The sequence below is a fragment of the Colletes gigas genome, unplaced genomic scaffold (genome assembly GCF_013123115.1).
Source record: "Colletes gigas isolate AHSC1104 unplaced genomic scaffold, ASM1312311v1 Colletes_gigas_Sc00007, whole genome shotgun sequence".
Lineage (NCBI taxonomy): Eukaryota > Metazoa > Arthropoda > Insecta > Hymenoptera > Colletidae > Colletes > Colletes gigas.
Window position 1 is genome coordinate 3,445,208 of NW_025106636.1, and position 144,179 is coordinate 3,589,386.

The window sequence follows — 144,179 nt, forward strand, 5'->3', positions numbered from 1 at the left end:
ATCAACGGTTATCACGGCGATTATTTCCAGATTATCAGTATATTTTATGTTTCGATGCAACACAATTAGAACGATATCGATCATCCATTTCGTGTTTGCCTGTTATATGTGGCTATTAGGGCGCACGGTTTCCATGTAACCTAGAGTTGTCGGTTGACCAGTATCAAGGGTCGCAAAACAATTCGATTTGAGGCGATGGTAATATTTTAAAAAGATTTTCAGCTTGTATCTTCTATAGTATTTGTGTAAAATGGGGGCACGAGGCTGGAGTGGGACTTCGTGGCTTTGGTCAGGTCGAAAACCCCGATTAAGCTGATGTTCTCCTATATCTGGGTTTCTACTTATGTGGCAGCCTGGTGCAGAGAATTTCGGCGAAGTTGGCGGGCCCACTTTGGTCAAATCCACTCACCTCACCTCCACGTGGGGCCCCTGGGACTCTGTACCGACTTGTTCGGTTCAGGTTGCGAAAGAGTGAGTGGTAAACGAGTAACGAGTAACGAGTAAGGCTTCACCGGAAAAGATTTCAGAGAAAATATTTTTATAGGCAATTGTACGTAGATTCATGAATGGTCTAAGTGATAAGGAACACTATGAGAGGACTGACAATTCTGACAATGAGTCATGATGGCCCGTATTAGATGTGCAGAGTTACAGGGTAGATAAACTAAAACGATTTCAGCTACTTACGCCATAGTCTTGATTTTTCGATCTTATTAGAACTGATCCAAGTATCAGCGGTATATTTTAAGCCTAGTGTTGAGTGTATACATTTAAATATAAGTATATATACTGCGTGAAATTTTGGGTCAGTCTAGCATCAATATTAGAAGGTATCCAGATATGTTACACTAATAAACGTTCATGATACAACAATCCAGTTATTCTTAATACCTAGTTTGTAAGATTTTGATCGCAATTGCGTGGGATTACATATTCTTCCATTTTTAATCATTTTGACTAGCATCTTAGCCTCTCTAAATAGTATTTAAGACGAATAACTTGTACAAAAAGGAGAGATACAAATTTACACCGTGCTACCAACAAGTGTCGAGCCAAGTCTTGGTAAATAGAAACAATTTAACAATTTTTACTCGGTCTATCGTCTCAAAAACTCGCGTATCGAAACAACAACGTGGGGGAAGAACGTTTATGACCGTGCATCCAAGCATTCAATAATTATACAGTGCATTGCTATAGCTCCACTCAATTTTTTTAACGTTTCAAACGTTTAACGTACTAATCGGTTTAGTAAAACTTTTTAAAAGGGTGTTGGTATGAATGGGAGAGGCTAGGATCGAGTTAGTGTCGAAATAAGTTACTTTAAGAATATATAAACGTGTATATTTACTAATATAACATTTAATATTTGTGTCTTTGTGATTTCCCTAGGATTCCTATTGTGTTACATCTAAACCAGATTTTGTTTGGTTGTCCTTTTTTCCCCATAGGAACCATAGGCTATTTAATCCGTGGAGACCTTAAGTATAAAAAAAGAGAGTTTAGTTTACGACCTCGCTATAACTTAATCGGATATAACGTCGATAAAACAGTTCAGCGCCGATCACGTTCGTATAATTATATTTTACACTGTATTATCGACAGCGTATTTAAACAATGCACAAACCAATCAAAACGCTATGCATACTGTTTTTTCGTCGCGTTATCGCGATACGAGTTTACTCAAGTAAATGGCATCGCGATTCGCGATTCGCTCGTCGCGATATTACGCGGATAAATAGTCGCGTCACGGAAGCTAGAATATAGGTCATATTTAACAAATGCAATTTCTATAATTCCGTATGAATTACGATCCATCGTTTCGATAAGTGAAGAGATGGTCATTTGTCAACCAGCGAAGTTTAATCAGAGTCCCTCTACCGAGCAATTATTGAGGTCCTAACGTACGCCGTAGAATTTATTTCGTTAAAGTTTCTCGAATTAAAAAGTACAAACAAAGAGGGGTATAAAATTGGAGTTACAATCGTTCTCAAGCGTATCAATTTATTAACGTAATTCTTAATCAAGTCGTAACAGTAAATATTATAAGTAACACATTTGGAACATTCTTCATCGGTATAGTAATCATTTACGTTTATTTTGACAGTAGAATATGATATTTTCAAAAAGAAGTATCACGAGAGACAGTGCAATACCTATACAAGGTATACAGAGAATCAGGTATACTTGTTCCATATCGATCGTTTTGAAGGGAATTTTATTTTCATACTTGATCCTATACACGAACCAGCGATCTTTCAGAGCGTCTATCAGGCCAAATTCGTGGAACTTCAACAATCTGGAAAAAAGTAATTAGATATGAAGTGAACTTCTCTGAGGCTAATTTTAATATTTAGTCCATTTCCAATTGAAATTAATTCTCGAATCGATTGATCGTCCACTTACGATATATTTATAATTTTCTTATATGGAAAACGTTTCGTTACGCCGAATCCGATCCAAGTGTGAAAGTAGCCTTTTCCTACCGGTATCACCGGACAGATGCGACTTCTTTTTATATAAAACTTGTCCTGGTTTTCCAGCATCGCGAATTTCTTCTTTTTGTCGCAGACCTTTCGATACATCGTGCTCGGTGTGTCCACGATATCGAAACGACGCGCGAGGTCGTATCGTTTAGGCTGTCTCTTCGATAGGTGAATGTTTTTCTAAAATTTTGCCATTCTCTTGGAAGTTTTGAAACGGAACAAGCAGGGTATCAGTATTACTGAAATACTTATTTATATTTCGCTCGATAAACAATCGAATACGTAGGTTGTCGAAGTAATTAATTATTGCAAGCATTAAAATCGTTCCAAGTACCTCCACGAACTCGTAAATCATAGATCCTCTGAAAACCAAAACGTCGTACTTCGTTTTATTTAATAAAGTTGATAGACTGTCGAACGGAAGCGTCACGATCCGATTCGCCATTTGGTAAATGAGATTCGAGCTGAAGCACAAAAGAATCAACCAGGCGAATGTACTCTTTGATATCGACAATATCTTGTTCTGAGCGTAAAGATCGTCTGGAACGTAGCCTGAAAGAATCAGTAACGAATCTACATAATTGATATTTTTGTTACGTTTAAAAAACATGTAGATTGACTTATTGCGATTAGTGTACCTTGGCCACACATTATGGAATGCGTATAAAAGACATGGTCATTGAAAGTGAAGTATTTTGTCTTCTGTTTTCGAGTTTTATTCTTTTTAGAATTTCGGTACTGTTTGTTCTGGAGGATGTATCCACCCAGGCTGAGTATTAAAGTTAGTAATATGAGGGCGTGCCATACGTGCCGCTCGAATATCGTAAATAGCCACTTGTTATCGTGTTTGAATTCCGGCTGTATGTACAATTGGTATCTGTGTAATGTTCATTGATTGAATAGTGTGTAATCGTACTTTACTCGTGATGAAACTAATATTTTATGTCGAGATAAATTCAGGTTGATCGTATGTAAAATTTACGAGAGAGTACACTTGATTTTTATATTACATACGCCTGTTTTGAACTGCTCAGCAGGTACACAAATTAGTCTAAACGATGCCCAATGGTCTTTCAAAAGTAGGTGAATAAGAAAAAAGGTAAACAGGGTACTTCTACAGCCTTGCTCAGTTGTAAATTTTGCGTATAATTGGCTCGACGAATACCCCTCGCGCCATTGGGTTTGGGGACCTTCGCGTTAGGATACGTAAATACGAAATTCCGAAGCAGGTAGCTGTTTACGTCCTCTCTAGGGTCGAATGGAATATTCAGTTAGTCTTATTTCGACAGTAAAACCGCGAAGAGCTCTCTCGATAGTTGCGTACTGTGGCTTTATCGTGTTAAATCGTTTAAATTCGAGTAGTTTTTCGCGAAAATACAATTTACCGATATGTGGGAGTTTCCTTTTTAACGCGAAGTTGTTTAATAAAAATGTTTAAAGCCTTAAAGTCCAATGAGTACGTAAAAACGATTAGAATCGATCGCAATAAGAAGTTAAATGGAATCCTAATGTGAATGTGCGACGCCATTGGATACAGCTGCGCGCGCACTCGTCTGTGGTTTGAACAGCCCGCCATCAAACGTAGATAGACCTTTTTATTTCTTTTGCCATGATGAATCTGTATCTGTTTGTTTCGTAACTTTTATATACTAGCACCTCGTAGATGTACAGTAGTAAGTTGAGTAGATCGGGTTCAGTTTCACAGTTGCTACTTGTATTTCGAAAATTGTTTAGAACTAACGAACGACTTACTTAGTCCGCCAAACAGGCATCGTATACTCTAACAAATCCGTACGGCCCGCGTAGTACCCTGTTCGCAGTATCACTTGCGTTTCATTCCGATCGATCAACCCCATTAGACCGCTGTAGCTTCCGTTGTCCAAGCGTATTCCAAAATCATGCTCTTCATTCCTTACTGGAAGCAATCTGAGTAAACGTGTCGAGGGGCTCGAGTTACGTGTTGATAAAGACTTTGATTTTATTAGGAATAAAATATGAGGTTTAAAAGAAATAGGAGGGTGTTCCATATTTTTCAAATAAACATTTTGTTACGTGCTACTGTCGAAATATATGCTACCGCTACGAACGTACGTAAATTTCAGATGATCCGCGAGCATGTTCCATATTTCCCCGCATATTCCAGACACCTTTCTGTCGTTCTCATAAAACCCAACGAAATCTCCATCCTAAGAATAACGATGAAGTATGATTGAGTGCCATCGATGCCCCACATTTACAGTCAGACGTAAAAGTATTCGTACTGTACCGTTTCTAGACTACATACAGGGTGTTCTGCCATCCCTGAGATGGCAGAATTTTAATGGCAGATTCTAGAGGCCAAAATAAGACGAAAATCAAGAATACCAATTTGTTGATGGAGGCTTTGTTCAAAAGCTATTAACGTTTCAAATTCCGCTCGTACTGAATTTTTTTCTCGAAAATGCGCAAGATTTCGGGGGTATGTCTATTCACCAAAAATGATTGTAATTGACCCCCGCAACCGAAAATAATTTTTTCAGAATGATTTGAAATGTTTTAATTTTGTCGAAAAATTTCACCTTCTCGAATTTTTTTCTCGAGAGTGGGTAGGATTTCGAGGGTATGTCTAATGATAAAAAATGATCGTATTTGACCCCCGGAACCGAAAATAATTTTTCCAGAACGATTAGACATTTTTTTTTTCGGCGACAAAATTTCAGGGAAACATATCAATGTATGGTCAGACATTTCGGTAAGGAATTTTTTTCTCGAAAGTGCGTAGGATTTCGGTGGTATGCCTATTGACCAAAAATGATTGTAATTGACCCCCGCAACTAGTAATAATTTTTTTAGATCGATTTGAAATTTTTTAATTTAATTGTTAATAACTTCTTAACGAAGCCTCAGTCAAGAAATTGATATTCTTGATTTTCGTCTTATTTTGGCCTCTAGAATTCCTCATTAAAATTTTTCTCAGGGGTGGCTGAACACCCTGTATAGTTGATATTTTTAGAACAAATGTTAAGGAAACTTTACTGGTACATTCGTTATTTAATATCTTACACCTCAAAGGGAATTAAGTTCCACGTAAAAGAGTCAATTTTTCTTAAAAGATTGCACACAAATACCCTGTATATTTTTATTTATAAGAAAGTATCAACCACCCGACCAGTTTAAACATTACGAGTACTTCTGTGCCTCACTGTAGGGGCAATTCGTATGCACAAAAGGCGTTCCGGCTTAAACCTGGTAGTACGCCACTTTCAGAACTTTCCCGCTGATATTTCTCCCGTCCAAATCTTGTTTCCCGGCAAGCGGTTGTTCCCCTAAAGTGGCGAATATCGGTACGCCGAACAGATTTACAAAATCCTGTCGATCCTTGTCCCAGATCAAACTTCGATCCACTTCACATTGCACGCGTGCGTAACGAAACAGCACGATGAAAACGATCGCGAGCATCGTCCCGTTATTCGTTTCCAGTATTCTGGATAAATTGCGTTGCACGGTGCCCCGGCTACGATATTAATATACGCTCGTCATTATTAAACTACGATCGTTCAGCAAAGATAAAACGCAGAAAATTGCAATTTGATGAGTTTTGTATATCGATTGTCGAGCAAACGCGAGTCGTTTTAGCTAAGAGATTACTCCTGGTGATTTTCATGTGTGCACGTCGATGTGGTGTGTCGGGAAATCGAAGAATATCAATCCCTTGATTGCAATAAAATATGGAATATTTAATTCCAAATCTCCTAGGTCACGATTCCAGTGTTCAGAAATTATCATCCCCTGTCGCGCCATTGGATTACATTCTCAAAATCGAACCTATTTATTCAAGGAACAATCACAGTACATTCAATATAAGTATAAAGGATCAAGTTTGGCAGGGATGAAATAAAGACTACGGTTTCATACAAAAAACATGGATCGTATATATCGTACTTGACTGTATATATATATAAAGGTCTTAAGTTTATGATCCTTCGTCGAAATAGTTGTCATAAGTTAACTTAAGTCTAACCGATGACGAGCCTCCGACGCGGTCAGAGGAGCGTTACGATACAATTAATAATACAAACACCGAGTCGGAGGCTCGTCATTTTTAAAGTCTCGTTTCAACTTAATCGATAGATTATTCCTAACCGTCTCCCTCGAATCACGTTTACATCGATTCTGGGAGCAACACGCCCTCGTCGAGTTTCTTTTTCCCCGGTCGATGAAACATCCCTCCGGTTCCATTTAATAGAAAATTATAAAAAGTATATAATACAGTTTCATTCAAACTCTCTCACTCTAGGCTGTCTTTACCCAGTTTGCTTACGATCCTATTATGTGCATGCTATCGTTCGAGGCAGGCGTTATCGTTTCTCCTGTTCGCGTTCCCTTCAATTGTTTCATTCGGATGTTGGACTAGCTTCGAACAGTTCCGGTACAATAACGTCCGCATTGGTCGCATGTTCTACACTCTATACACGAATGATAAGTGATCCTGTATTAATTTACACATTAATATCGTTGACAACTTCTTTGTTGAACGTCTCGTTGAGTCCTCGCGAGCGTCCACCATTATAAATCTTCTAGAATGAAGATCCACCGTGAACATAGATACTCTTTCTCTTCTAACAGACTTAGAAGCATCTTTAAAACGTTAAGCGTGTAGTATTAATTCCGATAATTGTTTTATGATTATTCTTTCATAAATTAGCAACAGAGCACGTGATCTCATCAGTTTCGTAGAAAACATGCAAACCCTGACGATTCAAATACACGGACAATAATCTCGATGGTACAGAAATCATGAAACTTAGTTTACCGATGTGATCGTGTCTTCGATTATTCGCGATTATTGCTATTCGAGTTCTGGTTTACGATATGATTACAATAATTGCTTTACGGACGAAACGTAACAGTAGAAGTTTATCAAGTACCAATGAGATCGCGTTTTAGATCGTTCGTTTCAGAGAGAACCTACCGCTACACCGTATAGACGATAATTTATTATTGTGCCACTTCTGCAAATTGGGTTTCGCAAATCGTTTAGAAGTTTAAGACCTAAAATACTTATTATCAGTCTGGTAAGCACACAGTATTTCGAACGTGACTGATATCACGCGTATATTGCGTTCCAGGAACGATATATCGTTTAAAAATTCACGGTTTCGCCAGTGTAAAATACAAGTAAAAATCATACAAAAGGAGCCTCGCGTCGATCAATTTACAATTTTGTTCCGCCATCGGTGTCTTTGAGATATCGTTGCTGGAATATAACATAGTCGAAATATCAGCCACGCGCGTACTTACGTAAAATTAACGCATAATTCATCGAGTGCTGTCGAGTATGGTCAAAGACATATTAACCACGATGCCTAATACTTTCAAATACAATTCGAGAAGTAACGTTAAACAATAGAGAAAAACGTTAATGGTACAGTCTACAGTCTACAACTGTATATATTTATATTTATATGTATATTCGATCGTATTATATGTATAAAACATTAAGGTTGTACATCGTTCGAAGTGTTGTTGCCAGTACAAAATATTATGTATATTTCGGTAGAAATAAATATAAATGCAGAAATATGGCAGTGATTAGGTATCGAGGGTCGCCACCTAACGTATTCCAACGAACATTGCCCGAAGCTTTGTAGATTCGATTGTACCTAAAAAAACAGGCCATATACATACCTTGTACAGCAATTACGGTAAACATACAGAAACATAGAAATTCGTCGTGAGCCCGGCGTCGGTTCGTCGTTCTCACTTTGATACCCTGGTCTCGGTCGTGACCTTGCTGGGGTCCGGTAACCTGACAACTAGTTGTGCACCGTTTTGCATCGGTCTAGTACCGTTCAGCGTGTTCATTTTGCCCACCGATTGCGCCGTGGGTGGCAGAACTTTCTTCGCCCCGCTCAGTTTCGGCGAGCAACACTGTTTGTCGTCGTACTCGTTCATGTTAATATTTGTCTGGTTCGGATAATTCGGCGTTTTCATAGGCGTGTTGTGCTCGCTGTAACCGCAATTCGGCCTTTGCTCGATGGAGTTCGAGTTTTGGAAGCTGGGCAATATCTTCAATCCGTTGCTATGGTCGTTGATGTTGCAAAACACTTGCTCGGTGTTCCCCTTGAAGTTCCCCATTTCCTTCTGATCGCACTTGTATATCGGGGCGGACAGCTGCGTGGAGTTAGTTTTGTTTGTGCTCTTGTGGCTGCTCCCGGAGTAGCTGGTTATGGACTCGTTACAGAAATCGCTCAGATAGGTCTGGTTTATGTACCAGTTGTGCAAACGATGGTGGATCTCTGGGAACTGTGGTCGGCGGTTCGCCACCTCGTGCCAGCATTCTATCATTAGACTGTAAATCATGGTCGGGCAGTCCTCGGGGCAAGGTAATAATTGACGCGACCGAATCATGTCTATCACTTCTTGATTATTGTAACCGTAATATGGCTGAAAATTAAAAAAATTCACGCGTTAGATGTTACTATTTTACCTCTGGACGAGGTGTCTCGATATGTTCAAGAGTCATGAGGAGATTATTACCTGTAAACCGTAACTATAAATTTCCCATAATACAACACCAAAACTCCATACATCCGACTCCGTCGTAAATTTCCCATAAACAATTGACTCTGGAGGCATCCATCGAACAGGTAACAGACTCTTAGATTGGACTCTGTAGTAATCGCTACTGTATATATCACGCGATAACCCGAAATCGGAGATCTTCACTGTTAAATTATCTCCAACCAAGCAATTCCTTGCTGCTAAGTCTCGGTGAACATAGTGATGGCTTGCTAGATATTCCATGCCTAAAACAACATTACGCAATAAAGTCATAGTCTTTAATACAAAATAATCGAGATAGTGCAATAGTTGAACCGACCGGATGCGATTTGTAAAGCGATGTGTAGAAACTCGGGCTGCTCCAAGATCTTGCCGCTTCCATTGTTCAACGGAACGTCGGACCTTGGCGAATGGCAGATGAGAAATTCGTGCAAATCCCCTTGCGTCATGTACTCGAACAACATACACATTGGTTCCCCCTTCAATATTACGCCGAGCAAGCAAATAATGTTTGGATGCCTAAGGTCCGTCATCAGATCCACTTCTCGTTTGAAGTCACTTTGCGTTTTTGGACTCGCGTTCTCTTTTAACGTCTTCACCGCGACGTAAATCGGTGGTTCGCATTTGTTGCCTGTTTGCAACTCTCCTTTGTACACTTTTCCTATAGAACGTTTAAAATTCTCATTTTGTTCACGCTACAAATAGTTAGAAGCATTGATCTTGTAAGAAATTTTTTAAGTTTACCGAAAGCTCCTTCGCCTAGTTCTTGTAGAAGAACAACATTATTGGTAGTAAATTGTGGCACTCTGTTATTGGATGTTCTACTACTACCACTGCTTAACGTTCCGGTGCCAGGGGTTGTGTTACCAGGGCCGGCTAAAAGAGAACTCATCTCCATAGGTTGTGTCGTACTTCGTCTTCCATCGTATATGTTCTTGTCGCATTGTATACTCGTCAACATCTGTCGATTAAACGGGTTAGATTTCATTTACGATCGTCGATTCAATCACACTAGTTCTTACTTTGTTCGATGGCAAATGGTTCATTTGCCTTGTAGACTTTCTGCTTCTATAGCAGCAGCAATAACAAATCAATATGACAACAAATCCTCCTGTTAGCACAAAACCAACGACTGCATAGATCCATAAGTTTTCAACTGCAAAGAGACAAATTTTTATTTTAGACCAGACTAAGTATCCGATCCAGTTTTTTTTTTATATCGTGTGTATTTACCGCATTTAGGTATATCACAAAACTCCTGTTGCATTGTATGGTTGACATCAACGTAACACCACGGTTGTAGTTCTGTATCACCCGGATTACGGCAATACGAATGTTGCCCGGCCAGTTCCGGGTAATCAGAAATTGGAAGATTGAAGGCAGCCAGCCATTGCAGGCATGGCCTTCCACTAATACTTGTCTTCACGATACCTCGATAAGACTTCCCGCTTCCCCAATAACAATAATCGTCTAAAAAACGAGGGTGCAATAGTATTTTTATTTAGGAAGGCGTGACCTTAAAACAACCTTGAGCTACTCACTTTCCTGCACATTGTTCTCGGTGGAAATTCCAAGACTTAAACAATCACGAGCCTCAGGGGTGTTTTCCATTGGTAAATCAGAACAATTAATTAAAGGCACTTGTTGTCCAATCATTGGATGTCTTTTAGCAATTGCATATTCCTTTCTACACAGATCATTCTCTAATATCTCACACTCCTCTCGACAAATCCGTCGTAATTTACGATTGATCTCGTTTCTGCTGGAGGATTGTACATCCCCGTAGCTTTGACCAAGCAGTTTCTTGTTAGAAGATTTCCCCTCTTTGTATGGATTGAATTCGGAACCAGGGCCCAATGTGGGACTGCGTTTTCTGGGAATACCGTGAGATTGCGCGATATCGTCAGAATCGTCTCCGTCGCCATCTTTCGATAAACCGCCTTGATTATTATTTAGAAGATGAAATAGACTTTTTGAGTTCTTTAATTTTAGAATACTGGCAGGATCACGGCATATCGGAAATGCGGAGTAACATAGAGACGGTTTTGCGTAACCTTCACAATTTAATGAGACTTCACTGAAACAGAAAAATTAAAACTTAAATGTGTTACCAAAATAATCATTTACTCTTGTATCCAATTTAGTAGACTTTACTTACTTTGAGTATTGAATAACACCAAAGGCTTTCATCAGTTTGTCATCGAGTAATTTTTGTGTCATTGGGTATGGTATATAGACAGACTGATCCTCTAAAAATTGTGCACATGTTTTCCCTACATACACCTGAAACAGTAATGTTGTTTTAATATTATGATCCGGTGAACAGAGTAGTAGTCGTATAAAAGTTTTTGTATACCTCACATTTTCCTTCATGATTGTCTTTTCTCCCAGGAGATAACTGCATATTGACATTTCTAAGGCCACCGATTGTATGCATGTCGGTAGTACTAGATTGAGAACTAGTTGGTTGTGGACTTGGCGATAATATACTAAATGGATTTGTTGATGCTAGATGAGAGATGTGTGGCGTTGACATTCCAGGTCCTGAGAGGTCTAATCCATCTCCAGGCCTAATGCTATGCACAACACAAAATCATTTTTCCTTCATTATACTGATATAGTTTTATACATGTTTATGTAATGCATTTAATAGGTTAAGAGTGCAACAATTTTGGTATTAATATTCAGTGAAACAGTATATTTCATTCGTTATTTAATCGTATACAAAGTTAAATTTCTCGCGAAACAGGAATAACAATTCGTTACGTCATTTTGCGAGCATTTTATGTCATGATTTTCGTCAAAATAACGGTCATTTTTTTTCAAAACATAACCTCAACCAAATACAATCCCGACCAAGCAACGAAACGAAGTGTTTCAAAATTGAAGGCAAAACAAACGAGCTGTTAGTTGTCAAATTTTTATTTACTACATATCAGTTACATTATTGTATGCGTATCATTGCAAAAAGACGCGGTATTTTTTTTTATAACCTCACTATCGTTACAACAAAGAATGATCACCTTGTCTCTGTAACATTAGTAACATTTTTGACACTATTTGTGGCACGTACAAAAATACACGCATTTTGCAACAATACTAGGTACAAGAGTAGCTTCATAATTATAAATTATTTATCAAAACATTTAATTTTAACAGAAATCTTGTGTCATTTGACACCACGCCCGGCGTCCATTTGTAAATCGAACAGTAATCACGGTTTTTGGCGGTAAAATAAAGTTTTATCTTTTAAAAATTGCCATTTTAAAAAAGTCCGTAACGAAAGTACAATAATACAAATCGAATGCAGCGTCGAACCGTTTGATATTTTATAAAATTTAAATTTTTCTATGCATTTTATAAATTCGAAAGTATTTTGTTTACTCTTTGTATGCGCCAAATACTTTGGTCATTCAAGGCCATCGAAGGATAAATTCCACTATATGCCATTTGGCTACCCTGCTGCCCTATCTCCTGTCTCTTCATGCAAATCAGTTGGCACACGTCCTCTGGCATTCAAATAGAGGAGGCACGTAACGATATCGTAAGAAAGGAAGTAGTTTATGATGTCACACAGACTTGGAAATATGATTTCGAACGACTAAAATATTTGGCGCCGATCCAGTTAATTAAACTATACAATATTAACAAATATTGTTAAAATTTAATATTTACCCATCGATGAAATCGCTACCGCCACTCATGTCGGGAGAAAATTTATCGTCGTCCGATGTTTGATCAATAGGGTGGTCTGGTTGAACGGGAGCTGAAAAATAAATTATTGCTCGTGTTAGAAATACGGTTTCTATTCAGTTTCGAAGTATATTTAATCAACAAAGTTTAATATTTTAATATGAAAGAGTAAAAAGTGTTTCAAAGTTAAATAATTTGACCATACAGTGTATCGTAGGATCTTCTCTGATTTAGAAATTCGTTTATAGATTAAAATAGATCATTTTGTGTATAGTATTCGTTGCTTGGTCATTCCAAGAGATGGGAGCAGCATCGTCTTTTTTCCCCCCCCCGGTAATGGAGTAATTTTGTTTCGTCATTAACGAGAAACATCTATTCGAATAAAAGTTTATCCGACATAGATGGATGCATGCTGGTTCGAAATAATAACAAATACGAATTTTTCGTATTCGCGTTTCCGTTATTCCATAGTTTTATCCAAAAAAAAAAAAGTTTCCCCCGTCTCTGTTTTCGTGGATCTCCACATCTCATCGTATTTGCAACACGAGTCTGTTTTTATCTGAACCGCCGAGCACTAACAAGGCATAAACTTGTTTATTTTCTATTTAATAGAAACTTTTATTCGGATAGAAATTTCCTCATTCCTGGCATCAATGGATACATTGAAATTGTCAACATTATTTTGCTCTTATTTTGCTCTGTTGAGTAACGTTGATATATATTTAGTTTATTTCATTTCTCCATTTCTATATATATGTATTATAATTTAATTTTTAACGCGATTGAAAAAAAATTTTCTTCGTTTCTGATATCGTTGTAACAAAGCTCTTCGAAGCCTACGCAGGTCCGCAAACTCTTCTCCCAACCCTGCCCAAGGCCTTTACATCCCCCTCTAGTTTGCACGACTATTCGCAACGCGAGCCTCCCTCTTCAGAATCGCAGCTACTGTTCCAGAAGGCCATTCCGCTCCAAGTAATCGTTCTTTTATCGCGTCTCGTGCTCGTTGTCTTCCTTCGAACACCCGACAACCCTTCCACCTCGCGAGTTTACATATCGTTTACACTCCACTTTTCTCGTCGAAGGCGATCCCCCGGCTCGCTTTTATCCCCGGTGACGCGAAGAAAGGCGAACCGATAAAATTTGATACGCGACCACCTGAAATCTTCCCGAGCCGCCGTCCAAGACGCGTTTCCGTCGTCGGAGGCTCCCACTTTGTACGCCCCGCACGTCCCATAGTCCTTTTGAAAATCTCCCGGTTTATTTTCCCCTCTCTCGTCGTGTTCGCTTTTGTGCCGCTATAATTCTAAAAAAAAAAAAAAGAAGTTGGGACACGATGAAAGGGAGCGTGCTGCATTCGCTAAAAATCCCCGTCGAATTTCTCCGCCTCTCTCTATCGCGTTTCGTTCCTCTTTGTACTTGCTTCTCGCGCTCTCTGCACCCGCGGATAATATCAGTTTCATTTCGTTTGAAAGAGCGCAGCGTCAATTTTGTTTCTATTCCCAGCGACAATTATTTCGCATGCGAAAACAGAAATTTTCTTATCGCGGGAATCTAGGCACGATCGTGATCCCGATAAATTTCAGTAGCTATATAGTTTCTAGCATTTTCATAAATTATGTTAAACGTCGTTCGACTCAAAAAAGAAATTTGGTTTCATAAATTTTAATAATTTGAACGCGTTTGGTAACACATATCTTCGGCAAAGAATTTTTTTCTCAAAAGTGCGTAGGATTTCGGGGGTATGTGTATCGACCGAAAATGATTGCAATCGATCCCTGTAACTAAAAATAATTTTTTTAGAAAGATTTGAAATGTTTTATTTTTTGAGAAAAATTTATCCACTTACTGAATTTTTTTCTCGAAACTGGTTAGGATTTCGAGGGTATGTGTGTTCACCAAAAATGATTGTAATTGACCCCTGAATCCAAGAATATTTTTTTAGAAAGATTTGAAATGTTTTAATTTTGTAGAAAAATTTATCCAATTATTGAATTTTTTTCTCGAAACTGGTTAGGATTTCGAGGGTATGTGTGTTCACCAAAAATGATTGTAATTGGCCCCTGAATCCAAGAATATTTTTTTTAGAACGATTTGAAATTTTTTTTTTCCGCCGAAATTTTCAGCATCCGTCGATTTTTCTTAGAAGTTTCTTTTTGATTTTTAAAACATTTGTCTGGCGCGCTACGGAAATGTTGTCTAATACGTTTTTGTAGGCATGGATGAGCTCTACTTCCTGACTAAATTTCAATGAGGTGCATTCACTATTGTCGGAGATACGATCGCCATCCTCCTTCCGCGTTATAATTTCTCGTTTTCTGAATCACTGATTTATGCAATTACCGTTTGTATATTCCTGTGAAAGTAATACGAAGACTCAAAAAACTAGACGCGAACGCAACGTCCTCTGTTTTAACAGTTCCCCACGAGCTTTTCGGCGAGGCTCGACGCGATGGCTGCGTCCTGATTGCATCATGATCCACGGGAAATTTCGCGATAACCGACGCGACATCAAACGATACCGGGAGATCTTTGAAGAAAAAGTAATTTCGCCCGGTAATCGCTGGGTTTATTATAGGCGAATTGGTCTTTAGGGAGACACCCTCTATGTTTGTCCTGCTCGCAAGACGCATCTCGGGGATGGTACAAAGTAAATAATATCGGAAATCTGAATCTACCCTCGAACGCGTTTCCAAGGCAACCGTGGTTTACTTTAGAGGTGATCGATTACGATTCGATTCTTTCGATCGAAAGATCGGCTTTTCGAGCTTATTGCACGAGAAAATGTGGTTCCAAACTCCATGAACGATTATCGAACATTTATTAAAGCGCAATATGCGTCGATTGATATAAATTTTTTGTAACAATGGTCCATTTTAATTTCGATCGTGTAAGTTTCGTACGGAATATTTGTTAAAATTGTTCGATCCCGTCGTTCCGCCGTGACAATCGTCGATTTATTAAAATGTTTTACGGCTTGAATTCGCTGAAAATTCTGCTCATTGTGCACGCTGTTTCGCGTAATACCGTCCAGTAATTGCGCCCGATCTTTTCATCGCGGAAATATTTGCTCCTCGCGCAGAACCCGGGCAACATAATAAAGCGAACTCTCTACAGGATGCGCGTAAAAAATATCGTCGGCGAAACGTGCTTTATAAACCCGCGCGAGGGGGTTTTTTGTGCCGTTTCGACGCGGACGGAATATAACTCCGTATCGATTCCATTTTGATTTCAATTATCTTCCATTACATCGGGGACCGTATTGTGTGATTTCCGGGCAATGAATTTGATACGCGACGCGACTCGAGCTTCCGCCCGCGACTCGTTCGACTGCTCGCTGCATCGATTTATCGCGGCGTCTATAATAGACCAGCGTCTCGATTCTCTCGTTTTTTATCGAAACTGAAAGGGTTGCCTCGCCGGGAAGTCGAACGACAGAGGGGCCAACGTGAAACCGTGCATCGTACGACGAAACTGTAGCAAGTTACGCGAGCATACGATAAATACAACAATTTCACGAAAGTAATTGTCCGCTTGTCGTTTGCAAAGAGTCGGGAATGTAAAAAAGATTGTTGCACAGCAGAACGTGTATTGTTGGAACAATGAGCTCGTCGAGACGTAAAATGGTTTCTGAATAAACGGCAACGTAAGTGGATGTGTACGAAGTTGGGTTACGAAGGGCGAACTCGAGATGCGAGCCCAGTGCGGGGGAGGGTTTATTAATGACCACAAGTTCTCTTATCTTTTCCACTTCCTGTTCGAGATACATAATACGTGGGTCGGACACGTAACCGCTGCTGCATCTCTGTAACACGGGTACGATCGACTTTGGTGTAGAAGTTCGCGTGCTGCTATACGTTTCCAGCGACAGGAATTCTTTGTCTCGTAGCGTAGAAGTCTAATCGTGCTGATAATTATCAAAAGGATCTTGGAGAACCTTGTGGCCCATAAAATAGCGTAGTTTCGAAATATTTGAAAATCTTGAAAGTCTTCCTCCCTCAACTTCCAATAAAATTACAATGATAAATACAGACTGAACATCGAAATTAATATCAACGGGACTTCTCCTAACAAATTGTCACCCTGATTCGCCCATAAATAACACCGACAGATGTACGTTACTTTAAGAGGGCGATAGAAGCTCGCTAGATGATTTCTTCAATTACCTCGATTAAACGAATCCTCGCGGAGATAAAAATAATAATGCGGTGCCGTTGATAAAATTCGGTCCCCCCCATTTTTGCCAGCGTTTTCACGACGGTACAAATTACACGGCGCGCTAAAGATATCATAAATCGTGGGCGCCGCGAATCCTTAAAAAGTCTTAAAAGAGACAGAAAAATATTCGGGCGGGAGCGATGATGAAATAAGCCATTAAGTCACGGCCCCCGGTGTAATATCACGAGGAGCAACGTAATCCCGTCTAATGTCGGGCAATGAAACGTAATAGCGTAATGTATCACCGCGTATCGCGCGATTCTACACGTTACACGGTCCAGGAAAATTGTATGCAAAGCGCTGCCTTCGGAATAGTTCACCTTTTCTGAATTCTAATTGCGTTTTCCTGGCCAGTTTAGCCTCGGATGAATAAGGAAAACGTGAACGCGCGAGGAACAGTTGGAGCTAATTGGACACTGCCCTGACAGTTGATAATGAGTGCAGTATATACAATAGCGCCTCGTTAACTGATCGAATTCTTCTCTCGATAATTGACCTGGCATTATCTTCGCTGTTGCATACTTTGTCCAACTAGCTTTCGCTGCGCGATAAAAAAAGGGTGATTCCTGGACGATGTGTGGCTACCTTCCATTAATAACTGAGCAGGAACGATCGGTTGACGAGATAGTTCTGTACAGTAGTTCGTTCAGCTTAGTGCATGGCAGGCACGGTATTCAGAAATTGATAAGTGTACTGTTATCTGTGGGGTGATTTAGGGAGGAAAGTTAATGCTCTGTGGGATGATAGACTCTGTCCCCTGCTGTTGGGGAATGGTATATCATTACCAGAAAGAATGATGGGGTTTCTTTCCAAATGGGTGATCTACTAGGACCCGTTAAAGACTGTACCAAGCTTAGTTAAAATGAGTTCAAAGTCTCGACAAGTTTGACATCCGGTACATGTCTACATCCATCGATGCACGCATAAGCGAATGCAAGGAAGGGTATGGCTGTCTTTGGTCCATTTATAAACGTATTCCCACCTGGCGAGCAACCTGAAAGCGGTACAATTGAATTCCTCGGTCTCTGAAATCTCCGGGAATCTGAACCTTGTCTCTCGGCGACAACTGGTCCCCCGGTCTACTTTCGTCGCCACGTACGAGCCCGAGCACACGAGCGAACGTAAGAAACGCCTAGCAGGGTCCACGTTTGTCTTTGATAATCAACAGCAGCCCCATCCATCTTGGTCAAAGGGTCAACAGTTTTCCGCGCGCGACACCCGCGGCCAGCCACGCCGCCGAATGCATTATTCATGAGGCCGGCGTGGTAAGTGTTGTCCGAAATTCAATTCAGTAGCCCGCGAAAGGCAGCGGCGTACGTGATTTGCCTTCTGCCGGACCCCGGGATGCTCGTCGCCGTTTCCTCTTTTTATCTTTCCGCCGCCGCCGCCGCCCGTCGCCCTCGCCTCGTCTTCCGCTTCCTCGTCCGCGTGTTACCCCGACTAATCGACCAGAGATATCGGGGATGAAATTGTTATCGGGCACGGCGCAGTTGGAATTAAGCCGATGATGCCGGGGACTTTTATTTTTCCCTCTTATTTTTTGTCCGCCCTGCTCTTCAGTTTCTGCTCTTTCTTTTTGCAATTGGGTATCTTGCGGCTGACCAAAATGGCTGGGGCTGGACGTCGCCTGGTATTGGGAGCTGGCGCGACGATTGCGATATTAAGCTCGCGGCGTGAAACGATTTTCGATGTCTGGGACGGTATCGGGTGTCCGATAGGCAAGTGGATGCCTGGCCAAACGAGAATTTTGTATCGCGCGAAGTGTTATCCTCGTATTTACGAAGCGGAAGTAACTCGTTCCGGGTAATTTTAGCGGGAATGGCTGTGACGAGGTTGCGGTATTAAAATAAGTTTCCTACGATTACCGAGATATTTCATATTTGAGTCAAACATAAGCAGCTTACGCCTGCGGTAGGTAGGTTTCAAGAGATTAAAAACTAAGTTGACGTTCGTTGGATGAATGGTCGGGGTATAACTGTCTAGAAATTCCGTGACAATATTTCTGGATCGTATGCGTGCACGTTGACAATTAAAGTGTAACCTATATAGTAAAATTAACAGCAAAGATGTTTAGGTAACACCAGTTGAGAACCACTGAACTGATCTTCGGGTGACCGGGGACGTGAAACTCTTAGATCGCTGAAGTGTGACGCGAGAGGTATAAAAAGAAGCTACAGGGGATTCATGTTATACCTTGCGTTGCAGTATTTGCATTAAAATGGTTGATAGTTCAAAGATTTCCATTCTGAAATGCTGAATAGATTCTTCGTTTCGGTCGAAACATATATTTTAAGCTTTGGGTAACAATATCAACAACATCAAACAAAGTAAAATTCAAAGAAATGCCAAGTAAACTCAAACATATGTGAACCGACTAAAAAACGAGTATGTGAACCATCTGAAATAAGTGTGAACTAATTGGAACAAGTGTGGACCAACTGAAACAAGTACGAAGATAAGCTCCATACAAGTTCAAACAAATAATGGTGTTCTTCCACTTATCCACTAAGTTCCACCAAGGATTTCGAGTTCTTCCCATAAAAGTAAAACGTCACAGATAAATGGGTCGTAAAAAGATGTTTAATTAGAAAAATGGCGACGAAGTCACGGCCACTTTGTCAACCCAGTTCACGGCACTGTTCTAAATCGAATTTAGGTTACTGAATTATCGAGCAAACCTGCCGCGAAATCTGTTCACACGATATTAACGTCCACGGCGGCCGCAATAATCAGTGCCCCGCCAAAAGCCAGCGCATTAACGATGCAATTAATTTGCATCCCTAATGCAGGCGATATCGCGCGCGAGAGGCCCCGGGAATCATCAACGTTTCATCGACGGTAACCGGAAGTCGGACACGGGTCGCGCGTCAGCGAAAAGTCGCAGCTCAGAAACGACAGCTCCCCCTACTCGTCGTGCTACCGAACGCATCTAATTTTCCCGTAATTTCACGTAATTTCGCTAATGGGTTCTAGTAGCCCCGTGATATGATGCCATTAACTGCGCTATTAAATCGCTTTTATCGCGTTCCATCGGTATTCCATTAATATTAATAGCCCTGGCAGCCCGGTCCACCGATCGGGAGACGTTCGATGGCGTATCGTTTCCCCCGAAAACCCATCGGGGCGGAATCTGTTCGCGTCATTGGGAATTAATCCTTCGCGGATCAAAGGGATTCGGGGACGTATCGTAGGAAAAAGACGGATCGGACGTGGATGTTCGAAGCTGGATTGTCTTTCGTCGCAGGTTGACTAATAAAGTGTTCCGCAGAGACTGTTAGCGCTTTGTGGACACCCTTATCCGAGGCAGAGATTAGAGGCTCGAGAAGAACGGGACCAAGCGGGAGAGGAAGAAGCAACTGTGGCGGGGACGTATGGTTCTTTGGTGTCCTGAGATGTCCTTTGATTTGGTGCCTTCGGACGGAATAATCGACAAACGTCTGCAAAAGAGATATCCTAGACCTCTGTGTGTACCAGAGAGTTGAGTCAACACAGGACAACTGACTTAACTGCTAGAGGGATGTTATAATAATGTTAGGAGAATGATGACCAAACGAGGATCAATTAAGACCAGAGAACATTTAGTATCCTCTTCAGTTTTGCAACGGATGTTTACTGCTTCTTTCCTGACGGATTTCCTCCATCGTGAACTGAACTGCGAGATACGTGGCTCATAAATATTGTATTAACTTCGTATCTGCATACACCGGGAATAATTTTTCGCATAGACGCGCTTCCAAAATAGGGAGTTCAACGAGCTTTATTATAATTTCATGTAATTTCGCTAATGGGGATTAGCCGGCGGGCGGACATAGAATAATATTAAGGAGAAACTTCCTGCGGGTTTAAGTCATAATCTAGCTTAATACGGGCGTTGGGGGATTATTTTTTGGGGGTACGGATCCTTGTAGTCCAGGCCAGTTCACGGGGCACGGGGGAAAGATGTTGCCAGCCGTATTTCGCTGCTAATTTTACCCAACGGGTTTTCCAGAATTATCGTGCATAAGTTCAGCCGCGTCACCTTAAATTTTATTGCGTTCTTTTGCAACCCTAATCCCCAGTGTAATTTGTGGAAGGTGTGCTAAGGCAATAGGAATAAACTTTGTAATTCGAGGAATATTTCTGATGGATTCTAGGAATCCATTGGTGATGAATTGCAATGGATAAACTCATAAAGTGTTACATTAAAAAGATCTACGTATCATCTCAAATTTTAGGATGATCGTTCAAGTAGTATTCTTCGTTGACGTAAAAAGTGTCGAGCTAGTAATTGTGGGTCTTTAAACCCAGGAGGGTAAATCGGAGGGTAGATCACATGCTTACGATCTTTCGACCATTTTGGCTATCCCCGCAGTAGCATTTAGCTAGCCCCATTATAGCATTTGACTACTCCTATCTTTTCATCTTTCACCCCTTTTATACTCGCTCGACCATTTGTGTCTGAAAGACGGGGAGTACAATTCCGCAGGCATACGTCCTTTGTCTTTGAGACAGACAGGCTGGCGTGTAGCAAACGCGAGGGTCGTACCTGGCATGATTCCCAATCGTGGGAGTCGCATCGAGACGTCGGTTGCTTCCCAACTATAGTTATGGACAACAAATCTTTACCGATAACTTTATTTGCAACTAATTTGTCCTATTATGGAGTTGATCAAATTTTAGGCGGGAAAATTCAAACCGAAAGTAGCTGGTATTTAAAAAAATGACGACTCTGAGATCGACGAGATATTTGCCTAACAATGCGAGTCTCTGTTCGAAATGATCCCTGTTCCGCTTTGACACTGTCGGGGTCTTTTGGATTTTCAATTTCCCTGAACGTCGATGGCACGTCGCAGTTGCGGTTTGGCCACGAGAATTGACCGGACGGCGTTTTGAACGGTTTTGTGGCCGGGTGTATTTGCTCTGCCCCGAATTCACCGGTGATCCTCCGCTGTTTGACGACTTTATTTCCCTTCTGACAAGCCATTTCGCGTTTTTTTTTCCTCTCGTTCGTTTTTAGAGCACGCCGGCGGGACAGGTTGGAAACGAGTGATAAGAATCGATGGCTCAATCGTGAGCCTCTTTTGTTGAATCGGGGGAGGGTTGTAGTGGAAGCAATTGATGACATCGGTTGTCTAACCCCCTTCGTGTCTGTCGAAGCTACATAGTTATTAATCGTTTTTGTCTTGATTAAAAATAGGTAATTATGCTTCTCGTTATCGTAACATTTCTATCCTTAAAACAAATTTTGCATCGGTATGTTACGCTCAAAGATTCGTGATAATTTTCTCTTTAAACCGGAGGATCAAGTTCCTCTTTAAACCGAGGCTCTCGTTGCCTCATAAAATTGAAGGTTTAATTTTTTCTGCTCTGTTTACTCGGTTTTCCTTTAAACTAATCATTTAATTTCACCATAAATCCAACGCCACTTTCACCCGCACATTGAATATTCAATCTCTTTCGAAATTGAAGTCTTAATTTTATCTGCACCGTGGACTCAGCGTCTATCCAAGCCCAAGATCCAATTTCTCCATAAATTCAAGACCCAATTTTGTCTCTACAGCGAAGATTCAATTTCTCTTTAAATTGCAGTTTCCATTTTTCCTGCACAGGTAATTTAGTTTCACTAGGAAGATTCAATTTGTCCATAAATTCAAGACTGGATTTTTCACTCGGGATCCAGTTACTTACTGAAATGAACTTTAAACCCAACAATTCCATGACTCGGATTTCCTCTAAGTTAGCTTTATCTCGGAGTAGAGAGATTTTGAGCGAAATTTTTTGAGTTCAATTATGCCTGAAGATCATCGAAGCTCGCGTCGAGTAATTATTCGATACGTTGATCGCTTAATTCTCTTTTTCGGTTGCATAGTTTCGCGCACCTCTTGTTTTCGGACGAATTTACGCGATGGCCGAACGATTAATCTAGGAGCGCCATCTACGAGAAACACAGACGCATGGACGAAACGCACACACGGCTGGGGAAGACTGAAACTTTTAATCTATCGTAGCAGAACGGCCCGTCAGCGGCGATCATAATTCTCTTCTCGTTAATTGGAAACACTTCTGCGGAGGCCGCAGGCTAATAATCCTCGCGCTGATCTTTTTCCCGGATTATCCTGGCTACAGGCGAACGGTTCCCGTGGAAATTGCCTCCTTTAGTAGCGCCATAATTCCCGTGGAATTTATAGCGGCTTCGACACCCTCGGACGTCGAGCGGACTCGATTACCATAAGTCGTGTAAAATCGAAGATTTACCGTACAGCCGTAAAGTGTCCCTCAGACTACACTTTGGTAGTTTTACGGCGTTTTCATTCACCCGGTCACACCGGCGAAAAACTCGCCATCCTTTACGGTGCATCTGACCGTTCGGGTCAACCGACTTTCCACGATGGCGGTCAAACTGTCCCGTAGATTGAATACAACGATTTTTATAGCGATTAAGGTGTAATTTGAGAAACAGTTTCTAATACTTCTCAACGAATTGCCCAAGCTTTCCCCATCAAAACGAGTCCAAACACGACCATATTCGGACTACTTTTAATTTCAAACATTTTTTTTTTTGAAAAATCAATCGAATAAATTGTAATTTAAAGTGGTCGTGTTCGTACTCGTTTTAACGGGAGAAGCTTCGTCGATCGATCGATACTACTCTCGATATGGTACAAGGAAAGAATATAGAAAACGAAATTCTGTCTCTCATGTTAGTGACAACTCGAGGGACATTGCTATTACTTTAGCGGGTAATGAGAATAAGGGGCGTACTTTGATGCTCGCGGGGCGGGTTTCGTTCGACATGCAACGCGATATCCGTTGCTGCGAATACGAATTTACGGACAGAAACAGTTTGCCCGAGACGTAATTAAATTTCGTCGGTCGGCGAGCGTTTCTTTTTTTCCTCCGGAGCCCGCGCGGGGTGGAAACGAGCCTCCTACGCCCGTGCACCGTCGAAACAGCGTTGCACACGCTCGCGTTACCGCGGCGTTTCCCAGCCGCGCATTGCGAATTCCGCGTATATTGTACCCGCGATAAATCACGGTAATTCCGTTCCGTGTTATTAAATGAAATTAAATCGCCGTTTAAACAGCCGGCACGCGCGACGATATATTAACGAAATTGAGCAACTGCTCGCCCTGACTGGAATTAGTGCGGAATTATGGAGAAGACTCGAGGAGTGGGAGGAATACGCGACTTTTACGATTAGAATTTACCTGCATGCATCGCGGTAATTTCCAGAAACGAATTATAGAAAAAAATTTCTCGAAACTCGTCAACTTTTCATGAAATTTATCAAATTTATTTAGCACTCTGACGACTGCGTATTTCACGTAAATTATTATCACTATTTTATACATTGAATTACTTAATCTCTTTGACTGAGTTATTAGTGTGTTACTCAGTAATCATATTCGTAAATTTTTAAAAAATTTCACTATGGGGGCTGTTTTACCAATATGTTTCGTGCTTTGAAATTTTAAATTAATATAGATTGTGATATTAGCGATGAATATTAATGATTTATTCGATATTAATATAGATATTAGATTTTTACGGTGGGAATGAAATGGCCGCTGAAGGGCATCGAGTTGTCATTCCCACCGTGCAGTTTAGCTTCCCCCTCCTCCCTGCCACTTTAACCTCGTTTCTGCGGGCTAACCTACAGACACACCTCTCCCTGTATCAAACAGAGACAGTCTCGCACGGTTCCTCGCCGGGGATGCGGACTTGAGCAGCCATGTTGGTTTTGATCAAACTATACTGTTTACGTTCCATTAATGTTATGCAGAGCATCGGAACTTAATTAGCGTCATTAATATTTCATAGTAATTAGGCTCCTGATGGGAGTAATTAGTATATTATACCGCCAGCATTTCCCAATAATGAATACAGCTAATTAAAATTGATCTCCTCGGATATCGAAATTTTATGTCTTCAAATTCAATGGCTTTGCGATCGATAAAAGTATTTTATTACAACTTCGGACTGTGGTTCGACAATTTGCCCTGTCAACGTGTTCGAAATATGTTTCCAAACCGTTCGCGGCAACAACAGCGGCGAAAAATCATAATGCTCACTTTTCGCGAGAAGTCTCGCCCGGTCCAAACGGGTCGAGTTCCCTATTGAGGCTCTAGTCGAAGTTGAAATGGCCTTCAAGTTGTATCATTAAAGTGTCCAAACTTCGTGAGAACCACTGGCGCGCCGTGGTGATGCGATCGTTTCGCTGTTGAACTCCGAGAAAAGCAGACACAGGAGTGCGGGGCGGGTGGGTGGGAGGGGTGTGCACCGCCGAGGTAGAGAATGCACCGAGATAAATGATAGCAGCTCCTCTACGTAAGCAAACTTCGATCCTAAATATCGTCGGAACCACTTGTAAGCGATGCAAAAAGAGGATCCGCCAGCCGACATCCGATTGCTCGCAATTCTCGATCCGCGTTCCTTTCCTCTGCTTCGTTTTTCGACCTCGAATCGTCGGGAATTTTATTGCTTTATCAGAACACCGCCGGTCGATGCTCGGATATCAGTATTATTTAACACAATGGAGGATCTGATCGGCGCAAAAATAAGCAAAAACGTTCTTACAAATATTTCTAGAATTATGCTCAACCGCTGTGTTGCCCGGTTTATTTCTTCGAGCATCGCTCCCAGTCGTTCTTGCAATTACGCCCTTCATCATTTCATTTATTTCATTGAAGCGCTGCTTCAGACATTATTGCAAGGATCCTTCCACCTATTCAAGAATTGTTCAATTGTTTCTGTAAACCCTCCCATAATACCTCAATTATATCTTCCATACTTCCTCCGACGGTTCTCTCGAATTTACCTTCCATTGGTCCCTCGGTTATTCTTACATTGTTTTGCCAATTATTCCTCCCATTGCGTTTTCCATTACCTTCGTTTCTTCGATAACTCGTTTGATTATTCTCCAAATTATTTTTCAATTATTTCTTTAATAATTCGGGAACAAATCGACAAATCGAATAAGAATGAGAACTTGAAACGCAAATGGGGGATGGAAAAAATATCTACTCAAGGTCATCGAGTGTTTACCTCCCCACCTGTGCCCCTTCAATTCTGTGGGGCATTGGGGTAGTGTATCATCCTATTAAGAGATTTCGAGGATCTTTAATTTGTCGTATACGAGACCAAATCAACGTCTGTAAAAATAATTGATGTGGACAAGTCACGTAACCCTTCTCTTCCTCCATCCACTGAGTTTTTAAAGCAATGCCTTGAGAGGTATTCCCCCAATTCGTCGCCTAGTATCTCTAATCGCCTAGCCAATTCTCTCGAGTATCGAAAGGATAAGATCGAAAGTGGAGGTTAACGTCACCCTCGGATCGTCACGTGGAGCAACACCCTCTCGTCGGGGTGGCGTCGGGCCGGTAGCCGGTCATGTTTAATAAATACACGGTCGGTGCTGCATAGTTTACACAGTCGAGCATTTCTACGCGCCGCTGCGTGGCCCCAGGATTATCCAAAATGTCGATACAAGGCAGGCCGCGCGCGCCATTCCAATTTATCCGTTTTCCCGGTTCCGCTCCACCCCTACGCCGGAGCACACCCTCTCCACCCCCATCAGTTTCGCGATCGCTCGGAACGGTCTAAAGAGGTGGCTTCTAATGGACCGCGAGCCAGCAACCGTGCTCCCGTCGGCATTAACCGCTTTCGAATTTCGAAACGGAACGGTCGCGCGTGTTGCATGAATCGCGTGTAACGCGGCACGCATTACACGACCCTCTGTAAATGGTAACGAGCTGCAGGTTGCTGGATGATCGTTGGAACGCTGTGCCTTCCGGCGAAAATGCCAGGGTTACGCGCTCGATCAGGCATGAATTGTGGATCACTGACTGCCACGGGACAGTCTGTTTGATACTGGTTAAAGCTTCCGTATTTAGATGAAATAATTTACAAAATGCCCCCACAGAACGTTCCTCCTGGTATCCGTTCAGCAGGTACTTTGGGTTCCACTCTTGAAACCTCACCGAGTGCTAACTAGGCTTCTGGGCCCATTTGTCCTAAGACTGCTGAGCTCATCTCTTTTCTGTACACCTGTTCTTGACACAGTGGTGTCTTGGATATAGGTGCAAGTTCAGAACCTAAATTGGTGGAAGCTGAAGGGAGGTGTGCTTATTCTTTCAAGAAGTGACTTCGTTTCAACAGGTAGCACGTCCAGTTTAACTTGTGGCGACTTTGCTATATGGAAAGTTGCCCTAGATTAAGGGGTTTGTGAACAGTATCGAAGCCTTATTCAGATGTAAGTCTTACGTAGACTGGCTGGAGTGTCTAGAATCCACATAACTCACCACTAAATTAGCAGGAGGCTTCAGAACCCTATTGCTTTAATGATATAGTTGACGTCCCAAATGTTGAAAGGTATCAGAGTCACTTAGCGATGAAGCAGAGAGATATGAGGTCTCCTAGACTCATCAGTAGCACTATTTAGCTGAGGAATGTATGTACAAATGGGTATCAGGGAAGATGGGTTCACACGGATGACACCTCTGGCGATTATGAGACGTCTCGTGACAAGCTAACCACGCGTAATGGAACGAGTCCATAAATATCACCCACGCAGAGTCCGCATAAGTACATCTAAATGTTATATATCCTCCGTCAGCCTTCATTAGCCTCGGACTAATGCCACTAATCAGCCTGTTCAAAGCCATCGAGGATCTCGTCCGGCCGGTGACGCCCAATAATGGTATTGCAGGCGCACCAGGTACACTGAAATTGTACGTTAAGGCAATTACAATAATTTCTAAAGCATCGGGGGTATGTTTTTATTGCGCGATATCCGCGCCGCGTATTACAGAAGCGATAAAATTTAACGATTTTACCGGATCGGGAGAATTTTTATCGCGTACGCGTACGCGCGCGCGCACGCGCGCGAATCATTATTTCACGCGCATCGGCCGCTTAGTATTATCATTTCGATACAGCGGGCACGATATTCGAAGCTATTTATGCTTATTCGTTATCGAATCACGAAATAAACTGTAATGCTATTACGTGATAGCGTAAAACGCGGTGCGGGACACGTATTTACAATGAACGCGGCTGCACTTTAACTCCCGTTTTATTAACGCCCGTGTCACCGTGCGGACGCGAATTATTGAAACGAAATGGAATTTCGTCGAGCCCCGTCAATAACGATCGAGCATGTGCCTTTGCCGGGCGCCGCTCTTTAATTGCGCTATTAATCGACCGTTGCGCGAAACTCCACGTGAAACGCAAACGATACCCTTCCCCACCCGTTCACTTTTCCGTCGAAACTTTTGATGTATGGAACAGTCGGGACCCCGCTGTATAAGGCGTTTCGCGTACATATTGATAAACAATTTCAAACAAGGTTTTCGAAAGTAATTTTCACGTTTAAAACGCGAAATAGAGGTAAACGGTGTTTGTCAACCGGATACGTTGGCAGTCAATTACTGAACTGAATTCATTTTTCAGCGAACTAGAGGCTTTTTCACCTTTCATCGATGGTGTTTCGTCAGGTTGACGTATCTCGAAATAGATGCCCATTTGATGTATGTGTAATTATCATTTGGACATCAAATTGTGGCGCTGCTTCGCTGCTAGTTCTAGCAGGCCCTGCCTTAGACGTCGGTCGAGCGCTTGTGAGAGCGCGATCCCTCTGGCGGCGAGCATGGGAGGCAACGCCACAAAATCACCAATTGAAGGTTGAAGTACGCTGATGCCCGCTTTCAAGTGACGCAATAGTGGTCGACAATTCGCTTGAAAGCGGATGAATTAGCAACTTTTAATCAATAACTCATACTATCCACACATAAATGTAGAAATTATCATTTTGTTGCTAAAATCCGGGGTAGAAATTGTCACTTGAAAGCGGGCATTAGGTGTTTTGCTTAAAAATGATATTCATTTGGTCTTAATCTAACAGGCACTCATATTAATCAATATCACATGTATCTGGATCACACATGTACTCGAAAACGGGGCTGGTAGCGATTTTTACTGATAGTCGCTTATATCGAATACAGAGCTTCTATCGCGACAAAGGCAATAGAGAATGTATTTTCAAAGTTATTTTATTACCCTTGTTTCTTTTTCAATATCCATACATTCCATTTTGTCGATTCACATTCATCCAGTATGGAATATAACGGTTCGTAGATTAAAATGAATCGTCCTGTATGCGCTTTTTGACGGAGAAACGTTACCCAGCGCGCGCTTGAAGCGAATTTATTTGATTTAGTTGAAAATGTTGCCGGCCGGAAGTGACAATGATACGTGTTCCTATGTTTTCATGAATTTCACTTCGAGCGCAGCGAGAAAGTTTGTTTGACGACCAATTCGAGCGTGCGTTACTTTTGCAAATGGACTTTCGATGTTTTCAATGGGTTGGATTTTTATATAACATTGTATGGCTGGAATACGTTTCCCTTTATTTCGAGACAAACAGTGTTTCTAGGACGAAGATTATAACTGGCTACAAAAAGTCTAGGATATTCTAAAATCTACGTGAATAATATCTGTGGAAATTTTTAGAGCACTCTTTGTATCACGAATTTATGGGAAATTTTTTTTCTTTAGGAATAGTTTCCATATTCAAGAAAATTTTCTGGCAAACGGAGATATATTCTCCCCTCATTTCAAACTTTACGTAGTACTTTAAATTCCCTTTCCTTTGAAGGATCGTGAACGCTAGGATGGAATGTTCTGAATAATAATACACCTGCTGTAGGAAGTAGAAATTATCCGTTTGCTCGGAAACTACATTTCATGTATTAATACAAGTTAAACATGAAATGGTCGCAGGACAAAAACCTTCAATTTTTCAGGCATCGTCTGCATTCCTAGTTTGGGGGCACGAGACTGGAGTGGGATTTGCTAGTTTTAAACAGGTCAAAAACCCCGATTTAGCTGATGTTCTCCTATACCTGGGCTTCCTATCTCGATAGCAGCCTGGTGCGGAGAATTTCGGCGAAGTTGGCGGGCCCACTCTGGTGAAATCCACTCGCCTCACCTCCACGCGGGGCCCCCGGGGCCCTGTACCGACTCATGTTAGTACAGGGCGCGAAAGAGCGAGTGGTAGTTATTAATCTCTAGACTCAATCAGAATAAACAGGTTCAAAACTTCCAGACTACCCCAAACGTTATAAATTTTCCGGTTCCGGGCCAACTACCCTAGAAAGGTTAAACCAACACTAGCATTAGGCAACCCTTATGCGACTAATTCTGAAACTAATCCCGCAATTGAACGATCCCCGTGATCAATACCGAGACTAATCCTAAGATTAGGTAACCCTCGCGCTACTACAAATCCTGTAATAACGTCAGCGTTTTCTAAACAACCCCAAGACCAGTCCCAGGATCGAGTAATCCTCAGTTGACCCGTTTTAACATCTTACAACGTTGTTCAACCGTAGAAATCAAATTGCACGGTCTCTTACTTTTGTCTGCTAGTGTACCCTCGCAAGAACAGGATCAAACCCCACGTATAATTTGTTAAACTGCCCCCGGGGAATTCTGTCTCGCACGAGATACCTGTAGCTCGACGCGACACCGCGATACGTGAAATCACGGGGCGCATCTACACCTGCCCGGTTGAGCAAGACTAATATTCCCTCTTATTGTTTAGATCTGCCCACGGCTGGCCGGTCGTCGTGTATCCATTTCACGCATCACGGACCGGTAAAATCTTCGTCCGCCCGGTGGATCTCGGGGCCCTTTAACGAACCGTTCGGTGAAAATACGACCGGCTACTTTCCAACGTGACTAACACACGCTTTGATTCGTCTCTTTTGCTTGGCCTTTCGCTCCTGATCCTTTCCTCCCTCGCCACGTTCCTCCTCGAGTTACTTCGATTCGGTTTCCACGTTACCAACCACGGTGAAGCTTCATTTCACCATGTTTGCCAACGTTGGACGTTGTTAGGTCTGGGTTAGGTAATAATAACCATTTGTAAAGTAGACTTTACGTTTGTCTTATAAATTTCTGCATCTTTGCAGTTTTATTAGTCTCCAAACTTGTAAAATTATTACTTTTCACAGACCTAACCTCAAACTGTACAGGTTATATGTATATTCAAACCTAACATTTTTGAGGTTACGTATCTTAAAATTATATGAATCTGAAATACATAACCTCAAGTTTCCCACATTTAACCTATATCGCCCATTTTGATTAGTTTAATATCTAGGTACAGTTCTGTTGGTAGTGTATTCTAAATCTAAATTCAAAACTGATCCCAAATTTCTAAAATCATTACTTTCCACAGACCTAACCTCAAACTGTACAGGTTACACGTTCAAACCCACCATCTTTGAGGTTATGTACCTCAAAAGTAATCCGAAAGTGTTTCATCGTGCAACCTAGAAATTTTTCGACCATAAATCAACGATAATTCTCACGCTCGTGTAACGTTCGCCATTTTTTTTTTTAAAAAAAAGGTAGCCTGTATATTCACGTCACCGTTGAACCTCCAATATGTCCGGCGGAAAATATGTGCAGAATAAAAACTCCGTCGGCAATTTATCGAACAATGTTTGCGTTGGATCCAGCATCAGGGAGCTTTGCAGAAAGCGCGCGCAGATAGGAGACGATGAAGATTCATGCGAGATTACGCGAAACGCGAATTGTTAAGTCCCTTAAGCCCCGGCTTTCCGAGGGACTGGCAGCCCCGAAGCGACGCGAAATCTATACGCGTTTATGGACGATTATGTAGCCGCGTTTTCGGTTTACGCGCGCGAAAAACCGAGGCGCTTCGAAGGGTGGGGGGTGGTGCAGGTCGAAGGGGCGAAGAGGGGGGACGCGGGGGCGTAACGATAACGCGCATTTGGTACGAAGGGTCGACTCTGTAAATTGCAAATTTGTCGAAAATATTGCTGCCGGTCGGGGCGAAATATTGCGTCGATTTTTTTTTTTTTCACGGACGAAGAACCGTTCTCCGAATAAGCGATACGAAAACACGCTTTTGAAAATGTTCATGCTTCGGAGGATATTTCGCGTTGCTGAAAAATACCATCCATCCATTTCACCGTTAAACAGATATTGTTCCCAGGGTTCATTGTGAACGCGTTCGTTGTCTGTTTATTATTTCCCGTGCTTGTTTGCGTCTGGTTTTGTACGGATGTGCTTGTCAAATTGTTTTACCATAGGCGGGCAACTTCGCCACCAATTTTGTTTGCGAATGCTTTTTACATGATTGTTTTGTTGCTCTTGTTGCATTCATCGACGCCATGTCGGCGCGTTAATTAATTTCAATCCAAGCTGCCCGTTCAGTCTGCTTGAATTGGAAGGGTATACAGGGTGTTGTTAAATTACGCGGGACGAAATATGAGATCTTTAAATAACGAAAGCTTTGGGGATAGGTCTGAGAGTCTATGGTTAGTTCTGAATCAGGGATGCAGGTATTTAGGTATTTAGGTATTTAGTACACTGTATGTGGTAGTAAACGTATCCTGGAATATCATAAATAATTCAAATAAAAAGTACAAAATGGCGGGGGAAAGAAAATGGGCGTTGAAGTCGCTCAAACAGTTGCGAATGTCTAAAAATTGAAGTTGGTACTTGGTCGTAATGCGCCAACCCTATGTCAGAATTATTTAAAATGGAAATATGGGTTTCTGCTAGTACCCAAGAGTAACAAAACATTTAGTATGTTAACAGAACGATGTGAAGGCGGTGATACGAAGAAAAGTGTAACGAGATAAAGACTTCGAGGAACCCCATTCTTTAAACTCCAATCCGTCTAATTCTGACACTCTGCCCCTCTACAATCGTTCTCAACCTATCGCTCGAAATCTCGTTACGTCTTTCCGACCCGCGTCACCTCGATCCTCGATCCCTCCGTCTAATCTAATAACCGTATCGCGCAGCAGAACTGGTAGCTCGCGTTTTATCACCCGTCGCGTCCGAATCTGCGCCCATTATCGTCAGCGGCGTGTTGTGTCTCGCCTCTAATGCGGCCAACGGTCGTGCGACACCGACGATCCCAAAACGAACGAAACGAACGGACGACGAGGGCGACGACGGAGGAGTAAGGACAGAGAACCGGAGAACGAAAAGAAATCGACGAGATCCGCGTGGATCCGGCGATACTCACGAGCCAGTTAAGGCCGAAATCGGTCGGGTTTATCGCCGTCTGGTGTTGACTTCGCCGCACGAACTACGTGGGCAAAAAGCGCGAGACGACCATCAGCGGGACAGGGGAGGTGCGGGGGTGTGGGAAGAGGGGGCGAACGGTGGCAAGAAAAAGAGGAGGGCAGACGTAGAAACGAGGCGATCGCAGGTACACGCGAAACGGACGGTAGATAAGGTCGAATCGGTGGTAGGGTGGAATCCGCAGGCGCCACAGGACGTCCGTGAGGCGGGGGGAGTGGAGGGGGAGGAAAAAGGAAGAGGCGTCGGGAGAGTGAGGTACTCCGCGTGGCGCTGTGTTGCGACCTTTTAATGAATAGGCCGATAGCGACACCCGGGGAATTATATCGGTGACCCGTTACCGGGGGGGAGATCGTGTAAGCGTGCTGGGGCGGAGGAAAAAGAGGATCGAATCGTGGAAACGAGCACGGGGAACACCGGGTGAACGATAACCGAGTCGCGCGGACCTGTTTCATTTTTATGACTGGTCTCGGTTTAATGCGGTCGCTTCTGGGAGTATCCGTACCGTCGTGTGCGTGTCAACTATTTTTCGAATTTTTCAAATGCACTTTCCGACGCCTCGAGTTACTGGTTGTCCCTCCCTAACAGGCGCTACTTCTCCTTCGATATTGTTCGCGGTATCATGTTCCTCGAAAACACACACGAAATGGATGCAAAGAATGGACTTGTTTTATTGGAAAATGTAGGGCTATGGGACGTGTGACTCGAATGAAACGACAATAATTACTGGTAGAATGTACTTTTTATTAAATGATACGTAAAAGGTATATCTATAATAAACACCATGAGTTCGTAGAACCCATGGCCAAAACTCCAGACATATACGATCGTCACTGTTAGGAAATCCAACATGTTTAACAGGATCACTGTATTCGAGGTTCCAAAAACATCATAGTTATAAAGCGTTAATTAACTCTTTGAACGTCGATTAATCCGTCGGAGTTTACGACGCTGTCGCAATTTCAGATTACGTCCCGAGCGGTCTGAAAAGCCCCCGGAACTATTTTTAATTAAGAATATGCCATTTATAGTCCGGTTACCGGAGCGAAACAGCATCTTTAAAGAATCCCCCGAGCGGCCATCGTTATAAATTGCCAGTCGTTAGTCCTGATTTTCAAGTAAAGATTACGACGAGCGAGGGGATCATTAACGCGGTATCAGCGCAATTTATAAAGTGAAACTCGAAATTATAGATCCGATTTGATACGGTCGAACAGCCTGGTACCGACCGGTCGTCTTAATGGGCCAATATCGAGTGGTCGCTGGCTCTTATTCTTTGTCAGGTTCGATTACCGTGCAAATACGCATTAATTGACCCGAAACTGTCTCGAAATCGAAGACTCGTTTAAGCACCGTTGTATCCGCAATTAATTACAAATTCCCGACAACGTGAAAAATAATTCTCGGTTCTGCTACGGGCACGTTCCCCGTCGGTTCTTCGAACCGCTAATTGCGACAGGTCGCAAGGACTCTCGCCGCGTCTGGAGTGTTTAGGTGCTCGCCTAGATATCGGGAGTGTAATTTCACACTCATTGGCGAGGGAGAAGAGGTGCGGTTGAAATCGAGTGCTCTCGTGAGTGCACGTCCAACTCGGCCCGACGGAAAAGAGTTCTGCGGTCGTCCGTAAATCGCCACCGAGGCGGCAACAACTTCCACGGGGCGAAGTTACACGGGTCTTCTCGAACGAGTCCCGACAGTTTTCGTCGGCTTGTTAACCGATATTGCGGAGATGGCCAACGCTCGGTTCCCGAAGCCGTTCCGAATTGAATCGACAATAGTTCTCGCTTTAAGAACTTTAGTTCCACGGAAGCTCGAGGCACTGAATTTCGATCCACGTTTCGCTTCTTCGTACGTACTTGGGCCCGCGCCACAGGCGAGAACTTCCGGGAACTCCCGGGCGCCGTTTACCATTCACGGGGCGAACTTTCGATGGAACCGTAAGTTACCGGTGTGATCGCTTAATTTGAGCGGGACTCGTGTAGAACAGAATCTTAGACGTCGCGGAATTGATCGAAACACAAGTGGTGGAAGCACCGGGGGACAGGAATGTTCGCAACTTGAGGAATGGTGATTGTTAGCTGGATGATCAGACTTCGAAATACGTGGGGAAAGATGCTCGCAATTCTCAGAGATTCAACACAAATAAATTAATCTAATAAATTGTAATGGGGCATAATAACCACATCGTGGTCATATAGGCGGACTCGTTCCGTGTCATATATCCGAGCATTACTGCATAGCTCGTAGAAAAACACTGTAGAAACTGCATTACCGACGCAGGATAAAACAGTGGGCAACATGTAGAACTTAGAAAATAAATTCGTGATGAAAATATGAAAATTTGAAATTCAGATGGAAAGTCGACGAGTTAGTACGTCCGCGCGGATCTAAGGAAAGGAGAACGAACGATATCAGCGGCATTAACGCGCGAAGTAGCGTAATACCGGTTATAAATTTTGATCGGAGGGATAACCGGCGGGTGCCAGTATTAAAACACGCATCGCAACGGGGAAGCTAATTAAGATAAGGCCGGAATATTATTAAGATTTAAGTTGCATTCAAATTTCATTCGGCCTCCAGCCTGTGGCCATGGATACGCCCCCGGCGTGTTCAGGTTTTACCAGTGCGGTTATCCGAAATTATCCTTGCAACCCCACCAGCCCCCGGGGCGTGTTCTGTGTTTCGAGTGCATTAAACACACGGAACGGACGTGTACATCTGCGGGTCTAGGATGGGGAGGTGTGCGTTGTTGCGGCTACACAAGTCGATTCAAGAGTTACCGGGCGGGCAACTTTTCGGTTAAAGGAGTTAGCGAATTTCTACGGGCGATACCATTAATATAGGTTGCGGGACGGGGTCCCTATGGTCGCTGGTCTGATGAGAAATTAGTTTCGCGGACGAAGATGTGGCTGTTGCAACGCTGGGTGCAGAGATATCCGCCATTACGAGCGCTGGAAAAGTGCCCGCGAGGAACGCAATACGCCGTCACGTGTCGGGGAATCCCCTCGAGGACCACAGACGAGGTGTACGAGTAGACCTTTCACCTAATGTATTTTTTCGGTCCATTAGCATTTTCGTGTCACTTGCAACGTTACCAACAGATTCAGAAATGGTCAACTCACATGGATTTACGCAAATTACAGCTCTTTGCCTATCGATGCTAATTCAGTGAATAGTATCTCGACTGACCGCCATCCATGAGAAGAGGACGCTAAAATCACCTCCGAATTTTTCACTCACGTATGCCAATTGTTCGAACTGACGTACAAAAAGACAAAAATTAACGAGATACACTCTTCCAAAGTGGAAGAAAATGTTAAAGAGATCATGCATCAAATTGTAAGGGGATCCTCGTAATGGTTTTAATGGGTCGATGATCAACAATGACTAGCCTATGGTCACTGGTGGTCAACAGTGAGGTTGGCATCAAGGTCAGCGGTCCGGTGAAGATCCAGAAATGGTCAAGAGGTGGGACCAATCGAAATAGATTCTTTCTAGACAAGACAGTCTTAACTGTTAACCTTCACGTTGGCTCTGACTGGTCTCCCCACTCTTTCATCACCTTCAACATATAAGCAGGGTCACTGCGAAGAATTCTTCAGTCGCGTCGCGAATTCGGGAGTGTACAAATCGCCTGAAGTGAACCGGCGACCGCTGCTGACCTCTGCTGGCCGCTGCTGACCACTACTGGCCAGGACTGACCAGGGCTGACCACTACTGACCAGTACTGACCACTACTGACCAGTTCTGGCTAGCGCTCCTGCCACTACTGACCACTACTGACCAGTGCTGACCACTACTGACCAGTGCCGGACGGTGATGACCAACGGTAAGAACCGTTTAAAAATTCTCTCCCCTCTTCTATTCTATCGTTTGATACCAATTTCGCTTCACTGAACTGATTTTGCCTTGCTTGCCTAACTGACGTTGCTATAATATGAATATTTTCTTACTTTACAGCTGATCCAGTGGTAACTACCCTATGTACTGACAACAAGTAGTAAGTCCACTCCACTTATTCATATTTTATTATTTTTATTTGTTTGTTTGATGTGAATTCAACTTTATTTATCCATCTGACTGCTTTGATATGTATAATATTGCAAGATATAATAATGTAATATTATATTCTTGCTCGAATTCTCGTAATATTCTACGGAGGTACCTTGTTTGATTCTTCCATTTCGTTTGATCGTTTGGTGTTGATTCACCTTGGTGTCTCGATGACACTGTTGAATATAAGATTTTTATTTTTACGTTTCAGCTTAAATTCTTGTAACATATTGCTAGTATACTCTGTTCAATTCCCTTTAGCTAGGTAATAGATCATTTTTAAGTGTTTAAGAACCTCCTTTCTAATACCTCAGCTTACAATGATGTTTCAGAGAAGCGATAAGTCTACCGGGCCAAACATGAACAAGACGTCTCAGAGATGTGATAAGTCTACCGGGCCTATGGACCTTGGAGTTGGACCTTTTGGCACGCACAGTTGGAAATCAAATCGTAAGGCAAGGGGTTAAACAAAATAATTGCTCGGTACAATTGAACTAGACTTAAGCTTCGACTGGTTGTATAAGTGCTACCTTTGGCAAGTGTAGTGACCGCGGGTATGAATGATACCCGTGAATAGTAACACATGTATATTGTTTTATCTCAGTATCTTTTGCTTAAAATTATAAGCTTCTTGCACACCGCGATTTTCAAGATGACAAATGTCATAGTAGATTCATTTTTAATTTGACACTCATTTTAAAATGAATATATAATGAGTACATATACATATATGAATAGTACAACTTCCTCTCGTTCGCTTGTTCTCTGGTTCTCGCTTTCCGAGATTATGTCTCGACCGAAAGGATCGGAGAGTTTCGCTCGATCACCTCTGTTTGATAGAATGAAACATGTGACGCCTGTGTAGTAGGTGTGATAGCTCTTACCGCTTCAACCCCGGTGCAGCTTGGTTCAGCTTAAGTGGGGCCTCGCCGAGCGCATATATTCTCCTCTTTATACGGAAAAGAGAATGACCTCCGGTGAGAGTTCTTGACCCATATCCGTTCTCGAGTACTAAGCGGGTCCTGTTGTGACCGTGTGTCCTCCAGGGCCCGGCGGTTGTACGTAGAGAGGTCCGATCGACGTGGGTCAGGGGCGCGACTTGCTTTTCTGATAATCAAGGCCGGGGGGGATCAATCTGATACCCACACTCACTGCACGCTTATGAGCACGTGTCGCGTCGCGTTTTATTTAAGCGTGCGATGTTTGTACACGCCGCAATTGTCAATATGACAAATATCGTAATATCGATCGAAAGTAGAGTCATGATTTTAACATCTTTTATAATACTTATAATTATATTAACTTTAGAACGAGTGTCAAATTAGTAGCTTCCGATTGTTCTTTACATTCTTCGATAATTAAATTCACTTTCATAATTTAGTCGACGACTTTGGGTATCTTCGATATCGAGGATACCCAAAGTCTTTCTTCACTTATTAAAATATATCATTAGATTGACGTGCAAGAAGATATTTCGCGACGAATACATTTTAGAGTCAAAGTAACCTCGTACATTATGTACCATTTTTACTTTGTCACTGCACTTGCCTGTAGTTGTAGCATTTGTAGTTTTACAGATTCAGTGTTGTTCTCTTACTAATCTATTAAGCAAGTTTCTGTTACAGATCAAATTTCTACGGAAGTTTTAGGTTTATAGAGGTAAAAATTAAGAATTCTTACAAGTTTGATTGATACTGCTTTGTTTGTGTTTCAGGAAATCATCGTGGGATAAATGGAAGATAGAAGAAAGAAGAATGTATTTCATGTATTTCGTTTCAGATTGCTTAGTTTATGTTTTAATAATTCAGATTTATAGTTAGGTAGGATGTAACAATATATTTCAGGATCAACAAGGAAGAACATATTTTTTAAATATTTTGTTAGATGATTAGATAGGTAGGATGTAAGTGAATTTAGATTAATAGTTAGGCAGGAGTTTGAAATTTACAGGCAAATTCTTTCTCGAAAAACTCTTTCGTTGGTTGTTTCTTTCGTTGGTTGCACTTTCGTTTATTGCTTCCTCGACCATCGATTATTGGTTATAAAAGATTTTTATTAATGGAGGGTGGTTGGGAATCGGTTAGGGCGGGTCTCCATTCGCAGCAACCTCCTCGTGGTGAGACCTGGGTAATGTTATTTAGCGTTTAATTAATAATCGTATCACTCTCAGCTGGGTAATGCAATTATTAATTAAAAACTAAATGATATTAGCAAATTGGCTGCGATCCGCTTTGCATAGGTCATCATAAATATAGAGCTTCTTCGCTAGGTTAGTTTTCATTCTCATTGATTCATCAAAGATTCTAGAGTGGTATAGAAATAGATCCTTCACCCAATGTATTTTACCGGCCTATTTTTATGGGGTCTCGAAACCCCATTACCATTTTCGTGTCATTCGCAACGTTACCAACAGATTCAGAAATCTCTTTCATAGTCAACTCACATGTATTTACGCGACACTACAGTTGTTTGCCTATCAATGCTAATTCAGTGAATAGTTTCTCAACTGATCGCCATCCATCTGAAGAGGATGCTAAAATCACCTCCGAATTTTCAGGTCCATAAGGTGAAAGGTCTATTCGTATACCTCGTCTGTGCCTCAACAGTCTTCTATGCATTTGTTATGGCGGATCCATATGTTGGGGGTTGTCTGACGGAACAATTCTCGAACAGGGATAGACCAGTCTTATGGGCGAGATACAACATCTAAAGGACGAATTTATGTCTATAGAATCTCGTTCTTTACGTTCAGTATGGTAGGGCACTAGGAAGATACGTGATCTTTATTCCTCTGTCTATGAGGTCTGGCTCCATTCGTTTGTTAACACTGAACCAAACATAAGCAAACCTATCCATAGTTGACGTGCTTCTTGGGACCCATTTTCATTCATTCCCCTAACAATATACCTTTAGAGGTAAATTATGAAGTATATTAACCCTCTGCACTCCGAAATATATTTCAATTTTGTTACCAGCAGCTCCCAACGTCTTTAACTGTTTTATTTGAAATTTACCTGTTAAAATATCTGTTTTATTTACACTGTTGTTGCATCTTGTAACTTTCAAGTGTACGATATCTCTTTGGTTTGGACTTGAAAAAGTGTCGGGTGAGATAAAAATTGATGTCGAATCACACTCGACATAGGAGTGCAAAGGGTTAAGCTAGAGTAATAGAGTAATAGAGAGATACGTCTGTGAATGGACTAATTTGAGAGGATTCGTACGATCAAAGTTGATAAGGATGCAAGTACTGTTTTTCTCGTGCTGGCTCCCAGGGAGCCAACAAACACCAAGAACTACCCGCGGGGAGAAGTCGACCAACCAGACGGATCCTCCCAAGTTTGTCGATAAATTTGTTAACAAATTTCAAGGGGGTATAATTACAGACGGCTCGTCTGGCGTATCATTAAACCAAGATACCTCTCGTTAAGAGCGTCCACGGTGAAATTGAAGCATCCAGCTGGAGTTGTAGCTCGCACGCCGGCCAACTTTCGCATAAAGTTAAAGCCGTGCCCGAGGCGTAAAAGCGTCTTCGAGGCAGGCGTGACTGAGCCTGCGATTCGAGATAAGGTTCGACCTTTGCCGTGTGCCTGGCGTGTCGAGCTTGCATTCAACTTGTTCGACCTACGTGGCGTGTCTATTAAGAATCTAGTCCAGATTTTCTTCCGGATCGTGAGCATTCTGTGGAGTCCACCAGAAGTTCTAAACCCTATACTCTCCAATTATTAGTTTTGTTCGGGACTGATAGACTCTGGTACTTTTAGCGACCATGCTCGTTCGCAGGAAAATGCCAGATTTTAATTAGAATTTGCGGAAGGTACGTCTGTTAAAGGACTTTGGCAAAGTGGATCTTAGGATTTTCTGAATTTCGCGTGTCCATGCATAACTCTCGAATTGCTATTGCAGGATTTGAAGTCCGAGAGACGAGATTATTCTTATCTCCGCTTGGTTAACTCTCCTTTGGCTAATCTATCCTCGCTCCTTTCGCCGGATTTAATCAAGTTATTCAATTCACTTTAATTTGAAATATACAATTTCTCGGGATTACGTTTATTTAACGATCGTTAATTAATTATTTGAGCGTCGAAAGTACTTGCATTTACGCGATTAATTAGAACGAGTAAAACTCGAGGCCCTCTGGCGAGTATCTTTTTAATATCACGCCCTCTAATGAACTGACACGCAACTTAACTTCCTCGTCCCACTACCAGAGGGCTGCATTAACGGCAGCCATCGCAGAAGTCTTGCACTCTTTCAATGATTCATATGAAATGATATTGATCTCGTATGCTTGAAATAAATGTTTCATACGTATGAATACTGTTTATTTTGACGTTCATAATTCATACAACCAGAAAGATGTAAATGTCAATAGTAACACAGGCAATTTTATGTGTTAACTATTCATAGTTAACTTTAAAATATTATTTCATTTGAACAAGAGTGTTTGAGCAACTATTTCTGGTAGCATAGTTTGCCCAGTAGTTGAAGGATGGTCGTCTACCGATTGTCTAATTTTCTAGACAGCCATGATAGCTAGCTACTTGTCGCGAACGGACAACAACAATCTTCGAAGAACGCGCGCTTGAACCCGCAATAACTCCAACCCCGGTTCGAACAACCCCTAGTCCAGCCCCGTCTTATTGCCAAATATCCTTTGATTAACGCATTCAAGCGGCGGAGCAGTTGCGAGTTGCACTCGAAACTTCCGGCCGAAGTTTCCGGCGTGGCGGAGAGTTTCTAGGTAAGCTACTTAATCGTGCCTGACTGTAAATCGTCGCTAGTTGCAGCGTAGCCGATATTTCGTAGATAGTCGTTAAGCCCTTGTCCCGGCTTTTCCAGCGAGCATTGTTGCGTACACGAGGCGCCATAAATTACTCGATTTTCTGGTGTCCGTGTTGCTAACTGTTCCAAACTCCAACCCGTCGATCGAGATTGTTTTACGACTGTACGACTCGTCCCTAACATTAACTTGCGCAGATTTGGGTCCCGAATTCATTGAAAATTTGTAGCTTTTTTTTTAGAAAATTTGTCGCTAGATCTACAGAATTATTATCTTAACTATTGTAGTCCTTCCTGAAGTTTAATATATCGTCAGTTTTGGAACGCAATTTCTTCCCGCCGTTAACCGAGGGCAGCTCTAATGGCGGCCATGTTTATAGTCTGCAAAATCGAGGCGATATCTCGCTTATTATGGGTTGCATCGAAAATTTTGTGTGGGACAAAAAGGCTCCAAATTTGATTTCCAACAATTTTTATTCTATACGTTGTTGCTGTAAATGCGACCATAAGCGATTCTACGACGTATCTTTCGAAAGTTCTCCCTTCTGGCTAGAATTTTGGAATATGTTAGTTTAGATTTGAGTCGAAGTAGTCAATATTTTTCGAGGTACTTTAACATTGTACGTTTCAGCAGTAAAGTTCCTCCAGGTGTTCTATTTTGTAAAATTATAAAAGCTATCGGTGCCGTGGTATCTTGGAGCACGTTTGCACAAGCGACGTGTACGCGAAACTCATTGTATCATTGTGCTCCGCGATTCGATATCGCGAAGTGAAACTTCCCCGAGAACCCTTCTCTCCACCCACTACTAAATAACCCTACGAAATCACGTCGGAATCGGGTGCGGAGGCTTTTCACCAAGGTCCGCCACATCCTCTTACGTTGCAGCTGCTGCAACGATAGAATCTTGGGTTCTCCTCGTGAATACGTTCACGCTTATCTATATATGATTACACGTCTATGTAGTTTGCAACCCCATTCCTCTGTCCCTCTCCTATGTGTACTCTGGCCTCTCGTTTTCTATTGTCGCCCTCTCTCCAACGTGTCTTTCTCTACACATCCTGTTCTCATCCTAAATCTCTCGTTTTTTGCACCCCCAAAAGTGTCCCTAGTCTTTTGTTAATGAGCATCTTTCGAGGTTTTCACGTTTTTGTTGCAAGTTTCCTCCTAACCCAGACCTCATTCGTAATTTTATATTTATCAGTATACCGTAGACGCGTTCAGCTCGAATCGTATGGAAAAATTTGACCGACCAAAACGACGTAACCTCATGAATAAATCTGCTATCAACCTCGACTTCCAGCAGAGGACACGGAACCTCTATTTCATTTCCTTCGTGTCGATCTTCTTTCTGCTCGAGACTCTGCATCTCGAGTTTCTCTCTGTTCGAGTTTCTCTCTATTAAAATCTCTTCGTCCACCCCCGCCCACCACTTGTACGTGCATCAGCTTGTCCATAAATCGAACAAGAGGCGCATTCCGGGCGCGTTCAGCGCGCGACGTTAATGCGTTCGCGCGATGACAGGCGAACTTTTTCGATTATTCTGCTATCGGTTTTTCGCGCGCTATTGAAAGTCTTATTGCCGTGTCGCGCGACTGGAAGCTTGCGGGAAATTCCGTTGCGGCGGCCTCTTGTTCGGGATTTTAGGGGATGATTTATCGCACCCCGCTCGAGAGTGAATGAGATCCGCCTAACAGCGAGTCGGTTATTTATCGCGTATCGCGACGAGTCGCGATTAACATTTAATGAACCCGCGGGAAAATAACTCGCGAAATGTTGACGTACGGAGGGTAAATAAATCTGTTTTATAGCGATGATTTTACTCCTATACTATCCTGAATATTATTTCTCGACCTTTTATGGTGTATTGTATTGAATGAACCAAAGAATAGTGCCCCCCTACTATTAGCTCCATCAGGGGACTCTATCAACGCAGCCATGACAGTTGTGTTTCATCATTTCTCTCCTGGCGGCGCTAATAGTCAGGAGGAAAACTTTTTTCCTATTTACTTTTTATGGAAAGCAAAGCCAGGTGGTCTCCTGCTGTTTAAAATGATTTTTACGAGCGCACATAATTTTTTCGAAATATATCGAGCTGTTTTCGAGATTTGGCGAGACTAATATTTAGACAGACGAACAAACAGCTCTGAAAAATACATTTATTGACTTTGGTTTTATCAAACGATCCCGAAAATATCGAAAATTCAGCGGAAAATCGAAATCATAAACATACCTATTTATACGTATAAATACACAGAGAATGTGCAAGATTATTTAGTGATCAGTAAATAAATAAATGTATCTCGAAAAAAGTAATTTCACTGAATTTACATGAATTCCACAAAAATGTTATTGTTTTATTCTAAGAAAATGAACATTCCACCAGATATTCGAAAAAGTAAAATTTTATTTCAATTTTAGTCGACATACTGTAATTAGCAACAAGACTTAATAATACCCATTTCAGTTCATTTCCATTTGTACAATAGCAACTAATTTAATTAACGTGTTGCGTTTTTTTTTTTATGGCACGATGAGACAGAAAATTTTGTACTTTTGCCAGCGAATGATATTCAAATTAGAGGATTTTATGGTGGTCACATTCGCATCAAAGCCGTCCAATGCCCAGAAGGGTCGGCCACAAATTGTCCATGGTATGCTTAAACAGTCCCCGCGAAACTTTTTCAATTATTCTCCTGCAAAATAGGCGGATCAAAGTTGCCGCCTGGGTTGCCAGATTAATAATTCCGGGATTAATTAAAATTCGGTTATGACGGAGTAAAATAAGGGGCAGTCGAGCGAGAGGACTCGCGAGGAATCGATACCGGCGGGGGATGAATATAATTCTGAATTAATCGAATCAGCCGGAAACGCGACGTATCAAATTTGCGAATATCATTTTAATTATCGGTCGCTTGAAGGCTCGTTCTCTGCTTTTTTTTCCCCTGGTTCGTTTTTCACCGTGGGTTGTTTCAACGAACGTTTACCACTTCCCGCAAATCACCGTCGATTGTAAATAATCATCCGCGGAGGGGGTTGGAATTGTACGAAAAATTATGAACGATGTCTTGAATATTCATCAACGATCGCGAATAATCTGACGCGAACATTTAGCGAGGTTTCTTTATTACGCGCAAAACACGAATACTCGTTCGAAATTATTTATAATCAAAGTGAAACGAAATTATTCGATGCAACATCGATGGAAAATTAATTTAAATCAAGTGCTACAATGATTTGTAGTTTGAAAATCGGAGATTTTTGTTGTTTGGTCAAAATTTTTAAAGCAGATAATTTCTCATGAAAGAAATGCATCAAAAATGTAGAATATAATTTTATCTACGAGGCTTCGTTTTGAAAATGTGTGCAGCGCGCCTGGAATTATGATTTCGCTAACTCGTCTGACTATTATGAGATATTTCTACTTGGCCTGACATGACGAGTTATTTCTACTTGTTTGACCCTACGAGTTAGTTCTACGCCGTAAGTAGAATTACCTAGTAATGGTCAGACACGTTGTACTCGATCCTACAAACACTGCGTTGTTATAAAAAAATATATTTCAATTTTCAAGTGACCCAACAGGATCGGTTGATTACTCTATTTTCATTTCGTCAGTTTTCCATTCCATTTCGCCGTTACCGTAACATTGATCGATGGCTTCTGTTTACAAATTTTTATTTTTTCTAGGCACACATAACCGAGAACTTTTTTTTTGGAATATCTCGTTCGACGGGTTAAGTAAACACGTGAAAAATCTACGAGCGGCCCGGTTGACAGGGTTTTAGGGTAACTAAGTCTCTTCGTTAAAAACCCGGGGGCAACACGGATAAGTGAATTAGGAAGGTGCGAGGCCAGACGTCCTTTTAGTGCAGCCATTTACCTTCCCCAATTTTCCATCGCCAACGTGTTCCATCGTCGTTGTTCGTGGGAAAAAAATTTCACGAAGACAATGGCAATAGGAAGATCCCTGCAGTCGTAAAAACCTTTATGGGGGGGGCAAGAAACAGGAATTCTTTCATTTTGAAAAGTAGTTTAACTCATCATTCGAATGGACAAATTTTATACAATTTTATTGTTTCCTTTTTTAAACTACCAAAGTGTCAACCATATTGCAATAGAAGGTTAACTTCTAACATCTCCACCCTTCGAAGGATAAGTTAAATTTCAGTTGTCACTGAATAACACGCTTCCCCGTCGCGTATTCCAACTGCTCAAAGTTTCCTATTAGGCTAAAAGCAACGAATGACGATTGGTGATCGCCTAAGTAATATGGACAGCGAAATTCCCTGACCCTCCGTTTCCCTAAACCACGCGAAATCCCTAGGCGCGTCCCAAGTGTCAAATATTTCTTCAACTCTGCCTTTTTCCGCGACACACCGGGTGTTACTTCACGAATCGTTTCGTTCCTACGGGCCAGTAGAGTGGAGTGGATCTACAGGGTGATACTTTCGAGTCAGGGAAAAGTTGTATAAAAGTAGTGGGGAAAATTTTAAAATGAAGTTAAAGTGGAATACATATTTATATTTCCTTTCTCAACTGTTTCAATTTGAGTATCAAAAATTGATGTTTTCGATCCCTCCCCCTCTCCCGTTGCGGCTGTCCCCGGAAGCAACACCTCGCCATAAAAGCCAGGCGACGCTCGCGCGCAACGCAAACTCGTTCCGATCGTGTACCAGCGGCAAACAGTTTCGACACGGCTTATTAGGCCTGCCCTGAATAATTGAGCACCGTGTTAATTAACTCGACTTCTCACCCCACGAATTAAACACCCGTGGAAGAGCGGAGTGACGTTGATCGCGCCCCGTGAGAGCCGGCCGATTAAGTTTGCGACCGAGAGAACCACCCTATGGTTTCCCACCCCCGTCGACACCGTTTTCTTCCCTTCGTATTTCTTTACGAAGCATTCATTAGTCGAGCAGTTGCGTCGTGGCGATTTATACTCAGAGAAATACAGAGCTATTGAATCAATTGGTCACAGAGTAGCTGACGTAAGCCGAAAAATGAGGTATCCTTCAATTAACGCGACCAGGGAGGTTTAGGGTATGATTGTATTTATAATTTCAACATAGCGAGCGCGTTGGAGGCCCAAACACAGCTGCATTCTTCCGGAAAAAGGCACGAACGTTGGAAGGTGGTCGAAAGAAGTTCGAAATCCTCGAACGAGTTTGACTTGCAGAGTGGTAATATCAAACTTTCGCGTCGCGGAGGGTCTGAAAGAGCTGGCCAGCGGTCCACAGGGCGGGGACACGTTTTCTTCGCGCATTGGCCCCCGATTAGATTAGAATTTGTTAGGGGTGTCGCTCGGTAACTTCGTCAGAGGAACGCTGTCAGTTTTGTTTCATCGCTCCCGGGCACAAGAGCTTTTTGGGAAAGTTTCGCGCACGAAATTCCGCTCCGAGACACGGGGAAAACTTTCCGGGGCTGAATACCGACTTATGAGGGACGACGTGGCCTACCAGGGGATGAGGGTGAATTAGCCTTAGCGCGGCCCATAATACGCGTCTGAAGGTTCGTTCACCTTTTTTGACGGTGATCTCTTCTCCTTGGAAGAGGTTTTTTACTTCGGGATTTAGACGGGAGTTATAATTTCATTCTTATCGCTGGTGTGTTCCTCCTGATAACGTCTGCGCAGGATGTGAGATATTCACTTAAAATTTGTTCTATCTTCCACTGTTTTAACAGAGAGACACCCTGTAGTCTATATTATTACTGAAGAATATTTTTGAACGTGAAACAAGAAGTATTTTGTTGAATATACGTTCGTATATCCACGATAATTGAATTGATAATTGATATAGCGCCATCAGCGTCGCCATGTGCGCAAGGTACGTGCGCAGAAGGTCAGTTGTCAGCCATTGCTATCAAACTGTAGAATTCACGTGTTTGTTACACAATTCTTTTTATTCTGTAAACCATGAACAAGAGCACGGATAATATTACTTAATTCTTCGTTTAAAAATAAATTTTGAAGCTCCGTTCGAGTCGTTAGCACTGAGAGATTGCCCAGGCGGAAATTTTGGTACAATTTTTGTTTTAAAGAGAATCACGCCACCCGGGGGAATCAATTTCCCCTCGCGAACTTGCCGAGCAGACGTCAAAGGGGAATTTCGATGAGTCGAATTGACAGTTTTACGATCCCCCGCTAAAGCTTCCTATATTTCGTTCGTCTTCGTTGGAGATCAGGAAAAGCTTTTCCTTCGTCATCGTGGAAAATCGAGACGCATTTCCACGCCGTCTTAATTCAAACACAATTTCTTAGGCAACGTTAACAATGTTAAATATTAACAAACTAAAAGATTCATGGTAAAACCTGATCCTACAACGATGAATACAAAAATTGGTTACTTTACTATTCTCTTTCTAGTAGTAAGTATATCAAAGTGTCCGATGATTTTGCAGTCCCTTTCATTTCCTACGTCTTAGACGTTTGCGTCGCGCGACTGTCACAAAGAACTTGACGCTCTTTGATTAAAGTTAACGTCAATAGACACTATCTCTACTCACCGTGTCTGCTCTTAGACGAGTCGACGCGAAGCGTTCCCTCGCTTTGTATCTGATCCTTTCCATTTGCCACGCGACACGTGTAAAATCCTACGTCCGAAACGTCCAGATTGATGATCTTCAGCCGGCTTCCGGCTATGTTCTTCGCGGCGTGTTCGTGTGCCTGAGAAATAAAAACATTTTGCAATCAATATACACGATTAGGGTTTGCATTACGACCTCATACTTTCCGTCAGACCATGGAGAACAACTATACAAAATTTCATTTGATTTGGAATCAGTAGAAGTTATAGGCAAATCACAAACACACAGATCACGAATGCAAAATGTTCGTAGGACAGAAAAAGAAATAAAGAGGCGCGTTTTGTCCAGGTCTGCTAGTGGACTCATTAGTAAAGCTGGGATATTGGGAAGTCGTTTGAGGAATGTACATATGTAGTAACCGAGGAGTCGTTCGAGTGCTTGTGAGAGAACGAGCCCTCTGGTGGCGAGCACGGGAGGCGACGCCACAGAACAAAAGTAACTTCGTCAACTGTGTTGGGGGTATTACCTGAGCATGTATCTTTTTAATAGTGATCTTTGGTCGCCTCTCCTCCAGTGGTGCCTCATTTTTGTACCATTTGATCTTGGTCGGTGGGGGATCCCCGACGACCTCGCATCGCATGTGGGCGACACCGCCAGCATCCTTCGAGATGTTCGTCAAAGTGCGTATAAACTTCAACGTACCACTTTTAGCCCCAGACGCTGCTTCCATGTCGGTTCTGCCAACAAAAAAAAAAATTTTTGAAATTCAAAGAACTCATATACTTATAAACTGGCACAGTGTACACAAAAATACTTTTGAACATTCCAATTTTGCGAATATCGATATTATTTTGGTAATGTTAGTTCTTAGGCCATGTTTAACAGACTTATTTTGACATCGTTGCTTCTCGAACACCCGTTAGGGAAGTCTCATTGAAATGTATGAGCGACATGTTGTCGCGGGAAATTGACCAAAGGACGTTGAGAACGTGGGTTAAATTTTTTATCACCTGTCGGTTTACATGCCCCGTTTAGCATGATTACAGGCGTAGAAGTGGACGGTATATGAAAATTCAACGATTATTATGCTTGTACCTACATTTTTAAAACGGCCGAGCCGCTTCCTTGGGAAAATCTTGTCCCGCGATGTTCGGAATTTGTTACGACTCGTATTACAGGCATACATTATTTGAGTACAGTGTCGTTCAAAAATATCTGCGCGATAAATCCCTCGACACGGTTCTTCGTTTCATCAACCAAAAATTAATCGCGTGGTATTTTTTATTAAGTTTAATAAATCGGAATGTTTTATCCCAGGTTCCTCGTATTCCGCGATCGAAAAATGTTCGAAACAAGACCGGCCAACTGTTCGAACGGGATTCATTTAAATTCGATCGTGGCATTGTTCGCCGCGAAAGTACAAGACAACACGGGGATCGAATAAATTGCAACCAACGGACACGGACGTTGCCAGTGTCCTTGATTGATTTTTCTGGAACGACGATCCTGCATCAGATGCCCTCGAGGCTTCTTTTACCTCCCACATGCAGATCGATAGCCGTAGTAATTTCATCCAGGCTTGCTGCTAACAATGTAACTTTAAAACGGGGATCATTAAAGGAGCTGAGTTTTATCAGGGGTAGCCAGTGAAAGTATCAGTTGATTGACAAAGGAATTTTGATTAAGCCAATGACGCAGGGATATTGAAAGAGGATCCTCGAACATGATCCTCCTAGTATCTCTTCTTTGACTGGGTATCTCCTCAGTTAACTAGTTTTAAAATCTATTATCCATTTTTAGTCCAGATCAATTTCAATCCTCGTTCTGGTACAGTATCGCCTCGACCTGTTGATAGTTTTACTAGATACACTTGTATTTTCGATTAAAAATTTCAATTTCTTTAGCTGGGCAGTGTTTTGAATTATTGTGAATTTTGAGATAAAAAGACAAAGTATTTAATGACGAGGAATAACTGGGAATGAAAGGATTTTTGATCCGATAAATAGCAGTTCCGTTCGACGAATATTAATACAATGGAGGCCCTCTCGATGGCATTGAAATCTCCCTTTTAAGTTCTGTCTTGACTGATAAATTAGATGGCTGGACGAAGACTCGGGGAAGTCCAGGACGACGCAATTATATTAACATATCAGAAATATATGGATCACTGATGGTTCATTATTGGAATGAATAATGCATTGGAAGAAACCATTATTACTAAATGAAACATTAAGAAACTAAATTGAATTATTAAGGAGCAGTCAATAGCTTCTGATAAGTAACACTCACAAGCAAAAATATACGCTATTATAACGCCTGTCGATAATGTATTGAGCTCGAATTATTTAAAAAAATATCTCAATATATAAATTCAATATGTCGGACATTTGGTCCAATCGCTGCTTCACATATTCGCCACCAGGTGGCCTATTGAAAATCTTTGATAAAACTCAGAGTAACAATCCAACTGTATCTTCTTTAAAAAAGTGCATCTAAGTCAATTAGTGATCCATATTCATTTTCGTGGTTTGCATACTTTCGAATAGCTTTTTCTATTCTTCGATGAACTTTGGTAGTCCGCGATGTCTCGAAACGTTTTCGTCACCGAAGATATTGCTCAAGTGCATCGAGGAGGATGCTGGGACGAATCGAGAGGAAACTGCTCGTGGAAGTTGCAATCAATTGCGACTTCCGGTCGATCGCGGCGAGGATAGGGAGTAATCGTGTATATTCGGCCAATATAAATCCAAGGGGGCGTGCGTTGTCGCCTGTACGTCGCTGCTGGAATATTAACTATGAATATGTTAATGGAGCGGCACCCTATTCTTCTCGCCCTCTGGCGTTGCAACGCGGCGAAATAATGCGTACCGTGTGGACTTCCCCTTATCGCGGGGGGTGATATACGATCGCCGGGGCCGCGCTATTTACGCAGAGTGTTTCTGGAAATGGACTGCCCAAGATTTCAGTCTTTTTTCCTGTCGTGCCAGTCTCTCATGCAACCCGTGGAAACGTTAATTCACTTTGCGTGATTTACACCGAGAGAATCGCGGTTGCCAACCGTTCCACGAGAAAGATCCGTCTTCCAACCGTGGACGCGACCATTTGCCAGAAACAAGGAAAACTGCTGTCTGGGCGATAGCCACTGACCCCTACTACGTTATGATCGTCTCAAGATAAAATATTTAGGTTAGAATTCGTTTTAGAGTCATCACAAACAAGTAGTCTTAAAATGATAATTTATTTAAAAATTTTCGGTGACACTCCTCTCAAAATTGGCTGACCATCTACAGTCATAATTAGACTGCGGATGTTTATGCATTTATGGGAAATTTTAATCCTCAAGAAACTACAGAATGCGTTTAATATGCAAAAATATAAGAAATACTTAAAGTAAGATACGAATTATTATATTTAGGAGTTGAGACAGCCCTCTGCGAAGCTTCTATTAATAAAAATGTGAATTTGCATGAAGATCCGCAGTCTAGACAAAATTATAGTTAAACTTGTTCTAAATATGCATTAAATTACCACCCTCGTGAAACCGTCTAAAAATTTAGCGTCGTGAATGAGTTCGATCGATTCAAATTGGACACCCTCTACATGAACTTCTTGATTGTCACAAGCCGAACGGCGACAATGAGCGACGATTAGGCGAAGGGCTTCCGAAGCACGCACGTCAGACGCACACAACTCCGTTGGTTTTTTTTTTTTGGAGCGAAACGCTAGCAACGAAGAACACAACGGAACGAGTTGCGTCAGGCAATTGTTGCCTCGCGATTAATTAAACTCCGCGCCGCGCCGGTGTAAATTTGTTCGTTTGCTTCTTTGTTCGCGACGCGACCATTCAGCCGTGCCAATTTGGACAACAACGCGTGCCCCGAGCCTTCTTTCATGTTTTATAACGAGCGCGTGAAATTCCGCGGAATGAAAATAAAAAAAATACAAAAAAAAAAAAACTCGTCGCCTCCACGTGGAAACGGTTAATTGAATTTCGTCAAGTCCCCGCGACCTCGCAGGACTTTCCGGGTAATTTGAAATTCAATCGAACGCCGAATTCGATCGAATTAAACTTCCAGGCATCGCGTCGTTTCGTGTTTCTTTGTGCAGAGTTCGCTGAAAGTTCCTTTCGACTGTTCGGTGCTTTGGAATAGTTATTCATCGAAGCGTCGGCTCGCAGCTCGGGAACGCTCTATATTCCCTCACGAAACTTCTGCGTGCCTGTTTCTTCTAATGTTCGTGACACTACGATATAGTTTGTACACAGACAACGCACTTTATCCGACAAATATTTTCTTTACGAGTGGAAAACTTCTATCTTACTGTCCGTATATTCTTAGAACTCACGACGCCATTTTGGTTTACTTCTAACCTCAATTGCTTGCGTTGCAAAACCTGTACGTGTGTCAAAGTTCAATCGGTTTAGTCCCAAAATATTATTCAATAGCAGATTATAGTACCTCGCTTGTTGCATGGATCTCTGTTACGGATTCTTGCAAAGAAATCATCCCCCACCATTGTTCATGTCTCTTTAGCTGAAAACAGGCCACTAAACTCGAGTTTCAAGTACATAATTGCTAAAGAAGCACAAACAATGGTAAGTGATGATTTCGTTGCAAGAATCCATAACACAGATTGTTGCAACAAGCGAGACAATACTCTGTACGAGATAATTGCGTAAAAATTTGTGTGTATCCTTCTGAGACGTACTCGTATATTCGTATCAAATTTCAAACATCCTCTTATACTTTTCGTTAAAATGGGTGGAACGTTTTCAATTTTGAACCCAACCTCGAAAAACAGCAAACAGGACTGTATATGTGTGTTTGCCCACGGTACTGGCAATCATCTCGAAAATATGCACGGGAGGGCACGTCCTTATTTCGAAAGCAACTTGACCGCAGAGCCACGTAAACTGGAAACTACCCTTGCGCGAGGTAGCCAATCATCGAGTTTGCCCAGGCACGTCTGTGTGCGTGTTGGTCCTTAAATGCACGGGCACGCGTGCAGCCGTGTATCAAGACATGTTTACACGGCAGAACGTGATTGCACACTGGCGCAGAGAGTAACTAACCCCAACTGGTTATTGAATATAAATCAAGCCGTGATCGGTAAGTCACTAGCAAGTTCTGGCTCACCTGTGGCCCGCAGCGTTGACCGTTCTTGACGGCGACTGGCATCAATTGTTAATGACACCAAACGCTGGGAATCGCGGAGGGTTGCTCAGCTTCATTACGGAATGCAATTTCTGCCAGACGTTTCACTGCCTCGCTTGTATTTCGACACAGAATTTAAGGACACCCTTTGGTGCAAAATATTTCTTGAAATAATACACGTCAGACCCACGATTAATTTTTTGTGTGTATCGTTATTAATATAAAAGTCGACGTCTGTGTGTTTGTGATTTCCCCATAACTTCTGCTACATTCGTCCGATCCAAATGAAATTTTGTTTGGTCGTTCTTTACGTCTCGATGGAAAGTATAGGATATTTAAAAATAATTTTATATTTAATAAATCGCATAAATCATTGTTTCAAATTGGAGAGATTATTTGGAAAGATCTCGAGTAGGCTATGGAAGATAATTAATATTCACGTCCACTAGTAATTTTAGGGTTAGGCATCGCTGTACCCTGAACATTTACTTTTGCATGTAAATATGAATTATAAATCGAAACTCCGTGGGCTCGCGCGAGGCGATTTGTAATTTTTTTTCGATCAGCCGACCCCTTCGTCTCGGTCGATTTTATACACCGCCATTAGGGGATTATCGAATTACCGGGGATAAAAAGTTCCGCTCGGGAAGTTTCGCAAAATTGAAATCACCAGTGCATGCGTCAACGACGTCCCGGAGGTTTTCGACGTCGAACGACACGAACGAAATTAACAGCGTCCACAAAACACGTATGAAGGGAGGAGGGGGGGAAGGAAAAGGGGCCAAAAAAGGGCTCGCGTTTCCTCTGTATTTACCATGCAAAGTTCCTCCATGCATTTTGAGGAGGCGTTTATCAGTTGTTTCACAGACGAGGGTCTCGGCCTTTTTGCAGCGACAAAACGAAAAAAGGTTCGGTTAAAATGTAAAAATGCAAGAACGCGAAGCGTTTAATTAAAATTTGGAAACGCAATTTTCGTGATGAATTTCGGTGAAGAAAACGAAAGTCAAAATGATTTTCATTTCGTAAGATTCGAAATATTTCTAGCGAAAAATATTCATACTAATTTAAAAAACGAATAAGAAGGATCTTTGAGAAAAGTATTTTCGACGCTTTTCTCGGAAAATGGAGTGCGAGGGTAATAATGGGGCGCGCTGTATATAGCATAGATTTCAATTCGAATTTAATAAACCCCGACCGGGACTCGCTATATCCTATAAGAATACCATACAAAATATAGTGTACGGAGGAAGGAAACCGTTTTCGTTTTCCCCGACGGTTCGTAGCGGGAAGCAGCGTCGAAAGTTTCGAGCGAACTGCCGGCAGCGATCGTAAATATCGTTTATTAAACGACGGGAACGAGTTAAAATTTCAGCACGCTTTACAACGGTTGCGCAACGCTGACTGGAACGCGTGAAAATTATGTAACGGCGCGGATCAATTTTCCGGCTTTTGCCTGCCACGTCGCGCGTTCATCAGAAGCTTTATCGGTTGCGCTTTCCCGGAGAAATTCAACGCCTTCTCGAATTCTCGACGACAGTACGTCATTCGAAAACGAAAACATTCGTGGGATCCACCTTCTCGAACGTCTTCTTTAACGATAAATAAAAAAATTAATTTCGATACTCAGATAATCGTCATTTAAATTTGACATTTTGGCGAATATATTATTTAAGATACTCAAGGAGAACGAATAAAATAATAAAAATATAAATCGTTAAAAAAAATAACCAACATTTCGATCTTCCATTTTGACTGTGAGAAGCGAGAAAAAAATTGTTTCGTGGTTGTTGGTCGAGTGAATAATCTCGATAGACAAGCTCAGTTAGACAACCGCCATGAGTCAGACCCAATCCCACGAACGCTCGACGATCCAGTCGTTACCCACGCAGAATTAAGTTCGACACCCGAGCAAGCACGCTTACAAGTTCGCCCTTACACGGGAAGAGGTGTTAAAACATCGCGAAGAAAAGGGTCGACGAATCGTTAACAGTTCGACGCGCCCACCGCGTTACGTCACTTCCTTTGCTGGCAGTTTTAAGCACTCAGAAGACCGTCTCAGACAGGGATTAGGCGTTCGCGGGGTTTCTATAAATAATGCAACGTTTAACCTCGGTCGAGGGATCGGTTTTGTCCCCCGGCCTCGGGAGCAACGTTTTGAAGTCGCCATGCAAATGATTGAAGAGGCGTTCGTAGCGTCCGGATCATTAAGAAGCCAGCTTTTCGCGGATACGGTTCGTTTCCGAGCCGCGAGTGCGCGTACTTGTCGCGTCTTGTCTAATAAATGAATATGGAAGAGTACTAGGATAGCTAGGGGATTCAATTACCATCGTTTCTTTTATTTATCTATGCTGCGGTAGTACGAGTCGAGTCTAATCAGAGAATTTGTTAAAATATATTTGGTGAACAATTGATCGAAGCTTTCAGTTTTAACGTATTCTACTCGATGAGAGGATAAAAAGTTCATAAGGAATTATTCGTCGTGAACGAACCGTTCTCTCGCAAAAGAGTGTCGAAGCTTCGACCAATCGGATCGCGCGGAGTAGCTCTAGGGACCCCACTTTTTCCCCCATCACGACAAACTTGAAACTTAAATATCTCTGAAACTAACAGTTTTCTGACAAAATGACCCCAATACTTTTTTGTAGAGAATTAAAAAATACGTTAAATGGCCCAATAAAAAAATTAATGTTTCTATCCAAAAGAAAATGCAATTGCACTTTTTACATAAGGTGACTACTATAGATCACTGATTCTCATCAAATAAAGAAAATAGATTTCAGTGCAGGTGTTTTTTAAAAACTAAATTATCGTTGTTTGAGGCGGATATATTCGTCCGTGGAAGCAGCGACTAGTTTCTGCAACTTTAGTACATTGTACGTCTTCTGGATCTCGCTTGCAATCTTCTGTTCCCCGTGCACAGTCGCTGGTAACGAAGTTTCGTTAGATAACTAATTATCCGAATAACCGTGAGGGACTAACTTTATTCAAACAACGTTCGGGTTCAGGAAGAATGGATCCTCCGCAATCCTTCGAGGGATAAACCCCGTGTCGCTGGGACGTCTACCAGCATCTCTGTCAACTCCCCCTCGACATTCCCTGCAGAAGGGGTTGCAGGAATCGGTCGGTGCATCAATATTAATGGAGCCACGTGGCGTTCAGGAATAATGCAGCTGGCTGGAAGTTGTCGACCCGTACACGCACGATATCGCGACCATAATGCGTTACTGCGATCGGTTACGACACGTAATTTCAATTGCGTTTAGGGCATTATCGCGGCATTAAGGTGGTGTTCTGGCCAGGAGGGCTCTCCAAACCTCCAGAAGATCACATGTGAACGATACTTAGTCGTTCGAGACGATGAAAATGCAACGACAGGATATCTTCCTGATCTTCGTTTTATCAAAAGAGATAGGGACTTTAAATTTTCAGAGAATAAAATTATTAGAAACCTATTATAGATTAATACGGGGAAGAGGGTGTGAACGACCCCCAAAATAAATATTGAATTTGGGTTTTTGAGGTTGTGACTGATCGTAATATAAATATTTTTAAAAATAGACAGGAATAAAATTTTCAATCGGAGATGTAGGCGGGATTAAAAAAGGGGAGAAGAATACGGGAGGGAATGATGGATGGGTGGCAGGTGAAGGGGGCAAGGATTTCATGGGTCTCTATGATGGAAAAGCGGGCAAGGGATGCCGCAGGGCTTAATAAGGAAGCGACTCGATTGGTTCGATTCGAAAGCTAATAATTCCACTTCCCGTGCGTCGTGGCACTGCGAAAGCTTTGGGCGTGATTAAATTTGAATTCTCTCGTTCCTTCTGGCAGGCTAATTCGAGGAGGAAGCGTCGATAGGGCCAATCGAAATTCCGACGATCGAACCGCGTCTTCGATTCGGCTTATTGCGCGCGGAGCGCTTTGTTGAGCCTCCTGGGTGCTCGAGATTTAGGAAATGGGAAGATCTGGCCAGGAAATGAAGTGAAATTCAAGATTACGCGACGAAACTGATTTTTTACTTAACGCTTCGGGGGCTTTTATTTACATTACACGATTGGCAATATATTTCAACATCTTCCATCAATTTCTAAACTGTTAACAAATACAGGATACATTGTTTACAAGTATCAAGAGTTCGATTACTGAAATTGCCCTCTGAATAAATATGGAGATATAATTTTGAATTGATTATTGGAATGAGGAATAAGATTCTCAAAAATATTAGAATTATTCAACATACCCGTTGGTGGTAGCGTCGAAGACGTCGTTGTAGTCTTCGTCGGTGCTATAATCCTGAACATCTGGATCCAGATCCTCGATGTCGCCATTACCACCTGTAAAAGACATTCTTCGATAAGCAACAAGCAATCTGATGCATATAAAAAGTTAGATAAACGAACGGGAGATTGAAAATGGAAAATTAAACAATATCTCTTGCACGAAGAAGCTCACAAAATAGGGTAAACTAAAGTCCCTAGAATTATTTTTCGAAACAATTGCAACAAGCTTCTACATATAAACACCCATAATTTCTCGCATGAACTTCGCTAGAAAATTGTTCAAAGTCTTCCTAAACATTCTTCTAGCCCCCACCCATCTTCCACTCCCTTTCCAGGCATCTATCGCGTTATGCAAGCCCATCCTTGGCGTCTCGAGTTATCTAACTACCCAACGACGCAACGTCTAACTACCCCCAAACAACGGCGGTTCGATGTTTCTTACACCTGCGCAAATACCGCATCAGCAGCAATCCTTGCCAGGATCCTGAGGGGTCGGCCATCAGACCCTTCCGCGTTTCACGCAATACGGAACTCCGCGATTTCGCCTAAGAGAAACGCGATAGGGTTCCTCCGTCCAGCGTCACGTCAGCCCCGGGGCGCCGGAGTGGCAACCGGGTAACTCTATTAGCGTCCCGATACCGCGATAATGAGCGGTTACAGCGACGTTTACGTCCTGACGGTACGTTCACATGCGAAGAAAGTCGTAATCGGTCCTCGAGAACGGAGTCGTAACGTTTTTGCGAGTTTCGCCGCCACCCCTTTCTGTTTTCGCGCGATAGATGGGGGACCGGTCGCCTAACGTGTGTTTATTGGGTAATGATTGGGTCCGCGACATGAGTTATAGCACGATCTGGAACACATCATGCTCGCTGATACGTTAATCTGGATTACATCACTGGGTGTCGCAGCCTGACCTGGATTATATCGTGATTTATCGCAACGGCGATCTGCATCTCACGCGGTGATCTCTGACACGGCGATCTCTATCACCTGGCGACTTCTGATATAGCGATCTGGATTACGTCACGACCTGCAAGGGTGACCGTGTCAGGGGCTATGACGTGGATCGTACCGTGATCCCTGACGTAACGATCTCCGTCACCTGGCGGTGTTTGATGTAATCGTTCGGATCGCGTCACGACCACCGCCATAAGAGTGCCCGATGTTATGGGCTATGACGTGGATCGTACGCTGATCTCCGACACAGCGTTCCCCGTCACCTGGTGATCCCTGATATGGTCACCCGGATCGCATTAGAAGCTGTGAACCAAGTACCCGGGATCACCGTTGCGAGGCTATAACGTGGATCATACTCTGACCTCTGACCCAGAGATCCTCGTCGCTGGACGATGTCTAATACAGTGATTACCCGGGAGACAAGAGGACTGGAATCTCCACGACCATACCATGATTCGTGGTTTCGATCAGGACGATCTGTTTCTTCTCATTCGTGATGCGTCATTGTGGCTATTCGTTATTTACGATCCACCACGCCACACAGCAAACTCTAATTAAGTTTGGCACCGTGCTTCTCGTTAATCCGCTAATGAGCAATTCGCCATGGAAGGCTTTAATATAGATCGCAACTGGAGAATGTCGGGACCAGGCTGCTCAATGTTGTAGCTAGGCGCCAGGCCAAGCTATTAAATAATCGAGCGAATTATGCCCCCTCCTACGAGCATACCTCTTGGCTCCTGCTCCCCTGCAACGTCAGCAGATCAGGTGCCAAGTGCAAATTTAAACTTGCAGTTCCCTTGCTCTTCCGACGTGGCATCCTCCCCACCTCTGTGCTAAATTCACCCCTCATGACTTTCGAATCGAAGATCATGGAGCCATTTTATAGCAATTTAGGCGAGTTTGGGGTTTAAATAAATTCTCAGTAATTTATTTTTACCCAAGGAAAAAGTTTGCAAAATTTTAAAGTCCCAAAAATACCACCCCCTCTCCCTATGATAGATTCACTCCTCCTGATCTTGGAATTGAAGATTAAGGTGCAATTTTATAGCAATTTAGGCGAGTTTGGGGTTTAAATAGATTGTCAGTAATTTATTTTGACCCAAGGAAAAAGTTTGCAAAATTTCAAAGCCCCAAAAAATACCATCCTCTCTCCTTATGATAGATTCACTCCTCCTGATCTTGGAATTGAAGATTAAGGTGCAATTTTATAGCAATTTAGGCGAGTTTGGGGTTTAAATAGATTGTCAGTAATTTATTTTGACCCAAGGAAAAAGTTTGCAAAATTTCAAAGCCCCAAAAAATACCATCCTCTCTCCTTATGATAGATTCACCCCTCTTAACCTTAGAATTGAAGATCATGGAGCCATTTTATAGCAATATAGGAGAAAAGTTTGGGGTTTAAATAAATTTCCAGTAATTTATTTCGACCCAAAGAAGAAGCTTGCAAAATTTCAATTGGAAATGTCAAACGAGCGCAAACAACGTCGATACCGATGGAATAAAATGGATTCCAAACTCTGTGGTTGGCCGTGGATAGAGGCGGAAGGAAAGCTCCATAGCCGAACAGTATGGCGTAGTATCGATCGTCGTTTGTTTAAATTTTTCCCGATAAAAATGAGACCCGAAAAAAACGGAGAGAAAAAATCGTACGCATTTCGAAAACCGAGTTTTCCTCTGGATTCTGGGACAAGTGTCGTTGCTTATACAAAGCAGACACCCTCTATGATAGGCGGAAAGTGGAAAAAAACGCGCGGAATTCCCCGCGAGCGTGGTTCGGCGAACGTAACACGTATCGGGGGGAGAGAGGGCCAATAAAATCGAACGCTATTGTACTCTAGCGAAATTTTTTTTCTTTTTTTTTCTTGTTTGTGTTTATTTGTTTTGTTTCCCGTGTTGCTTTTGTTTCTCTTTGAAAGCAGCGGGAACGATTTTCGGGGAGTTAAACGACAGCGAAGTCTGGGGGCGGGGCCATGCGTTTGCGGTGAGTGTTGAATGGCATTGAAATGAGAATTTAATTTTGCGAAAGTGGTTTCTTTTGTTGTCTCTCTTTGACAATCGAACAAAGAAAAAAACTGGCAACGTTGTTACGGAATTTTCCCGATATTAGTTTAGAACGTGTAAAATTTTGCTGGTTTTTTGACGGACGAATTTTTAACGAACAGAATATTCAATAACCATTTTTCGAAATATTCAATAGCGTCGGTGCTTTGTGCAGAGAAGTCTTACCAAATTTCACGATTTTTCGATAAATTGAAAATGTATCAAAAATCATCACCCTTTGTTCAATTTTTTCGGAAATTTAATGCACCAAATACGATTTTCTGGTAAACCAATACAGAGATATAATTCAGAATATATAATACCTTATTTTCCATGTATTAAAATGTTAAAATTGTTACAAATGTTGATCGAAGTATCGCTCCAAATCACCGTGAAACAATTGTTCCACTATCTGTTTACATCACAATTTACAATTTAAACAAAACGGACAATAACAGGGTAATTTAAATCGTACGCTTCGCAGAACTCGGTTAACGAAAAGCATTAATATCGGCCCGTTTTTTATTCATTCGACGCGCAAAGCTGTCACATTTTTATCTTTCCCTATTCTTTTTATCCGTTGAATTTTGTTCACTCCCGCGTTACACGGACGGCAATTAAATTGTCGAAAAAAGCCAGGGATTCGCTGGCTGTGTCTGGTGACATCGATAACGAGCCTCCCATCTGTACAGCGTGACTCAGGTGCGAACGTAATTTGTTTTTTGTTTGTTTTTCGCCGCGGGAAAAATCTTTTTTAAAATCCATGTTTGATCGTGAAATTGCACAAGTACAAAAACAAACTCCTAAAACTATTAACTGTATCTAATTTGACACGGTATATTATTTATTAACATAGAGACAGTTGTCCATTTAATAGTATATAAACCTATAAAATAAATATTAAGGAACTACGTTAAAATCTATGAATCGTTTACACAGGGTACTCGTAATTCCACGTCACCCTGTATGAACATTTTGGAAACACATTTGCCCAGGCTGCCGGACCAACGCGTCCAGCGACTCGTTCCGAGCCCGTAAAAACGCGTTTCCGGGCGGGTTTTCGTGTCGCCCGGCCGATTTGAGATTATTTAAAACGTTCAACGACTCGGTTTTCCGCCGCGTTGCGGCCTGTTATTTGTCGCGTTAATACTTTCCGGGTTGCTGCGATGCTTGATCACGTTCCACCGCCGGCGGGATTTATTTTCGAGTCGTTTGTTCCCCGATGCTCATCGATCGTGAAATCCGGACTGATTCAGGATCAACTGAATTTCCGACGGCTTAACGTTTTTCCATTCGTCGCATATTTAGTCACAATTTCGCGGAACGGTCTGCATAATCGTTTCAATAATCACTGATTCGATGAATACGGAAGTCTGCCCCCAAAAAATGTCTCCCCGCTAAAACATTGAATTGTACATTTAATGGCGGAGACTGGTCGCTCGTTTGAACGATTAAAAAATAATTCCTATGACCTGAGATCTCAATTTCGTATCAGGAGTTGCTGTTCGGAGTATAGATATCAAAGAGAAATCATTATCCCTTGAGTCATCTCAGTCTATGGCGATCGTGACTACATATTTGCACTGTTGCCAGATAACAGAACTCAAACAGAGGGGATCGGTGGGCAGAGATGTCGAAGACCGGGGAAACTGTCCGTTACAGACCGATGAAAATACCCTCTGGAGAAAGCCTGAACTTTCGTTGGGTCCACTGTTGCGGCTTCCTTCGTCGTGTTATCCCTGCCTTCCCTGCGGAGAGCGTTCCTCTTCAGCATCTAATTGCCAAGTACCAAGCGGGAAAGTTGCTGATGCCAACTGCAACCGACCTGGGGAATGAAAAATCCGGCGACCTCGAGGTGATACGGGTCCACGACTGTGGTGTGGACGGCCGATGTTGATCCGTGGGTTTGGAGTGTGGCCAGGGAGACGAGGTGTTTCGTCGAAATCCAGATATAGGGGTGGCCCCTTTGCGTTTCAGAACATTTTGGTGTTTCGTCCGTTTGTGTCAAGTTGTCTACCGGCATTTTGTTCTATCCACTGTTCGCTTTTGAGCAATTTTTCGGAGGGAAAACGTTCCTCTTTCTCCACGAAGAATCCTTAAAATGGATTCCCGTCACAGATCGTTTGTTTTTCTCTGTTTTGCTGGACAAAACTCTCTACTGTTCCTCGGTTAACACGTTGACTGCCAGTCTAAAATCCCAAAATTGTTTACGAGACCAATACTTTGATTTCAGGCAATTGTAAACTACACAACTTAAAAGTTGTCGTAGTTACTTTTGTGACCACATTAAAATTTATTTTCTTTAACATTTCAACTTGAGAATTAATTGTTTCAGTTCCACTGTTTAGTTCTGACGTGGCAGTCAAAGTGTTAAAGGCAACTGGCCGGACCCAACGTTCAGTCTTCAAGCGAGGGACTATTGCACGTCCATGACAATTTCTGAATATTTTGGAAAGGGTTCCAAGTTTCTCGATGCATTTCCCAGAGATAAAATTGTGAGCAAAACTTTTAGAAAAATCCCTCATCCGAGGATCGCGCGGCGGTCTCGAGATAAATCCAGACAGCTCCGCGTATTCAGACGCTTTGCACGCCGTCCTCTGTCATAAATATTGACACGCAGCAGGAATAAACGCGAATTTCAACGTCCCCTTTAAACCCCCGCTCGAAAATTATGATCCAAAATTCATAGGTGATCCGCGGCGCGCTCGTGACGAGAATAAAAATTTCAGATACACGCGAGCGTCCCAGGAGGGGTGAAAAAACGTGGAAAATCGACGGGAGCGTATAATCTTCATTTAGCCGGATAATATTCGTCGTTCGAAATGTAGGCGAGCGTCGAATCGTTCGCCGCGGTACGAAAAATCTGGAAATCCGCGGAAAAAGGGACAGGAAAAAGCGTGGAAAAGTATGCACGCGACAGAATAATAAATGCTGCAAGGATTTAAAGCGCTTGGCGCGCCACTTTTAAAGCCCACCTCTCCTCCCCCCTTCCACTATCCGTGTTTCCATTACGAGAAGTCAGACTGTCTGCCAGTTTGCGAAGCGTGGCCTCTGTGTCTCCTGTTGCCCAAATAATTTCACGGCGATGCGGCTGAAAGTGGTTCACGCGGCCAGACTTTCAGAGATTTCGTTTCTAGTCTGTTGCAGGGGAATTAGCGCGTTGCAATTTCTGCTTGCTTCGTTTTAATAACGGCTGGTGTCGTGGTACGTTATTAAGATCTCTAGCCAGTCGAAATGGCCCGTTTGCGACTCCCTAAAAGCAAAATCTGATGGTGGTGTCTTGTATACACGTTGGAAGCTCCTAGTCTTTGCTATATTAAGTGCTTTTCTTGGTTAATTATTTTTATTATTTTATTATTTCATACGAAGTGAATTTTATTAAGTGGAATGGACCGTTTTTTATAACGGAATCTGATAGAATATTAAATTTGGAGAATAAAAGTATTAGGATACATCTACCCCAATCCTAATAATTTTCGAAATAAATAGGCTTCAATTTCTGTGGCGCGTGTCGCGTAACAATTCAGACGACGCGCCAACGCTGACTTTAAAGACAAATATCTCGAGAACTATTAGGTTTACAATAAATATACCGCAATACATTTATTCTCAAAATTAATCAATCTGTCGATTTTTATCATTAAAAACAGTAAATTCTAATTTGTTCGTTTCTTGTTATACTTTCAAACTTGATAGCCAGGCATACTATTCATTTTATATTTAAAAAAATCATCCTACACATCCATAGAGTAACAATATTACTAATGGAGTTTATTCGAAATACCGAACAATAGAGAAATAACATTCATCTAGAAATTGTGCTCAATAATTTGCGTTCCATTCGGAAGCGTTCGTTTCGGCTGCCAAACGAAAAATCGTTTCATCCCCCTTGTTATATTATTCGATTATTTTTTGGAATTGTTGCGTTTAATATTTCCGGCGTCCCGTATTCAATTTCGGGAGCAGAATTTCAGGGGGAAATCGAATCTGTATGTCGTTTCTATTCTAGCGTTCGACAGCGACCAGCTCCCGCGGAGAGATGCTGGAGAGCGAGGAAGAAGGATCAAAAAGCTTTTATATATAGCTTGCAAGCGGCACGTTGCGTATGTGCATCCGTGGTTGCTGCACCTAGATGCATCACGTGCACCGTTACTTTCACTTTGCCCACCGTTGAATCCCCTACGATAGTTTGGCATTTGCGTAGATTGCATTTTTGGTAACCTTTCGCGTTTGTCGGTATTGGATCCTCGTAACGAAAGATTTAGGTGAATTCTGTCACAGTATCGATAAATACAAAGGAAGTAAAATCAAAGAATACAATGTCAGTGGTCGAGTTCAGAAACGACACGTACTTTCGAACGCAATAATCGATTCCCACGACACGATGGCACCTAAATGGCCCCCCCCCCAAGTAGATAACTCACGTCGGAAGTAGACAAATATATTTCCCCTGGTTGGCTACTTATCCGTTAAATGACTCTAACGAACCGTCGAACCGTCACAATGAGCGTCCCAAACGATATTTCACCGGGCGGACAAAGCCCGGAACCAGCCACCTTTTTATTTTGACAGTTCCTCTGCGGTCTCTGGAAAACGCAGGGGTGCCGTTTTCAATTATCCAACCCGATGGTACCTTTTGCTATTCGGTTCGACCGTACGCAGTATTTGCGGACAGTTGCAAAGGTTGCATCGAATGAAAAGACGCAGCTGTACGGGACTAGAGAAATATGGCGTCACTCGAATATTGATACCTTTTCAAAACGCTGAGAATGTTGAAAAAATTATTATTTTGTATCAAATAATAACTTCTAGGTGTACGTTGCAATGTATAGAAAGCTTGACGAGTTAATGTTTGCCCGAAAATTGAAAATATTCGTTGAATGGATTGCAGCGTTCATTTTTTTGCAGTATAAGAACGCTAGGAGGAGAGTTAATTAATTTTTTCAATTTGAAAGCCCCCCCCGGGGAGCTTTGATCAATTTTTAATTAATTTTCTGTACCGTTGGGCGAATATTCCGCGACACAATGAAACTCGAACGCAGTTAAAATATTATATGGAGTTGCTATACTTCCGAAGAGATATTTTGAATATTTATAACGTAATAAAATTGCAGATTTATTCGTACGCGAAATAAAAGAAGGAATCCTCTTATATCACCTTTTCCAATTTTGTGTTATCTCGTCCGTGATGCATTAAATAAACCACAGGTATATTGATCCTGACCGAGTAATTATAAATTAAATTGCTGGAAATGTTCAATGTTGTTTAAAATAATATGAACTCGTACTTATTAATTTCGATTAATTTAATCCGGGGATCCTGTTTGCGGAATAATCTTAGCGGTTCGGGTAATGGAGGATCAGTAATACAGTTTACTTCGTTTAAGGAAGTTTTCCTTACTATTTGCTTAGACTATATCAACACCAGGTACTCGTAATTCCTCGTATAAGCATCGCGTCGGCCGTAAAACCGCCCTTATTAATTATTCATCGGGCTCTCTCCGTCGATGCGGGATATTTTGCCGCGAAAACACCAAGAAAAATACGAGCCACGATGAATATTATGATGGAACTATACATCACTATAATGGATCGCGCGTGTTAAATATGCAAACGTTGCAGCCCGGCGATTTCAACGATTCAATAGACGTCGGTTATGGATCCACTTAAAGCATCCCCGTAATGTCTCCGCGAGTGGATTGCAAGTAATTGCAAGTGTCGTATCTCAAGCTATATATTTCCCTTTTGGACGTTCCACTTTATACGCGTATTCGATAAAAATTATCTTTTGTGAACTTCATTTACGTATCTGACAACAAGGAGTACAAAATTTCCCATGAAACAAGTGATTAAAAATTCATCTGCTATTTGCGTTGGTCGAAAACGAGGATTCCCATCTAAAAATGCAGTAGTGCTCGTTTTCAAGTGAACGAACTATCGAATACATTTTCTAAAAACACGAATTTCTTTCGAAAAATTCAGTTCTAAGACAACTCTAATCCACTTATGGACACTATTGTTCCGAGCTGTTCGTCTGCTTAAATAGGCTTGCATAGGGCAATGGTAGTGGCTCCCACTACGTAAGTAGCTTTGCTTGGAACTATTGTTACCAGTGGCTCCCTCTATGTAAGTAGCTTTGCTTGTAAGTCCTACGCTTAAGCTCAAGAGTTCCAAAAAATTAGAGTAAGAAGCATAACCGGAAACAATTTCAGGGATTGTTTTTTGTAAATCATTATTGCTGCAAATACAGATTGTTTACTTTCTCATATTCTCTAATATCCTCAACAATAAATAGCGATCTATAGAGAACTCGTGACCATCGGTCCAGCGATGCTTCTTGTCTGTTTCGTGCAGCTCCATAACCTAACCCAACGCAACCGTAATCCACTTACGGGGATCCCCATCGTTCGATATCGGTCCTCCGCTACAATAACGTCTACCAAATCTATGAACAAACCTCGAGAACTATCAGTTTCCATCGAACTCTGACATAAACTCGCCAATTCCTTCGTTGATCCCACCTGGATATCACGGTCTCGTAAACGAGATCTGTTGCATCCTGTGCGTCCAAAAACATCCCTAGGCGCATTACGCGGCCACAATGGGACTAGCCGGGTCTGACGTAGATTTATGAAGAGATTTTCAAAAGCCGCTGTCGCCGGTTTCTCGAGGACAACGTGAGAAAGGACACGGGGGCGGGCCGAGGCGGAGAGAGCAGCAGCCTTAGAGGGGCGGCAGATTACCATAAGAAAGGAAACCTGTCAACGGTGTCAAAATACGGGCCGTTCGAATCGCTCGACAGCCGAAAACGCCTCGTTCGAGAACGCTCCTGTCTCGCCCGGAACGATCCGCTCTGAATGTTTCACGCCGCGGGATCCTCTGCGGGCGTCTTAATTTATTTTTCACCGGCACGTTCGATCGTCCGGTGAATTATTCAACCCGGCGATCGTTCGTTCAATGAGACGAAAGTGGAAGGGAAACAACTTTGGGGGCTGAGGATTCTCCGGGACCCCATTGAACGGACGGTGTTTAGGCTTGTGAATGGCGGTTAAGGTGCCCCTCGGATAACCGCGATGTGAATTATCTCGCGCTCGAGCACGGAATTCTCCATTGTGCCGCCCGATGGGAGGTTTCCTTTTAAATTTCACGCTTTGGCCATCCGTATCTGGAATCGAAATTACAACTTGGACCGTCCGGGCAATAAATTGTTAGATTTTTTAATCGTGACCCATATGTGGGTCAACAGACAGTGTACGCGTCGGGCGTTGCACCGATCAAATTCCAGCGCCAACAATAAGAACCCAACGCATGAAACCGAGCGACTCCTCAGCTATTCCAACAACAAAGGACCTCCCGTATCGACCTTTCCAAACGTCGTCTAATACCAATAGTTCACGTCCTCCCGTGCAATTAGATGCGAAACGTACGCTTTCGTCGCCACTACCGTTCGAAAATCGACGCCATCAGGACTAGTGCACCATTAAAAATATTCGGCTACAGCTTCCCCTCTCAGTCCACGGCAACGGAGCGTTCGACTCCACCCGTGGCGAAGGTGGGCCGCGTGGATCGCGAAAGGAGAGACGCGCGTGACGCAGAGAAATGGCATTTCTAAAGAAGGCACGGGAGGAAGCTCTTCTGACAAGGCTCACAATGCCACGGGACGCCCCGGTGGATTTATGCGCGTGTCAAAGGCTCGGTATGCACGCGCGAGACTGAACGCTGCACACGTGCAACGCCCGGCCGCGAAGATGGAAAATTCTACTGGCGTGCCACGGACAAATGCACGCTCTGATGGGGGCATTGTTGAACCGGGCCCCGGGTCGAAGGTCTGCTTAACGGCGTTTTAGATGAACTTTCGGTGACTCGTGGATGCTGCCCGGCGTCAGACGCGAATCGTCAATGCTGGAAGATATCCCCAGGTGCCTCAACGTAGCCTAGACTACAATTTCTAGGGAAATTCGTAAATAGAGTCAGCTGTTAGATAATTAGGAGTCAGTGGTTGTTAGCTATTTGGTCCAGGTACCTTTCAGATGCATTGTGTTATTGAACTCAATCTTTGGTAACTAGGTGTCTCAACTGAAGGAATAGTCCTTTCACTATTGGAATTATTAAGTTCTAATTGATTGTGTTTACTATTAAAACCATGGAAAGCTTCTTTGGGGTACCTCCAGTCTATCAGATGTGTTTCTTTAGATACCTGTTAGGGTCTTGCGAATCGTCAATGTTGGAAGATATCCCTAGGTGCCTCAAGGTAGCCTACACTACGATTTCTAAGGGAATTCGTCAATAGAATGAGTTGTTAGATAATTAGGAGTCAGTGGTTGTTAGCTATTTGGTCCAGGTACCTTTCAGATGCATTGTGCTATCGAACTTAATCTTTTTAGGTGTCTCAACTGAAGGAATAGACCTTGTACTACTGGAATTATCAAGTTCCAATTAATTGTGTTCCCTATTAAAACCCTTGAAAGCTTCTTTGGGGTACCTCCAGTCTATCAGATGTGTTTCTTTAGATACCTGTTAGGGTCTTGGAAATCGTCAATGCTGGAAGATATCCCTAGGTGCCTCAAGGTAGTCTACACTACGATTTCTAAGGGAATTCGTGAATAGAGTCAGCTGTTAGATAATTAGAAATCAGTGGTTGTTAACTACTTGGTCCAGGTACCTTTCAGATGCATTGTGCTATCGAACTTAATCTTTTTAGGTGTCTCAACTGAAGGAATAGTCTTTTCACTATTGGAATTATCAAGTTCCAACTAATTGCGTTTACTATTAAAAGCTTTGAAAGCTTCTTTGGGGTACCTTCAGTCTATCAGATGTGTTTGTTTAGATACCTGTTAGGGTTGGGTCTTGTAACAGCAATTAATTCCGAGCCTCGCCCATTTGCAACTGTCTGCATGGCTCTTCCGCGGATGTTATTACTGTGTAATTAGCATTATAGTCTGTTCACTTACTCTTATGATTAATGGTGTCTTAGCTGAACACCGAGGGCTTTGCAGATATTGAAAGCGGTTAGGTATTAATTGCGCATGTACATGTGTATTTTGATAGGGCTTTTTTTTTAAATAGCTTCGATTTGATTACTTTGAAAATTGAGACAACGGTACATTTATCTTTGGTACTTTGATTAATGATGTCTCAATTGAACACTGAGGATTTTCTATTTGCTGAAAGTCGTCTGATATAATTAATAATATTCTTGGACTAGACACCAGTTTAAAAAGAGTAAAAAGACACAATATTTAAATTGTGTGTCCTCAAGGTCACCATGAACCATAATGCAAGCATTAACATTTTTTAAATACCGAACCATAAATGACAGTCTTCCTAATGTTTCAGTTAGTCTCTAAAGACTAGATATCAATTTTCCATAATTTTTCCAGAACAATTTTCTTCAGATCCTTAACCCTGTCTTGAAGGATGCATTAAAAATCATGTATAGAATATCACAGTTTTAAAAATTGCGTGTTATGAAGCTTCTTACATAGTCAATAGTAGAGTCGAATACAAGAAAACAATGTTGGCCAGACTGGAACAACGGGACCTCAGCCATCCATGCGTTCTCTCGCTCCTCATTTCGGCATTCGTTATATTTATCGACTCCGTGGAGCACGGTCGGAGGAAAATACGCCGCGTCATACGCCTTTTGTCCCACGGAACGATATAGAAGCCGAAGGGAATAAACCAGACGTTTATACCCGAGACAAAGAAGCGAATCGCGGAAGAGTGAAAACAATGACGCGAAGATTTCATTCGTGATCGGCTTTCATTTGAAATGAGAGGGACTGGACCGACTCGTTCTGCCGCAAGAGGAACTGGCCTTTCTCTCGTCTCGGGATATACAGGGTGTCCCGGTGAAATATGAAGATTCTTGCATATCAAAAGCCAAGCAATCCTCGTGCTCCATTAAGTGTGCTCAAAGAGAAAAGGCTTTGAATTTCAAGGGGAAAATACATTTCAAATTTACAGTAGATTCTTTGAAGGATCGAGGAATCTGGATAAATTGGCGATAGGAATCTCGTTAGTAATTATCAGACTTTAAAAAAAAAGTTAACTCTTTGGGCACTTATCTGACTCAAAGAGCTTTTCCAAATGTATTTTTCTCAAAATTGATTATCTGCAGCTGAAATTTTAGTTATGCTTATTCTAGATACAGATCTATCAGCCTGCCAAATTTCATTCAAATCGGTGAGTGTCACTTTTGAATCCCCTTGTTAGCACCAAATCATTTACAGGTGAGATAAAACATTCTAATAGTCTGTAATCGACTTTAACTAGCACCAGATACCAATTAGTCAGCATTGACCAAGTGTTAATATTAAAATTGTGACACAAATCGAATTCATCTAAAAAAAACTGACGCACATGTGTCCTTTAATTGGTATTCAAGCCTTCCACGGCTGTCAAATAGCACAGTTTTCCGGAAACCGCGACGACAGGTTCATTACGCTATCGCCGGCAATTAGCAAGTCGGCGTAAAATTCCGTATCTGCGAAATTGCTGTATTACCGCGGTACGTGCTTTTGAATTATGGTCCCGGGGTTCCCCTCCGAGGGAACGAAAGACCCGCGCGCCTCCATCGGCTCAGTTTCCGCGAGGGAAAGATGCGACTCACGTAACGACCGGCACGAAATTAAACATAAAATCGGTGAAACGTGGCCCGCACGTGAAAGGAGTGTCTCGTGTCTCCGAGGAGCCGAACCTGGAATCGTCTCTTCAGGAACGTCGAGGTATTACGCTGTTAATGTAACGACCAACCGTAGGACCGAACGCTGATATTTCTACTCGTTTGCCACGGAATACTCTGTTGGATCTTCGTTATTCGAACGATTGAGTTCTTTCTCTGTCATCAGAGTGTCTGTCTCATTCTTTACACGGAACTAGTCTTATCAGGGTTGACACTGTATCAGATAGCGTGTCCCTGTATCAATTCTTGCAAGTAGTCACTAGTAGTCACTGGTTTTGATGGTGCATTGGAAGCTTCAACAGAATTCTAACAGTGCAAAAGTCACTGCAGTTAGCTACCTTAGGGGGCCTCTACCATATAAGTGGTACTATGGTTAGTTTCACGTAGCTTTGATATTCTATTATCCCAAATCTACAAGTATCGGTATATTGAAGAATTGCATTGTCTTCAGCTGGAAATTTTGACTACTCAACATCTGCTATATAGAATCCGTGACTAAGATGGTCTCTGATCTACGTTCATGAACGCTGTGCCTACTAAAGACATCCAGTCGGTTCCATGTAGATCCTCCAGATACATAAATGTTTAAATCTGCATTTAGCTCTATCAGGACTCCGATGACACGCCACTCTATCAGCCACCACCTTAGGAATCCTTGATAGCATATCAGTTATTTCACTCAGCTTTATCAGCAGTGATCGAGTGCGAGTAGCTACCCATGAAATATAAGGACACTTTGATAGCGGTGTCGGTTAATGTCTTCAGCTTTATCAGGAGTCTGATAGCGCACCTGGTGCTGTATCAGCCACCGTAGATATCTTAGAAGTCTCCGATAGGCTATCATGTATTCTTCTTAACACCATATCAGTTGCCAGTCTCACAAAGTTCTGAGAAATCATACCCTAAATAAAAAAGGAATCCATCAGACCGGGATCCAGGCGATAGGTTGTCAATTCTGAACTCTGGAGTCCTCTTTTCCCTTCCATAGCACCTGCTATCGCGCTTAAACATCATTTTTGTTTCTGCTATCCTCTTTCCAACACGCGACCCCTTCCATCCTTGTCGTTTGATCGATCCGCACGCTCATTCACAGCAACGTTCCTGGCCGTAATCGGCCCGATCGTGAGCAGTGTCGGATCAGTTAGAGCAGTTTCCAGGCCTATCAGCGTCGCGCAGCCGGGTGCGTGCCGCGCGAATTGTCGCAACAAATTCGCTATCTAGATCGGAATTAAGCGAGTCGACGACGTTCAGGCGGAATTCGCGTGCGGCGGCGCGACAAAATCCAAACGTCGGTGCGTGTGCCGGGCCCACCGCTGGGATCGCGTCAGCGTCGTTGTCGCAGAACGTGTCGCAGAAAGCTTCGTGAACATATTTCTCGACGGTGAAACACAGCCGGGCTGTTCCTTATCGCGTTGCATATTGGACGCATTATTCAAGCAGCGAGGCCGTTGGTATCAGCGGATACGACTGTTGCGTGAGTGGTGGCGACCTGCGTGAGGATTGCGTTTCGGCCCACCCCCACGGTGAACACGGAAATCCTGCTGATGCAGAGTCCGCTCGATTTCCTAGCCGTTCCCCCGAGGAACGTGGCAAGGATCGGAGGAAATATGGTCGCGGAATAGATTTCAAGAAACCCTGTGGCCTCCTGCTGCAACTCGAGAGGGAAGGTCAGGATTTGCATGACCGCCTTCTCGACGAAATTCGACTCAAAATACATGGGATCAACTGCAGACGTTCAGACGTTTCTGTGGAAAGCAGTGATAAATATTTGAAATTTTAAAGCTCGTCAATTTTGGTCACATCGTACTCCATCCTTTTGTTAGGCAGGGGTGGTTTCTTTTGACCTCTTAATAAACCATTGAAAATTAATTCTGTAAACAGTATGACACTGTTTGCATATATCGAGGAACCATTGTGTTCATCTCTCACCCCTTTGAGTATATCTCCACTGTGCAATAAACGAGTGACTAATTTTTGCATATATCGAGCTCCTATTGTGATAAGTATTTGAAATTTTGAGATCATTAAATGGGTGGTTCGACCTCTCGACCCCTTCAGTACATCTCCACTGTGCAATAAACCAGAAACTACTTTTTGCATATATCGAGGAACTACCCTTTGCTTATACCGAAGCACTATTGTTTGCACCTTCAATCCCCAATCTCCAAACTTTGAACACTCGTGGGCATTAGGTCTTGTGCTATATATTATGTTAAAATTGAAATGCTGGCTACATTAATTGACAATTAACACTTGAAAGCCCCGAATCCGTCAGAAGACGATGACTTGTCTAGATACCGACCGAATGATGGATGACTCCTAAGTCCGTGGTCTGCGATTGCCTATCGTAAGATACGTTACGTTCCTTAGCATTTGTCAAGCGTGTAACAGATTCGTTGAAATCATAATGCTTCACGAGCCCGGTGATAGAATCGCTTCTGACTTAATGCTGATGAACTGTTCGCGGCTGATCCCTACAGGAGATTCCGACTTGACTAAGTAGCACTGACTGATTACTGATCCTTGCTCACTGATTGCCCGAGGAGACGCTGAAAACTGGATTACATGATTATTAATGATTTAGTTGTCTCTAGCCAAGAAACTAATCTGCTCGAGGTCTCCTCGCAATCGTACGATAACATTTAGGCTAGGTTTGGAAGAAGTCTGACACCAAATCTTCTTTGTGCACTTAAAACGTTAAATAAATTGTAGCGGCCATTGTATAGCCACTACGCCCTTGCCAGAGTATGAATGGGAATGGAATGTAAGGATAGTTTTAAGCTTTCTATTTTTCCATTTTCCCAGGGTCTCGTGCGAGCCTGGTCATCCTGTTAAACACTTGGCGACCAGAGCCGTGCGAGGCGTCTGTTTTCCCTCAAGGTTTCGCCTGGGCCTCGGACCACCCTGATCCGGGCCCGGCGAGCCTCTTGACTTTTATGACTCGCTTTCGCTAAACTTTTCCTATACTGAGTATTTTCCAGTTTCGTTTTTCCGTCTTTCTGTCCTGTCTCTTTTTCTCTACCTTTGCTATTAGGGTAAGAAATTGTATATATTCAGGGGACGTGAGAAGAAAGACCCCCAGTCTATTTTAGACCTCAGTCTGGCTAAGACGTCGCGCGTTTGCGAAGCCAGTGTTATTAACTTTGACCTACGTGTGGCTACACCCCCGACACCCGCAAAATAAACACTTTAATAATTGTTGGGGTAGATTGAGGTTTGTCACTTGAACCTCCAGCCCCCTCAAAATATATAAACATACACTAGGTACGAGAATACCAATTTCGATAACAATCCTTTTAAACGGATCGGAAGATTGAAAATATTAGGGGCGCGAGTTTTAATAAGGTTGATAAATATATTCTTCACGCAACAAGCTAATGGATACAAACGAACTAGTCGACCAGCCCCGACGAAAACCAGAAGGGGTTGTGTACTGTTTTCTTTTCGTGCGTGCGACATTAATCTTAAATTCTTAAGTGAAAAACAATGATTAATGGCGAGTTCCCGCGCGTCCGTGCTAATAAAGCGCTCACGATGAAGAGAAATATCTACCGTTGCCGTTGGCGTGCACCCCCTTCCGAAGGGGCGAGAGGAAGAATAAACGCCAGCTGATATGGACGAACGTTTTTCACCCCTCGTTCGCCTCAAGTTAAACTGTTTCTTCCAAGGCAGAATAAATTACTTTTTAATGGCCGACTAACTCACACGAAATACGTATAATTAAAACTTGTGAAAATTGAAATTTCGTTGTTTCATCGGTGTTTAGCGGTTCTTGCGGGCATAGTAAATATTTGTAGACGTCGTACTCCAAGCATGGTTGCTTCAAATTGGTCTAGAATTTCAGAAAATGGGAGTTTTATCGTTTCGAACACATCACAGACGAAACGTTCTTTTCTTTTAGGCGCTCTGTCGGTTCTGAAACCACTATGGCGGCTAATAAGAGGACGTTCGTCTCCCAGGTGTTTCATCGGTTTTTAGCGGTTCTTGCGGGCATAATAAATATTTGTAGACGTCGTACTCCAAGCATGGTTGCTTCAAATTGGTCTAGAATTTCAGAAAATGGGAGTTTTATCGTTTCGAACCCCATCACCGACGAAACGTTCTTTTCTTTTAGGCGCTCTGTCGGTTCTGAAACCACCATGGCGGCTAATAAGAGGACGTTCGTCTCCCAGGTGTGAAATCTGCCACGAAACGAACCAGAACGAAATCCAAATGAGCAACCGAATAATTCCCCCCGGGGGGTGAAACAAAGAGGCGAAAATTCAATCGACGTGCAGAAACGGCATCGTCGCGTAGCATCAAAGGCGCGCCGTCCCTTGCACGTGTCACAGGTGCGCAGACGGGGCGACGAATTAGGGTGAATAGGTTCGCGAACACTTTCGGAATGCCCGATGGCCGACACCTACTAATTAACAGGCAAATCGAGTTTTCAGTTACGAGCTCGTTTGCTGCGCGATCTGTACACCGGCGGCTATCTTTCGTTTGATTTAATCGAAGTAATTACGAACGAATTCGATCTCCGGCCGGGGTTAGGAATTAACGGGCCGGCGAGGATCATCGGGCAGGAGAGCTCGTGGTTTAATCGATACCGTGAATACCAGTTCCTGTTCTCGGTGCGAGAGTAACCCCTGGCTGGTGGAAATTGATGGAGGATGTCCGTGGGCGCCGATCGTCGGAGATGCGGAAGACTGCGGAAGGAGGCGCTAACAAGGGATGGACACGAACTGCACGACTTCGATTTTAATGTGCTTTTGCAGTATGGTAGCACGGTGATCCCTTAGGGTGTATCTAAAATATTAGGCGTGGATACTCAATAGTTTTTAAGATGTAAACAATTGAAGTGGGGCGATACGATAGATGAGAACGATAAAATTTCAGTTCCTCTTTACTATAAGAGTCACTAGTCGGTTTGGACTGCGCCTATATACAGGATATCTCAGAATTTTCATAATTTCTACAGTAGTCCAGTGCCAGTAGATCTCCTATTTGCTCAACTACATATTTTTATCGAGTACAATAGATGAGATCGATCAAATTTCAGCTCCTCTTCACTATAAGAGTCACTAATCGGTCTGGACTGCGCTCATACACAGGGTATCTTAGAATTCTCATAATTTCTGCAGTAGTCCAGTGTCAGTAGACTCCTATTCGTTCAGTCACATATTTTCATCGAGCACAATAGATGAGATCGATCAATTTTCAGTTCCTCTCCTGTATAAAAGTCTCTAGTCGGTCTGGACTGAGCTCCCTCATACAGAGTATCCCAGCAATCATAGTACAATCGCGACAGGATTAAAAATAAGTAAAAAATGCAGAATAAAATTTCTACAAACAATATTTCGTTTTCGAAACAATGAATTTTGAAAATTCTACCAGGTTCCTGTGCAGTAGAATACGATAAGTAGAAAAGGCAAGTAATGGGCAGACAGGTTGGACAAATAGTCCTCAAATCCAATTATCTCAAACAGGAAGGCTCGAACTTTATTCCACGGTTTTGATTTATGGAATCAACATCTTTTCGGCTTTACCTCGACACCCTCCATACGCGACAACGACTGTGACAACGCGAGAGGCAAAAATGGATGTTAGCGCCACTGTTAACGGAACTGTCGTCGGCAGCTAAATACTTCACCGTCTTCAACCCTCTCCCTTCGTTCTCGCTTCTGGGCCCCACTCACCCTCCTCCATCCCCCAACAACGATATAATTGTTTCGCGGCAGCAGGAAAGTCTCGCGAGACCGTAAGTAAATCCAGTCCCGGGCGTAGCGGAGTCTTCTCGGTGTCGATCGCAAATTAACTCGCCTTAATTAATGGCTCACTTAACCCCCTTCCCTTTCACCGACCGAGCGTTTAACGATCAAGGCGATGGAATCGAAAGAACAAGCGGCGACGTTCTCGAAACCCGTTTCCCGCGCACCCTTTCTAGTCGAATGCGCTCCAATTAATCGAGGGTCGCGGAATCCGTGCGTGCAGCACCGTTTTTCTCCGACGATCGCCAAAAAACATACACCCACCGCTCCTCGCGAAACCACGTTGAACCCCCGCTCGAAAACACTCGCGCGTCCCTGCGCGAAATTTCAATAAACGTCGCGCAAAGCTGAGCATAGCATCCGGCCATTAACCCGACATTGCTCAGCCAATTTCTCGCCACTTCTATACCTCTGCCCCTCGCCCACCCCCTCGTCCACCTACGCACCAGGCGGAAGGGGGGTTGTAAATGGCGAGAAAAAAGCGCAAAATCGATCGAGGCCTTTTTCCGCACGAGATGTCGAAAACTGGAAGGAACCGCGAATGCAATAATCGCGCGAGCGCGCCAAAGAGAAGCCCAACTCCACTACCCCTTGGCAAGATGGTAGGGGTGAGTGAACTCGTGGCGAGGGGGTGGGACGGTAACGAGTACGCGCGCGGCGTTCGGTTGTTTCACATCAAAGAGATGTTTTGTCCCGTGCGCTAGAGGGATTTGGCGGGTGACCAGGAGCGGGGGAGGGCTCGGCTAGCCGCAATGTGCCACGCGCAAGGGTGCGTTTTGCGCTGCAGTAGCCGGAATGCGATTCGGGCAACGAGCGTTTGACCAACCGGACGTAGTTTTTGCGATACGGAGTGTGTATAGTCTTGCGGTGTTTGTTTTGAGTCGCGTTTCTCAAAGCTATCGTCGCTACTTCCAAGGGGGTTTTGTTCCAAGAGGGATGAAATTTTTAGAGGGATGTAATTTTAATCTCAAGTTGACCCAACCTCACTTACTTCAAGAACTAGTATCCATACACCACTAGTTAGAATCATAATTATAACCTCAAATCGAACTACCTTTCTTATTCTAAGAATAAGTGCCCGTACACCACAAATACACTATGGTCGCTACTTCCAAGGGGGTTTTGTTCCAAGAGGGATGAAATTTTTAGATGGACGTTTTGTAGTTGTAATCTCAAGTTGGCCCAACCTCACTTACTCCAAGAACTAGTATCCATACACTACTAATTACAATCATAATTATAACCTCAAATCGACCTAATCACCACAAATACACTATGGTCGCTACTTCCAAGGGGGTTTTGTTCCAAGAGGGATGAAATTTTTAGAGGGATGTAATTGTAATCTCAAGTTGACCCAACCTCACTTACTTCAAGAACTAGTATCCATACATCACTAGTTAGAATCATAATTATAACCTCAAACTTAACCTCACTTATTCTAAGAATACTTACACTTATTCTACTTTTTAAACAGTTCGTTGAAGTCTGAAAGAAAATTGGGAATAGCTTCCATCATCAATGTAAGATTACACCGTCGATTAAAATGAATAAACGGCATGCAAATTTATTATTTTCTTCAGTCGCTCGAGACACAGGAAAGTATCAGGAGACTCGAGACACTAATAATCTCTTCCGCGTTGGCAGTCGTTCAGTTTTCGCGCACTTCGGTATTTGGCATCACCGGGTGACACACAATGACCAATCACGGTCCGCTTCTCCTCGACGAGATTTCACTTCCGCGAACAGCCATCTCGGTCTGTTCGTGTCCCATGAAACCCTACCAATAGTTCGAGTGACACGAGAGGGTGGCAGAAGTCATCGCCGTCTGACACGGGTTTTAAAGCCCCCAGACGCTTCTCCTTTTTGTTCTCAAGAACCGAGCTTTCGAGCACGTGTGAACGCGCTTCCTTTTTTTTTTTTTCACAACCCCCTCTTCCCCCCCACCCGTCTTCCTCGGTACCAACACCACCTTGTCTCACCCTTTTATTCTCTTAAAACGTCGAGACGACTGTCGCGTAATTCCGGCGACGGCGTCACGCCTTCTGAAATAAAACATTTCGCGGCTGCAGTCCGCCGATAAGGACGCCCGGCCATCGCGGTGTCTAGAATTTTAATTGTTGGCTCTTAATGGCGTTGAAAATGTCGCGTCGTCGAACGCCAAGCCCCCCTGTGACTTTTTCGCGAACGATTGTCCAACGCATCGTCTTATACGCTCGTACATTTAACCCAGACCTAACCTCAAATTTCTCAAACGATTGCCCATAGACTTAACCTCGTTTATTTCGAAAATGAGCAACCACACACGTTCACATAAGTAACCCACAACTAACTTCGTTTATCTCAGAAACGATTGGTCCTCTAACCCAGACTTAACCTCACTTATCTCGAAAATAATTAGTAATGTACGTTCGTACATTTAGAGCATACCTAACCTCACTTATCTCGAAAACGAGTGATCATTTACGTTCATACACTTAACCCAAACTTAACCTCACTTACCTCGAAAACGTATGACTATAGAAGTTCATTATACATAACCCCGATCCTCAATTATATTGAACACTAGTGACCATATGCAATCATACACACTTGCAACTATATTCGAAAACACATTTAAAATCTGTGTGTTTGTGATTTCCCTATAACTCCTATTTTTCTCCAATCTGGATAAAAGTTTGCATTGTTCTTCGTGTTTCTACGAAAAATATGAGCCTAACCTGTGGTCACGTGATGTAAAAATAAAAAAAATACCCGAATTTCGACAGTGGAAATTGAAACGACACCGAGCATTGTCTTGGTGATCCATGTTTTCAGCGAGTCTCTCGCGCGATAATCGATCGAAGCACAATTACGAGGGAAGCTTGATCCTCGTTCACGAGAGATACTGACGAGCTGGAGAAAAAAGCGTGTACCGCGAAAAGAGAAGGGGAGGGGTGGGTGGGTAGTGAGGAGAGCGATAGAAAGAGAAGAGCCCTAGAGGGAAACTCGTCGATATTCCGCGACTTTATCGGCCTGCGGAATAATTCATGAAAGAGGGCGGATAGTGCCAATTATAAAATAACGAAGCCGCCTTAGTGGCGTAGAAGAGACCGTAGGAACAAGAGGGAAGTGGAAAGGGATGGACAGAGACCGAGAGTGTGGAGGAGCGAGAAAAAGAGAAACTGGTGGGCAGGAAAAAAAAAAACGGGGTAGCAAAGAGGGATTGAAGGGGGAGGGGAAAGGGTACGCAGGGATCGCAAAAGATGGAGACGGTACGGGGGAACGTGTGGGAGAAAGAACAACAGACAACTTGGCTATAAATTATTTGAAATGGAATATGAAGTATGACGTTTTGAACGATGAATGGTTGGGATTGCTTCATGGTTCTTGTTGCGAATTCCGAGGGATGTCACATATTAGATGTAACTGCTTTATGGGCGGAGACGTTCTGGGTGCTGCGGAGTCGCCATTATTCTTCTCAAATTGAACCGTGTACCCCTTTCACGTAACATTATAGGCCGAGGAAAATAATGATTTTTATTAGACGAGGTCGTAGGAAGGTCGTTTATTTTTTAAGGGTTTTATAGAGTGTCGAAGTTTATACTCTTGAGTGCCAAGGTTAAGTATTTATAAAATGACCTTGCCTGGTACAGGCCATTTTCTTAAAAATCTGACTTTATTATAAACAATTTACTTTGCCTTTCTCAATTTCAAACAAAAATCCCTTTCACCCCCTTGTGTGCTCTCACATTTTAACCCGGGCAAGCAGGTGCAGCAAAACTGCGCAAAGAATAATCTTTTTAATTTACGGGGAAGTTGCTCCGTAAAAGCGATGAAACCTAATCTGACCCGATAGAAATAAAATGGAGAAAACGGCCGAAACAAGAAAAAGAGACGAACGATGGGGGAAAAAAAGAAAAAAAACGCGGAACACGGGGGGAGGGCGGGGAGGAGCGCTGAAACCGGGTAGAAAAAAGACGGTACAAAGTATCCCCTTTGTCGATGGTCGCAGAAAGGGCTGAAGAGTCCGTTGCCCCTTCAAAACGCCCCTCTTAATCATCCCCTCGCTCCGGCGTTCGCGGCGGGACAGAAACGTATTTTAATTCGTAATACCCGGACTCGCGAGAAAATAAAGAAAGGAAAAAGAGGAAATTAAAATGAAGGAGAGGAGAAAGCGTGTCCACCACCGGTTTCAGGGTTACGATGGCCCTCTGACGTGGCCAGCAATTTCGTACGTCACTCGCAGAAGCTCCGATTCATCCCCATCGTGTCCGAGAGGCTAGCCATCTCTCTCCATCTTCGTACGCTAGGAATTTTACCGGCTTTAATTAAACTTTAATTCAGTTCGTTCCAGCTGTCGTTCTGAAAATAGTAGCAGGTGGGTCCAGGGGGTGGGTTTTTCAACGAGGCGGGAGCAGACAGTCTCATAAGTTTTATGGGGGTGCTGACGGGCTTCCTATTCGTTTGATCGACGATCGCGACCTCTGCTTTCAGCGAAATTCCGACTGATTCTAAAAATCAGGGTTACAGTCTGCGAGGGTTGATTTTCTGCAATTAATGATTAAAATAACTATACACTGAATACTTTAAATTGTATATAATTATACAGTGTACATTCAAAATGAAGTTTCTCGTCCTCGATGCATCGACTGATATACATGTAACTTTACGACGAGATTACAGTTGCACACTGTCTACCATTATCTTAGAAACGAACAAATAATTGTACGTAGGGGGGTTGGCCAGCCTGACCATCCTGAAAACATAACCTCTTCTCGATCCATCGTCAGAGGCGGGAAATTGCCTGGGGCACGTTTCGATCCGTTGGCCCCGAGGCTTCAAACGTCATTTCCAGAGGATGATTTTATCCTCTCTAGCCAGCCACAGCGGGGAATCTCTTAGCCACGCAGAATTTTTTGAGTTTTAATTAAAATTCGCCGCGCGAGACGGCGAGCCGAGCGCCCGCCTAACCTCACTTTTCGCCGGAGACTCCGAAAGTTCCGGGAAGAGCGTCGCTATCCAGTTTCTTTTTTTCTTGCTCGAGCTAAAGTTACGCGAAACTCCGACGAAGTACACCCTCGCTTCGACGAAGTACCGGTTGCGTTAAATCAGCGTTTCCGTGGAAAAGATTCGAATTCCCGGTGAAAAATGGCTGTTGCGCTGTCGAATATTTTTGAATTGTTTCGAGACCGACGGGCGTACCGCGTGGGAAATAAATGACCAAAAATAGAGAACGACGATATTTGATAAAAATTCTGTTCGAATTCCATCGAACGTTTTTTATAAGATCCAAAACAACGACGCCTATTCTACAATAATTTCAATTCTTTTCTGTACAATTTAATTTCCCATAAATTCCCATTACTTTTGCCAATGCACATATCGCAGGGAACACATGGTTCTACACGAGAACGCGATCGGTGCTGGAACGCGGCCAAAACGTTGTCTTCAAATTGGTCCGTACACAATTTGATCGCATCGATCGTATTTATGCGGTCGATTAAGAAATTTAATGTCCCGACCAAACGTATTAAATTATTTCTATGATTATTGCTGTGTCTAAAAGCGACTACTTCCCATATTCCCCATTTAAAATATCACTTTGTAATGGCTGACAGTACACTCTAACCTCAAAATGGAGAACGTTAAACTTTCTTATAATGTCCTTCGAGTTCCAAGAAAAATACTGGCTACGCGTCACGAACGCTACCCTTTCCTCGCACCTGCAGAGGAAACAGTGGCGTTTGGAGGTGCTCGATTGCCCCGGCGAGTAATTAACGACCATTAACTCTCCGTTTCTTGGTCGAGCTCGGGCGAAAGATCGCGCGAGTGGATAATTAAATCGCTTTCTACCTATGTACTTTGCACCTTTTACAGTAGATTAACGACTTCGCCCCTGTCCGCAAGATCGCGCGTAAACCTCCCTTTTTGCACCCTTACGAGGCAAATTTCACCGCGTCTTTTCAACGCTTCGATGTATCTCACGTTGGAAAAATAATACTTTCCACTGTCCATTCTAAATACATTTTAATATTTCCAGAAGCTCCACAGATAACTTCTCACAAAATTCTGTTCAAAATTTAAAACGGTGAAGACTCTCGATCAAAATAAATTTAAACGTCTTTTCACCCTTATTTCAATGGAAATAAAATCGTCCAGGGTTCCCCCGTTCCGTGACCCACATCTCGAAAATTTGATTCGTCCCGAAGCCTTCTCCACTGCTTTACATTCTCCCCCCCGGAAGGGTCTCCGATGAAAAGGGACTTTCTCAAGAACCTAAAAGGATCTTCCGAAGCTCCCCTTTATTTTCGTCTGCGACTGAATCACATACTCGACCGATAATTTTATTTGCTACGTATTCCGTTCGACGTTCTGGAATTAAAGATTCTGTCGGAGCCTTCCGGAGAAACGTCGAAACAGGGGTTGGTCCCGGGATCGAAGATCAAAAGCGAAAAGAAATTGGGGAAAGAATAGAGAAATAAACTGGCCTGGGACAGTTCGATGTATTTTTCTCCCCCGTTCCTTACAGAGCAGACAAACGAAATTTTTTTACCCATGATGTGTTCAGGGGGTGAGTTACCATTATGAATAATTGGAATTCCAAGTTTCCAAAGTGGCCGATTAAAAAAAAAAATACAAGAAGAATTGTGTCGCATTTTATTCCATTTTCACAGATTCGATAGCTGTTTACGTACGCGAATGTACGATTTCAACCCCTTCTGTGTTTTCGTTTCCGTCGAATTGGCGAATAGCAACGAAATCCACCGTGGAACGCTACTTAAAAGAGAATCGCGGTTCCAGGGCCAGCGGGGGTGGTTAAAACGTGGACGCAGAGGGGATGAACTTCTGTTTTAAATCTAAATCGAGAGGAGGGGGATGTTTCCTCGCGGAGCACAGCTCACCGAGGGTGACGTGTTTTACATAAAGCGCAGTTTTCGCCGTGGATTTTAAATAAGACATTGAGGGCGCGAAGTTGCGAGGCCGCTGGTAATTAGTTATTTTACGTTACCAAGGGTTGTAAGTTTCCTGTTTCCTGTCTTCCAGGAGGAAAAGAGCCCGCGTGTGGAAAACTCTTTTAACAGATTTTTAAACACACTCGGGGAAGCTAAAGTTAAATGGTTTATGGCGATGAACAGAGGGATGGTTTTAGGGGCTGCGAGAATTTAGCTCAAGGGACCCGTTTTTTCTATTAAAAAATAAGGCACGTTTTAATTTGTATTTAATAGTTTTCTTTGGCTAGAGTTTGTTTTTATTTTTAAATAGCTTTTAAAATAAGCTGGACTCAAGAAAGCTTTCTTGAGGTTCGATTATTCTTAAGGGGGAAGTTTCATCTAAAGATTTTTATTTAAAAGATTTATTTTACACCAGAGTGGAGAACTTTCGAAAGACCTCCTGTTCCAAGGAGGGTTCCAAAGGGTTGATGCGGATGTGCTGTAAGGAAAGGGATGATTTGTTAAAAAAATATAACGGTGCAAGGGTCGGGGGATACCGGAACGGGGACAAAGAGGACCGCGACTGGTCGCTTTGAAACCGGGAAAAAGATTTACGTACGGTCTCGCGATCCACGCGTGCACCGTGCATAAGTGGCTTCGTTATCTAACAGGTGGAAAGACCCGCGGACTGCAATTAAGGCGCAAAAGCAGGTTAATTGAGGGAGCGTAGTCCGGTAGCTGATTACACGCCCCCAGAGAACAACCACTAATTTTCTAATTAAAGGAATTTTAGTGGCTGTATCGGAATTCCGCGCGATCGTTTTCGCATTGTCGTCGCCCCATTTCCGTCTCTGTACTTACCCCGAAACACGAAAACTACATTCAATTTCAAAACTTCATTACACAGAATTTAATAAATATTTCACACCTAAAAAATTAACCTTATTATTATCATCAATTTTTGGTAGGAATAATTCACTTCATTTGCTCTTTCGTATTTTTAAAAATTTTATGTTTAATTAAAGAATAATTAGTTTGAACAACGTATGAATGTATTCACTTTTGTGAAACGAATTAATCGAACGCACTAGAGAATTATTCACGTATATTTACATTTTATAACCACTTTTGTATTTCGTCCGCATTCTCTTTAAGCAGTTAACGTCAATCGAATTTGGTCATCTATTGTTTAGTAGCTCATTGTGCGCGCGCATTAAATTTATTTCGTGCGTTCAATTTAGTCTGTCATTCATTGTTCCGTGCCATTATTGCGATTATTCCGAAATTATATCCAGGGACGAAAATTCATTGTACGTGCTATTAAATTCCTAATTGAGCAATTTCTACGGAGCGAAGCGTTCTAAGCTCAGCGTCGAAACTGAGCCAATTTTATAACGAATGGAAGGAAAGATGGAATTCAAGAATGCATATCAAACCGAAAAAACGTAAAAGAATACTGTATACTCGTCTACCCGGATATCTGAAACTATGTCTACCCGGTTATGTGAAAAAAATTAAAAAATCAGAAGTAAATCATCTGATTTAAATCCAACAGTATTCATCATATTTTTGGCTTATTAAACTCCCTTAAAAATACACTTTTAAATATTCCGCCCCTTCCAAGCTAATGACTCCTTCGAACAAGCTTTGGATCCCTGCAATTCCGTCGCAGATGGTGCCGATAATTTCGATCGGGGGCGTCTTTCGAGCAAAAGGTGTCCAGTTCGGTGGCGGAGCACACGGAAGACACTACGTGTCGTTACATCCGGGAACTCGATCGAGTTTCCCCCGTCGTATCACGTAGCCACGTTCAAACTGCTACGTGTCTAACTCGTTGATCTACCTAAACGCGCGTCGTCGACGACAGATATACTGCACATATCCAAGGAACGAGCCGCGGAACACGGAACGGGGATTTGCCCGGGTATCCCGGAAGGATTTCGAGTACGTTGAAAATGGAATAGGGAGAAACAAATACAGTGGACGTGCCTGGTCTCGACGCGCACGAAAATCAAGATCCCGCCTCCTCCGAGCCGCTGCGACGTGAATGCTTCATTGTTTGGATTACGGTATAACGGTTCCGGGCATAGGAAACGCGCGGATGGATGTTCTTTCCGCCTGAGGAATGGACGAAAGGAACGGAGACGACCAGCCGGGCGAGAACATTCCTTATCTTTTATGGTAAAATCATTTTTAAGCAACTGGTGAATGGAATGGTGTCGAGTGAAATTAAGAGTAAGACATTTTAGTAGGTACCTATGAGCTCTACTTCACAAATAAATTTCATTGAAATGTATCCACGTTTGGTCGTTTGGACCATTCTTATGGGATTTCTCTCAGTTTACGGGGTTAAGGAACAAAGTTTCCCAATATTCCTGGATTTCTACATATTCTTCATCAAAATACGCATTATTTGCAATTTGAAACATTAAAATCCTCCAATCCGTTCAGGAGTTATGATCTTTTGAACATAGGCATGAAATTTCAGGGGAATCAGAATGTCAGAGTCAGACATTGGATTTCGGTAAAGAATTTTTTTCTCGAAAACGCGTAGAAATTCGAGGGTATGTCTACCCACCGAAAATGATTGCACATCACCCCTGTAACTAAAAATAATTTTTTTAAAACGATTTGAAATTTTTCAATTTCGCCGAAAAATTCAGCATCTACTCGAATTTATTTCTCGAAACTGGGTAGGATTTCTGGGGTATGTCTAATCACCAAAAATGATTGCATTTCATCCCTGCAACTAAAAATAATTTTTTCAAAACGATTTGAAATTTTTTAATTTCGCCGAAAAATTCAGCATCTACTCGAATTTATTTCTCGAAACTGGGTAGGATTTCTGGGGTATGTCTAATCACCAAAAATGATTGTACTTGCCCCTTGTAAATAAAAATAATTTTTTTAGAACGATTTGAAATTTTTCAATTTCGCCAAAAAATTTCACATTTTCTCGAATTTTTTACTCGAAACTGCGTAGGAATTCGGGGGTATGTCTTTCGACCAAAAATGCTTGTACTTGGCCAGCGCAGCTAAAAATAATTTTTGTAGAACGATTTGAAATTTTTCAATTTCGCTGAAAAATTTGGCCAACAATTCTTTCAGTTTCAGTTGTTTTTTACAACTTTAACAATTATTCTTCTAATCTAGTACAACGTATGAGATTTTTCAGTGAAGTAGTTTGTATTTTAATATCAATCTTCGTGAATTGCAAATAGAGAAATGGACGTTTGACGATAAATAGAACGCTGGTCTACCAGAGTATAGCACCTCGAGCGTGATAGAGAGACAGGGGGGGGATCATTTAGGTAGTGGAACAATTTTCCTGACATTAATAGGGCCCAACAATGCAACGGGAATTTCTTTCTTTCGGCCTCATTGGAAACGCCTGAACGCGCTAGGGGACACGGATTGGATTCTTTAGAGCCACCCCTCTACGAACAGGTCTGAAAACTTGATCGTAGCTTTCTCCACGGTTGGGGTGACGAGTGATTCTTTGTAGCTACGGGGTCGTCCCTGCGGTTATGTTGCAAAATACGGGGCTTTCCCCATTAAAGGCTCCTTCTTCCTTCTCCCCCTATCCTTCCTGCTTCGTCCCCCTTTTTTTTTTCTAGCCCCTGCAGACGAGGCACGGCGTCGGCCGTGAAACGAGGACCGGCGTGAATCGACAGGAAGCTTTCGAGAATCGATGCGGAGAGAAATCGCGAATGTGACGGTGGGGTGTCGTTTTAATATTTGAGAAATTCAATGTTTTCTATTCTTCGGATTCACGCGTACGTGCTTGCAAACGCGGCGCGTGGCTCCCCTCCTTGTTGTTGCGTTTCGTTATTTTCTTTTTTTTTCTCTAACCTAAACAAGAGGGGTGGGATTCTCTGAAAAGAACCGATGTCGATTTAATGGCACGGTTATCGATTTTTTTTCGGCACCATAGGGTTGGGTACGCGTCACATTGTATTCATGAGTGATCTGATTACGTTGTGTCTTTCGATACGGGTGTTCTACTTCGTATGCTCGATTAGGCTCGCGTTCAATGCCTTGAGGGTGAGAATGAAGCTGTCGAGGTACGATTTGCTTCGAATCCAAACGATAGATAAACGTGGTTTTAAGAGGCAATTTGTTCACTATATTGCTTAAATTGTATTTGAAAGTATTTAGTTTCTTCTAGACTTGTGATTATATGATCCACAGTAGATTGATCGTAGACAACGCAAGCTATTGTTTAGAGTGTGTTGTATAATTATTCGAGGCAAATTTCGGGCAGATTATCTTTGAAAGTATTTAGTTTCTTCCAAACTTATGATTGTATGATCTACTGTAGATTGATCGTGGACAACGCAAGCTATTGTTTAGAGTGTGTTGTATAATTATTCGAGGCAAATTTCGGGTAGATCGAGCCCGATTGGGGTATCTGTTTCACAGCCCTCGGAGTTCCTCTGCATGCTCGGTCGCTGGTTTCCGCAGGGGCAGCTAGGATATCCGTGGCGTCGCTACGGGGGAGATTTTCACCCCTTAAGCCCGGTTCGGGCGAACGGATACGTCGCTGTAAGCTCTGGCTTTGATGTCCAGGTCAGGATCTCCCCGGTTCTCGAGCCAACGGAGACGCGTGCACCCCGTTGCACCCCTAACGGTTGCGTGCTCCCCCAATTAACCGTCTTTTGAGGCTCTGTTACACCGCTTCCGCCCTCGTGGAAGAATCAACCCGCTCGCGACCGCAAATTTCGATCGTTATTTCGCGATTTCACGGCCCGCTGCTTTGGCATCTTTGATGGAACGCAAAACGTCCACCGACTCATCGAATTTGTGGCTGTTGACAACAGATGGCGAACACCAAAACCATAGTTTCAAAAAAAAAAAGAATAACTACTGAATAACCACTTGCAAGAAGAAACAATATGGCGAATCCTCCATAAGAGTTGGTTAGGTCCATGAATACGAGGATGCATGGTAACCTTCAAATGACCTTGGAAATTTTTAGTAGTTCAGGTCATTTGAAGGTTATGTACTGTCATGTATCATTGTATTTATTTCATGAGTTTCTGAAAACGTTTCAAGTTTCTACAACTGTTATCAAAACAAATGACAACATGACCCTCAAACGACCTTAACTATTTGGATACTCAAGGTCATTTAGAGGTCACCATGTGAGACATTATTGTGTGCCCCTTAACGTCAGGTGTAAACACTGTAATATGACACTTTTCTACGCAGAATAACCCAGATAATTTCCCCCCAAAAAATTGTATAGTTTCATCTTTTTAAAAAGCACAGTCACACTTTGCAATTGCACGAATCAAAAAAGATCTCACTGGGTAAAAAACGGTGTGCAATTGTATCGTTTAACCTCAACTATTTCCAAGACACGGTTTGATGTGTCCTTTAAAAATCGGTACAGAGAAAGGGGAGATCGATTCGTTGAAACTTCGAGCGTCCCCTTAATCGAGAAAATTTACTCGAGTCCGGTCGAAAGTGTCCCCCGACGACCAGCTCATTAATAAGCGCGTGCATTATTGAAAAATCGATCCAGCTTTCGCCGTGCTCCGTACGGAGCGAGCCGGTCGTCCGGATGCGTTATCGGGGGCCCTGATAAGTCTCACCTGACCAGGTGCACGCGAGCTCGTGGTAAATTGCGATCGGTAGGCGCATTAAAACGAACCAGTCTCGCTGACCCTTTTATCCGAGTCGCGATCGCGCGGCGAGCACGCTTCGCGGAAGTATTTTTCCCCTCGTTTCTCGCGTCTGGAAACTCCGCTTATCGATACCTCCGTCGGACGTTTCGCGATTCTTTCCTCCGTTTCGGGTTTATACGCGTTCCGCCGAGCACTATGGCCCTTGGCGTGCACGAGACAGAGATGAATCTGAATTGCATACGCCGGATATTACGCCACGGTTCGAGCCACGTTTATCCAGATCGATTACGATTTGAAATAGAAAAAGGTCCAAAGGTTGCTGTTCCTTTGTGATTGTTTTCAATCACAAGCAAACAAACACCAACATTTAAACCTTCTTTTTTATTAATAATTAGTAGTAGTTGCAAGAAGGATAACGTGTGAATATATTTATACATACTGCAGTCAATCACCAAACTATTTAACTACCTGCTTTATTCAAAAAATAGAAGGAAACGTCGCGAAGAAATATCTCTCCACGCTCAAGGAATTCTAAACAATTTCTGCGGGGAGTAGCGCGTTTACGGACGAAGTTTCGCGCGAAATGCCATAATATCCCGGCAGCTGCATAAATCCGATGGAAAGGGGGGCGCCTAAACGCAATAGAAAAGATTTCTCCGCGAGGCAAACTTTCCCGTATCGCGCTCGGTATCTGCCGTGACGGAAGAGGAAAAGTTCGCGACATATTCCGCAGTTGTTGTCCAGAGAATTAGAAGAGAGAGCGGAGGAAGGCGTATCCACTGTTTGCAGCGCGGCTCCGAAACTCCGGATCCTTGTGTCACCGTAAGGCTAAGAAGGACTAGCTTGGAAATGGGGGGTTGAAGGGCAGAGGGGTGGACGTAAGGGCGCAGCGGGAGTAAGCAGAGCAGCGTAAAACGTGGAAAAGCCGTTAGATTGAGTTTCAAGTTGTATGCCCAACAAAACTCGCCCCCCTTCTTCGGTCGTTCCTCTTTCACTGGGACGAGATCTCTTATTTGCCTTCAGAAAAGTAATTACAAGTCGTGTTTCACTGCTGGAACGCTGTAAAGCCTCGGCTGGCAGGCGTTATTCCTTTGGTCACGATCTCTACTCGCCGGGATCGCAAATAGTTGCGAGATTTCTTGACAACGGCGCTTTGGAACAAGGATTTCGTTTCGATCGACTTCGGGTGTTCTTCAAACGGGTTGGCCTGGGAACCAGTGGACGCAAAAGTGTCACTGGGGAGCTGTGAATGTCGTGGAAACTAAATACACGAAGAAACAAAATGGTAGAACGAGGCTCAAACCGTATCAAACTATGTCAAACCTTATGCAAACTAAATATGTGAGGAAACCAAATGATAAAAAGGTGGTCAAACTATATCGAACGTGATCAGTTTTTAGTGGAAATCCAGGACATTTAACGTGGATTTAGGTTAGTGTATTCTGTATCATACGTTGTGCATAGAAGACTCGACAATTCTGAAAGTATTCCAGAACATAGTCAGAAGTAGTGCACCTAAAGGTGACTTAGAAGGCATGAAAGGACATTGTGAAGATCTGGCACGTAATAATGCCACCGCGAGCTCCGCGGGAGCCTCAATAACGAGTAATGAGGACACTTTTTCGAACGTCGACAGGGGTCTGGTTCCCTTTCGGGCGTATACAACGCGCATTTGCGTTCTCCAGGACGAGCAGAAAAATTCCGTGAAATGAGACGCCCGGGCACGGAGTTTTCCGGCCCGAGACTCAATCTAACGAGTCTCCTTGCAATCCACACCCTCGTCTCCGAGCTTCTTATCCTCTTGCATTCTTCCCTTTTGCCTCTTTATTGCCCTTGGGCGGTACGAGAATCTCGGATTTAGAGACGGGCGCACCGCCGTCGAAGATATAGCTTGTCCTTGGTTGAGATTTCGAGGGGGAGAACGGAACACGCGTGAACGTTTTCGCGCCATCTGCTCGCAGCTTCCGCGAGGAAAGATTATTTTATGCTCCCTGGGTGGCTGAGGTGAACGTTCTTCCCCATCGAATTCAAAGCTCCGCGAACGTCTGATTTTAAAACGTCGTTCGAACCGATTTAAAACCTTCGTTTCATCGAAATGATTTGGAATTCCTTGAATGCGGACATCAGAGAAATGGCAGGGATTATAGAACTCCATCGACTTGTTTCAATGGGTAATTGGGGCCTGATTTCAATGTGGATTGAAACTCCTGTATTGTGGTACGCTGTTCTCAACCTCACACGACTTCAAACTCCTTCAAACTAATTTTAAGATGTCACCCAACTATCACCATTCGATATACCCAAGAAAATCCACCTTAAACACATCCACGGTCTCTCTCGAAAAGATCAGCATGGTATACTTATCTTCACCTCAAACAACAACTTCAAACTCCTTCAAACTAATTTTAAGATGTCACCCAACTATCACCATTCGATATACCCAAGAAAATCCACCTTAAACACATCCAGAGTCTCTCTCGAGAAGATCAGCATGGTATACTTATCTTCACTTCAAACACCGACTTCAAACTCCTTCAAACTAATTTTAAGATGTCACCCAACTATCACCATTCGATATACCCAAGAAAATCCACCTTAAACACATCCACGGTCTCTCTCGAAAAGATCAGCATGGTATACTTATCTTCACCTCAAACAACGACTTCAAACTCCTTCAAACTAATTTTAAGATGCCACCCAACTATCACCATTCGATATACCCAAGAAAATCCACCTTATTTCTTTCGAAAGTACCACGAGGGACTTCCCCAGATCCTCTATTTCATTCTAATTTCGTTCGCATCCCCCGGAACCATCGCCAGGAGCCTGGTTTCCGGTAAGAACGAGTCCGTACCCGGAAGAAGAAGACTCCGTTAGATTGAGTTTCAAGTTGTACGCCAACAAAACTCAGTCCATCGTTCGGTTCTGCGGAAGAGAGTCCCTGCTCGCCGGGGGCAACGGGTCAGGGGCGTATCTACGAGACCGTGAAGGGTTTGGGGGGGATGCAAGGGGGGTGTGCAGTTGCCGAAGGGCTGGCTGATTGCAATACTGTCCGATGCTCGTTCACGCGTGCTCCGTCGGGATTTCCGTTTCCAGTTTTCGATTCCTTCGCTCGCCGTGCTTCTCCCGTCTTGCTTTTGTTTTCCTTACCGCTGGTTTCCTAGCGTCTTCCGGTAGTTCTCCTTTCTTCCCGTGCACCTGTCTGCCCCGCCCGGTTCCGCTCCAGTCTCGCGACGATGACCGTTCGATTTATCCTTTCCTTCCTCTTTTTAACGAGGCTCTGAACTGTCTTTGGCAAAGGTGATTGGGTACAGGTTGATTTTTTCGGCTGAGAATATCGGGGAATTTATTTCAAGCGAGTGGCACTGATCGAGATTTTAGATTTTAAGTTCCTAAATGAGATTGCAAATTTTTTTTGGTAACTACAGAATATATAATGTCGATGATATCGTTAGTTGTGAAATTGTTGTAAAAATCAAGATTTGTTAGGTCTCTGTCGGTGAGACAAGGTTCGTGTGCGGAGAACGCCTGTGGGGCGTCAAGTAGATTGGGTTTGTGTCTTGGTAATTGAAATTCCGCACAATGGTATCTTTCACTTCAGTTCTGGGACAAAATTAGCAAAATAATAATTAAAAATTGCTAGTAACATCACTCTAGTTCTGGCTATAGACTGACATGTAAATAAAAGTGTGCTTTAGAGATTTTTCGATCTTCTAAAATGGCTATCCCCTTGATTACAAATTGCTGCGATTTTCCATCGACCACGGTACACGTAACTTTCCCCGTCTACCAGCTCAGCAACCTTGCGCCCCTCCAAATCGAAATTTACCCTCATAGTACACCGACACGCCTCATCCCCCACGCCTGTCCCGTGTATAATTACTTAATAACAGCAGAGGCTACTTAAACGCCACTACTAAAAACTCTTCCCGCGTGTTTGCCAAGCTTTCAATCCCCTCTGAAATATTTATTTAGGACAAGGAAAAACGCTTCGATAAAAATTCCCTCCGCCGGCGTCTCGGTGGTCCTCTTTGTCCACAGGAACATTTTCGCGCAATACGCGTATCGGCGAACTTAATACGCGTCATCGAGCCGGGGGATGCAATACGCGGGCCACGCGGCCCTGTTTATTCTTCCCAGCTAATCCCTGGGCGGCTGCTTGCTCCCAAAAATCCGACCCACCCCATCGTTTTTTTCCCCCGAGCCCAGCGTTCCGAAAAGGCGGCCCTGTTTGTCTGGCAATTTATTCCGACCCGCGTCCCTCTTAATACGCCACTGACGCGAGATTTCGCTGGTGACTATGATTGCACCGATATCTGATGTCGCCTCGTGTCAGGGATTGCTGGTCCAATGGGCGCATTCACTGGTACCGTCCATCGATTTGGTATTTAAAAAAAAAACTGCGTGTCAACTCTGAAACTGGATTTTTTTTTTTAACGAGTTTAGAGTTGCATCAACAACAGGGGTTATTAGCAACTATTATTGGCTCGATTTATCTATCTATGGTAGTTATTTGGTTGGAAACTTGTGGAGGAAAATTTATAGGATTAGCGAGGGTGGTAGGCTTCATAGATTATCTAGAATTTCGATGGATTTGCAGAAAAATAGTATTCTGGAACACGGGCGAAGTGGTCTCGGTGGTATTGTCCATGATTTTCAGGCCTCTTCTGACTTGATCGATTTGAATAAACAAAATTGGAAAAAATAATATGGAGGTTCTGGAAAACGAAGGTGCTTGATCTCGAAATTATCAGAACGTGATCGAATCGATTGTAAGAAGGTCTTTGGACGAATTTGCCTGCTGGTAATTTTAGACACGTAATGGTCGGGTCCACGATGAAAGAGGGAGAAAAGTCTGTGGAAAATCGGCCGGACGACGAATCGGGCGCGAGTAGAAGAACGTCGGGGAACGTTTCACAAAGACACAAAGTGTGTTCCACGCGTGTTCGACGACGGGGCAAAGTGAATGTCAAGGAAATGGACGGCGACCGTGCAGAAAACGCAAAATAAAAGATGCGAGGAGAAAGAGAGACGCTGGGAATAAAGGAGAGAAACGCTGAGCACCCTAATATCGGCTCGGGTAAGAGGGAGCGGGCAAAGAGCCCGGGAGAAGAAAAAAATGCTAATACCCGCTCTATCGCGGCGTGGAAAGGTATTCAAAGGACTTTTATGGATTTCCTGTCCTCGGTTTTCCCTTTCTCGGCTCATTTTCCCCGCGTAATTTCGTTTGCAACTTAACATTGGACGATTTAATTATAATTATTTTTATTTCTTGCGTCTTCAAGAAAATATTCAAGAATCGAAAATGTTCAGAATCGTACAATATCCACGAACCTCTGGAGTCGTGCTTGTAGCGTTCGCCATTTGCACAGCCACCCTGCCAATCATTTTTCTAGGCTATTCAGAATAACTGGCACATCTCGCGTGAATGGGGCCGTTGTCTCAGCTGTTACAATGTACACATTCTTGCTGTCCACGGGAGACTAGAGCCGGCGCAATTGTTACGTAAATGGAGCAAATGATAAGCCAACTACTGTGTGGAGAGCATACCATCAATTGTTTAGAATATAAGGAGAAACACGATACAGATTGACGATGATGAAACGCAGAAAGGAGAGAAAAAAGATCATATCGGAGTATCTATTTAGTAGTTATGTGACTTAATACTTGACTCAAACTCCTCACTATCCACTCGTCACTTTTTCAATTTATTATTCGATAGTCAGAAGAATCAAAATTCGTTTGTAGCCCTCCATCATAGAATCAAAGAGGAATGGATAGTTGTGTGCGTGAGAAGCAAGGCGGAGGGGCCAAGTGCAGACGTTCGTATGTCGAAACATTCGCAGGCTCATCACCTCTCCCCCGGTACTTATTTCGTCCTTCAGGAACAACTACTGCCCTCCTGTCCTCAAGGACGACGACTCGAAATAGGGACGATGCACGTGACAACTCGAGAGGGGGACGGTCTAGCACGCCCTCGAAGGGAAATTCGGGCACGGAACCCCCCGCGGAGAGGCCCTCGAGCAGCCCGCATCCATCATGAGGGGCGCAAGTGTTGGACCATACGCGCCGCGTGAATTGACTTTGCCTTTTTTAGAGTCGTATGGGCGAATCGTGTCTCGGGCTAACTCGATTTTCGAGAGTTAACGAGCCCTCTGTCCTGTCTAATGAACCGTGCTTGGAACGGAGACTTCGCGAGCTACGTGTCCGATGGGAGAATGGAGAGGATTAATCGATTCGACAACTTTTTGGCTCGCTTACGGTTAACGTCTGAGAGACTTAGATACCCATTAGTTGTTGCGATGTAAATTGCACGTTCAAGAACCAGATGGTCCACCTCGTAAACTGGGATTTTCGAGCAACCAGGTGTACCTTGTCTGATCGAGAGTCGTGTTTCACAGTTACCCTAGCTATTAGATCTTAAAAAACACGAGTCTCTTTAACCAATATAACATCAATCGTGTCAGCTTCCATCAGAACGACATCTTTTATTTCAGTTCTAGCACCAGTTTTAGTCAAATTTCGGGTTCAGATAGAGAACTGTACTTCTTAATGGGGTTCTGAGTCATGGGAGTCGGTGGGACAAGGTTCGTGTGCGGAGAACGCCTGTAGGGCGTTAAGTAGATTGGGATTGTGTCATGAGAATTGAAATTCCGCACAAAGGGTAGTAAGATTACGTTCCATGGCACCTTTCACTTCAGTTCTGGGACCCATCCTCTCTTCTATGCAAATTGATATTAATTCTGAAAGCCTGAACAATTGGATCACATGGAATAGGTCCATTCATTCGACACGAAACATAAATCTATCGTTCCCCCTGGCACCGAGCAGCGTCTTTTGTCCAAAACGTTCGGCGTCACGGGGCAGTAAATTCATTATATCGGGTATCCATCGTTTAAGGATCCTCTCAGAACTCATTAGGCCCGCGCATTTGACAATCTAAAAGTCGTAATTCAGACGACCGTTTGACCCTGTCATGGGGAATTGTGTGGGCAAGTAGCGAGCGCTTGCATTCGTGCACGGTGCAACGATCTAGAGAAAACCGGTGGCTGATTGGATAAATCCCCCATCTAATGTAATTCAGACAATCAAATTTGTATCAATCAACGAGTAAAATTCGTTGGCAAGACCTTCCGAGAGGCACGTGGATATTTTTCAAACACAACTTTGATCTGTTATAGATTAGGGACTAAACAGCAGAAACATTATATATAACAAGGTTAATAATATAGATCTAACTTCAACCTGACACTTAAAAACACCCTACGCAACAATGAATGATCTAGTATCTTTCCAGCAGAGTCACAAAACTCATTTGACTTTCTTAAAACTTGATAACAACTTTCGTGCAGCTCGGTACAGTATGTCTCTCCAGTTGACACGGTCGAAACCGACGAAAAAGGAGACACTCAATTTTAAAGGGTCATCTTCTAATTTACAACGAAACGCTTTACGGCCAGCGGGAATTAGGGATCAAGGATTTATGGCAGGCTGCAATTCACGGGATTGCGATCCTCCTCGGGGCCAATCAGAGTGCAACAAGCACGGACGAGGGGAGCCGGTCCACTGAATCTCGAGTCCGCGGCGCGAAATTTAAAATGCGATCGCAGCTGCTGAAACCAACGCCCGGGAATCAATTGGCTGGAGAAGTTACGCGCGGGAACAAGTTCTGCGAAGGGTGGTATTGATTATCGAAGAGTGGCCCGAACTTTCCTAACTTCGTGCGAGACTCGCGAAAGAAGTTCAAGTTCAACAGCCAGCGGAGGAAAGTCAGCCAAGAGGCTCATGCTATCGAAAGTCCTAAGTCCACCGAGATTATCGAAGTCCCCGAAGGTTCTCGCGTCTACCTGACACCAATTTTCATATCTCCGGCTACTCCAGCACTACGTCGGGGACCGCCAAAGTTAGAGGTTGGAAAGCTAGTTAATTGAAATTCAATTTTCAAGGCTTCGATGACTTTGGTCGACAGCTTCTTTGCTCGTGGCAGTATTCATTCTGTGTTCATTGGTATTAGAGACATTTGGATCTTCAATTATCTTAGTGAGTTGACTGTATTGCTCTAGTGCAGCTATTAGAGCTACTAGAAATGGTCCTAGTAGTTTTGACGACAGTAATACACCTAGCATCAGAAGCTTCAGGTGGCCATTCAGATGGCTGGTTAATTTAAGGTTTATTTAAAACTATTTGAGCTAGTAGACACTGTCGGAACTACTACAATTATTGATAGAGGACTATTGTAGTAAGTGATCTCCTAGGTCTGCTAGTTGAGTAACTTGAGTACCACATTTGACTACTGAAACTACTAGACCCTAACAACTACAGAACTACTTAACTATAAACGCTGCTGGAACTGTCAGGTTTTCCAGAAGTTGATACATCGAATATCGAAGAATTAGAATACTTTTTGAGTCCCAACAGCTCGGATACATAACCAACGAACGTGTTCAAACAATAATTAACGTTACTATCGACGAATTCCGGGTCTTTTCACGACATTTCTAAATTCGATGTTATCAGTTCGACGTCCGAGGTACTTTAGCTCCTTTCTCCGAGCACTCTCATTCGCCGCAAGACAAAAGTCACTAGCTCGCCCGACCAATTCCCCGAAGTCCGATAATTAACATCGTTTGTTCTCGTCGTCAAAGGTACAGCTCTCGTCTGAGACCGTAGTCACTCGGTCGGAGGCCTCTACAAAAGCTAATTAACGACACACGGTACCATGGCAATCTCTGCCCGAGACACCCACGTCACTCCGCGAAAACTCGAAGTCACCGCGCTAGGAACGAAGATATATCCCGTCTGAAGGGACAACAACGTATCCAGGATTTTTCTCGGGCGTCGCAAGAGAAAGGCTCCCCCGTTTATTAGACGTTGCTCATTAAAGCGTCGTTCTCGCCACGACGTCGCATCCCGTCGCGACTTGCCAGTCTCTTCGTACGATGGACCTTTTCGCTGGCTCTATTCGGATTGTGGGACGCTCGTCCGTTAAACGTGGCTCGTTAAAGCCTCGTTTTCGTCCCGTCATCAGTCATGCAACGTTTCGTTTCCTCGACGGCTGTCCCGCGACTCTTTAACTCGCTGTTACGGAGTCCCCCGAACGAAGTTTTAATATCCTGACCGTTTGATGGTCAGGTGGCCTCAGGGTGTCTTCTTCACATTCCTTTGAAACGCTTCTACGACTCACGTAGTCTAGAGTATCTTCAAATAAACCATTAGTGGTGTCGATTTCATTGCAAGAGGAGAGAGGACACATTTTAGATCTATTTTTATAGTGATCCCGGGTCTAGGGATCTAGTACGCGCTAACGTTTCATCGAACGCGTGTTCCCGTTTCATAACCAGGATGGAAACTTTTATTGCTTCCGCGGAATACAGAGCTGGTATTGAACGTGACAAAATAGGAAACAGTAAAGAATAAAGCGGAGCTGTTGCGTTGTTCCCCGGGCTTGAAACTTTTATTCGTTTCTGGAGATTACGAGGACCACGGCGTTGGTTCACAGGATACGTTCTCGAGAGGAGGACTGAAGCGCGGCATCGAAGTGAGCCCCGGAATACAATGGTTGACACTATGAACCTCCGACGGTTTATTTTATTGCGGTCTCGGCTCGTTCCCCGATGTTTTTCCGCTCTTATTGCCTATCCACAGGTAGCGATATTGTCTGCAGATCTTCGTCGAGCTTCGCGCTCGGGAAATAACTTCCAAGCGACACGAAACTAATTCCCCGGTGATTTCTGTCTACGAAGTTTTATCAATCTTCCGGCTCCGGACGCGATAGAAAATATTTGGCCAATGTACTACTGTCGACGGTATTCTCGAAATAGTTTCAATCATTAAATATATTTTCAATTCCAATAATTAGTCATGTTTGTTGCCATTCCATTGGCTATGCTCGGGGGAAACTTTTATTGGAAGCATGTAAAGGAAACTGTCCGTCTAATATATTATACCGGAATTTATTATACGCGGCTTACTCTATCAATCTTTCATAAAGCAAAATATTTTCTTTGGTCTGTCCATGGAGGCTATCTTCTGTCCTGCTATCTGTTCCCGTTTCTCAATACGGCATTTCCGTTTCAATTCTGAACTGCAGCTAAAGGTGGATCCCTCTTGCATTCATCTTCCCCACGTGACATTGGAATTGTGTAGCCAATCATCGTGCGAGTAACGTTTTATCAAATACAAAGAGCACTTGTCACAAGTTTCTGACAAATATCGCGGCCCGACGTTGACAGATTGGATAGAGTATAATGCTGTTGATATAAAGAATGCAGGAAGAGTAATGGGTATTACTCGCGCAAATAGGTTAAGAATATCGTGGTAGACGGGACGAGATGTCACTGCATCTAATGTAACTGTAAATTGCATATAACGAGCAGTCATGTATCGGAAGAAGATATGGAACTGATACAGTAAACACTTATAAACTAAATGGGAACCATAGTCATTATATTTACTTATTTAATCATAATAAGTAGTCAAACTCATCCCACCATCACTTATCATAACTCTAACTATTCACCACCACTGTGGGGTAGCAGTAAAATAAAAATTCACGTGCACAAACTGAACTGCTATCCTTGTCCACGTTTATCACTGAAATCGAGAGACCACGGAGAAAATATTATAAAGTTTCCTGCAAAATCTACCAAGGCGGAGGTCGAGTTGTTTCGTCCCCCAATTTGCTTGATGCAATTACCTCTCTCTCTCAGCCGGCCAAACAGAGCGATAGCTGTAAACGTTAAAGGGGACATTAGTTTTTACTGTACAGCCTCCTTTTATCCGGCTTGCGGCCCCGTCGTTGCATTGACCCGTCGGATGGAATAGAAACGACGCTTTAATGGGCCTTTTGCGGCATTACGGGCGTCTTTGTTGCACGCTCGAACGCCGCTAGAGACCGGCTAGACCGCCGCGCGCGGTCGAACGTCAGAGATGCCAGACGGAGCCCCGGGTGCACCCGGGACACCTCCATTCCACTTTCTCACACTATGCCAGATCACGCGTAGGTGAACTCGTGGAGTTTCGGAGAGTCGACAAAGGCAAACTGACACATGCCCTCTTTCTCGATTCTCCGAGGCTGCCCGAAGTAATTTCGGACCGTCTCGTGGGAGTCGAGAGAGAAAGGCTCACATTTGCCTTCTCGCAACGTATATAGCGATCGTATGAAAAAGTTAAACGAACTAACAATTTTTCGATGTATTATCTACAGGCCTCAGCTGACCACTGATGACCACTTCTGATACTTCTGACAACGTATAACAATTACTACGGGCTACTGTCAACCTCTCCCAGCCTCTACTGGCTTCTGCTGGCTTCTGCTGGCCTCTGCTGACCACCGCTTATATTTCTGACAACGTATAACCATTACTACTGACTTCTGCCAGCCATCACTGGCCTCTGCTGACCACTCCTGTTACTTCTGACAACGTATAACGATTACTACTTGTTACTGCTTGCCCCTGTTGGTCTCTGCTTGCCTCTACTGGCCTCTGCTGACCACTGCTGACCACTGCTGACCACTGCTGATACTTCTGACAACGTATAACGATTACTACTGGCTACTGTCAACCTCTCCCAGGCTCTACTGGCTTCTGCTGGCTTCTGCTGAGCGCTGCTGACCATTCCTCATACTTCTGACAAAGTATAACGACTACAACTTGCTATTGCCTGCCCCTGCTGGTCTCTGCTTGCCTCTGCTGTCCCCTGCTGGCCGCTGCTGTCTCTTGCTGACTCCTGCTGGCCCCTGCTGACCACTGCTGACCAACGCTGACCTTTGTTGACAACTTTTGATATGATGTATATGTATTAAAGCCTTGTATAATGTAAATCTATGGCAATAAATGATATAATTTAACAGAATTCTATGTCTTCTCATCATTTATACCTTCCTTTTCCTCTCCAAATCCTTGCCTTAGTTTTAAGAGACCGTTTTTCCGGTTAAAATTGGATTCCCAAAGTGTCCAGCTCTCGTACTTGCTGCCAAACTCAAAAATTAACTTTTAAATTTTTTTTCTGTAACCGTCACTCTCGTACCTGCTGGCAAAATCGAGAATTCATTTTTTTCGTCAAAAAATTTTTGCTCGAAAATTTCGCCGATTTCCCAAAAAAGTCCTGAAACAACTGGAAAGTCCTGAAACAGCTGGAAAGTCCTGAAACAATGGGAAAGTCCTGAAACGGCTCAAAATTTTGGAAATCCCGAGCCAGTTGGAAAGTCCTGAAACAGTTGGAAAGTCCTGAAACAGCTGGAAAGTCCTGAAACGGCTTAAAATTTTGGAAATCCCGAGCCAGTTGGGAAGTCCTGAAACAGCTGGAAAGTCCTGAAACAATTGGAAAGTCCTGAAACAGCTGGAAAACCCTGAAACAACTAGGAAGAGTCCTGAAACAACTGGGAATCATGGAATTTCTTGGAAACGCCGAAAATTCTTGGAAACCCTGAATTTTTAGCAAAGTTCTGAGTTTCAGGACTTCTGAGGTATTTCAGGACTTCCTAGTGGGTTCAGGGAAACCAAGGAGTTTCAGGGAGTCTTATAACTAAGGTAATGGTTTGGGAGAGGAAAAGAAAGGTAAAAAATGATGAGAACACATAGAATTCTTTGTAATTATATCATTTATTGCAATAGATTTACATTATACAATGTTTTAATACATATATATCATGGCAGAAGTTGTTAACAAGGGTCAGCAGTGGTCAGCAGTGGTCAGCAGGGGCCAGCAGGGGCCAGCAGAGTCCAGTAAAGGCATGCAGAGGTAATCAGAGACCAGCAGGGGCAAGGAGTAACACGTAGTAATCGTTATACGTTGTCAGAAGCTTCAGGGGTGGTCAGCAGTGGTCAGTAGAGGCCAGCGGGGGTCAGCTGTGGCCAGCGGAGGCTAGTGGGGGCCAGCAGTGGTAAGCAGTGGTCAGCAGGGGTCAGCAGGAGCAGGCAATAGCAAGTTGTAGTAGTTATACGTTGTCAGAAGTATGAGGAATGGTCAGCAGCGGTCAGCAGAGGCCAGCGGAGACAGGCAGAATTCAGTTGTAATCATTATACGTTGTCAGAAATATAAGCGGTGGTCAGCAGAGGTCAGCAGAAGCCAGCAGAAGCCAGTAGAAGCCAGTAGAGGCTGGGAGAGGTTGACAGTAGCCAGTAGTAATCGTTATACGTTGTCGGAAGTATCAGGAGTGGTCAGCAGTGGTCAGCAGGGGTTAGCAGGGGCCAGTAGGGGCCTGCAGAGGCATGTAGAGGCAAGCAGAGACCAGCAGGGGCAAGCAGTAACAAGTAGTAATCGTTATACGTTGTCAGAAGTAACAGGAGTGGTCAGCAGAGGCCAGTGGTGACTGGCAGAAGTCAGTAGTAATGGTTATACGTTGTCAGAAATATAAGCGGTGGTCAGCAGAGGCCAGCAGAAGCCAGCAGGAGCCAGTAGAGGCTGGGAGAGGTTGACAGTAGCCTGTAGTAATTGTTATACGTTGTCAAAAGTATCGGAAGTGGTCATCAGTGGTCAGCTGAGGCCTGTAGATAATACATCGAAAAATTGTTAGTTCGTTTAACTGTTTCATACGATCGCTATATACGTTGAGAGAAGGCAAACGTGAGCCTTTTTCTCTCGACTCCCACGAGATGGTCCGAAATTACTTCGGGCAGCCTCGGAGAATCGAGAAAGAGGGCATGTGTCAGTTTGCCTTTGTCGACTCTCCGAAACTCCACGAGTTCACCTACGCGTGATCTGGCATAGTGTGAGAAAGTGGAATGAGGTGTCCTGGGTGCATCCGGGGCTCCGTCTGGCATCTCTGTCGAACGTCGTGCTTTTCCGAGGAAAATGGCCGCGACGTAAATGTCCTCCCAAAACATTTCCCGGGCGCGCTCGTTCGAATTTTATTAACACACGCGGCGGATCCCCGTTACCGCGTTCCTTTATTGCACCACGGTAAAATCCTTCCCTCCTTCGGGTCGGACTTTCGTCCTCTTCTGCTTCTGCGCGCTTTGTTTTAATTGCTTTCGAAGGGTAAGTCGGGGGCTCTGAAACTTTCGCGGCGATAATTTGGCGATTGCAGGGAATAAACTTCGGTCCCCTCTGGATGTACTGTGTTTAGACAGAGAGCTGTACGTTTTAACAGAGTCCTGATTCATAGGAGTCGGCGAGACATGGTTCGTGTGCGGAGAACGCCTGTAAGGCGTTAAGTAGATGCGAATTGTGTCATGAGAATTGAAATTCCGCACAAAGGGTAGCAAGATCCTTATAAAGTGTTTGTAAAGGAAGAAGAAGCAACCATGGACCTGGAGTTGTTGTTGGAGTCAAGATGATATCCTCAGTGATAAAGGAAACGTTGAGAGTCAACTAGATAATGGACATTCGGAGTAACATCACCCACCGTAGCCAAATAGATTGTCACTCTTTGCAATTGAAAGTGAACAATAACTAGAAACTATTTACACATTAACATCCTCCATAACGCTACGCTTAAACCTGACAAGCGATCCTAAGGACTCATGAATATCCAAGTAGGCTCCAGCCACCCAATAGTCATCAATCTTTCGAAACGCAAACATCACGATGGCCCATTGAAGGTGCCAAACCGAACGCAAAGTATTCCCCGAGACTAATCAGCTGCAGAAAACTGATCGGAGTAACTAGTTCGGATTATCCTTCGCGTGTTGTAGCTGTCAATAAACGAGTCGAACTTCGCGTTGGAGTTCAGCGTTGTCCATTCCCGGCACTTTCCCATCCGCTTATGCATTCTGTTCGCCGAGGGGACACCGGGGCAAAAACTAATATTGCCTTTAACGTGGCCATTGTTTTCTCCCTTCGTACATGGCCGGAAGAAACCGGCCACACGCTCGGTACATGCAGATCCTAGATAGAAAGCCGGCGGAACAAATGCAGCCCCCCTTTTTTTTCCACGGAGGCCCGAGCGCTTTACATAGCGACTCGTGCTCGTCCCTCGGAAGTTTTTGATAAGCACGGCCAAGATGCAGGCGACGTAAATGGCGGAACGGGCCACGAAGGCCACCTAGAAGCCCACGGGGGGGCTTTTGTTCCGCGAGGGCGGCCGTGGAACTTTCTACTTTGTTATTAATTTCCGCGAGCCCCGGGCTCTTCCTCCTCTCCTCTACCTTTGCGTGTTTCTCTTTGAATTATTCGGCGCGGATCTCGCGATCAGCTTTCCTTATTTGAGCGCGGAGTGTTCGCGAACCTGTTCCCGGCGAAATTTTCTGCGGGAACAGAACACCCGAGCATCAAAGACTCATTTCTTTCTGATAAACAAATACCCTTTACTCAAGATCGCTCGAAGCTCAACGCTCTGTCTCGCGTCAGCTACGACTAACACACGAGCATCGTCAATAGTAACATTTACCCTTTCGAAACAAAAAACTTCCAACGGAAATAAGCCGTAGAAAACAAACAACCTGCTTTAAGCTTTCAGAAAAGTAAATCGCTACTGTGTCGAGTCTGATGTCCAGTGTTTAGATCGAAATTATCCTGGGAATCCGCCATTGCGCTATTTATAAGACCCTACGAGACCCCAGCGGAAAGAAGAAACAACGAGCTACCAGGTTCCCTTCGATACGCTGGCCTCTCGCCTATTAATTGGACCAAAAGGTAGCTCGAAAGCGGGAGGACTAAACCTCTCAGCGGTCTGACGTTTAATTTACAGTCCCGATCGGAGTTCTTCCGTTTCCAATTTCCAGCTGCGCGAAACTCCAGCATCGGCAGGCGGTCGGATTTCTGTTTGCCGGCCTCGTTATTAAACGGCCCGGAAATATTAATACCGCTGGCGGAATAACATTCGTTTAATACTTTGCCCGCGATTCTACACCGAGACATTCGGCCGTCTAGCAGCCAGCCAGCCGCGTGTCTCCCATTCCGCCCGAGAAATAATCTGCCGCGCCGCGACGGTCATCAAAGATGCGTCTGCTTTCAAAGCAAGTGCTCTTGTGAACGTCTCCGTGCACTTGCGTCCCCGGCGTCAAACCCCGGAGGTTTTAATGCGTCCTCGCGGTACTCCTCCGCGACCGTCTTGAAATGTTTCTTTCATTTCCGTAATGTCGCGCGAGGAGCCACGATTGATTCACTAGTTTAGAATTTCCTAGACACCGCTGTTGACGCAAGTCGTGGGTAGTCAAATGTTGCCCTCGTCGAGCACCTTAAGTAATTGGGTAGCTTCGAGGGATCCAGGTCGCTTGTCTTGACCTGGGATCATTGTTAACGTCGTGTGATAGGATAATCTGCACTGACAGGCTGACTAGCTGAAGTACTTGTGTCATCTAGAAGGGGTTACAAGTAGACCTCGTGTGAGGATCTCGTGAAAGACTTCTTCCAGAGACTACTGTTTGAGTCATGGGTACACCTACTCAAAGGTTGTCCTCAATGAGCACCTTAAGTAATTGAGTAGCTTCTTCTGGAGTGACTGAAGGGACCAGGTCAATTGTCTTGACCTGGGAGTATTGTTAACGTCGTGTGATAGGATAATCTGCACTGACAGGCTGACTAGCTGAAGTGCTTGTGTCAGCTACAAGGGGTTACTGTGGACCTCAACAGTGACTGTGAGGATCTCACGAAGGACTACTTCTTTTACAGCGTAGTACATATGTTTGTAGAAGTCAAACAATACGAGTCTACAGTCCAGGCGTCTTTCAAGCAGGATTACGAAGTAGATCCTTCGAGCACGAAGGCTGACGCTGTTGGAACCTGGTGTTCCAGTCACGGGGCAATCTATGGGCTGCGGAACGCTACAGCCACCGGCTTGGTTGTAGCCGACGGTCAGTGGAGAAGAAACCGGAGCGAACAAATGGCACACCGTCGGGTATCCTTCCACGCTTCCGGTCCTTGAGCGTCGTGTGAACGCCGGAACTTATCGGTTTCCAATGTCGCCAGCAATTGGAAAACTTTCCTCGTAATCCGTCAGATAAATCACGCGTCCCTTATGCGCCTTCTATCTGTCTCAATCCGTCTTTCTCGCTTCGGGATGCTTCCTCCTCTTCCGTCTACTCTGGACACTTGTCTCCCTCTGGGTGTCGTCGCGTCCTTTTCGCCTCCTCCAGTCCTCGCCCTCTCGGTCGGATTCCCTTTGTTCACCCTACCGCGTTCTTCCGAGCGAGCCTTCGTCTGGCAGCGATCGCGGGACACTATCGGAGCACTCGAAGCGTTCGAATCGCTCGGAACGTCTACGATTCTCGTCTCATGCATCGTCGGATCGAGGGCCCCCCGGGCAACTTTCGCTCCAGAAGTCGGAATTTACATCTGTTTTCCCCGACGCCAGACAGACGCGAGGATTGGGGGTGGCGGGCATCCACTTGACACGAGGATCGCAAGACGTTCGGGGCCACCCTCCGTGGCGTGAAACGATCAAATTGGCGAAACCCTAACGCGCCTTTGCTCGCCATGTCACGAGGAGGGGTTGACGATTCCACCGAGAAAGACACCGGGTGCACAGGTTTCGTTGCGTTATTGGGGTATGTCGAGCATGCTGGGGGTTGGCTCTTCCACCTATTTGAGATGATACTTATGCCCAGATATCAGCTTCCGACTATAGGGCCCTAGTAGATCCCAGGTAGGAATGGTTGCTAATATCCTGGGGATAAAGTACATCCACAGTTTTATGAGACACATGCCCTACAAATGTATAAATACACCTGGGAGACATGTATCAATAGCTTGATCATAACAAGGGTGTAAATTATGAAGTAGATGCTGGGTCCCCTAGTATCCCAGTCATGCTATTCCCATGACACTCCGAGCATTACCAAGCGTGAGAAATTCATATGCAGATGTGGTTACATAACCTAGTCCTCTTCAGGAATTATGACATTGTGCAGGAGGCAATAGTTAATCACAGTCAGTTTTCAAGAAAATACATTTGTTGGTTATTTGTTTAGCAGGATAAAACAACCCTTAAATATTTCAATAGAAAGATAGCCCATAATGAAGAAATACGATAAACGACACTCTAGAGACGTCGAGTAGTCGAGCTTGGTCATTGCACGTATCGAGCATAACCTTAAAACAGATGGTCGGGTATCGCCTGGAAATTAAATTAACTTTGAAACGATACCGCGGTACCGTGACGATTGCGTGTTTTCAACGTATCAGACCGAATAATACCATTAACAGAAACCACCGTAATATCAATTAATCGGGGGCCCCCGTTATTTGATCGCAGAATTTCGGCCATGAATCTCGGGGCGTCGTGCAAACGACGTCTGAGCACGCGAACGACTTTCGAGACGCGCCTGGCACGTGACTGTTAACCGTAACTTTAAACGAGTCACTTTGTCCACCCCCGTCGCGGGCCAAGTTTCCACGGAGACCGTGGCTGTTACGTATGCTGGGCCAGCCAGTCCGGTATTTCGGGACGTAATTGCACGCGCGCCTTCAAAGTCACATATTAACTCTTAACGGTCGCGACCGCCATCGCCATCTGGCGGCGTTGCGGCCATTCGCGGATACACGTCGTTTACGCAGTCATCTAAACTTCTGCGCTGAAACAGCGCGGAGGGGGATGCCGCAGCGGAACATGGGATTCCAGCGGGCTGGGGATTAACCCTCCTCGGTCTGAAGGGTTCCACATTGCTCGGGTTAGGTGACTGGGCTCGAGTGGAAAGGTGTTTGAACTCTTCGATGACCCAGTTTCCTCGATCTTTGATTTCACTATCGGGGGAAGGGGTTAATTGCATCTCTGGACTGATCACACTCTTTGATTTTTGGGAAATTTTAAGTCTAACGTAGTAGAGACTTCGTCTTTAGCTAGTCTAGTTCAATTTGGTGAAATTTGATGATGATGAATTTCTACGAACTTATTAAAATCTCAAATTGTGCGAATTAAAATTGTTTTTCCAGAAAAAGTAGTTTCTCCGTCACGATCTGCGCGAATTCGCAGGATTGTCTGCATTTTTTAGCAATAATTATACGCAGGGTAAATTACATTAATTTTTCCCAACACGTTTCCGCACTCACGCGGCTACTTAACCCTCTAGCAGCCTCGTGCAACTTTCTGCGAACAATTTACGTTCCCACATTCCCGCCCGGCCAGATTTCGAGGATAAAATTGCAACTTTTAAAAGTTCAAATATGCAGTGCAAAGTTCCGCGTTTCCATCGCGTTGATTATCCCAATTAAACAAATTCCGGTTGCTCGTGCCTCCATATTGTTATATTCAACGAAACGTTATACCTCTGTTTAAATATATTTTAAAACACAGAAATTTATTTACACGATGCAATAAAAGCACTGGAGTGCATTCGAAAAATGGAAGATCGAATTGTATAAATTTTAATCGACGCATAAAGCATAGAAATAAATATAAATCGACGAACGTTTATGTTTGCAATCTTTATCGCGAGGGGTGTCCGACCGGTGTCGACGTCGTAAAATTCAAAATTCCCACCGCGGAGGGGGGGAAACCAAGGCGAGAAATGGGAATCAGACGCTTTTCCTCGTTACTTTTTCCCCAAAGTTTTCCCGACAGTTCCGTGAAACTTCTCGCCGAAATCCCCCTTAGAACGTAATAATATTTCATTTGAGATATCGAGCTCCTCGCGAAGTAGCAACCAGCGGCACGAGAGTGAAAAATCACGGACGATAATAAATTCTATGAGAACGTTGAGGATCGTTTCCGGCAGCGATAGGAGGCGAGGACCGTCTACAGGGGGTGGAAATCGCCGCTGAGGCTCTAAGTGAATCGGTTTATCAATATGTTCTCGAGTATACGAGACCGTTTATCGTTTCGTAGTACTTAGGAATTGGTCTTCAAATTCTCACGCCATCGTTAAGATTATACGACGCGAAGTGAAACTGATGTGTTTACCTTTTCGCGAGAATAGCGCCACTGTGATCCGCTTACCTGCAACTGACAATAAAAAAATATCCCGGTTAATAATTCTCTCATCGAAGTAAATTTTAAGTGGAATCAACGAACACAAATATTTGGCGCAATTTTAACCTAAAGTCTGTTTAAAATTGGAAAATAAATTTAAAGTGGACGTCACTTCGCGCCACCCCTACTCTCGGGACTCCCCTTTTTGCTCCAAATCACGTTGGCCCTTAAAAAGTGGACCGTTCGAAAGAGCAGCGAGAAGACAACACGAGCGAGCCCCACCCTCGCGCCGCAAAACGAAAGAAAAGAGAGAAAAAGAGCGCGCGGTATCACGGAAACCGACCGGAACCCTTGTAAGAGTAATTAAAGGACGAGAAAGAAAGATTTAATTCCCAAAAGGCCACGGCCTTCCCTTTTCGCCTAACTGAGTTTTAACGAAGGGAACCCTCTCTCACGGAGGGGTGGAACTCCTGCGGGGCCGTAATACGTCACATAAGGCTCATCCCTTAACAGACGTCTAATGGCTCACAAAGGAGCAAGGGGCTGATTACACGAGAAAGGGGACGTTTCGTATATACAGGGTGTGTCTCGCCCGAGCGAGGAGAAAGGTAAAAAAAAAAAGGAATTCGTGTAAATTTAGTTACCACCCTTCTCGTGTTATTGCCTTCGATCACCTTCCTGGACACCCTGGAACCAACCTGTGCGCGAATACACACTGAAATACAAGGCTCAAATACTGTATATTCATTTCAAAATATTTAAACATTATATTTTTCTATAAGTTACAATTGTAACAATCACATCATATTCAAAGAAAATGAAAATTGAAAAAGTATGGTTTTTAATAAGGTTAGGTGAGACACCCTGTATGGCTACCCTCATAGTTGCACCCTAATACCTCCATACACGCAGAGGATGTACATAGATTTTATCTTTCGCGTCTTACGACCTTAGATCCGCTTAGAAGTCTCTTTGTCGCTGGTAACGCAAGGCCCGGGAGAAAGAAGGAGCCATTTTGAAGAGTTTTAGGAGCATCGAGGACCTCGACCAAGGACTCTCTTGCTCCCCCTTTAATCTCTCTTCTCCTCTGCGGCGTATAGAGTGATCTGTGTCCTCGGGGGATATTCCACCCTTAAATTTCGTGACACTATCGCGTGGCAGATCTCGGGTGTTGTGGAAGTGCTAATAAAATTTGAGAAATTACGATGAAACCTCGGCTGCAGGGGTTGAAAAGTACTTCGGTGGTAAAAATTGCTATTCTTGTTGTTTTTATCGAAGGACTCAGGTGTAACTTCATAACATTTCCCTGATCAGTCGATAAATTATAGTGTGATATCTCCTTGGTAGCCTAGCTAGCTCACTCCTTGGTAGAATAGTTAGTTCACTCCTTGGTAGAATAGTTAGTTCACTTCTTGGTAGCTAGCTAGCTCACTCCTTGGTATAATAGCTAGCTCACCTCTTGGTAGTCTAGCTAGCTCACCCCTTGGTAGCCTAGCTAGCTCACTCTTTGATAGCTAGCTAGTTCATTTCTTGGTAGCCTAGCTAGCTCACCTCTTGGTAGCCTAGCTAGCTCACTCTTTGATAGCTAGCTAGTTCACTTCTTGGTAGCCTAGCTAGCTCACCCCTTGGTAGCCTAGCTAGCTCACTCTTTGGTAGCTAGCTAGCTCACTTCTTCGTAGCTAGCTAGCTCACCCCTTGGTAGCTACCTAGCTCACCTCTTGGTAGCCTAGCTAGCTCACCTCTTGGTAGCCTAGTTAGCTCACCTCTTGGTAGCCTAGCTAGCTCACCTCTTGGTAGCTTAACTAGCTCACCTCTTGGTAGCCTAGTTAGCTCACTCCTTGCAAGCTACCTAGCTCACCTCTTGATAGCCTAGCTAGCTCACCTCTTGGTAGCCAAGCTAGCTCACCCCTTGCAAGCTACCTAGCTCACTCCTTACAAGCTACCTAGTTCACTCCTTGCTAGCCAGCTATATAGTCTATCAACTAATCGTTTCCAAATTATAAATTACCAGAGTCCAAGATTTATTCTGTGTCAAATTGAATAATTTATTTGGTAGTATTTAACGATCGATACCGTTTTCTTATTTCTCGTGACGCGAAGGGAGGGCAGTCCATTCAGAACTGTAGTGGGTTTCATTGGCTCTGGCCGACGCCGTAAATATTACACGTAACACTCGACTTGCTTTACGCTTCTATGAATTTTCCACGAGACGGCAATTCCGAGTTCCAGAAATTCCACGGTACATAACTCGACGATCTTATTCACACACGGAGAGAGACGACGCGCGGGGGAACGACAGAGATAGAAACAATTTTCATTCCAGTTGCATACGCGACGTTTCTGCACATTCGTCCTTGGTTCTATTTTCCTTTTTTTATTTACGACACGCTGGGCACGTAGCTCGATGTTAATAACCGTTGTCACGTACCAGTTTCAATCTCTATGCTCGAAAATTATTAGCAAATGTGGTGTATCTCGATAAAAATATTTGTAGCTTATTAAACCCAGAAAGAAGGCTATTATAAGTATCTGAATTTAGCGAATTATTGGAGGGAAACTGAAGCTTTTAAATAACGCCACCAGAGGGCTACTCGAGTACAATACATTCTCGCAAGTTCACCAAGCAGATGACTCATACGTAAGAGTTGCTTTCAACGAGCATAATTACGTCCAAGATAATGGATCACCACCATCAGTATTATTGATGAGTTCTCTAGAAACGCAGCTCGAAACGCCTTTTCTTCCCGTGAACCATTCGTCTCCATTAAAAACTTCTTTCAAACTTTCGTCAAAGACAATCTCAAGCTACAACGTGTTTCCGAATTTTCTATTTAAAATCACGATCGTACAATTTTTCTGCCCAATTCTATGCATTTAAAAATCATTCTTTGAGACGAGGGAACTTTTTTGGGATCTGTTGCATCGCCTATTTCCTAGTCGAGCAGCGAAAGTGAGTATCGAATACTCTCGGAACAGCTGTAGTCTCGTTTCGATATCGATCTAAATTCGTCGATGGTCTAACAAGCGCGGAGTCAAAAGAACTGATGTTTATTTCATCGGGTTTAGATTGTACAAGCTCGAAAGTTTCGCGAACTCAAACAGCCTCTTGTTCGACTCGAGTGTTAAATCGATCTCCGTCGACGCGGCCGGCCGCGTTGAGATTCAGAAACGCGTCCGTTCTACCAGACAGCAGCTTGCGCAATATCGAAAATGTAAATTTGGATAAGGGCAGTTCGTCGATTGTAGCCGAACAATACCTCGCTGTATGGTTTGTCTTCCAGTCTCACGAAAAGTTCCACTTGCCAGTTAACAGATAATTAGAAAAAGGTTTTTTCGAACCCGTTTAAAAACGATACACTCGCCGGACTCTCGATATCGTAGAAGACAAACTCAAAACTTATCAGTTAACTTCGATTCTGGGATGTCTCAAATGGCAACAAACTTTCTAAGCATTTCTACTTCAAAGCAATACACGATATCAGAAACTGCACTATGTCATTGAACTCTAGTTCCAAACGATTTCAAACAAGAACAAACTAATCAGAGTTGATTTAAAATTGCTATTTTAATAAAAGGTTCCACAAGTTATGTACATGGCATCAGAATCTGCAGTGCTTCACTAAACTCAAATTTCATACGACTTCAAACAACATCAAATCATCTGAAGATTTATACTTGAGTAAAACTGGTTTTAAAGTAATTCAAAAGCTTGTTTGAGGTTCCATAGGATGTCGTACATTTGATATACTTCGACTCCAGAGTTTCCTACATATTTTTTATTGAATGGAAATTAGCTCAAACTAGCTCCAACGCCATTGAGAATCTTAGCCAATCTTCCGAAAAAGTCGAACGTCGGTGCATCAGTAGAAATTCGTTTCTAATCCCAACGGATGTCCCTGCAATCAATGGTATCCCAGATTGGAGGAGACGATCGATAAGAGCGTGTGGACGTCAGGGAAGAAGCATCGTCGAAGAACACCTGACTCGGTGCAATTTCATCGATCCCCGGTCGCTCAAGGATCGTTCGATCATGGTAAGGGTAAATCGCGATCGCCGTTGACCACGCAAGCGAAATCGATCTGCCTCGAACGATGTAATGTCAGGTAATCACGGTGGCCGTAATGACTGTGATAACGAGCCACTTCCCGTCCGAAAAGGTGCTCGTTCCTTTGGTAATTGATCGCTGGCGAAGAAAAGACGCGATCGGTGAACGTTGCTACCTCGAAAACCATTTGGAAATTGATTAAGAGACACTTCTTTCCACCAGGTGCAACTTGTTGTTCTCGACGTCACTTTTTGTTGCTCGAACTTTTGTAACAGGAACTGGACAACATAGACAAACATCACTCAACATTCATTTTTGTAGATTTTGTAATAAGAAATTGATGAATTGCTTCGATGCTAGTGGTAACTACGATTCAGATATAAAAAGGGATGACAGAAAGTGTCACTCAATACCATCTCAAACAGTAACAAACTTCTTCAATTCTTATGTTTAATCGAAGTTGGAACAAAGTTGACTGAATGGTGGCTAAAATCTACTATATAAATATCAATAAGACTTTAGAAGAAGGTCTCAAACAATATCAAACATCCTCAAATCTGGTGTTCCAACGAAGTTTGCTGGTACTAGCCTTCATTGCTTCTCTATATCGTAAAAACATACTTAAATTCCAGATCTCAAACAACATCAAACTTCCCCAAACCTTGTACTTACTAAAAGTGGTCCAATATTTATTGAATATGTTCTCTAAATAAACGTAGACAGTCTCAAACAGTAACAAACAAAATAATAATGGATTCCCAGAGGGAAATCGTTGAATTTTCTTTACACACGAACCGAATACACGATCAATTAACGAGGCAAATTCTACGATCGTAGAACTCTGGCTATCTCAATGAATTTTTAATCCTGGTAATGCTTGGTATAGTTCTGAAGCATTGGAAACGGTCGAGCTATATTTCACCGTGATTTGTGCAACAGAAGTTGAAGTTTATTACCTCGAAGCGTTTTCGAATCCGCGGGGATGCAATTGTTTACGGCGATCGCGATATAAATTGCAGAGACCGGGCAACGATCGAGTTATATTTCTTGATAAATTACAGTGCGCAAGGAGCTAAAAATTGCCGCGATACTAACAACCATTTTTACTTTCTGTAATAATAGGTCGCTGGATCGTCTCCGTTCACGGAGCTTTTCTATTTTACTTGTTCTCGTTCTGGAGAAATTGCCCGTCTACCTACGTTTTTCCAGCCATTTTTGCGTAACGACAAAAAGTACACACGTTACTTACACAATTTTCATACGTATCTTTCTCAAAATTGGCTGATCATGGTTATATTTATTGCAAACACTCTGTGTCATATTGGAGACTTTATTATTCGGAGTTATGAAATCATATAATTGCAATTATTTTACGTTCATCGGTTACGTGACTATTGCCTGAAGGTACACTGTATGAGGGGGATGAAAAAAGCCTATGTATAGAGGCGACACACGATATAGCTTTCAAGTGAATCGTTACGAAAGCGGGAATTACAGTAATTGGGAGGCAAAGCGAGAAGGCAAGAATTCTACAAACAATCGAACACCCGAAGGAAGATGCCTAGACGATGAAGAGCGTTCTATCAGCGAGGAGGGTACGTAAAAAGGGGCAGTTAATTAGAGGCCGAGACGTAAGAGGGAAATAAATAAGGCAGATGCAAGGGTGATAAAGATCGGAGGGCGAAACGGAGAGCGAATATTGCGAATCGTTCGCCGGCGTCACGTACAAACGTCCCTTTGAAAAGCAACCCCTTGCCCCGGCGCTCGTCCCGGCTCCTCGAGAAGGCGATCGTCGTCTTTTCTTCCTTTCCGCTTCGGATCCCTCTCGACGCGTGACTCGATTGTTCTTTCACGATCGACCGGGACACGTCCGCCAGCCGCTGTAAATTTTTACTTGTCCGTTCCTTACTTCCACGGTCCTTCGCGTCGAAAGGAAATGGCGCGAATGAAGATGAACATTTTTAGAAGCCTCGATCGCTGATGGCTCGCCCGACATTAAAACAAGACTGTTCTAATCGATCCGGACGGGAAATTGTGCGTCGCTTGGAAACACCCGGAGCACTGTGTCTCGTTCGTGCATTCTCAAACTTCATCTTTTCCAACGAGTGTACGGACATGTTTCTCGAGAAAGTTGGGTCTAATAGACGAGTACAACTCAGGAATCTTTAGGTGAGACTGATGGAAGGGTGAGAAAGTGGAATGGTGGATGTTATGGACCTGCTAGAGGATTGTACCAGGTTAGGGTAGCTGAGGAACATGTGCATTTCTTCCTATAAGGCTACTATCTTAGTTTAGGGTAACCAGGTGAGAAAGCAGGATTCATTGCATTTGTTCCTGGACCTATCACTTAGTAGACACTGTTCTAAGTTAGGACAGAGAATTGACAAAGGTTAAGTGCATCTTGCAGGACTAGCAGACACTGCCCCAGTTCAGGGTAGCATGGAATAATCCCTATGTCGAGTTTACCAGTTGTATATATCGGACCATCAGCTTTAATACCTCGGTTAAAGCTGACGGGCATCCAAACAGTAACATTCTAGACTCCTGTCCACCCAAATAAACTGTCCTCCACTTAGTTGTTAGCAGAGGCAGCCCCCAGTCACTGCTCTGAAGCTTCTTCAATTTGCATTTGACGATAAATCTAACCCAGACCTAGCGTAAATCTTGCTGCCTTTTGATATCCTCGCCATCCACCACCCTCCTCTGTCTTTTGTTATCCAAATTCGTATCCCTATCTGGCCATTTTTATACCCTCCCTTCTGTTTCTCTGGTAATCCTCATATTTCTGTCTCTATCGACGTGCCTGCCCTCCCGTCTATCTGCCTCCATTTCTCCATCTGTCCAACAATTTATCTCCTTTCACCTCTGTGCCCGCCCTCGCCGCCCCCACACCTCCTCTCCACCGGTACGTGTGTCGAATAGACACGTGTTCCCGATTCCAGGCACCGGCTGATTGATCGGCGAAAGAGGCGCGGGCGAAAGGGTGCTTAAGGATTCAATCCAGCCAGGATACATGTACAACACGACCTTAATCCCGGCACGGAAAAAGAACAGACCGGAATTGAATCCTTAGCGGAACCGTTCTCCTTCGTCAGGATTTAATTATCTCGCTGTTGCCGCGGTCGCGAGAGGTCGATTGGACGTCCGCGCCCAAAGAAGACCGATTCGTTGTTTCTCATTACCCGGACTCACGCTATTCTCGATTCTCCTAGCTCCTTTCAACCTGGGGAGGCGAGGAGATGGACAGCTAAACGATTTCCAGTCCCTTGGAATCCTTATACACTTATTCTCAACATTATTCTTTGTTAGTATTTTATCAAGCTATTAACTGACCAGATGAAAAAACTAGGTGAAAGAACGGCTTAATAGCCAGACACAGACACAGACACGACTGTACGTTGTGCAAATGGAAGAATGGCTAAATAGTTCAACATGAGGGAACTATCAAAGCTCAAAGATGGACCAATTCAATTTCGTGGCTTAAGCACCTCACACCAACTTAACAAAACCTTAACCCTTTGCACTCCGAATTATATTTCAATCTTATTATCAGTTGCTCCCAATGCTTTTAAGTGTTTTATTTGAAATTTACGTTAATTAAAAAGTATCGTATTTTGTAATTTTCAAATGTATATCTCTTTGGTTTGGACTTGATAAAAACTGATGTGGAGTCACATTCGACACAGGAGTGCAGAGGGTTAAAGCTTCTCTTAAAAGTAGATCACCCCTCCCCCCCTAAACTGTAACGCTTGAAAATTTGAAGAAGTCAACCGTGTAAAAAAATGTTTGCTGTTTCCTGACACCTAGCGCGAGGATCTAAATGGGATTAATCGTTTTGTCGTAGTGATTCGATTGACCGGCGGCTCTGGCTGGTACGCGGGATATATGTTGTTCGCAAATCACGATATTCCTGCCGGACGGGTCTCTCCGGCACACTATGCGGGCGTCGTTCATCGCGATATAACGGAAGCGCGTGGTTCGTCCGTGTAGACATTTTCAGATCATCAATCCCGATTGTTCCGCAACAAGATACGGCAATACGTATTAACGAACGCTCTTCCGGATATCGGTTTAATTACCGGCGCTGTATCGCGTAGATTCTGATCTGTCCCCGGAACAGTCGGCGAGCGACAAATATCGTCCGTTCGCTGCCAATTTTTTTCGCGGGACCCGGCGGTTTTATCTTCATTGGCTGGCTGTCGCAGCGCGTATACCTCGCGATATTCCGCGCAACGGCCCCGGTTTTATCTACGCTTCATTGATTCGGAGATATGGCGCAGCTGCAATTATGGCGGAGCCTCGGTAATCCGTAACGGTTAATCCGATTCGACTGTAAAGGACTGACGAAATTTAGGGGACGGGCCAACTCTGGATTTATTGGCAGCGCAGAGTGGTCGAATAATTGACTCTAACGTTGGATTTTTCATTCCGGCAATTTTTGTCCGCGGACCGATCGGTCGCGAGCCAGACTCGTTTGGCTCTCAAACAAAAATTTACACGGTAATATACAACCAGATCTACGTTTATGGGGCTTAAAAGTTGCCAGATAGCGGACTATAACGTTGAATTTTTCATTTTAACAATTTTTATCCGCGGACCGATCAGTCGCGAGTTTAGCTTGCCAAAAAAAATTTACACAGTAACACACAACTAGTTTTATTTTTGCGTGGTATAAAAGTCGTCAGATAGCTGGGTTCGTTGGATTCTCAATGGGAGTGAATTTGATCTGAAACGAATGTGACTGGAAATCAATACGCCGTGAGTCCAGTTTCATTCAACTCAATTTTTAAAGGGAATCAATTAAATGCTGACAATCAATGCGAAACAAAGAGCGCCGAGGCTATAAATAAGACAAATCACGATCCATTCAAAGATAGAGTTATCAGAAACCCTGCAGAAGTAGTACAACAACGTAAGATGCATTTTTTAAGTAATTTTTCTGCGCTCGAGCCCCTCGAACGCGACCGTGCTCCGCCGTCGAGCGGCGAATCAAAATCAATTCGCGTACGTCAACAGTTTCTGTCATCCGCGTCTGTCAAGAGTCGTTTCGCGTGCCGTAAATCGACAGGCTAAAAGCTTAATCGAAACACGTCGCAAAACGAAGCCGAAGAAACAATTCCCATCGATGGGATTTCGAGCGGGTCGAAAAAGGAGAAACGAACCGAGACCGTATTGAAATATCGTCGCGCATTGACAAGCCCGGAACACTCTTGCCAGCCTCTATCGATAAGTTAATCGAGGCGAACAAATATCGAGAAAGGCATTTAATGGTTTTATACGGCCAGGTAGAGTATTGAATGCGTCGGTCGCCCGTTCGGGGAAAGGTCGATCTGTCTTCCCGCCCACCCACCCCGATCCCGGGCATTCATATGCGATATTAGAAGTGGACTGGCCGGCTTTTATTACACCGCGCCGTGCATCCGGCATTGTAGAAAAATTTTCGCGGAATGCGGAGCCCGCTGACGCGCCGGAAACATGAAAAGAATTTGGAATTTGTCCGAGGACCGGGGCAACAAAATTGTTGAATACTGTTAGCCCTGCGGGAACATCCTCTCGTTCGTCGTCAAACTCCCCGACCCGTTAAAAATCTGTGATTCTTTGCTGCCCTTCAGGTTGTCGCTACGTCAGCCTCTCGAGTTTTCAGAATTTCAATTTTCGAGTTGTAATTATCGATGTCTTTCGAGTTGTCACTAACTTTGTCCTTCAAGTTGTCACTTTGTCCTTCGTCTTACCGTTACTTTTGAAGTTATTTGAATGTACCTTGAAGTGCTATTAAAGGGTGCAAAGGCTAAAAAAGTCATGAATATCGACAGTATGGTTTTAACTCGATTAATGAGTTCTCGAGCCCGTTTGTCTTTGCTCCTTACTTTGTCGCTCGTCCAAAACAGTGGCTGTAATTAAAAATACCTATTGCCACCGTCCCCAAGAGTCTCCAAAGCTATGGTATTGCCGAGGATTGAACCGGCAAATGCGAGAACAAAGACTCCAAAAAGACTCCCGGGTAGAAGTATAGGAAAGCTGAAGGAGCGGGAACAGAACATAGGAGAGGCGGATATGAAAAGAGGCGAATGGAACAGAAAGTCTGAAAGGCCAGGAAAAGGGAACGAACATAGAGAAACCGGGGTAGAAAGAGTATGTTTATGGTGTGAGAGGAGCGCGGAGAGTGGAACAGTGTATGAAAAGAAACGAAAGTAATGCAGGCTCTGAAAGGGAACAAGGTTAACCGAAGGCAGGACGAGTGGTTGAAGAAAACGAAAAAGCAAAGAAATTGTACCACAAAAGAGCCCAAGAAAGCGAGGTGCCCGTCGCGGGACAAAGAGAGAAAAACCGTCGCGGATGTGGACGGTAGGTGAAACCCGAAGCAGATAAGAGGAAAAACAGAACGACGGAGGGAAACGGAGGCGCGGAGAAATCTCGATAGCGAGAAAATGGAAAAGAAACCGACGCGGACGGAGAATCGGTGGGTGGATAGAATGTAAAAGAAAGGCACACGCCCGCGTCTGCATATATTCTAAGGGCGGATTCCCTTTATGGGGTACGCGGCATCCCGTGCACGGCGTCTCAACGGGGGGGCACGTCGTGCGGCATGACGTAGCCCGGCATTATATGAATCCCTGAAATTATGGGAACCCACGTACGTACGCAATAAAGTTCGTCGTCTGTGTGTACACGTCCTAAGGTATCCTCGTTCAATAGGACGCTACGTTTCCAAAATTATGGCCGGCGCATGCCACAAGGTTCGAGGGAAATCTTTCCTTGAGGGCGATCAGGTGCGCCTACTACCTTCTAAGTGCTTTTGCTTTTACCAAAAGGCCAATAATTATGGCAAACTGAATCTCCTGTAGCCAGTTTTATTGGACGCTGGACTTGGCTACTATCGTAATGTAAGGCAGGGTAAATTTTGTGGAACTGTTGGCTGTTGGCACTTCCTCTCTGACATTAGTTATTAGGGGTACGAGGCTGAGGGTGGGACTTCCTGGCTTTGGTCAGGTCGAAAAACCCTGATTAAGCTGATGTTTCCCTATATTTGGGATGCTGATAGACCCTAAGTAATCTCTGGATTAACCTAGTACCATCAGCTGATGCCTGGACATCACACATCTTCTGTCCTGGCTGACAACAAGTCAGACATCTTCGATTCTGATTGAGAACAAGTTCCAACAGACCCAAAGTAATCAATAGACAGACTTGGTACCGTCATCTAATGCCTGAACATCAAACATCTTCTGAGAACAAGTCCCAACAACTGACCCAAAGTAATCTCTAGACCTACCTAGACCCATCAGACAACATCCACACGTCAGACACCTCACAGTTCATTCCTGCGCAAGAACAGGTTCAGATTCAGTCCTGTTCCAATCGTTTGTTGGACCTATTGTTTCAAGAGACCATCGTGGATACGATTTACCAATTTCTAGCAACTGTAAAAGTCCTTTTGTGGTCTTGGAACGAGGGTTGCTCGATTCCTCGAACATTTCTGTCATATTTTCTCCCCGTGCGGTTCGATACCGGATCGTCGTGGAATTTATGTCCGCGACGTGCGTCACGGTGTCGATGATGGCTCTCAGGAGGAACAACGGGCAATGCCGGGGAGACTAATATTCGACAGCGGCGGTAGGTGAAATTTAATCATCGACCGGAATGCCGGAGGCGGATTTGAATCTAGCTACAGCAGTAGATTGGCCGGAACGGTCGTCGTCACCCGGTTCGCCGCTTTATTGCCTGCCGTTAATTTGCCAGCGTTGTGCGTCAGCCTCGATCCAGTTTCGATCCTATAGAACCACCGTTGTTGGCCGAACTGTCCCCCTTTTTTATTTTGGAACCTCCGAATCAGCCTCGACGCTGGTCAAATGCGGACTACGACAACCGCGTCCCCTAACAACCCAAGTTCGAACTTTTAAAAAACTTTCGTCCTAAGTTGAAGATCCAGTTACCATCGTTGTTCAGGACCATTTGGTGCAATAGTCGTATAGAGTTTGGAATCACAACTGGGACTAGTACCAGTCAACCACAGTCTTCCGTTAACCTCGCTAATTAGCTAAACATGTTCGCTGGTCACCGCATTCCCAAAATTGTCACCGACGTCAATATCAATCAGGTCTAAAGTAACCATACACAGACTGAGACCTGCAAATCAACCAGTCGTGCTCTCGTGCAACCCTAATTAGCGTCTCAACCGCCGACTGTCAGTCCCGGGGGATTTGATTTACAACCGGTATGCAGCCACCGACTTCGCCCGTGTCAAGAATTCACGGATGCAGCGGATCATCTGCAGCCCCGTGGCTCTGATAAAGCCCGGGGAAATAAATTCACAGGGGAAAAGAACGAACGATAAGGCACGGGGAACGCGGAACCCGGGTGAGTCGCGGCGAGGAATCAAGAGTTGGTACGAGTCCACGAGGTTACGGGGCTTTTGAACGACTACTTCGTCGGTTTTCCCAGGATAATATCAGCAGTTTCGAGGCGAGTACATCATCCCCCTACCGAGTCAAAACTCCCCCGGGAGTCTTATCCCAACTTGGCTTTATAAAGGGGCGATCCGCCGGCAACGGAGGAATACACCCTCGCGTTCGCTACGACCCATATCCTATGAAGTCCCGTGTCCAGATAAGAACTGGCTGGTACGTATTCCCAGGATCGACGCCTACGATCAATTCGTCGATTTAAGTCGCCACGAGAGCCGTAAATTTACGCCAATTTGCTCCGTCGCGAAGGGGTACTTGCTTGTCCGTGGGAAGGCATAGTTAATGAGGGGTGGAACTACACTGCCGCGTTGCGTGAACGAAGCGGCGCTAACAGAGGGTGTACATGCTCGGGGGATGTTTCCAGTTTCCTGTATTCCTTGGGCTCTTTGATTAATCTCTTCAAAAATTCTCGACTCGTAAAATAGCTCGATGTTGATACGTCAACAATTACTGGGTAAACCACGTCGATTTTTACTGATCGATCAATCGTTCTGTTGTCTTGGACACCATAAGGTTACAAAAGGAATAGACTTCTAATTTCTACTTTCTCAGAACACAGTGACTGAACTGATCAACTGTATCCCTAAGCAAGTTACTTGAAACCGACTATTCTGCCCTGTAGAACCCAAGTCCATAAACTTAAAATCCCTTTCCCTGAGGTAGAACTTGCACAAAATATTGTACCCTATTTCACCCCCCTGAGAGGTACGATTAAACATGGAATCTTCATACATTTTGACTAGGAGTAACTTGAAACCGACTACTCTGCTACACCCTAACTGAATCACTGTCCTGCAGAACCCATTGTATCCCATTTCACCTGCCTGTGCAAGGATGACAATATCAATTCGAGAGGTAAGATTAAACAATTCCGGGGTACTCTCCACTTTCGTCTCCGAGCTGCTTGGACTCAAAGAACCGACAAACAATTCGCGACACGTGACAGACCGAGCCAGCTGCTAGCGCGACACCCGCCCCGACCGGGCTTCGTATTCCGAAAACAAACGTCCAGGAGTGCGAGTCAAATACGAATTCCGTGGTAACCGTGGCGCGTACGTGTCCAGGCGGAGCGACACCGTGAATTTCAAAGCGTCGGCCAAGGTGCAGAGAGACTCGGTTAGAGGATACTCGTAGTTAGCTTCTAATGAGCGAACCAATCCCTTTACGTGACGCGCATTCGCGGAGGGCCCGGTTTTCTGGCAAAAAGTCACGACGGTGCGTGCCAGGCGAGCCCCCCCCCCGACCTGCACGGGAGCTTCTCGTCACTGCAATTACGCGTACTTTGTTTTCGAATACAATTTGTTGTCATCCCGTACCGCCAGCCGCTCGTTTGTTCGCCCGGCGGTTCGTTTTTGCTCGTGTTTGCCCAAGGTACTCCGGGTTTTATTTCCTCTTTCGCAGCGGCGATATATTCGTTTGGCCGCTCGTTGTCGCGCTATCGATCCAGGGTTGAGCCGGTGCACGCGACACCGGGCGCACGCGACGCATTTATTAGACGCTGTTAGGGGACAGGCTCCACGTAAGGAAATGAACAAATTGGAGTTTGTTGCTTTCCGACACAGATATTCTTCAGGAGCTATAGCAAGTCACCTTATCTTGAGAGACGAACCTTCGACCCCTAAACCACGACTATGATCTACGACGTTTCTAGCATACTTCAATAAGAACGATGGAACTTTTAATCGTCACAGCCGCCATATCTTATTTATGATCCGATTTATGTCTCGGAAGTGGAGCGGAAAATCCGTTATTTGCTCTGTGCTCGCCTTGTTTGACGACCATTGGTCGAGTCGATTTCATCCTAACGTATTGCGAGTGGCGGCGGAAAATTTCTTTACGACCCGTTGGGTCCTTCCGGTCGAGGGCACACGAGCCGCGGATTCCTGGAACGGTTTGGCGATACATTCCGGGAGTTGATCGCGACTTGCTCCCGACTCATCGTTTGGAAGTGAGTTTATGACGTTCCCTGTCGAAGTTCGGGCCTGATACGACGTAATAAGCTACCATTGTTCATCGTTTCTGACGTTTTTAGAAATTATTGCTATTTGCCCCGCTTTCAAGTGAAAGAGAATCCCTATATTGTCACTTGAAAGCGGGCAACTGCTGTACTCGAGTATTCCAAACCACCTTTCGGTACTAAAACTCTGTAGTTTCAATTCCACGTGAAAATCAGTGCCTACCCCGCTTTCAAGTGAACCGAGAACCGACAGGTTGCATGTAAAGAGGTATGGGCGAGGATTGGATTTCTAGTTACACAGTGACCACTCGAATCGATGTTACAAACAGTGAAGACGCAAGACGAGATGCTTGCAAGTATCCGCAACGCAGATTCTTGCAAGAAGCGAGGGTGCACTGTGTTTCTTGGCGTTCAGAAACTCTATCGGAAGTATTTCAACTTAAACTAAGTCGAGTCTCTCCCAAAGGTCTAATTTCTGCTCGGCCTACCATAAACTCACGGATTACACGTGAACTTTGAACGTATCGCTATGGTAACGAGCGTCTTACCTAGGCCTTCTCAGCCCCGTACCGGTACCCAAATGACCGTTTCATCTCCGCTTACCTGAGAACGTCGCGGCGACTTTTCCCGCGACCCTCGCGGCGGGCTCGCCCCGGTTTCGCGCCAAGATGCGGGAATAATTAGAAATAATTGCGTCTCGAGGGTGAAGGGTGCCACCTTTCACGTGCAAGTGCGCCGCTTAAGTGAAATAAATGTTCGTCGACGTAGCGCGCCGCGTTTATAGCCGCTCGCTTTTTACCCCCGCATTTTATTCAGCGGTAACTTTAATGCACCGCCGCGGAATTAAGTATTACTGGCGCGGGGTTAAATGCAGGAATTTTGCGCCAAGTATCAGCAGGATTCGTTACCGCGTAGAAGCGCTAATGTGGTCGCGTCTCCGCTCGCGTCTAACGCGCCATCGGGAGACCGAACGAATTACTGGAAAATGGAAATTGAAGGTTTCGTCGTGCGACGAGCACCCTGAGAGGGTTGGGGAATACCGGGGGATGCGTTTCAGAGACTCGCTAGAGGTCGAAACCTCAATTCCCCGTGTATCCTTTTGCTCTTTACGGGGGGGATTGATGAGATGCTGGAGGAATGGAGACAATTTTGTGTCGACGAGGGGAACGACGACGTGCTTTCGAGGTTCGGAGAATAGACAGATATTTTACTAAATATTATTCGTATCGACAGTATTACAGTTAATTAGTCCCGTTGCAAAATCGTTCCCCTCGATAGCCATCTGACGACGAAAATTTGAAACTTTTCTGAGAAGCACAAACACACAGAACCTAACCTCAAACGAGGTGTATGTTAAGCAAACTATTATACAATATTTAAATTTTGCAATCCTGGTTCTCCAAGAAAAAATGTTCTACGTTGATACGTTCGATGCAAGGTAAAGTACACGGCGCGTGTCAGTTAGTTTGGGATGGAGGGGCTTAAATTCGCCATAAATTCGCGGGGGAATTTCAGTATCATCAACAGAAGCGCGACTGAATTCCGCGAGAACTCGGTGTACGTGAATGCAATTTGATTCATAAGTTGCGCTCGCAATGAAGTACACTCACGAACCCAGGGGCTGTCGGTGCTCTATTTACGTTCCCGTCCCTCCCCTCGCCGTGTTTCCCGGCTTTTAAACGAATTTCTCAGGACGACGTTACCACCGCCGACGCTGGGACCTTATGCTGTACACGTCCCATAAACGGGAACTCGACTGGAGGACTCGGTCCGCCTCATCTTCCAGGAGGGTTGGAAACCTAGTCACAGAAGACATCGACGTAGAGCAGAACAATTTCTGCGAGAACCACCCCCTCCTCTCCTCGTCTCTGCATGCTTTTGCTATATTTTCTACCATTCTAGAGTGTTCTTGCTATCCGCTGTACCTTTACTGCTCTGTCTCGATTGCTTTCACTGGTACACCACTTCACTCTGTTACTTTTGATGGGCATGCTCATTTTAGCCCTCAGTTAGAGACAGATACGAGCTATAAAAGGACACTTGGACTTGGTATAGTTGAATCAAAATCACCTGGACACTCAGAACCTAACAGTTTTTTCAATTCTTCTTCATCTTTAGTAGCATTTTTAGAGCTAGATAGGAGTTATAGACCCTCTAGGATACTTGGACTTGGTATAGTCGAATCAAAACGACTTGGACCCTGCTAACAACCCCTTTACAGAATCTCTGATGTCTTTGTGGAAATCAAACAGAGAAGCTAGAGTAAAAGTCACATTTGGCGTCTCCATGAGTTTCCTTTGATTAGGCTGGATTTGTCAGTTGAGCTACCTAATATTGTGAGTAGTATCAGAGAATAAACAGAGTCTTCCCTGTTGCAGGTTCTCCCTTAGCTGCACCCCAAGGGTAAACAGTGTTTTGTACACATTCTTATAATTGTTACTTATCTCCCCGCCTCCTCAGAGTCCATCTCATAAATCCTGCTCTTCTGCATTACCGTTCCCAATACCCTGTCCTCCATCTTCGTGCCTCTTCCCCTATCCTCCAGGTTCTCGTCAACCACAGCTCTATTCATTATAGCATCTTCCTCTTCCCAGCTCTGTTACACCCAAGTGACCTTTTCCTCTTCTTGCTTCCTTCATACATCACCGTGCAATCCCTCTCCTTTCAACGCGTCCTCTTTTCCTTCTGTTTTCCTTTTCTTGATCTTCGTTCGTCTCAACACCATCGCCTCTCCTCTTCCACCCACGTACCCACCTTCTCCCCAAACCCCTCTGCCCTGTCCTCCTTTCTTTTCCTTTCGTCTCCTCCTTCATCCATCACCACCGCCAGGCTCTCCACTCGTTCCCTTCCACCCACGCTTCCTCTCCACGTGCACGTCCAACAGTAGAGTCTTGGTAACCACGTAGAGCCGGGTCTCTCGCTAATGTAATGTGATCACGTAGCTGGTAGGACCGTCTTCGAAGGCTCGCGGTGTTACAAAGGAGAGGATTTCAATATCCTCGCGTCCCTGTGCCCAATATTCCGCGTAACTCGTGCATGCGGACAGGGGGACGCGGTTGATCGACGATGCAACGCGAAAAACGTCAATATGGGCCCCGGTAGACGTCTTCCTCTTATGGTCGCAATGTTTCCCTGCTTAAATCATCCGAACATTCGAAACTGAGGACCTCAAAGACACTTAGAATTCACTAAGGCATCCAAGCAAGAAAAGAAGACGTCTTTGACTCAATATTTTACTCAGTTTCCAATACTCCTGAACTATTGCTCTATGTTTCCATGCCTAGCACCTTGCGACAGTCCTTCTGAATCATTCTACCAAAGATTTAACCACACAGCAGTCGCAATCCATGCGTACATCGACATAATCAGAAGTCCTCCGGAGCTAAAGTAGCCACTTGCCAAAGACTAAACGTTCGCTAGCGCATTGTCCACGCAATATTCTTCGTCATTTTCATATATATTATCTTGCAATAGCCTTCTCGAGTCCCAGTGCATCGATTTCAACCCCTCTGACACCCGTATTCCACTCGTCATCCATAAAAATATTAAAATCATCGGAGGCTAACACAAGCGTTCCGTTTAGAGGGCATATTTATTTCCCGGACGGTCGTTTCGTCGGATCTCCCTGATACTATTCATGAGAAATTGATCCTTCGTTCAGGACAGACGGAGATTAAAGCACGGGGAGCATAAAGGAAGGGGGGCGGAGAGTTAATAAACTTTCCACAGTATTAGCGGGCGATGGCGATTCTCTCGATATTACGTTTCATTGCGAACGCGGGCCGCCCACGAAATCTTCCGATCCGCATTATCATCGAAGGGAATTACATTGCCGCGGGTGAAGTGTCGGGGATCCCGGAATATATATTCCGCGGCGTGGAATTACATTCTGATTAACGGTATTATTCTTCGGGCCCGGCCGGAATCGACGATCAAACACGGTATTGTTGGGAGGAACTGGTTCGAGCGAAGAGAGATGATGCCTTATCGGGACACGAGTGTCTCTGGTCAGCGATCCCCTCGCAGCCGCCATGAAAATGTTGCTGGCGAGCCTCGTATGCTATACCACGTTCGTTGTTATGGCAAAAACATTAATACGATGAAGTTACGCTCAAATAAATTTGGGAAAGCAACGAACGTAAAATTTCCAAATGGATCGTAGAAAATTAACCCGACGATCTATCGTTCGGTTCATTCCGTATGAGTAATCGAGAAATAAGTGAACGTCGGGCAAACTACTCATACAAAATGTCACGGATCGATCGATCAGCTCTAATCGAATTATCAAGGTGGGAAGAGCGTTCCAGAAATAGGGATTCTTTCATTCCCAACTTACTTCCTTCTTCGTTCCCGTCCCGGGGAATCGAGTGGATTTCAATGTTTTCTCCGATATCATTAGTCGCGAATGCTCCGATTCACCGCTGGATCGATCAAACGTGGCTTCCCGACAGCGAAGAAGTCACCGACCATCGATCAACGGAACAAACGAGAAATTGACACGATCGAACAAGCTAATGGATTCCCGAGCGATCCTGTAAACAATCGGGACCCGGGCTCGGTTCAATCCCGAAACGACAAAGTTCCCGTCGTTGTTCTCGCGCCAGGAGCACGTTTCCTTCCTAATAGCTACAACGTTCTATAATTAATTTCAACCCTTCCGGGAATCCATTACCACGTGCATTTGGTCCCACAGATATCATCTGCGCTGTAGCGAAACCGCGGCCCCATCGAGAACCGCGCTGTTAGGCCACGCGGGCTGTTCCATTTGATACCGATGCATCTCTCCCGGTTGGAATATCGTCTGGACCGGTCGATGGGCCAGTATCGATTGTTGTTTTAATTAACCGCCGAGAGCAGAGTTTAATCTAATTTATGCGGAAATTAAATGGATCCGATCGATCGTCACATCGCTCGAGCGAATTATTTTTCAACAGGCCGCGAGATCTCGTAGAAATTTAATCAGGCTAGTGGGATATTATAAATCGCTTAAAAACGTGCATTAAAAAGAGGTACGGTCAGGGAGACCCTGAGGAATATCAGAAATCGAGGCAGCAAAGTAATTTAATGGAAGCCTTTGATTGTTTACTTCGACTTGCAATCTTTGGGGTCGCAGAAGCTTCTGGAAATTGAATTAGGTATTGTCTCTATCGGAGAAAAATTTCATTAAGGGAGGGCGCTTTGATTTAAAGGAGACTCGATAAAGTTTGTGTATTGTAAGTGGAAGTTCTTAAACTCCGTTGCAAACTCGTAACGCTTTGAGGCGTGGCTAATATCTGATCAGATCCTCCTCAAAGTGAACATTCTTTTTAAGAAAAATGTTACCTTTGCTGCTGGCGGGATCGTGACTGCGTCCTTTGTGCCGAATCAAGTGGTTCGAGGCTTAACAAGAGAAACAAGACCCTGAGTTACATTTCATCCTCAGGATTTTCATACTCATTGTCAGTGAGAATTGTTCTTGGAGTCCAGTTACTAGGTGACAGACTAACTTCTCGTGTGAAAAACTCAATCAATCGAGGTTGCAATTCGTTCAGACCTAAATCACTCATGGGAGTCAGTATCAGTCCCAGTGCAACTCATACTTGGGGGGCTCAATTGTTAGAAACGAGGAGCTACGTAGCACCCACACTTAGATATAACATCGCCACGACATAGTTGGATGGATGTTCATCTTGGTCGGATTCCATCCGACCTGTCCCCATAGTCATCCTTAGCACGTGACGCTGACGTCTCAGTGGTCTGATGGATTCAATCAGATTTCACAGGCGTTAGACTCGAAGCCGTCTCAGGGCTGAAATCGGCAGGGTTCGCGGGAGCAGAGGACTCATTAGTCGGGGGCATTTCGATACAGCGGTTGGAGCGGGCATTAAGGAAACTTATTGCAAGGAGCTGCCTGTAGCAGACAGTACGCATTTACCGGGAACCGCAGACTAATACCTACCGATCTACTTAATCCTCGAACCCTTTAGGACGTCAGTGCGCGGCGCCAGGTAATTAGCAGGCCCATCAACAAACAATGGATACCAATTTAGCTCGGGATAATGGTGCGCCGGCAGGAAAGATTATCCCTTCTATCCAGCAACACCCGAGAGAGCCCGTTCGCTCGCGGCTGCTGCATTGAAATTTGTCCGCTGATCTCTGCCAGCGGGTCTCGAGTATCGCGTGTCGTCGCGTCGAAAATTCAGACCGGCCTTTGTCGGGTCGAATGCGGTGCAACGTAGATTAAGGACACTTGTACGCGGTGCCGCCTTAACAAATATGCCGCGTATCCACGCCGTGCACGAGCGACTCCGTTGTCTGTGAATAACTCGGGCCATGCCGATGATAAATCAATACCCGTACGCGTTAACTATGTAACGGTGGTTACGCGAGATAGGAACATGGAAGAGTATGGGGTACGAAAGATACCGAGAACAACGGGAACTAGGTCCAGAACGAGGAGAACAGGCTCAAGAATCTTGGGAACATCAAGAATATCGAGGCTGGCAAGGATAGCAGGAATAATGGGATTGATAGGAACAGCAAGAACAGTGGGAACGATCGGGAACAAGAAAAATGGGGTCAAGAATGACAAGAATGTCGAGGATAATAAGAATAATGGGATCAACAGGAACATTGAGAGTAGTAGGAATGATAAGAACGGTAGTAACAACGAGAGTAGCAAGAATAACAAGAACAACAAGAACATGAAGGGTGTCAAATTCATCAAGAGTCATAAGAACTGGATGGAGAACAAAAATGGACTGGGAGGAGCATATTAGAACAACAAGAACAACAAGAACAACAAGAGCAACAAGAATAACAAGAACATCAAGGATGTCAAATTCATCAAGAGTCATAAGAACTGGATCAAGAACAAAAAAGAAAAAAAAACAAGAACTACAAGAACAACAAGAGCAACAAGAGCAACAAGAACAACAAGAATAACAAGAATAACAAGAACAACAACAGCAAGAATGACAAGAATGGTGAAATCAATAAGAACAACAAGAACATTAAGAAGATGGGGATGGCCAAGGATAACAATGAGAACAAAAGCAAGAACTACAAATACAGTACGAACAACAAGAGTAAAAAGAAGACTTGGAACGTCGAGTAGAGTTCGTGGAAAGTGTTTGAGTTGAAAGTTTGAGGAAACTGACGACGAGCAGTTCACAAACGTCTCCCAGCAGTTCAGACATTTAGTTAGCTAAATAGTACCGAGAAACGTTATTCCACGGAAGAAAATAGACTCGCTAAATTGCGACTGTCTTATGGCTAAAGGAGCAAAGACTCGCTAGGAGATCGAGGCACCATCAATTGGTTCCGGAAGCTCCATTACTGTTTGTTTCAATTGCCGGGAAAAGGCGATTAATTCTACCTAGCGAAGTCAGAGAGATTACGAGTATAATTAAACGCACTTGCCAGGGAACAAAATGGCGTGATTTAAAGGTCTTTTAAGACCCGCTATTAGTGCCGCTGGCATTACGCGAGGGACATTATTTGACGGAATTTTCATAATTCTCGCGAAGGAGTCTCGCCCTTTCTCGGGACGAAAAAGTGGAAAGAAACGGGGCGATTACTTTTACTCCACCTATCCGTAATGCAAAAATATAATTTTAAAGCTATTAAAAACGTAGAAGTTTAAATTAATATTTGTTAAACAATAAATGATATTGTCACATAAAAAATAAAATATTTCCAGTTGGGCTGTACAAAATTTTGTCCAAAGCATCGCCGAGTATTTCTCGTAAAAAGGAGAGGAACTGTTTGGCGCAGAAGGCCCCCCCCCCTCCCCATAAAGAATCCACACTTGGAATCGGTTTTATGAAGCCGAGACCAAACCCACGCACCAATTGCATCTGGCTCCTATAGCGGCAGCTTGGGACGTCGCCAAAATTTGTTTAAAAAAGTCCTTTATACCGGCAATAATTCTTAACAGAGCATTAGGGGATGAAACATTCAATTTGATCCGCGTATAAAGTCCATATTCTAGCTGGAATCAAATATGTATCTTCAATTTTCAGTTGCCCGTCAACCCCTCTCCCCCACCCCTTGACAAAAGTTTCATCAAACGAGTCGTCGAACACCTCTCGAATATTCCTCGTAAAAAGGTGTGGAACAGTTCGACGCGAGAAGCATATCCCATAAAGAATCCACTCTTGGATTCGGTTTTATGAAGCCCGGGATGCAACCTATGCACCAATTGCATCTGGCTCCGACGGTGCAGAGCGTTCGCGCGGGCACACACGGGAACGAATATGGGGGGGGAGTGGGGATGATTTCTGCGTTGCCATATTAAATTTCATTTGGGTATCCAGTTTCGCGCGCGGATGACATTCTTTGTCTTCTCTGCCCGGCGGAATATTGCATTCTTCCGGAAAGCTTTCCTTCCTTTCCGGCGCCGGGGCGGCCTCTCATCCGGTGAAATGAAATTCCACGTCCAATTTGCCATCGAGCGCGCGGGCTGCGGACGGTCCTGATAGAAAAAAAGAACGACCCGAAGTCGTGGAACGAAACGGGGAATCGCCTTTCGTCCTCCCGCGCGGGACGCGCTCGTGAAATTCGATATATAGGGCCGCAGTAAAATCGAAAAACCGGCCCCGGCGTTGTCTCGACGGCTCCCCAGCCCGCGTAGGAGGGAATGAACAATGCTCGCTGGCTTCCATTTGATACGATTCAGCCCGATTCGCGTCGTTCCTGCTCCTTGGATGAGGACCGAGGATTTAAGGAACTTGGAATTTTTTTTAAATAAACTAAAATAATATCTAATATTTCCACAAACGAGACAGCCTGTATGTTCCGTCAGAACATAAATACCTACCAAACAAAATTTAATTCCCATCGAACAAGAATAGCAAGAGTTATAGACACATCACAAACACACAGACTCGAACATTGATATTAATAATTACTGACGAGCTATCATCATTAGCCTCAATAGAGATAAAGGGGCGATAGAAAGGGATTGTTTGACGACCTTTTGTTGCTTCTGAGAGTAAATATTAATGCAAACGCGACGTTTGCAGGGCAATGTAGGCGCGTGCATGGGAATAGCAGTGATCGGAGGAAATCCACGGTATCGGAAAACTGTCTTACGATATTCCAGTCACCGCGAGCTGAATCTTACCATTTGCTCTTACGACCTGCCCTTCCCCCCGTTTTTTTCCGAGTCTCCGGGCTTCCTCGAAGTCGCATCGGTAAGCTCGCTGGCGCGGCTGGTGGAAAATAATGCAAGTGTCGGGATTTCCACCCCCGCAGCCGCGGCGTTCGAACCCTCCCCAGAGAAATTGACCAGGACCATTTGCGCGCCCGTGCGTTTTGGCATTTTTATTCCGCCTTGTGTTCCGTAAATGTATTCGAGCTCGTTAGCCAGACGGTATACAAAGAGCGAGTATAAGCGTTGCGTTGAAATTATGGAGATCCCATGCAAAATTGCTTCTTCCCATTTAAATTTACAAATACAAAAGTTGTGATCTGAATTCAACAGAGGATCCCCACGAAACGAATTGTAGTTTAATTTTTACCCAAGAAACTCACCGGGTGGTTAAAAAACTCTTTTGTAATTGTTTTTTTTCGAGAAGTATTGGTAAACAATAATGTCAACATTGTGATCCATGGAATCGAACGAGTTTAATTCTGCTAGGAGTCGGGTTAGGTTCATTCAGTCCCGATGCTCTGGAGCACGGAAACTGATCTAATTATATATTCAGGAAGCATGACTTCGAAAGTCATGCACCAACTTAAATGTCAGGGCACGAATGAAACCCAGTGCATGCGCAGCGTTCGATCGAGGTCAGACCATGTGTCTTTCCGTATCATTGTCTACGAAGTCATTATTCCGCGTACTGGACAGCTATTACGCGTATCCTTCCGTTGATTGAGACGACGCGTGGTGCGTGCTAACGCGTCACTTCGGCAACGTGCACCGCCTGTCAAACGATACTTATGTCAGCTTGGAACGCCCAACGTCGGAGTCACAACTTCCGTAGTCTGCCAGAGAGCAAACAGTCCCAGACTATCGATCCCATCAACCGCAACGTCAACTTTCCCATACTGTACAGGGATCAAACCAAAAACCATCATGTGATTGCAACCTTCAAAACAAATACACCTCCTGAAGTCTGTGATATCTAACTCCGATGCTAAACATTTATCAGATTCAGTGTTTGAGCTTCAGTGTGTTGTCTGACACTATCAAACGCAATATCAAACTTTATCATACCAGTAATGTCTGAACTTAATCCCAAACATCAAGCAAAATGATTCAATTCGACGTCAAACCTTAGTTCAAACCATTACATACAGTGTCAAACATTCTCTAATCAACTCTAAACACAATACATTTTGCTTAGTGCACAGTGCAGATATCTAACATCAAGTCTTTCGTAGTTTCCAACATTCAACACGTTCAAACACGACGTCAAACATACCAACAACTCATATTGACTATGATATAAATCTTTAGTTTATTACTATCGAACTATTAGATCAAACATTCCTCAGCCAACAAAGTCAAACATTGCTAAATACCTGTGACGAGATATTTCTTCACAAATTAGCTCTGAATTGTTGGTGACTCACCTGAAACAAAAAGGAAACATCGATTCAGCGACAAACAAGAACAAACCTCTTGAAACTTATGAAAAAGTGACTAAAAAATCCAATAGCGAAGTCACTCGATGAAACGCAAGATACGAAATCTTGACCCGAATGGTGCATTAGCCGACTCATTTGTACCAAATTTAGTTCCTCGAACCTGCTCGACTAAGTGCGGAACATCTGCGCGAAATCGTTAAGACCGCCCTTAATTGACGCTGCTCTTAATAGCAGGGCGCAGTTTATTCTCCTGGCAAATTCACGGGCGTAGTAATGCATACGTAAACGCGGAGAGCCTTCCCTTTCTACTCGATTTTCTCTGTGCATATTCGTAAGTGAATGGAATTTACCTCTCCGCGGAATTTCATTTTCAGACTCATCCACCATCGCCCAGTGTCCGCCATTTTCTACGACCAATCCCGTGCAGACGCAAGGGAACCAGTGTTGTCACTATTTCCGGTCTATTTCATTGCCAAATCATGCTCGACGATTCGAGTTGTTACTATTACTGACCGTAGATTTGTTACTTGAGAATTTCTACTGGATCAGGAACCTTGACTACTCTTTCAAGCAGTCAGAAAAGTTCGAGTTCTTATAAATTTATAAATTGCACCTGTCCAGACGTTATGGATTAAACGTTGTTAAATATTGTTGCTAGAGGATAAATCAGGAATGTTGTACGATTCAACCGTGACATGACCTTTCAACGGAAATGGCGAAGAATGGAGGAATTCCTTCTCGAAGAGATAACAATTTTTCATCCTAAGGGGAGGATTCTGTATTCCATGACGAAAGACCGTCGCTCCTACCGCGAAAAGGCAGTGAGAAATGGGGATGACTCGCAGAGAGGGCGAAGATACTTGACGGTGGATCGAGAGGGCCACTTTTTCCCTGGAAGATCCTATATACTTGTGTATACTGATGAAATAAGGAAAGAAATTTCGCGAAAGGAACGCGACTCCGAGACGTCTGCGTTATCGAACAGTGACAAAATCAATTTGCACAGAGTGGAGGGTGGAATTACATCAAACAAGGTTCCCGTTGATTGCTAGTCTTCGCTATAGATCACCTGGACGAATGAAAATCTGAAGATCCCAGATGTTCAAGATACAATTATCTCATTTGTAGAGACTTAACAATAGTTAACTCTTTCATCTGAGAAGCACAAGAGTCCTAAAACATGCGTATACCTAGCATCATCCTCAAAGAGACCTAACCTTTCCACCTAAGAAGTCAATATCTCTAGATTCTGAGGATTTCACATCTCCAGGATCGATATACCCCAAATGATCAGCTACAAATAGACTCAACAGAGTCCTAAACCCTAGACTCTAAGAGTACCACACGTCCAGTGTCCATCATCTTTAGCAAGCCTAACTATAGACCCCTAACATTGCAAGAACACTAATCAAATCCTTTGACACAGGAAGATTAAAGATATCAAGTATCTAAGATACGCCCCAGGTCGTCCTGAACACCCAGTTCAAGAAAATAAACGTCATCCTTAACTCCCCCAATCATCATCCTCACGGGTAGCCAACTCCTCAGGCTGAAAGCGGTTCCCCAGATTGCAGGTTGTCAGGATGAAGAGTAACGACGATTCCCAGTTAACGAGTATCATATTCCTCCGGAAACTGAATTAGGTTCGCGAGTTCGCCGGCCCCCGGGGGCTTCGGTTTTCCAAAGATACGTTAAGAGCCTTTTAATACACCCTCAGCATCAGCCGCGTAGCGTTAACGGCGGTGCACACGGGGCCAGCAACACCCCGTCGTAATAACATAATGGCGTGTTACGGGTATTACGCAGATTACGCAGCTTCCGTTCGCTCACGCATGACGAATCCGAATTGGGGGAGGGAAAGGGGGAAGCCGTTGGCTCTTGTTCACGGTGTTTATGCGGGATTGCGGGGGTTGGCGGCTCCCAGGGCCCGCGAGACTACCTATTAACAGATTAATGATTTCATAAAGGTCGAGGCTGGCTAATAAACGGTATTAAAACAGAGTCCTAGGATACGTTTTACGAGCCGATGAAGGGCATCCTGGAGCGCGTTTTCGAGAGCTGTTGAATGTTCAACGAGGGCGTGTTTCGCTCGCCTGTTGAAGCCTTTCCACCTGCCAGGTGAGTGTGCGCCTTCCGTCCGATTTTCCGTACGATAATAATTGTTGGAGAGTCGTTTTTTGGGGGGGCAGAACAGACGAGAATCACTTGGTGCTCAGTCAGAATTAATTTGGTACTCTTTTTTGTGATATAAACACAATCCTAGCTGGGCTACCAAAAGGGAAAGATGCTTTCCATACCATTCCATAATATTCTAATTTAATTTAATTTAGGCAAATTTCATCCTGTACAATAGTATACTATAAATCGCTATTATTTAAAATAAAATTATGGCCCCCGTCAGTCTGACATTCCCGCGCCACGGGAATTTTCTTCGATATCCTTTCAACCCCCAAAGCCAAAACGAAGTAATCCAAAGGACTCCGTGCACCTCCATTTATCCTCCTTCGCGATTTCTAATATCAGACACTCCACGCACGCATCCAACGCTCCCACGTTACCTCCACACAAACAGAACACGGCGCACGAGCCAGCCGCCGCCACGAAAAATGTTGCTGGCCACCGGCGCGCTGAAAAATGCTGGCTATCTCGATAGAATATCGAATCGAACGTTGCCCCACCCCGATCCACCCCACACCGCGCCCTCGCGAGCCCCCATACCCCCCCTTCGGTTCTCGTATTGTCCCCTTTCTTACCCCGTTCGACGTTTCGCAGCCGGTCTCATTGGCACGTCGCTGATGTGAAAAACGAATTTCCTTATCAGGCCAGCGAGAAAAAGCGACCGGTTTTCTCCGCGGAAAAGTCACTTTTCCCGGAGTTTTCCAGGGAATTGTTCTACCTAAGGGCGATAGCAACGATTCCGAGCCAATTCTGCGCCTGGAGATTCGACTATTTGGACGGGGAATTCGTTTCGTGATCAATTTTGCAATGAGCTCTTCCACCATTAGGATCAAAATTAGAACCTATTCGACACTTTATGAAATAGGTGGGCTTCTAGAACAGGAATTATTACTAAACGAAGCAACTATTGCTAAATTCGTACGCTGTAAAGATTAAAATTTGATATCCGAGAAGTACGACCATAACGCTAACATCAACAGCTGCGATAGCTAACCCATAACCCTAACGGATACGATGATGAAACTCGCGCTTCCGTCGACATTTATTGTGAGTCACGCGAGTCCACGTATTATCTACGACTACCAAAATAAACTATAAATTTACGGTGGTTGTACGACTGTTTATGCTTAGGACGTGGAACCATCAAGATGTTAATATAATGGGTGGAACAGTTTTCGTGAACTTTTATTCACGCCACCTAACCCGAGCTACGTAGGTTGTTACAGAGCACCCTGAGAATAGAGTTCCCCTAGAAGATACCAACCAAACACGAGCCGTGGAATATTGCCTAAAAGTAGAACTGCCTAACGGTCTTTGCATCATCGTCGAAGAGGGACTCACGTGATCGGTGCATCAAGCCAAACGTTCGTTTATCGTCGATACGAGGACCGCGACGTCGACGCTTATCATTATCGTTGTCGGACACGCACGACATTTCGAATCCGCTTGTTTTCCGGACGCGATGGAGTGAATCATCGCGTGTGACCCATCGGGGGTCCCCGCGGAGGCGGAAACACTACGTACAGAGGGATGAGGCACGCGATTTTTCAAACGATGCTGAAACACGTAGGCGTCCGTTGTACAAGTAGAATTTAGTGGCAGGCTGGATGGAAATATTGTTGGAGGATGATTAGAGGTCATCGACCATCCTCCGGAGATGATCGACGTGGTCAGTTGTTGAGAAGACTGGTACTAGCTTGGTTCACTTTATGGATGATGGAAATACCTTGCCACCTGGGTAGTCTAGACCTGGTGGCCTCAGGAGTCCACGAAAAACTGGTTTATAGTTGGTCAATTGTGGGTTCTGGACCTGGTAGGTCTAGGGATTCAAGAAATATCAAGAGACAGCCTGTGGTAGGGTTCAAACTAGGTCAAACGACTTCAAACTAAGACTACTATGACATGGTGAACCCAGAGATTCAAGAAGTAGTACAAAACAGCCTATAGTAGTGTCCAAACTGGATCAAACAACTTCAAACTAAATGTCTGATAGGAAGGTTCATGTTCTCTGGACCTGGTGGATCTAGAGTAGTGTTCAAACTAGATCAAACGACTGAAAGCAAGAAGTTTAAGAAGTAGTGGAAGATACACCACACTTGGTAACCCTAAAAATCCCTAAAAAAAGGAGATTTCCATGAATGATATCTAGAATTTAAAAGAGGAGCTAGAATTCTTATTAGGAATTTTTATCTCATCGTGGCTCTAGGCGTGTTGCAGTGGTATAGCCACGTTTGGGATCAGACAGAGGACGTGTTAATAATCCCGAACGTTCGTTAACAAGGTTTTCCTGTTTATTCGCGACGGCCACTACGGTTTTCCGCCAACGTTCGCCGGAGAAGGCCTGCGGCAATTTTTCTTGGATGTTTAGTTGGCCGGTTGCTCGTAACTCGTCGATACGAGGGCGTAGGAAGGAGATCCCGGGGCTCGCCACGGCACGAAACAAAGGACATAATGCTGCTACAGCGCGGGAATTAAACTGGTCGAATTTACTGGACGCGGCGGAAGATAGTGGCTTAAGGTTAAAGCTCGGCCGGGCAAAATCTCTGGTTACACGCAGATGGACGGGATATCGTGTTCCTTAGAGTCCGATGTCTAATTATGGGGGATGCTTTAAACGTCTTCTCTGGATGATATCGATGCTACCGAGCGGAAAACGTATAGTACGAGAAGCCAGGGTAAATAGTTAACTTAATCCTCCTGGCAATAGCGCGGCCTTTCATTAAACAACGAGTGTTATGTCGATGATGCTGAGATACATAGGGTGTCCCGTTTGAATCGCTCCCCAAACTGCTCGAAAGAAACGTTTCGAACGGAATCCATTTTGTTTCGACAGGTTGAGTCTGTCGATTCGATCGAAGGAGTCTCTTAGGAATTAGCTCTGAGAGCCAAGAAATTCCAAGACCTGGAGAGGCTGTGGACAATGGTACAGTAATGATTCTTAAAATGAACGGCATGATTCGTAAATTGAACACTTCTATCCTCCCTCAATTTGGGGATTCCCTTGGAGCCAGGGAAGCCTGAAAGACGACAGGTGAAACAGTTGATCGAAAAATGAACGCATCAACCCCGGGGGGATGTTCATTTTAAGAATCATTCCTGTAACGGTTCTCCACAGAAGCATGATAGTGAATAGACATGTGCCCTGCCTAACGAATCTCCTTTGCTACCGTCGAAAAGAAGCAAGCCCAAGGAAAAGACGACGAGAACCAACGTTAAACCGGAGCTCGTGTTTGACTTGTTCGTGGTACGCGTCAGCTTCGAATTTTGCACTAAACTTGTTCCCCCCGAAAAACTACTCGGTCCTGCTCCGAGAATGGGTTCGCGCGACGCAAGAACTACGGCCACGAAAAAGAACAAGGTAGGGAAGTTTTAACGAGCCCCCGGTATTTGCATACGTCTCATTAGCGATCTTTAATTGCGAGTGGACGAGTAAGTACTTGGTCCTCGGGCCGGGGCTCCCTTCGCTTTTTTCTCTCGCCTCGAGAATAAAGATATCGTTCGTTCAGCCCAGCCGGAACAATTAAGGCGTCACTTCTACCCTTGGAGGAAGGAAAAGAAAAAAAAAGAACGAAAGCTGTCGGTTTCTCGTCGGTGTTGACGGTGTACAGCCCAGTGTCCGTTATCGCCATACCGATAAGTGACCCGGTTGCCTCTGTTTATCTCGCGCTAATTGCGCGAAACGGTGCTTCGACCGATCGATTCGGTTCCTCGGAGGTCGCCTTCCGCTTTGAACGTATTCCGGCGGACTCTCGGGCTTCCAAACGCCGAGACACTTTGTGCAGTCGGAGTAGGTATCCTCCTTTGCTAATAAGAAATCAATATCCTCCGAGCATTATGTCGTTTCGTATGACACGGCTTTACAGCGAACCCTTGCATCCGTAGGTCTCTTACTCTGACATAACCTAGAAAATTTGAAATTTTCACCCCTCAAAAATTAAATACGCAGTGGTGAGAGAAGATTTTAAAAACCTCCATTAAAAAAAAAAATACTGTATCTAGATGTAGACACGAAGGGGTTAAATCAACGATGAGACCTACATTTTAAAAATACCGTGACACAGATGAGTGACACGCGACACGAACGACACACTTCTTGTCTATCAGCTTTGAATCTAGGCTTCCTTAGTTCTATTCCCTAGTTTCGAATATTATTTCCAAAATTAGAAACGGTCCACAGCACATTCTTGGTACACGAATAACGAAGTAACATACCGAATATATTAATTGAAACATAACCTCGACCGCAGCAGAGGAAATTTATTCCCTGCAAATATTATTCGACCGTGATTCACATCGTTCGCTGCAATCAAATAGGAAATTTATAATTAAAATAAAAGCGTTTAATTAATTTTATTCTAGCGCCATTCGAGCCCGGTTGGCGGTGCTCGGGCAACCTATTAATTTTTCCGACCGAGAGAAATGTTTTCGATCAATTTAAAATCACGAGGGACGTTCCTGTAGAATTTTATTAGGGGGAGGGAAAAAACCCCGGAGAGAAAACGTAATTGACGAAAAAACAGAGAATCGAAAATGAACTCGGACCTATCGAAATGCAAATTCGCGCCGCGTTGCGTCGCCGTCGTTTAGGGAACCTACGACCAGGAATTTCGTTTCGAGAGAAATGGACGAGAAAGGAATTAGATAGTCCTCGAAGAATCCCATTACAGGGACCGTCCGCCGCGAAATAACATTCCCGTCGCGTGTATATGCAAGCTCGCAAAATGTAAAACGTGTCCCCGGCGCCGTTCGATTGCTTTCGATTTCGGCCCGTGGTGCTTCTCTTAAGATCGAATCCGCTCGCCACACGCGCTTGCAAATTTACTGGAACCGTGTATTTTATTATCGAAAGATAGCCCCAGTAATTGAAAACACCTTCAAGAAATAATACAGACCTCGTGGAGCTCGTATTCCAACCCTAAAGAAGTGTTTCTGAACGGAAAATAACACATCGATGGGATAAATTTTGTTTGCATCGTAGCTATTGTAGCAGTTCCATTATCTTCCAAAACAAGAAAATTTAATTTAACAACCCTATGGAGTCTAGGTTGTCTACCTAATCTAGACTTCCAAGACGATCTCTTTCCTCCTAACTCTTTTTACTTGCAAGCCGTATCGCGTCCATCGTAGCGCGATAAGGACGCACGGAACTAATTCCTTAAAACACAATGTCGCGAGATTCGGGCGAGAAAGCTGGTCTCCAAGGTGAACCCCGTGGAACGTCTTATCACAAGCTCTCCTAATAACGTAACAATGGAAAGAGTTAATTTGCTGCCTGTGCAGGGAGAAAAGGTCCAGGGGATAAGAGAAGCAGGAACCAGACGGTCATCGAACGTAGGTACCGGGGACGGGACGATCCTGGCGGAGCGTTATCTTGCCCCGAGTCCGCCGGTCGAGCGCACGAGAAGATCGTTTAGATAACGATCGAGAGGTCCGGCAGGAAACGGAGAGGAAGAAGAGGGTCCGGGGGACAAAAAGAGGAACAGGGAACCGACGTAACTAGGCGGACAGCTGTTCGATCTCCCCGAGGGTCCCTTCCGTTGGCCGAAAGACTTTCAAATGAATGAAACGGATCCGCCCGGACCTCGTGTCGCAGCCCAGTATTACTTTATCAGGGGACAATGGCGGCTAGGCATTCTGGGACAGGACACCACTTTGAAACTGGAGTTAACTTCACTTTCAATCAGATGCTTGGACCCCAGAAGTGGCGGGAGTTGCTCTCGGAAATGGGATTGTATTATTTGACTCGGGGATGATGTTGGAACTTGGAATCCTTGGGATCCTTGTTGAAGCATCGAGCAGGGATAGCATGGCAAGTGGAGAAACATGACAAGCTGGGCAATAGAAGATCCCCTCTAACTGAGCTGTGCAATTGACCTAAACTGATGGATCTCTTACGAAGAACACGATTGGAGGATAGAGGCAGGTATCCGTTACAAACAGTGGGAGTATCTTAACATTTACACATGGGGAGTTCCTCCAGGTGGGTTTCAGAAGAGGAATTGTACTATTTCATCCAAAGATGAGCCCTAGAGTCTTCATTAGAGATAACATAATATGGAAGGACATGGCAAGCTGGGCAATAGAAGATTCCCTCTATCTGAGCTATGCAATTGACCTAAACTGATGGATCTCTTACGAGGAACATGACTGAAGGATTGATAGAGGCAGGTATCCGTTACAAACAGTGGGAGTATCTTAACATTTACACATGGGGAGTTCCTCCAGGTGGGTTTCAGAAGAGGAATTGTACTATTTCATCCAAAGATGAGTCCTAGAGCCTCCATTAGGGGTAACATAACAATTGGAAGGACATGGCAAGCTGAGCAATAGAAGATTCCTTCTAACTGAGCTGTGCAATTGACCTAAACTGATGGATCTCTTACGAGGAACATGACTGAAGGATTGATAGAGGCAGGTATCTGTTACAAACAGTGGGAGTATCTTAACATTTACACATGGGGAGTTCCTCCAGGTGGGTTTCAGAAGAGGGATTGTACTATTTCATCCAAAGATGAGCCCTAGAGCCTTCATTAGAGATAACATAATATGGAAGGACATGGCAAGCTGGGCAATAGAAGATTCCCTCTGACTGAGCTGTGCAATTGACCTAACCTGATGGATCCTCTCTGAAGACTATGATCAGAGTATAGTACCTTCGTGTTTAAGTTCATTAAATTTAATTTTTAAAACACCATATCAGCCAGCGTTTAATGTGAAAGTCTGCTAAACCTCTATGTTCTCACTTAAGTGTCCCCGTCACGTTCCCTTTCAATTTCGTCGGGACAATTCCAGGAAGAGACTTTTCACTTGGCGAGAGGCAAAGAACAGGTCACGTCTTTATTAAAGTTAAACAATCGGTGGCCAAGGAAGGCCGTAATCCTGGCGCTGGCCGCACAGGCACGGACTCTTCTCAAAATTCTGTCCGCCCCTTTCGTTCGATCGATACGATTTAAGTCCTCCTCCAGACCTGTCCGCCGTAACAGTTGCATCCGTAGAAACGGAAGGGGTTGTCTTTGCGGTAACTCGTCGTGGTAAACATCGACGTCCTTCGGAATTGTTTCCCCTCCACACCCTTTGGGAAACTAAACACCCCCTCGCCCAACGTTTCGAGTTGGTTACATGTTCGCTATTTGCAACTACGGGAACAGCCCGGGCAGTTTTATCGTTATTGCCCAGCCGCATTTCGCGAAATGGAGAACGCTTTCGGTGGCTCCGAAGTACATATGGGCGACGGGTGAAGGGATTCTTAAGATTTCAAGCGATAAACTGGAGGTGGAGGGACTAAAATACGAAGCATTGGATTAAATTCGATATATAGGAATTTTTTTCTCGAATATGGTTAGGATTTCGAGGGTATGTCTATCCA

The 144,179-nt window shown here is 43.9% G+C and overlaps 3 protein-coding genes across 3 annotated transcripts; 1 reads left to right on the forward strand and 2 right to left on the reverse strand.

Moving 5' to 3' along the window:
- Window positions 1-2,082: 2,082 nt before the first annotated feature.
- On the reverse strand, window positions 2,083-4,782 carry LOC122396565. Its single transcript, XM_043395094.1, has 7 exons — window positions 4,768-4,782; window positions 4,575-4,669; window positions 4,236-4,409; window positions 3,122-3,360; window positions 2,818-3,035; window positions 2,404-2,663; window positions 2,083-2,296 (listed from the first exon to the last, which is right to left on the reverse strand). The coding sequence occupies exons 1-7, from the start codon at window positions 4,780-4,782 to the stop codon at window positions 2,083-2,085; spliced, it is 1,215 nt and encodes a 404-aa protein (XP_043251029.1).
- Window positions 4,783-8,222: 3,440 nt separating this feature from the next.
- LOC122396174 (tyrosine-protein kinase transmembrane receptor Ror) lies at window positions 8,223-57,891 on the reverse strand. Its single transcript, XM_043394342.1, has 14 exons — window positions 57,790-57,891; window positions 48,926-49,136; window positions 48,379-48,538; window positions 12,702-12,792; window positions 12,485-12,493; window positions 11,383-11,596; window positions 11,185-11,309; window positions 10,568-11,103; window positions 10,260-10,496; window positions 10,049-10,182; window positions 9,771-9,987; window positions 9,346-9,687; window positions 9,003-9,271; window positions 8,223-8,909 (listed from the first exon to the last, which is right to left on the reverse strand). Exons 2-14 carry the CDS (start codon window positions 49,127-49,129, stop codon window positions 8,223-8,225), a joined length of 3,225 nt encoding a protein of 1,074 aa, XP_043250277.1. The 5' UTR covers window positions 49,130-49,136; window positions 57,790-57,891.
- Window positions 57,892-130,437: 72,546 nt separating this feature from the next.
- On the forward strand, window positions 130,438-131,156 carry LOC122396566 (myb-like protein D). Its single transcript, XM_043395095.1, has 2 exons — window positions 130,438-130,768; window positions 130,912-131,156. The coding sequence occupies exons 1-2, from the start codon at window positions 130,438-130,440 to the stop codon at window positions 131,154-131,156; spliced, it is 576 nt and encodes a 191-aa protein (XP_043251030.1).
- The last annotated feature ends 13,023 nt before the right edge of the window (window positions 131,157-144,179 follow it).

Coding starts and splice junctions, on each gene's coding strand:
- LOC122396565 (XM_043395094.1), bottom strand. Junction 4,410..4,574: donor GCGGATCATCTGAAATTTAC/GTACGTTCGTAG, acceptor ACGTTTACTCAG/ATTGCTTCCAGTAAGGAATG. Junction 3,036..3,121: donor TTCCATAATGTGTGGCCAAG/GTACACTAATCG, acceptor TGATTCTTTCAG/GCTACGTTCCAGACGATCTT.
- LOC122396174 (XM_043394342.1), bottom strand. CDS start 49,129: ATGGAAGCAGCGTCTGGGGCTAAAAGTGGTACGTTGAAGTTTATACGC. Junction 11,310..11,382: donor ATCATGAAGGAAAATGTGAG/GTATACAAAAAC, acceptor TTACTGTTTCAG/GTGTATGTAGGGAAAACATG. Junction 10,183..10,259: donor TTGTGATATACCTAAATGCG/GTAAATACACAC, acceptor GTCTCTTTGCAG/TTGAAAACTTATGGATCTAT.
- LOC122396566 (XM_043395095.1), top strand. CDS start 130,438: ATGGAAGAGTATGGGGTACGAAAGATACCGAGAACAACGGGAACTAGG. Junction 130,769..130,911: donor GGGTGTCAAATTCATCAAGA/GTCATAAGAACT, acceptor AACTGGATCAAG/AACAAAAAAGAAAAAAAAAC.